The sequence below is a fragment of the Pelophylax lessonae genome, assembly GCF_965119305.1.
Source record: "Pelophylax lessonae genome assembly, chromosome: 2".
Classification (NCBI taxonomy): domain Eukaryota; kingdom Metazoa; phylum Chordata; class Amphibia; order Anura; family Ranidae; genus Pelophylax; species Pelophylax lessonae.
In genome coordinates, this window is record NC_138769.1 from 437,149,644 (window position 1) to 437,293,822 (window position 144,179).

Consider the following 144,179-nt stretch of genomic DNA (forward strand, 5'->3'; position numbering starts at 1 on the left):
CCCCATAGGCGTAGTAAAGCTTTTCCTTGCCTAGTGTCCTACTCCTGTAGGGGACAGTATAACCCAATGGCCAAGAAGATAAAGAGCTGTGTCCATCAATGAACATCAGCAAAATGGATTTTACGCAAGTCGAAAATCCCATTTTCCCTTTGTCTTTTATCCAAGGCACAGCCCCATAGAAATCTGTGTGACGCTACTACAGTACTGTATACAAACAAACAGTGGATCTGCAGCAGTTGAGATGAGGCAAGTATGCTTCAGTGCTTGGGGGAGGGGGTGGATTCGCTTAGATAAGGGGGCAAAAAGAAAAGGTGCACATATCCTTTAAAATATTTTTTCTGCTTATTCAGACTATGTAAAAACTTTAGTGTGTATTGCCTGGGTACAAGTTCACTCTTAAGTAAAGCAAACAAAAGACATGCAGCAATGTGCATGTACACTATATAACAAAAGTATTGGGACTCCTGCCTTTACATGCACATGAACTTTAATGGCATCCCAGTCATATGCCCTGTACACACTATCAGATTATCTAAAGACTTTTGTCTTCAGATTTACCTTTTCTATGTAGTGCAAGGGCCTGCCGGATTACATACAAATTGAAAGTGTTCAGGTTTGACCTCATATTATATGGTTTTGGTAAGTCTGCAGACAAGTCTTCAGATAATCTGATAGTGTGTACAGGGCATTAGTCCGTAGGGTTCAATATAGAGTTGGCCCACTGTTTACAGCTATAACTGCTTCAACTCTTCTAGGAAGGCTGTCCACAAGGTTTAGGAATGTGTCTATGGGAATGTTTGACCACTCTTCCAGAAGCGCATTTGTGAGATCAGGCACTAATGTGGACGAGAAGGCATGAAGGCCTGGCTTGCAGTCCCTGCTTCAAATTCATCCTGAAGGTGTTCTATCAGGTTGAGATCAGGACTTCAATGCTTTGTGCACTGGTCCAAATCCTTTGGTGGAGAGGGGATTATGGTGTGGGGTTGTTTTTCAGCTGTTGGGCGTGACCCCTTAGTTCCAGTGAAGGGAACTCTTAAGGCATTAGCATACCAAGACATTTTGGACAATTTCATGCTCTCAACTTTGTAGGAACAGTTTGGGGATGGCCCCTTCCTGTGCTAACATGATTGCGCATGAAGTGCACATAGCAAGGTCCATAAAGACATGGATGAGCGAGTTTGGTGTGGGGGAACTTAACTGGTCTGATTTAAACCCTATAGAACACCTTTGGGATGAACCAACATCAATGCCTGACCTCACAAACGCTCTTCTGGAAGAATGGTCAAACATTCCCATAGACACACTCCTAAACCTTGTGGACAGCCGTCCCAGAAGAGTTGAAGCTGTTATAGCTGGAAAGGGTGGGCCAACTCAATATTGAACCCTATGGGCTAAGACTGGGATGCCATTAAAGTCCATGTGCGTGTAAACGCAGGTGTCCCAAAAATTTTGGTATTCTAGTGAACGTAAAATACAGATTTTCTTATCCGTAACTGGATGTCAAGTAAACACACACACTCAGTAAATCCAAACCTTCTGTGTAGTTTGTTTATTAGACCATATTTTGTACTGAAGTCCTTATTGCGTAAGTCTCAAAGATGAAGTTTTGAGAATTATAGACTGTTCATTTTTCAGAAAGACTTGTTTGGAATGCTAATACATATACGGTTATGCAATTGCTCAAAATCCATCTGATTAACTTAAAATATGGCCCCAGCTGCTCCAACTGTAAAACTGATAAACATTTGTTAGTGAGCAAAGTTAAACAGAAAATGTACACGTGAACTAAATTCTACCTTCTGCTGTAAAAAGCAAAAGCACCTAGGTAAAGATATTTAATATCTCTTGTTTTATCAAAATGCCAGGACAAAAAAAATAAATTATAACTGTACAAGTATTGTGGTTTGGCTGTAAAAGGTTCTCAAAATACACTGAAAAAAAATTATAAACGCAACACTTTTGTTTTTGCCCCCATTTCTCATGAGCTGAACTCAAAGATCTAAGCCTTTTTCTATGTACAGAAAAGGCCTATTTCTCTCAAATATTGTTCACAAATCTGCCTAAATCTGTGTTAGTGAGCACTTCTCCTTTGCCGAGATAATCCATCCGCCTCACAGATGTGGCATATCAAGATGCTGATTAGACAGCATGACTATTGCACAGATGTGCCTTAGGCTGGCCAGAATAAAAGAGCACTCTAAAATGTGCAGTTTTATCACACTGCACAATGCCACAGATGTCGCAAGTTTTGAGGGAGTGTGCAATTGGCATGCTGACTGCTGGAATGTCCACTAGAGCTGTTGTCCGTGCATTGAATGTTCATTTGTCTACCGTAAGCCATCTCCAAAGGCGTTTCAGAAAATTTGGCAGTATATCCAACCGACCTCACAATCTGTGTTAGTGAGCACTTCTCCTTTGCCGAGATAATTCATCCACCTCACAGGTGTGGCATATCAAGATGCTGATTAGACAGTATGATTATTGCACAGGTGTGCCTTAGGCTGGCCACAATACAGGCCACTCTAAAATGTGCAGTTTTACTGTATTGGAGGCGGGGTCAGAAAACCAGTCAGTATCTGGTGTGATCTCGCGCAGTGCAACACATCTCCTTCGCATAGAGTTATTCAGGTTGTTGATTGTGGCCTGTGGAATGTTGGTCCCCTCCTCTTCAATGGTTGTGCAAAGTTCCTGGATATAGGCAGGACCTGGAACATGCTGTCGTATACGCTGATCCAGAGCATCCCGAACATGCTCAATGGGTGACATGTTCGGTGAGTATGCTGGCAATGCAAGAACCAGGTGGTTTTCAGCTTCCAGGAATTGTGAACATAGCCTTGCAACATGGGGTCATGCATTATCATGCTACAACATGAGGTAATGGTCGTAGATGAATGGCACAGCAATGGGCCTTAGGATGTCGTCACGGTATCTCTGTGCATTAAAAATGCCATCAATAAGATGCACCTGTGTTCATTGTCCATAACATACCCCTGCCTATACCATAACCCCACTGCCACTATGGGCCACTCGATCCACAACGTTGAGATCAGCAAACTGCTTGCCTACACTATGCCATATACGCTGTCTGCCATCTGGCCTTTACAGTGAAAACCGGGATTCATCTGTTAAGAAAACACATCTCCAAAGTGCCAGATGCCATTGAATGCATTTGCCCACTCAAGTCAGTTATGACGATGAACTGCAGTCAGGTTGAGACCTCAATGAGGATGACGAGCATGCAGATGAGCTTCCCTAAGACGGTTTCTGACAGTATCTTTGGTTATGCAAACTGATTGTTGCAGAAGCTGTCCAGGTGGCTGGTCTCAGACAATCTTGAAGGTGAAGATGTTGGATGTGGAGGTCCTGGGCTGTTGTGGTTACACATGGTCTGCGGTTGTGAGACTGGTTGGATGTACTGCCAAATTCTCTGAAACGCCTTTGGAGATGGCTTATGGTAGAGAAATGAACATTAAATTCACGGGCCAATTGCACGCTCCAGCAAAACTTGCGACATCTGTGGCATTGTGCTGTGTGGGCCGCAGCCCATTCCTTTGTCCATAAGCGCGGAATCCATTCCACCCTTCATTGTGTTGTGTGATAAAACTGCACATTTTAGAGTGGCCTTTTATTGTGGCCAGCCTAAGGCACATCTGTGCAATAATCATGCTGTCTAATCAGAATCTTGATATGCCACACCTGTGAGGTGGATGGATTATCTCAGCAAAGGAGAAGTGCTCACTAACACAGATTTAGAAAGATTTGCGAACATTATTTGAGAAAAATTGGCCTTTTGTGTACATAGAAAAAGTCTTAGATCTTTGAGTTCAGCTCATGAAAAATTGGGGCAAAAACAAAAAAAGTGTTGCGTTTTATAATTTTGTTCAGTATAAATCCTCCACCACGAAATCCTGATGATGTTGACAAGGTTTCTGCTTTAGATTAAAAATTGCAGTTCTTCACTTGTATCCAGCTGCTTGAACTTTTCACTTTTGAAGTGTCCTCAGCGCAAGGCATTTAACTCCATGCCATGATAACTTTTCTGAAATTTACAAATGCACCTTTGTTTGGTTTGCTGTTGGAGGAAAATAAAAATAGGTTTAGATAGTGTTCTCAACCAGAGACAAAAGCAGGATACTTTCTATAAAACTAAAAGTAGAAATGCAGGTCCAGTTCTGAACTGCGCTTTGCCATTTAGTTATGCCTGTTCTATTGTGTGCTTTGTGTTATTTAAAAAAAAAAAGCCAGTGTAAATAGTAAGAAAAGTGGTTACATTTTACAAGTTCTTTTTTCACCACTAATCATTTTTACATATTAAATTGTCATGATCTGCACAACTGCAGAGGTGTGTCATTTGCCTACATAGTTTGTAGTATAAGGTGTTCCTCTTTCATGTGTGGTATGAACACAGTCAATATGGTGCTGGTCTCCAGAGCACATGCTATTGTATATTGTCTGTTTGTCAAGCCTGGTACACAATAGTAGGTTTTTTTTCTTTAACCCCAGCAGGGCTGAACAAATAAAAAAATTGACAGGTCAGGGGGACCTGCTGTACTATCTATCTATCTATCTAATGTTAGTACAGCAATCTCCCGTTGTTCCTTTGTGTTCTGACAGGGGGATGCCCCCCCCCCCCCAACCACCAGAGCACTTCAGTCAGTGGGTGACTGGGGACAAAGAGAAGGCAAATTTATTAAATACTTTATTTGGCCCTGTGTATAAATATAGCATGGGGGAGCTCATGACCATAACGAGGATGATATTGACACAGCCCCAAATGATCCACAATGGCTCAAAACTAATATGGTCCAGAAATAAAGAATAAAGGTGGATAAAGCGCCTGGACCAGATGGCATCCACCCACGCATCCCTAAAGAATCTGCACTGTAATTTCAAAGCCTTTGTTTCCAATTTTTAGGGACTCGTTAAGGACTGGAATAGTATCACTGGATTTGCGTAGGGCCAATGTGGTGCCTATATTTAAAAAGGGATCAAAGTCTTTGCCAAGTAACTGTAGACCTGTTAGTTTAACTTCTATAGTCGGGAAGATACTGGAGAGTTTAATAAAAGACAACATAGATAAGTTCTTGCTGGGAAAAAATATTTTAAGTAACAGACAGCGTGGATTCATGAAAGACAGAAGTTGTCATACAAACCTGATTTCATTTTACAAGGAGGTAAGTAAAACCTTAGACAGAGGAGTAGCCGTGGATGTAGTTGGATTTTGCAAAAGGGTTTGACACAGTTCCCTACACACAACCAATGTGTACGGTAAAGTCTACAGGCTTGGAAATATCAGTTTGGAAATGGATTGAATATTGGCTAAAAGATAGAATTCAGAGGGTAGTGGTTAATCATTCTTACTCTGAATGGTCTAAGGTTATCAGTGGTGTACCCCAAGGTTCAGTGTTGGGACCCTTACTTTTTAATATCTTTATAAAGGATATAGGGTCTGGGTTTAAAAGTACCATTTCAGTCTTTTCAGATGACGCCAAGCTTTGCAGTGGAATAACTTCCTTACAGGATGTCTCAAACTTGCAAGCCAACCTCAATGCACTGTTTTGGGCAACTATGTGGCAAATTAGGTTTAATGTTGATAAATGTAAAGTTTTGCACTTGGGGGCTAAGAATATGCATGCATCATACATACTAGGGGGAGTAGAACTGGGGGAATCCATTGCAGAGAAGGATCTGGGCGTTCTGGTAGATCCTAAGCTTAACAATAGCATGCAATGCCACGCTGCAGTTTCCAAAGCAAGCAAAGTCCTTTCTTGTATTAACAGAGGCATGGATTCTAGAGAAAGAGAGATATCATTTTGCGCCTGTACAAATCATTAGTAAGACCTCATCTGGAATATGCAGTTCAGTTTTGGGCACCAGTTCTCAGAAAGGATATCGGGGAACTGGAGATAGTACAGAGAAGGGCAACCAAACAGATAAGAGGCATAGAGGAGCTCAGCTATGAGGAAAGATTAGAGGAACTGAATTTATTCTTTCTTGAGAAGAGGAGATTAAGTGGGGATATGATCAACATGTATAAATACATTAGGGGTCCATATAGTGAACTTAGTGTTGAGTCATTTACTTTAAGGTCAACACAGAGGACAAGGGGGCACTCTTTACAACTAGAGGAAAACCAATTTCATCTCCAAATACAGAAAGGTTTCTTCACCGTAAGAGCTGCAAAAATGTGGAATAGACTCCCTCCAGAGGTGGTTGTGGCTAGCTCACTAGACTGCTTGAAAAAAAAAAAAGGCCTGGATTCTTTCCTAGGTGTACATAATATAAATGGGTACTAATATTTGGAGGTAAAGTTGATCCAGGGGAAATCTGATTGCCTCTCGGGGGATCAGGAAGGAATTTTTTCCCCTGCTGTAGCAAATTGGGTCATGCTTTTCTGGGGTTTTTCACCTTCCTCTGGATCAACTGCAGGTATAGGATTGTGTATATGGGATTTTATGGTTGGGTTTTCTTTACTGTTTTTTGTTTTTTATTGGTTGAGCCAGATGGACTCTTTTTTTCAACCTCACTAACTATTTAACACTGATCTGGAACAGATTGGCAGATCTTTTTCATCGACTCCCCTTCATTCAGCTGGCTTCTGTCGGAACTGACTGCAGTACACATAGGCTAAATATCAGCCAGTTTCCATTGAGCAGACCGAATGTCGTCTGGTTTCCATTGAACCAGCCGATGCCACTTGATATTCGGCCCGTGTGTGCTAGACTTTACAGTTTAATTTTAAAGGAGATGTACAGCCAAAGCTCGTTTGGTTATATATCTCCTATGGATCACGGGAGTGCAATTCGTTTTGCACTCCTGTGACCCATTTTCAGCACAGAGTGGGCTGAAGACTCTGCTGACATCACAAAGTCAGAATCTGCCTGGTGCCGAGACCGACACCTGGCTCAGCCTCTCTGCGAGCCACTGAGAGCCTGAGCCAACCGATCCCCGCCCCTCCAGAGCCCAGCACTCCAATAAGCGAGGAGGGGGCAGAGCAGACAGCTACTGACTGACACACAGCAGCTCTCTGCTCGGGGAGCTGTCAGAACCGAGACATTGGCGGTGTTCGATCGCTCGATTCTCAGCGTAGAGGCACTGGGGGACAAATCGGACTGATGTTGCATTCACCTAAGTAAGCACAATTGGGGTGGGGGGGGGGACGCCATACATCCCACACGTGAAGGGAGGAGGAGCTGTTTAAGGTGAGCGGAGAGGTAGACTCCAGCCTGTCAGTTGTACAAAGATATTTTCAAGCACCAAGTTACTAAAAGGGAAGAGACTATTTTTATGTGATGGTAACGAGAGACAATCAGGGAGAGAGAGAGGAGACACAGACACTGCAGGGCTGCACTTGCAGTTGTGGTTGCCTTAAGCCCTGCCCATCACTCAGGATACAGAGAACTCTGTGATTGGCTGTATGGAAGCCTGGGGGAGGAGATCCTGCCCACAGGAATGGGAAAGACTGCTAGGAGTCTCTTGGAGCTGTAGGGGATGTAGTCCTCAGGAGACAGCCTGTATGAAGTGAGGACTGTATGGCACTACAAGTCCCAGGAGGGAATTGTGCTCCAGAAAGGAGAAGCCAGGGCTTCTAGCAGTCTCATGTGGGGAATAAGAGATAACTGTTGTAGAGTGCTACTGAGTCAGAGATGCTGTTGTTGCCAGAGCTTGCCATGGTGTCAGAGGGAGACACTGCGGCTGCATATGCACAGAGGCTGCAGCCATCAGAGAGATCCAACGGGCTGGGACAACATTAGTTTCAGGATAGTGCCACTACAGAGTCCAGAGTCACCTCCAGTGCCACAGCAGGAGGAGGCTTCATATCAGACTGCATAGTGGTGAGAGGCCCCTGGCCAAAACCTCTCTAATCTTTTGAAGGGACAGTGCCACCCTATCTTGGAACATAATTTGGGGACTAATACTCTTTACTGTGGGATACAAACATCTGACTGCTCCAACGCAGGACTCTGGGCCCCAAAATTTAATATCACACTGGCTAGTAGGGGGGATTTTGGAGAGAGACTCAAGGACTTTTTAGCTTTTAATACCATATTTATTTAGGAACATCCTAAATTTAGGACCCAGGTACAGAAATACTTGCTCCTTTCATTGCTTGTTATATTATATAGATTTGTTTATTTCATTATTGGATGTATATCCAAAATAAATCCTCCTTGTTCAGCCTTGGTATGTCAGAGGGTGTGGCAATGCAATAAGGATTGTTGTTATCTGGCATCAGGGGATCTGTGCATGAGTGCTGCTCCTTCAGGGGTAAACAGTACATTTTATTGACATTCTTTAGCTGTGTGCTGACTTCGTTTGAGCTGCATATGGCTGAATTAGTGCTTGGAAACCCAGGTAAGAGTGAGAATACGCGTCTGTATCAGCCATTGTCAACCAGGGTTTCATGGAACTTTAGGGTTCTTCCAGAGGTTGCTAGGACTTCCTGAACTGGGGCAGATTTACTTCCCATTTGATGGTACCTGAATAGTTCGGGTCAACATCGCTTGGCAGAGCCAGCTGCAAAGATCCTAATGGTCTTTTTAGCCTCCTGTAAGGGTGCCACTCCGACCACCAATGTAAGGACGATATTCTCCCCACTAGCTACCAATGTAAGGGGTGCATTTTTCCCCACTGACCACCAGTGAATTGGTTTTAGCAGGGAGACCTGAAAATTTACTTTCAATCAATTACTGTTTAGCAAGTGCACCTTCAGAATGCTTGGTCAGTGCACACTGGCAGTGTCCCCTGTCTCTTCTCCAATAATCTGCACTGGACTGTGTCTGCAAGCTACAGACAGGTGTAAGAGGGTCCTTGGACTGGCTATTATCCTCTGTTGGCAACTAACAGCAGACCCTGTCCTAAAGGGTAAAGGGGCCTGATGCTAATCTATTATTATTATTTTTTTTTTTTTTTTTACAGTCCCCTAGAAAATATGCTACATCCGCAACTAAGACTCTTCCTGCTGTCTGTGCCACCTGCCCATTTCTGCTCTCCTCCCCTCTCTATTGGCTTCATATAGTCTGCGAATAATAGCTAGTTTCACGATTAAATAAATTGAAATATAGAAAAAGTAATGCATGCAGATTTGGCCGGTCTGGGAAGAATTACACAATTTGTGAGTCACAATCTTGGATTCCTTAAATTGTGTTAATCTATGCAGATTTAATCATCACTAATTATGTATATTAGTAAATTTGACCCACTGATAATGGGGTACTTTGACGCAGTAGTGGGCTTGAGCACGATATGGCCATATGGTGGGACCAAACCCCCATTTTTATTTATGGATTGTCTTCAGATTTGGTAGTTATTTCTTTTGCATTTGCGCGCTATTCTTTTTTAATATACATGTCTCTTGGTTCATAGCTGCAGCAGCTTTAGAAATACATGGGTATGCTCCCCCAAATTTTTTGCCTGTTTATTAGTAAATTTGACCCAGGCGCTTTGTAATAATTAGCATAGCACTTTGGAGCCTAGAGTACAGTTCTAAAGTGTACAATAGAGCTGAAATTTAGCATACATTTTATTTGAGATTCACTATTAGTTCTGTGTGATGGGTGCAGGTGCCTGCTTTAGCTACAAGTCTCTCCCTCTGTGCTTCCTCATAGCTGCCAGCTATGGTCCTTAGCGCCTTCAGCCACACAGAAAAGTTGTACCACCTGCTTGCCCCTTGCTTTCTTACGTCTTACTACAATCCCATAATGCATTGCATTCTGTGAATGGGCAGAGGACCATTTACAGAATGCATTGCATTGTGGGATTGTGGTAAGATCAGTTCTATGAAAGGTGGAGAGAGCAAAAGGAGACTGATGGCACAGCATTTCTGTGTAGCTAAGTCTTCAGTTAGCTTTTACAGCTGGATAAGGCAGCCGCTGAGGACGATATCTGGTGGCTGTGGGGAAGCACTGAGTGGAAGATTTTTTAGCAGTTACGGACTTCTGCAATAATGGGATAGACACCATTACAGGTGTGTGGTGCTGTACCCCCCCCCCCCCCAAATATACTAATCGTCAGATTTAGAGTATACTGTTATGAAATAAATCTAAGGACTGCCCCTGCTGGCCACTTTCTGAAAGTGCTTTTTGCCTCTTTTGCTGAACCGCAGGCTTTAATATTTTCTGATTCACAGACTCAAAGCCAGTATGCAGATCAGAAAAGGAGTAGTGTCAAAAGTCTGCATCCTTTCTGGATGGTAATTGAGTACAAAAGGGTCATGACAGCTAGGCAATTAGCATTTTTAAAAACCAGCAATGGCAGCCAACATGTTTTTTTTCCTTGTAGGTTTCTATTAAGAAATATGAACATATTTAGGCTTCACTTACCACAAGAAGTATCGAGTTCCTTGGAACACACCATCATGTTTACCAAGATCTCCTCCTTCCAGCTCCACTCCTAGGTACACTTCTTCTCTGCCAGGTAGGGGACCCTTGTATTGAACTGTCCCCTTACTTATTTTGCCACCAGGATGAGAGAATTTCACTAAATCCCCAAGTTTTAGATCTGTAGCACTTTTCGGAGCAAATGGGCGTCTTGGCAAAACAGACAAATGCTGCCTAGATAATAATAATAATTAACACCAGGTCAGATAAAGAACACTCAAGTATACCGTGACAAATGTAATATTATGTTATCACAAGTGCTCAAATTTAGCTGAATTAATAATCCTAATTCACATGAGAAACTACAAACATTTAGATGGTCATTCCTAAAATAAGTTGTAGGAAATGCAAATACAGTAAGTGGCTTTATATATGTTTTTATAATCTGGAGTTAAAAATAAAAAGTGTTTACTCACAAAAATAAAAAAAAAAATTACACATTACATTTTAAACATTTTTTTGCCTCCTTTCAAGATTTCATGGAATGATTAGGAATGATTTACTAAAAGCAAATTTACTGTTCACTTTTTAGGTTAAAGAGGAAGTAAACCCTCCTCTACAACTTGTACCTATAGGTAAGCCTATGATAAGGCTTACCTATAGGTACTGTAAATATCTCCTAAACATGCACCGTTTAGGAGATATTTACCTTACATGCAGCCAGTGACGCCACTGGCGCATGCGCTCTGAAGGAACGGCCGCTCGTGCCGTTCCTTCAGAGTCCCGTGCCGTGACTGTCGGCTCTCGCGCACGTGCACGGGAGTGACGTCACCGTGGCTCCGGCCAATCAGATGGCCGGATGCCGCGATCCCGGAAGACGGGCGACTGGACATGTCGCCCGTCATAGAGGTGAGTGAGCGGCACGGCGGGGGCTCGTTCTAAGGTAAGTATTGCATAATGAGCTAGTATGCGATGCATACTAGCTCATTATGTCTTTCTCTTGCAGGGTGAAAAAAAGAAAAAAAAAATAGAGTTTACAACCTCTTTAAGTTGCACTTTGCCAGGGAACTTCCCCAAAGCTGAATGTGAGTGTGGTAAAGCTTAACTTTGCAAAAAATACCCAGTCACTTTCAAGCAAAATAATAAAAAAAATAAAAAAAAAAAGAAGAAAAGGATTTTTGCTTGCACATGATTGGATGATGGAAGTCAGCAGAGCTTCACCGCATTCACTATACCTTGGGGAAAATTCCCATTGCAAAGTGAACAATCTATTTGCCTTTAGTAAATTAACCCTAATGCGAGTAAAACATCAGATGGAGACGAAAATAAAAATATGTAACATTGAATATGCTTTTTTCATATTTTTCTGAAATTTTTATTTGTTAGTCTGGGCCATAAAAAATATATACACCACTGTGTGGGCGGCACAGTGGTGCAGTGGTTAGCACTTGCACCTAGCAGCAAGAGGGTCGCTGGTTCGAATCGCAACCACGACACTACCTGCCTGGAGTTTGCATGTTCTCCCTGTGCCTGCGTGGGTTTCCTCCGGGTACTCCGGTTTCCTCCCACACTCCAAAGATATGCTGGTAGGTTAATTGGATCCTGTATAAAATTTGCCCTACTATGTATGTATGAATGTGAGTTAGGGACCTTAGATTGTAAGCTCCTTGAGGGCAGGGACTGATGTGAATGTGCAATGTATATGTAAAGAGCTGGATAAATTGACAGCGCTATATAAGAACCTGAAATAAATAAATAAATAAAATAAATAAATATACAGAACCACTTACTATAGTTAAATGCATTTGCATTTCCCACAACCTATTTTGGGGAAAATAAACTAAATGTCTGTGTGAATTAGAGTTACTACTAATTCAGCTAATTTGAAAATCAACCCCACTCTGCCTCATTGAAGACAACTGCTGTCACTTTAGATAACCCAAACAATCTGTGTATCATTTGTCATGTATAGTAGTATTTGACTCACCAGAGATTAGGACTTTTGGCCTGGGGGTTGAACTTACATATGTTGGTCTTTTGGGGAGCAGGTCAAGATCCCAATTACACCACCTGTGATGGTGCACTACTTATACGTTAACTTGTTGTGGCACGTTTCAGGATGGTCTGAATGAGCTCTAAAGGATGTGTTAGGATGCCTACTTGCCTGCGTGTTTAATGAATAGTTTAGGAGACATTAGGAAGCTACATTTGAGCATTGTTTAATCACAATTAAGCTTTTATGCTTTAATTCTTTTTACAATTATCTTTTTTCCAGGTGTATTCTATCTTCCTAAGAGTTGTGTGTGCATGTGATAATGAGAACCTGTAGAGACTCACTGTTATTTCAAAGGATCACATAGCACTATATAACGATAAGTAGTCTTTACCATGGACCTTTTTTTTTTTTTTTTTTTTTTTTTTTTTTTTTTAAATTGAGGTAGAAGTACACCAATCTTGTTGTAAATTGGCATGCTAGTTAAAAGCTTATTAAATATTTATAAATTGGTGCTGAACTGGCTATTCAATTTTTATTAAGAGCACTAGTCTGGGTCGAATAGACACAGTTAAAGCAGAACATTATCCAATAATAGGATAAAAAATAAATAGCCCATTGGAAGATGAAATAACAAAACCAGCTTTTGCTAAAAAAAAAATCCCTTTCAACCCAGAGATTTTCCCAACAGTACTTGGGAAAAGGTTATGTTTACATTTCATTATGTGTTAATTATTCAGAGCTACATTAATGGGTGCCTTTAATATCTGTCAATTTTGCAGTCAAATTTGAAAAAAAACCCCACTATATGTTTGTGTTCCCATTCACACAACATAATGGATCAAAAAAGAAATATTACCTTTTACTGTGGATGTTTTCTCTAAGGAAAAGCCGTCATGGTTGATTTTAATAATGTATAGATAGTCTCACGGGGTCTTTGTCCCCACACAGAGTAAGCTATCCCTCATTACATACAATGCAGAAGGGAAGTTTTAAGTCAAAATTTTTAACCCTTTGATAGGACAAACAGTGTTCAAATCTAAATTACAGCTTATAATGAACTGCACACAGTACATACTGTACAGGGTTCATTATGTTGAACATTACTCCACAGCCACCTCCTGAACATTACAAAGCAGGGAGAGCATGTAATGATTTTTAAGCACTTAAAAAGTTAACTAGAATTTTTTTTTTTGTTATTCTATGTTAATGGGATATATAACAAATAGGGATGGGCAAACGGTTCAGTCAGAGCATTTGCCTGTTCGGCTGGTTGCTGAAAACCTGAATTTGCAGGGTGTTTGCCGGGTGTTCGCCCTGACAAACACCCTGCAATGCACTTAGCGCTGCACAGTGCATTCTGCACCCTGATTGGACAAAGCTTTGCCCAATTAGGGCGAAGTGTAAGCTGGTTGTTAGGGAGCGCAGCCAGGAAGTCAGCAGTGGCATCCTTAACAACCATTGAGTCATCAGCTGTCAATGGGTTTTCGCTGCTCACAGCTGTACAATAAAAGAAAAGTGCCGGTTAAGAAAAAAAAATGGCGTGGGGTCCCCCCCCCAGTCCATACCAGGCTTCTGGTCTGGTATGAATTTGGAGAGAAACCCCAACCAAAAAATTGAAAAGAAAAATGGCGTGGGTCCCCCGTAAAATCCGCGCCGGACCCTCATTCGGACATGCAGCCTGGCAGGTCAATAAAGGTGGGCAAGAGTCCCCCCTCCTCCTGAACCATACCAGGCCACATGTCCTCAACATGGGGGGTGGGTGCACATTGTTCCCATGTTGATGGCGACAAGGGCCTCATCCCCACAACCGTGGCCGGTTGTTGTGGGTGGTCTGTGGGCTTATTGTAATCTGGAAGCCCCCTTTCACAAGGGGGCCCCTCAGATTCCGCCCCCCCATGTGAATGGGTATTGAGTACGTAGTACCCCTACCCATTCACCAAAAAATCTCAAAAAGTCATAAACACAAGAGACACGTTTTTGACTATTCCTTTATTAAAAAATAGTGTCCCTAGATGTAAATCCATCATCAATCACGCTGCCCGCCTACCCGAAAAAAAAAAATTCTCCTCCTCCTGGGAGGCCTCTCACCGAATGTCTGCTCTGAGCTTTGACATATCTTATATAGGTAAGAGGTGGGGGACATCTGGCTATGTCAACCAGTGGCCCTTCCCCCCCTTTGACAACACATGCGCAGCATGCACCAGTCCATGACGTCCTAAAGGGCGGTGCCACTGAGAGAAGTGGCCCCGCCCCATACCTATATAAGAAATCAAGCTCAGAGCAGGCAATCGGTGGGAGGCCTCCCAGGAGGTGGTAGCGTTTTTTACTTATTTCATTTTTTGGGACGGTGGACAGCGTGATCAAGGGACATCATTTTTTTATTAAAGGAATTGTCAAAAACTTGTGTCTCTTGTGTTTATTAGTTTTTGACACTTTTTTGGTGAATAGGTAGGGTACTATGTACCCGATACCCATTCACATTCACACCGGGGTCTAGGGGCCCCCCTCGCTAAAAGAGGCTTCCTGATTACAATAATCCCCCCCCGCTTGCAGACCCCCTACAACCACAGCCCAGGATTGTCGGGAAGATATGCTTTTCCCCATCTACATGGGGACATTGTTCTTTGGGGTGGAGGGCAGAGACCCCCCAACCCAAAAGCACCCACTCCCCCATGTTGGGGGCATGTGGTCTGGTATGGTTCAGGAGCTCACTCGCCGCCCCCTTTTCCTGACTGCCAGGTTGCTTGCCCAGATAAGGGTCTGGTATAGATTTTGGGGGGACCCCATGCTGTTTTTTTTTTTTTTAATTTTGGCATGGGGTTCCCCTCTAAATCTATACCAGACCCGAAGGGGGCCCACATGTTTTTTTCTTTACTTTTACGATAACCAAGTGCCGGCAATTGCAACAGCGAGTCATTTTAAATGGCATTTGACTTCTTGTTTTTTTACTTAGAAATTTAATTTTTGTAGTAGCATGTTTTATGCATGCTACAGATGTGCCACTTTACAGGCACATTCAGGGGACCCCGAAGCTCTACATTATATTTAAAGGAATTTTTCATTTTTACTCTTGCACTTTAATTATCATTAAAATCACTGCTCCTAAAAAAGCTATCTGTTTACATTTTTTTTATTGATATATGTCCCCCAGAGCAGTACCCAGACCCCCATACACCGTTTATGGCCAAATACTTGCATATAAGCCTTCAAAATGGGCGTTTTAGATTTTTTCATGTTTTGCTCCCATAGACTTCAATAGGCGTTTATTGTTCAGGAGTTCTGCTGCGAATGGAACAGGGGGGTGTTCTACCCATGTCTAATAACAAATATAGAGTAGATATTAACCAAGTGCACACTGATTTGCACAAAATAGATTGGTCTAACAAAGGTATGGACAATAAAGGAAGAACGCCAAGCAATAAGAGAACTAAACAAAGCTAAGAACACCATAATTAAACGCAGCGATAAAGGAGGCAATGTTGTGCTCATAGATGCAACGCAATATGAGAAAGAAATCCACAAACTCCTCAGTGAGAAAAATACCTACAAGAAACTAGACCGTAACCCATTTCCCAACTGGAAAATTAGAATGGCTAAAAAAGAGGGTCTACTAACAAAACAAGAAGCTGAATATATGTGTACAAGACTACAACATTCCAATCTTTTACATAATCCCTAAAGTACACAAATCCCTAACCAACCCCCCCAGGGAGGCCAATAGTATCCGCGATCAATGGACCCCTCGAGTAGGTAGGGAAATACTTGGATTCCCTCCTCAAAGATATGGTCAACTAGAATCATATGTACAGGATACAAGGTACGTCTTGGAAAGAATTAACAATTTACGACTGGAAGGTGAAACATGGTTAGTAGGCATCGATGTAGAATCTCTATATACCTCCATACATCACGCATGGGGAATAAAAGCAATAGAGACCTTCCTCGAGAAACACTATACAGACTTAAGCCATCAGAATGAATTCATAGTTGATTTGCTTTCTTTCACCCTACATAACAACAATTTCCAGTTTCTAACTCAATACTACTAACAAATCCAAGGTACATCAATGGGAGCATCTTGGGCACCATCAGTTTACCTCAATGAAATGTACAGAAGCCACGTGCACACCTGGCTCAGATACATAGACGACGTGTTTATGATCTGGAAAGGGGATGATACAACTCTACATACATTTATAAGAACTCTAAATATAAACAATAGAAACATACACCTCACATATACGTTCGACAAAATCAAAATTTCTTTCCTAGATCTATGGATCAGAATCGAAAACAACCAGCTAGTTACAAACACATATCGTAAAACCACAGCAGCCAACACATTATTGAAGGCAGATAGTCACCATCCCCAATGGTTGAAGAACGGAATTCCGACAGGCCAATTCCTACGGATTAAGCAAAATTGCTCTAAAAGAGAAGATTTTCACCAGGAAAGTAAAGACCTTTACAAAAGATTTTGTGAAAGAGGCTACTCACACAAACAACTTTGGAAATCAAAACTAAAAGCAAGTACAAGAACAAGAGAAGATTTGCTACGCCGCAAAACCATCGCCAAACAAGATGCAATAGAGACAACACGAATTGTCACCCAATATGGGGCCCGATGGGAACCGGTACGCCAAATCTTAAAGAAACACTGGGGCATCCTCAGCAATACACCTACCTTAAAAGACATAGTCTGTACGGATCCTAACATGGTAGCCAGACGAGCGAAGAATCTTAGTGACATACTAACAAAATCAGAATTTTCAAAAGACTCCGATGGCACTTGGCTCACGAAAACTCCCAATAGCAAGGGCATGTTTCCGTGTGGACAGAACGGATACATTCTACAACGCCACAGGGGACAGAGAATTTAAAATCCATAATCTCATAAACTGCTCAACCACCAAGACTATCTACATGATAACCTGTCCTTGCAATAAAAACTATATCGGGAAAACCAAACGGCAACTGAAAATACGAATAGGGGAACATATGCGAGAGATAAAGGAGAAGAACCCAGACAAACCCCTAGCCAGACATTTTACGCAGTACCATGCGGGAAATATAAAAGGCACAAAAATTAAAGGCATCTATAACCTGAGACTTTCCCCCAGACGTAGCGACTTCAACCGCATATTACTTCAAAAAGAGAGAAGTGGTGGATTTTTAACTTGAATAGTCTTATTCCCACAGGCCTAAATACTGAAATGAATTTTCAGGTTTTTCTGGAACAATAAATAACATTCTTTCTTTTTTTCCCCCCACGCATGTCTTTTCCTACAACCACAAACTCAATAGAGTCTCCTCACATCAAACGGATCTCTAGACGTCATCATATTCAAGACAATTGTTGTATGATGCTAGTTATTGTCACAATCACCAAACATTTTTGTATATATATATATATATATATATATATATATATATATATACCGCACAGTGCTTCTAGCCTTTAAACTCCCGTTACTATACACGGTTAATCTGAATCTACTAATGTGATTTCCCTCTATTTGGATGTAAATGTCACTGCAAATCAACCTGCAAGTTTTTTTCTCTTCTCTGCCCCTGCCGCAAACATCTTTTAGATACACCATAAACACACAGAAACTCCCTTAATACCAATTAGAACAGAGCCCGATCAGCTGAGAAGACCGATACATAAGGGATCAGACTACGGGCCACTAACGTCCAGACGAAGCTACGCTACCCTAAGCGAAACGCGTTGACGTCACCAACCCGACAGCGCACTCACCACACCTCCTTTAGGATGGCGGACCCCTCAGAGAAGGAGATCTGCAACAGCGTCACCCCAGATGATCGGAGGCGATCGGTTACAGGATAAGACAAGCAGCCGGAGGACAGCCAGTGAGGTACTGACATAATAAGGTACTGTTTAAGGGGTGAAGAAACAGCCATCAGGCTGTCAGAGCCAAAGGCACTAGCTATCAGACTATCAGAGACTACCTCACACAGAGGAGTGCTGCACACCAAGCACCCATCCCATCGGTCCCTATGGAAGATTTCCACAGGCTCTGCACAAGTCCCCACATACCATAGATACCTCACTTATCATACCTTTAGCTGCCCGGCTGCAGCTGGTGAGACGCCCAGTCAGCATCAGCCTAGTAAGTTTGTAAGAAGGGGTGAAGAAACTGCATTACTGCCGTCAGAGACATAGGAATTCCCACCTACAACTCTGCCCAGTCCCCATACACAATCAGATGCATCAAAGGCGATCTGCTTCACTTTCCCCCTGCAGTAGTCTACTGCAATCCTTCCCTCCAGCCACGATCTGCAACAACGCTGCACACATCTCCTGATGCCTTCAGTACATAGGTCACACCCCCCCCCCCTTTTTTTGATTGACTGAACTTACAATATTGAATTGTTGGATCCATGGAATACCATAATTAAGTGCACCAACTCAGTCATATCGGATGGGTCCAAACTTCCGCAGGAGCATATCAAGAGGACTACATTCAATACTTATTTGGAAGAAACACTTTGTTACAGACTCACCCATGTAGCCCATTTTTAACTACATGGTTTCATTGCTCCTTGATATAGATATATTTGTGCGCCGGCCGGTACAGTTATTATTTGTGTATATGTTTTGTTTGTCTTGTTTCTTGTATATACCACTGGTTTTTCCTTTCTTGTATACTGCACGGTAGTAAATTTTTACATGACACTTTATTAATTAATAAATTTCTATGATAACACTTACAACTGTTCCCCGATTCTTACCCCGCCGACAATAGCAACCTACTTTCATTCTGAAAATCCATGCAGAATAACCTTGTCTATATGCTACTTTGGTTCAGTCGGCAACTCACCTAAAGATATAAGGGTATTTTCATAGAACCTACAGATTTACTCCAAAACAACCACTTTTTTTGTAGATATTATCCAGGCTGCAAAAGTGGAAATACACTTAAACTCACTCGTGCAAGCTGACGCATAGTTAAAATTCGATTTTTCAATGTATTTGTTATTGTCCTGTGATTCTCTTTAAATTTTTTTTTTTTTTTTTTGGAGGGGGGGGTCCTGGTAACGCTGAAATCTGGTATTCCTATGTGACATAAAAGCCGGATTTATGAGTTCATTATGATGCTTGAATATGAGAAGCCTTAAATAAAGGCAAGTTCATTGGTAATGGTGAACACTGAGGTTGTAGGAATATATCCCACAAGAAATGGCTATTAATAATGGGAGCATGAGATGATCATGTCAGTTGAAATGTTTGTGGGCTGATAAACTGTGTAACCCCTTAATGATCTGAACTATGCAAAATTTTACCTAATCCACAAATATCTATAACAAGATGTACAACCTACATTTGGTTTACCTCTTGTTATTTACTGTTTTGCTGAAAGGAGAATAGATTGAGTGATTCTTTCCATGCTGAGATTGGGAAATCACATTGTCTTGTATGTGACTAGCAGAGCATAAGTCCTCTTCTCTCAGCTCCTGGATTTCTTCATGTCCACTTCCTGTAAGATAATCCATGTTATCAATATTCCCTTGTTGAAGGTCAAAGACACATATAAAACCTATTTAGAGACGCAAATTAGAACAGTACTGTTTGAAAATGAATGGTGGGCACTTTCTGAATATTAGTACTAACTTTTAATAAGAGGTTCAGCATAGTTCTTCTGGTCACAACATTTTAGGTGAATATTCACTTTTAGTGAAGCTGTGATATTCTAACGATCACTGACTATGATGACATCCATGCAGACTGCGAGGTTGCATACATCATTGTTGAATAGCTGGAGTCTAATAGCTCCCATACCTGCTGCAGTTAGATGGTGGGGCCATAAATGACTTTTTTTGGGGAGTGCCTGTTTAAGCAAGACACCCTGGCAACAATGTTAGCAAGGAAATACTGACAGCTAATTCACAGTATGTGCTTGTGTTTTACTGCATGCTAATATTTGTTAACACATGTACATTTACAGATTTGGACATTTCAGCTTACTAAAATGTATAGTTTGCTGGACTTTTTTTCTAATGCACCTCAACTCAATGCATTGAAGAGAACTGGCTTCGAAAAACAAATTATTTTTTTTTTTCTTATGGCTATGCACACCTGGCATGAACAAGTTACCTGTTTTATGGAAGAATATTAAAAATGCAGTGTTTTAAAAAGTCACACTCTAAGGCTCCTCTCACACAGAGCAGTGTCTGCTCCACTGAGCAGAGGATGCAAGAGCAGATCCCCTGCTGAATGAGAGCAGAATGGGACGGATGTCAGTTTTTTTTACATATGTAAATGGACAGGATGACATAAGTGTGTTTACATCCACCTGTCCATAGGGCTGCATGGAGTTTCCGATAAGGCCTGCCTGAAAAACTGACAGGTTGACCTAATTAGAATGCCCATGTGAAAGGGGCCCTAAGGTAAATGGGCTAATGCAATATATCCTTTATACAATTTCTTTTTTAATTGGATCGAAGATGCTTTATATACCTACTAAATATCAACCTTAAAGCAAAACTCTAGAGACACAGTTTAATATAGTGCCTTGAAAAAGTATTAATACCCCCTGAAATTTTCCCCATTTTGTCATGTTACAACCAAAAACGTAGATGTATTTTATTGGGATTTTATGTGATAGACCAACACAAAGTGGCACATAATTGTGAAGTAGAAGGAAAATGATAAATGGTTTTCAATTTTTTTTTACAAATAAATATGTGAAAAGTGTGGCGTGCATTTGTTAACAGCCCCCCTGAGTGAATACTTTGTAGAACCACCTTTTTTTGCAATTACAGCTGCTTTCTTTTTGGGTATGTCTCTACCAGCTTTGCACATCTAGAGTGTGACATTTTTGCCCATTTTTCTTTGCAAAATAACCCAAGCTCTATCAGATTGGATGGACAGCCATTGTCAAGTCTTGTCCCAGATAATGGGATGGACAACTACATGGCAGATGAGGTTTAATGTTGAAAAATGTAAAGCAATGCACTTGGGTGTCAGAAACACGAAAGCAAACTACTCACTAGGGGGGGACCTCTGGGTGAATCTAAGATGGAAAAGGACCCGGGGGTACTAGTGGACAACAGGCTTGGCAGTGGCATGCAATGCCAAGCCGCTGCAAGCAAAGCCAACAGAATACTGGCATGTATAAAAAAAGGATTCATTCAATAAAGAGATTATTTTCCCACTCTACAAGACTCTGGTCCGGCCACATCTGGAGTATTCTGTCCAGTTCTGGTTACCAGTCCTCAGAACGGATGTGCTGAAACTGGAGAAAGTCCAGAGAAGGGCAACAAAAATAATTAGGGGAATGGAGGACCCCAGCTATGAGGAAAGACTACAAGCACTGAACCTATTCTCTCTGGAGAAGAGGTGCTTGAGGGGGGATACGATATCAATGTACAAATACTGTACTGGAGATGACCCCAGCATAAGGAAAAAACTTTTCAGAGAAAGGGAATACTATAAGACACGTGGCCACTCACTAAAACTAGAGGAAAAACGGTTTAACCCTAAAATACGTAAGGGGTTCTTTACTGTCAGAGCAGTAAGGAATTCTCTTCCACAAGCAGTGGTATCAGCAGGGAGCATCGATAGTATCAAAAAATTATTAGATGGGCACCTTAAAGACTCCAACATACAGGGGTATACAATGTACGGTTAACAGCAAACACACACACAGACATCATGGGTTGAACTGGATGGACTGATGTCTTTCTTCAACCTCACAAACTATGTAACTATGTAAGATTCTCAAATGGATTTAGGTCTGGACTGGGCCATTCTAACACATGAATATTCTTTCATCGAAACCATTCCATTGTAGCTCTGGCTGTATGTTTAGGGTCATTGTATTGCTGAAAGGTGAACCTCTGCCCCAGTCTCAAGTCTTTTGCAGACTCTTACAGGTTTTCTTCTAAGATTGCCCTGTATTTGGCTCATCCATCTTCACATCAACTCTGACCAGCTTCCCTGTCCCTGCTGAAGAAAAGCATCTCCACAACATAATGCTGCCACCTTAATTAATGCTCTCCTTTCCCTGTCCGTTTAGGTGGACGGCCATGTCTTGGTAAGTTTGCAGTTGTTCCACACTCTTTCCATTTTAGATGATGGATTGAACAGTGCTCTGTGAGATATTCAAAGCTTGGGATATTTTTTTATGACCTAACCCTGCTTTTAAATTTCTCCACAGCTTTATCTCTGACCTGTCTGATGTGTTCCTTGGCCTTCATGGTGCTGCTTGTTCACTAAGGTTCTCTAACAAACCTCTGAGGGCTTCACAAAAACATCTGTATTTATACTGAGATTAAATTACACAAAGGTGTGTAATGAAGACAATTGGTTTCACTAGATTTTAGTTAAGGGTATCCGAGTAAAGGGGCTGAATTCAAATGCACGTCACACTTTTCAGATATTTATTTGTAAAAAATCTTGAAAACCATTTATCATTTTTCTTTCACTTCACAATTATGGGCTACTTTGTCTTGTACGTAAATACATTTACGTTTTTGGTTGTATCATGACAAAATTTCAATGGGTGTGAATACCTTTTCAAGGCACTGTACATTAGGGCTGCGCATCTTCACTTACCTCACGATTCAATTTGATTACGATTATTAGGGCAGCGATTCGATACGATTCGATTCCGCGATGCATCACGATGCATCACGATTACTGCCCAATGCCCATGCCCAGCCCATAGTGCACTGCAAACATATAGGAGGTCTCCTCAGGGATGTGATAAATACATGGCGGTGTATAGAGGTGTCCTCAGGGTTGTGATAAATACATGGCGGTGTATGGAGGTCTCCTCAGGGATATCCGGGATGTGATTTATACATGGCGGTGTATGGGGGTCTCCTCAGGGATATCCAGGATGTAATATATACATGGCGGTGTATGGGGGTCTCCTCAGGGATATCCAGTATATGATATATGCATGGTGGTGTATGGGGGTCTCCTCAGGGATATCCAGGATGTGATATATACATGGCGGTGTATGGGGGTCTCCTCAGGGATATCCAAGATGTGATATATACATGGCGGTGTATGGGGGTCTGAGGAGACCTCCATACACCGCCATGTATATATCACATCCCTGAGGAGATCTCCATACACCACCATGTGTATATCACATCCGTGAGGAGACCTCCATACACCGCCATGTATATATCACATCCTGGATATCCCTGAGGAGACCCCCATACACCGCCATGTATATATCACATCCCTGAGGAGACCCCCATACACCGCCATGTATATGTTACATCCCTGAGGAGACCCCCATACACCGCCATGTATATATCACATCCCTGATATCCCTGAGGAAACCCCCATACACTGGTGTAAGGAGGTCTCCTCAGGGATATGATATATATTATATACATGGCATTGGATGGGGGTCTCCTCAGGGATATCCGGGTTGGAGAATCTCCGGTGCTGTGACCATAACGGATAGTCCGGCTCCCCCTCTCCCTCAGTGTGCTCCCCCTGTCCGCCCCCTCACCTGGCTCTGCCCCTCCCCCTGGCAGTGTCATGTCAACAACATTTGTAATAGTATTTGAAGACTTAGATTAGTACCTGATCAGTGATGACGACAGTCACTGCAGACGCCTGAGCCAAGGAGGACTGGGAGTTGGGGTCCGGGACGCTCACTCGGGGGTCTCCCTCTGCCCACAGAGGCCTGTGTGAGGAGGATGGACATGGACACTTGCTGGAGGACGGTCAGGATAGACACTCGCTGGAGGAGGAGGAGGACCAGCGCGCATGTGGGAGTGGGGGATGTTCGCTCTGACACTCAAGTCTCCCGCAGCAGACTGAGTGTCCGAGAGTAAAGATGACAGTCCTCACGTGCCCGATCCCGCAAGGAAGCCGACTGTCGCGTACCTGATCCGAAGCCGGAGTGTAGAGAGGGCTCCCCTTGCGGCTGGGTGCAGAACACCCCTGGAGGTGAGACAGGGAGTGCTGTGCCCGAAGTAGCACGGGTTGCCGGCTGGGATGGCCAGATGGTGGCTGAGGCCAACGGGTGATAGGTCCAAGGCGGATCTGGAACACTTGACAAGCCAGGCAGGTGTGCTGCAGGAACAAGGTGAGTTGGATAGCCCACAGGAGACTGGTAAAGCGGAGTCAATAGCCAAGCCGGGTCAGACACTGGAGAAAACGGGGAAAGTCCAGGGACAAGCCAAAGGGTCAAAAGCCAGAGGTATCAAGAAGAGTCGGTGGTCAAGCAATCCGGGTCGGCAACAGGAAATCCAAGATAAAGGCACAAGGGACACAGGGAGCTGAAGATCATCCAGCAACTAGTGTCTGTCATTGCTAAGTTTAAATAGGCTGTTTGGCGCCAAGCGCCGTCACGTCCCGCATGCGTGTGTGCGCATTGGCGCATGCACGTTCTTAGTTGATCTTGCCCGGAGTTGGCCGCGCATGCGTATTCGCGCCAATGCGCGAATTCGCTGATTAGCCAAACTGTTGGAGTTTACCTGACAGTGCCCCCCCCCCTGAGGGGCAGCCTCCGGATGCCCAAAAGGGCTTGTTTTCCAGGAAATCTTTTAAAAAAGTCCCGTAACAGCCTGGGAGCATGTATGTTTTGTGCAGGTTCCCAGGAACTTTCCTCCGGAGGGTAGCCTTTCCATTTCACCAGATACTGGGTTTGCCTTCCTCTTCTACGGCAATCCAGAATGGATTCAACTTCATACTCAGTTTCGCCATGAACTAGAACTGGAGGTGGAGGCAAATCGTCTCTATTAGGAAAGGAACCAGGATTGGCCGGTTTGAGCAGGGACACGTGGAACACTGGATGGATCCTGTACGTATTAGGGAGGCACAGTTCAAAGGCCACAGGGTTAATTATTCTCTTGGTAGGGAAGGGACCAATGAACCTTGGCCCCAACTTCCTAGATGGGCAGGACAACTTGAGGTTAAGGGTGGACAGCCACACCTTATCTCCCACTTTCAAGGCAGGACTGTCTTTCTTCCTTTTATCATAAAACTGTTTGTAGTCTTCTTGTGCTTTTTGCATAGTCCTTTGTAGGAGCAGGAAATTTTCTTGAAGGAATGTTATCCTATCTTGCACAGCAGGTACCGTAGTTTCAGGCATCGGGCTGGACAGAAAAGATGGTTGGTACCCATAGTTCGCAAAAAACGGAGACTGATGTGTGGAAGCGTGAATGGAGTTGTTGAACTCGGCACACGGGAGCAAGGCTACCCAATTGTCCTGTGAGAATGTAGAGAAACAGCGGAGGTATTGTTCAAGGGTCTGATTTGTCCTTTCTGTTTGGCCGTTACTTTGAGGGTGATACGCTGATGATAGACAGACCTCGATATTGAAGATTTTGCAAAGAGCCCTCCAGAATCTGGAGGTAAATTGTACTCCTCGGTCGGATACGATGCTGCTGGGCAAACCATGTAACCTCACAATTTCTTTGATAAAGGTATGCGCTGTGTCCACGGCCGAAGGAGTGCCAACCATGGGCACAAAGTGAGCCATTTTAGATAGGCGATCTACTACCACCATGATTGTAGAAAATCCCTCTGGAGAAGGTAGGTCCACTATAAAGTCCATGGATAGCATTTCCCAAGGTTGCTTAGGAACAGGAAGTGGTCTCAATAGACCCCAGGCTTGGACATGGCTGCCCTTACTCCAAAGGCAGGTCGTGCAGGAACTCACATACTCCTTACAGTCTTGTCTGACATTCGGCCACCAATAGCACCGTTGGATGAGTTCCAGGGTCTTACGGACCCCAAAGTGACCGGCTAATTGGTGGTCATGGCATGCTTTAAGGACCGTGAGTCTGGCTTCCTGAGGTACAAAAATTTTATTTTTATGTAAGAAAAAATTACCCTGTTTCTGGAGTGTAGAAGTCTCAGGGGCAGTGCATTGGGCAGAGGCCCGTTCAAGGGTGGTCCTGAGATCCGGCTGGATTAACAGAAAATTTTGGGCAGACAAAATTGTGCTAGGGGTGACATCCATAGGAGTTTCAGGGAACATCCGTGAGAGGCCATCTGCTTTCCCGTTCTTGGATCCTGGCCGGTACGTAAGATGAAAATTAAATCTTGAAAAGAATAGGGCCCATCTGGCTTGTCGCGGTCTCAAGCGTCTGGCAGATCTGAGATACTCGAGATTTTTATGATCTGTAAAGATCATAATTGGATGGGCTGCTCCTTCCAACAAGTACCGCCACTCTTCAAGTGCTGCCTTGATGGCCAGCAGTTCTCGGTCCCCTACGTCATAGTTCCTCTCAGGCTGAGTGAGCTTTCGAGAAAAAAAAGCTACTGGGTGGAGCAGAGCTTTAGGTCCCTGGCGTTGCGAGAGGATTGCTCCCGTGGCTACCTCTGAGGCATCAACTTCAAGGACATAAGGCAAGGCCGGGTCCGGATGCTGTAGCACGGGGGCACTGGTGAACAGCCTTAAGTTTGTCAAACGCTTCTTGAGCCTCTGGAGACCAGAGGAAGCAGGTGTGTTGCCGAGTTATCTGAGTAATAGGGGCAATGATGCGGGAAAAGTCTTTAATGAATCTGCGATAGAAATTTGCGAAACCCACAAACTTCTGGATACCCTTTTTGTCCGTGGGAGCAGGCCACTCCAAGATGGCAGACACTTTCTGAGGGTCCATTGCTATTCCATCCGTGGAAATGATCAGACCTAGAAACTGTATTGATGACTTCTCAAATTCACATTTTTCCGCTTTTGCATAAAGCCCTAGTTTTCTGAGAGTGGCCAATACTTTTTGCACGTGTATTCTGTGTGACTCCAAGTTGGCAGAAAAAAACAAAATGTCATCTAAGTAAACGATAAGGAAATTGTCCAGGAATTCTCTGAAAATGTAATTTACTATATGCTGGAAGGTGGCAGGGGCATTGCAGAGCCCAAAGGGCATAACCAGGTATTCGAAGTGCCCGAAACGGGTTCGAAAAGCAGTCTTCCACTCGTCGCCTTCACGGATCCGTACCAAGTTATAAGAACCTCGTAGATCTAATTTGGTGAAGACTTGAGCGGAGCGGAATCTCTGGAAAAGCTCAGGAACGAGAGGAAGCGGGTACCGGTTCTTTATAGTGATTTTATTTAAGTCTCTGTAATCCACACAAGGCCTTAGGGTATGGTCCTGCCGGAGAGGAGGAAGGACGAATGAACCCTTTCTTGAGGTTCTCGTCAATGTATTGCCGTAGGGCTTCAATCTCAGTCTCTGAGAGCGGGAAGATACGGCCGAAAGGAATTTCGGCACCAGGTAACAACTCTATCGGGCAATCGTAGGGACGATGAGGTGGTAATGAGTCCGCTTTCTTCTTATCAAAGACATCAAGGAAGTTGTGGTACACAGAGGGAACATCTTGGCCGATATTGGAAACAGGCTGAATAGAAAAACAACCAGCAGGAGGCGGGATCTCAGGAGCCACACAATGTTGACGGCAGTACGCTGACTTAAAAGATACTTCCCCTGTTGACCAGTCTATCAGTGGGTTGTGTGCCCGGAGCCAGGGGATTCCCAGAATTACAGGGAACATGGGCGAAGGAAGAACGTCAAAGTGAAGAAGTTCTTGATGGCCAGGGCCGGTTGTGGCAAGAATAGGTAAGGTTTCCTGGATGATGGGCCCGGATCTGGGAGTCGTGCCATCCGAAGCCGGAGTGTAGAGAGGGCTCCCCTTGCGGCTGGGTGCAGAACACCCCTGGAGGTGAGACAGGGAGTGCTGTGCCCGAAGTAGCACGGGTTGCCGGCTGGGATGGCCAGATGGTGGCTGAGGCCAACGGGTGATAGGTCCAAGGCAGATCTGGAACACTTGACAAGCCAGGCAGGTGTGCTGCAGGAACAAGGTGAGTTGGATAGCCTACAGGAGACTGGTAAAGTGGAGTCAATAGCCAAGCCGGGTCAGACACTGGAGAAAACGGGGAAAGTCCAGGGACAAGCCAAAGGGTCAAAAGCCAGAGGTATCAAGAAATGTCGGTGGTCAAGCAATCCGGGTCGGCAACAGGAAATCCAAGATAAAGGCAAAACAAGGCACAAGGGACACAGGGAGCTGAAGATCATCCAGCAACTAGTGCCTGTCATTGCTGAGTTTAAATAGGCCGTTTGGCGCCAAGCGCCGCCACGTCCCGCGTGCGTGTGTGCGCATTGGTGCACGCACGTTCTTAGTTGATCTTGCCCGGAGTTGGCCACGCATGCGTATTCGCGCCAATGAGCGAATTCGCTGATTAGCCAAACTGTTGGAGTTTACCTGACACCGACGCTGCACTCCGGTAATCACAGGTAGTGAGACATTTCCCAATCTGTGCAGCTGCTGATCGGAAAATGTCTCACTGCATGTGATTAGCGGAGTGCAGTGTCGGCTTACTGGAGGGATCAGGCATGTGTAAAGTGTGAACAGTGCACACCGTAGTCCATCTCATTCTCTCCAACAGTCAGGGACACTCACTCCTCGTGTCTCCTCTTGCAGTGACGCCGGGCGGCTGGGGATGACGTCAGCGGGAGGCGGGAAAAGAGGGCGCGGCTACGAATTTTAAAGAGCCATCGCTGTGCGGAGAGGGAGGGGGCGGCGCTTCATGACGTCATTAGGACATCGATTAAAGCCGGTCGCAGCATCGATGCAGAATCGCGGGTGCTACGATTAAATTCAACACCCCTACTGTACATAGTTGAAATACATATGGGGGTGGGGGCTGTTTTTCCTGCCAAAGAATATGTAATTTATACATATACAATACACCTATACATACATACATACATGTAATTTACAAACATATATTTTATATTTGGATTGTGTGTACTGGAGTGTGTTTTCACAATTTTATTTGTGGAGGATTTTTTTTTTTATACTTTATGATTTTTTTTTTTTTTTAACAAATGTATTTACCTTTTATATATTAGCATGGATGAGTTTAAGCATTGTTAAATATTGTGTCATTTATCCAGTCCCTTAATCAGGCATCCTACCAGACAGCACAATCAGATCCACAGTCTCCACTTGCAGCAGCATAATTCGGTCAAGAATATACCCCCAACCTAATGATTAGACAGTTGGACAACAGCACACTGATGAGCATTTTTACACATCTTATTCTGACCTCTCCCCTTGAACAGCATATTTGCTCTGCACAGCAGCAAAGGGTGAGTGCTGACCTCCCCTCCCTGAGGCTAATGTAGCACCACCCCCGCAGGAGCTGCTGATTAGATTATTGGGTCTACGTCCTGCCTAACAACCCACAGAATTGGCTCGAACCCTCCCTAGGCACAACTGACCCAGAATAGGACTGGAATACCAAATGGCTACACAGATTGGAATATAACACTTCAATAAATAATAATGACCTGTTACCTCTCTCCAGCTGCAGTCCTTCTGGGTAATACAAGGTGACCACACACAAGCTTGCTTTTAAACAGGAAAGTTATTTACTGTGAATCAAATAAACAGTTTCGATACAGTAAAATATGACTTTGTAAAAGGATATACTAATTAATTAATCAAAGATAAGATAAATACTGTGATATCACTCCTCAAGGGCACATTAATTGTTTCAGGAAATGTCTCAGAGCCTATAGGACCGCCATCTTAATCACTATTATACTTTTGGAGATAAGGCTCAGCATTCAGTTAGACACAGTATCAGAATGTCAGACCTATCTGAGTCCACTGTTTCTTCTCTATATCTTCGCTAGCAACGTTGGTGCACTCGCAATTTGTAATCCACATTGAGGATGGGTGATCAATAGAGAGAATGGCAGCAAACAGTTAGTAATCACCGCGGGGTGTCTGTGCAGGATTGCTGGTAAAACTTCTGTGAGAGATGTACTGGGCCACCTGGTATATTGCCTTCTACTACTCTAAGGCTAATCCTGACTAAAGTTACTTCTTTGATAGATAGAGTCAGTTTTTGGGCAGGTGCCCTCTCACCAACAGGACTGTCTCCCAGGAAGCCTCCGCTGCTGTCTCAGTCTCCGGCCTCTGTCACCAGCCGTGCTAGGTATTTGGGGTGGATGAGTCTGGTCTCTGTAGAACATCGATGGGACCTCCAGGAGGGATCCTCTACTGGAGATGAAACACTGCAACTTAGTCACTTAAGGCCCAGGAGTTTCGGCCTAGCATACAGCATCAGCCCACAGCACTGGCATCCTGCTTGTCTCACTGTGTCTTTCCCAAGAGAGTGAGCCTGGCTCCTCCCTTCCTTTATAAAGCTTCCCCCAGAAGGCTGTGCGGTGCAGCAGTGCACCCTGGTATTCTCAAAGCACTATGGGCGATGAAGACTGCTCAACTTCCTGAAAGGAAAATAACATCAAAAGACATTCCATAGCCGCTGCAATGTGTCCTTTTGGCCACTAGATGGAGCCGAGTTCCTCTCAAATGTCAAGCAGCAGTCTTTTAGAACTTGTATAATGGAAGACCCCGCTACACACTCCCCCCACTTGAGAAACTTTGGTCCCCAAAGAGGACAACAGCATGTACTCCAGTGCATATGTTGGCAGTACACAAAAAAAACATTAACATATGCATAACAGGGAATCATCTTCCTTTTCATAAGCAGAGTTCAAACTTAACAACTGCATATTACAACACAGGTTCGACATAGGAACCTCCCACCAATTGTCAGGGGAGGGAAGGTAATTCTGTTCACAGACCCCTGACACTTGAGTGGCTTGTACAGATGTGCCTGGGGGTGAGCTAGGGTTGTCCTCCACCAAATCTGCGGTGGAAGAACTAGGCTGATCAAGAGTTCGTTTGGAAGTAAAGATAGCCTCTTCTGAGCATTCACCCAATTGGTCATAGGTCAGTCTTTTGGGCGGGTGAATGACTCTTCTTTCCCTCTGTTCTTTGGGATGCACGATCTCAGAGGTACTAGGACCAGCCACTTCTGGGGATTCTTCAATGTCCTCCTCCTCATGTTCCAACACACAGGAATCTGATGCTTCAAGAGCGGTCAGTTCTTCTTCAGAGGAAGGTGCAACCTCCTCCTCAGGATCTTCATCATCAACTACTTCTTCTGGAAGCATGTGGAAAGGTATGAATTCGGGGGCTTCCGCCCGAAGGGTTCCTCTGTCAGCCAATTCGGATGAAGACAGGGAGGCAGGTGTGGGTTCTGGTAACTGAGACGACCACATCCAGTCAGGTACCTCCTCTTCATCTTCCAGATCTTCAGATGGAGAATTTCCCTCCCTCACATCTGGGAGTGTCGACTGAGATCTGGTGACTGGTCTGGACAGGCGAGAGGTCGAAGGGGTCTCTGGCGAATCTACGACAGGAGGCATGCGAACTGCTTCAGAGAGAGGCAGTAAATGGTTCCTATGCCAAGTCTTCAATGGACCCACACTTCCTTCAGGCCGAATTTGATACACAGGGAGGTTTGGTAGTTGCTTGCAGATAACATAAGGTTGGGACTTCCAGCGGTCTGCCAACTTGTGTTTTCCCGGGACACCCAAGTTCCTCAACAATACCCTGTCCCCTGGTTGCAAGTCTTGGATCCGAACTTTTAAGTCGAAATTCCTTTTATTCCTCAGTCCACGTTGATCAGATGTGGCCTGAGCTTTATCATAGGCCGATTTCAGACTCTTCCGCAGTCGGTCCACATATCCCTTGTGCGATGCTGAAGAGGTGTGATCGGGCGAGATGCCAAAGGCCAAATCCACTGGCAATCGAGCCTCTCGTCCAAACATTAGACGATAAGGGGAATATCCAGTAGCATCACTGACAGTACTGTTGTAGGCATGCACAATGGCAGCTACATGTTTGCCCCAATGCTGTTTCTTCTCTGAGCTTAAAGTCCCCAACATGTCCAAAAGAGTCCTGTTAAATCGTTCCGGCTGGGCATCCCCTTGTGGATGGTAGGGAGTAGTTCTAGTCTTTTGGATGCCTAACAGATCTAACAGTCTCTTGATCAGTCTGCTTTCAAAGTCTCTTCCCTGATCTGAATGGAGGCGTTGTGGTAACCCATAGTGTACAAAGAACTTTTCTACAAGAACTTTGGCTACTGTAGAGGCCTTCTGATCCCTTGTTGGGAATGCTTGGGCGTATCTGGTAAAATGGTCTGTTACCACAAGGACATTCCCTTGGCCACTCAGATCAGGCTCTAGGCAAAGGAAATCAATGCACACCAGTTCCATGGGTCCCTGGCTTTGCAGATGGCCCATTGGGGCTGCTTGACGTGGCAGAGTCTTCCTTTGTATACATCGGACACAAGAATGACAGTATCCTTCAACTTCGGCCCTCATACAGGGCCAGTAGAACCTGTCTCTGACAAGCTGAAAAGTTCTTTCAGGTCCCAGATGGCCATGATTATCATGAAGAGCAGCCAGAACTCTCTCCCTGTATTTAGCTGGTAAGAACAGTTGCCACTTCTCCTCCAGATCTTCAGATGGGCCTCTTCGGTAGGCCACCCCTTCTCGGATCTGTAACCGGGTCCACTCTCTATGCAACAGACGGGCCCCCTGAGGAGAGTCGGTGAGAAGCAACTCAGGGCGCTGGATCTCCAAGGCTTCCAAAAGAAGTTTTCCCAGAGGGTCTTCCAGCTGCTCCTTCCTCAAGTCCCTTTTGGACAGCCGGGGTAAATCTTCCCCTTCAACCTGGGTCACCCTGCAATAGTATTTGGGTACTCCGACAGCCGAAACCCCAATCTCTTCGGCTCTTGATCCTCCTCTGGATCGAAGTTCAGTTCCCTGATATAGGGCACGCACCCCTTCTGGAGCCAAATGGGTCCATTCTTCATCAGGTTCGTGTGGTGCATGCAACCTTCTGGATAGGGCATCTGCATCCCTGTTCCCGATTCCTGGCCGATACTTCAGGCTGAAGTTGAAGCTAGAGAGGGCAGCCAACCATCTGTGTCCTGTTGCATCCAGCTTAGCTGTAGTCAACAGATAGGTAAGGGGATTATTATCCGTCTTGACAATGAATTCAGCTCCGTACAGGTAATCTTTCAGTTTGTCGACCACTGCCCACTTTAAGGCCAGGAATTCAAGTTTGTGGGTAGGATAATTCCTTTCAGCAGGTAGTAGACTCCTGCTCACGTAGGCTACGGGTCGCAGGTGGCCCCCATGTTCCTGGTAGAGTACCCCACCCAGCCCATCTCGGCTGGCATCGACATGTAGTTCATATGGTTTCGTGGGGTCTGCGTAGGCCAACACAGGGGCAGTGGTTAGATTCTTTTTCAACTGAATGAAAGCCCCTTCACATTCTGGGGTCCACTGATCCTGGATGGACTCCTTGGCCTTCCGGGGTCCCATGGTGGACTTCATTGGCTTGACCAGTTCAGGAACGTCATCTTCTTCGTTCTTTAGTAACTCATTGAGGGGTCGGGCAATCTTGGCGAACCCCTCTACAAACCTCCTGTAATAGGAGCAAAAACCCAGGAACGACCGAAGTTCGGTCACATTTGTAGGTCTCGGCCAGGAGGCGACAGCATCCAGCTTGTCCGGGTCGGTGGCCACCCCTTCTTCAGACACGATGTGGCCCAGGTAATGGACCGAGGACTGATAGAATTGGCACTTCTCAGGAGAAAGTTTCAGGCCTTCTTCATGTAGCCTCTTCAGGACCTTTTCCAACCTCTCCTCGTGTTCTTCCAAAGTTCTGCCAAACACGATAACATCATCCAAGTATACCAGTACCTCTATCAAATTCATATCTCCAACGGTCCTTTCCATCAGCCTTTGGAAGGTAGCAGGGGCCCCTGACAATCCCTGAGGCATGCGATTGAACTCAAAGAACCCCACAGGGGTGATGAAGGCTGTCTTCTCCCGATCTTCAGGGTGCATGGGGATCTGATAATACCCACTCTTTAAGTCCATCACACTGAACCACTTCGCCCCTGACAGGCTCTGTAGGGCGTCTTCGATTCGAGGAGTGGTATACTGGTCTGGGATGGTTCTTCTGTTCAGTGTTCGGTAGTCGATACAAAGCCTCAGAGATCCGTTTTTCTTCCGGACTACCACTATCGGAGAAGCATATGGGCTCCTGGATTCTCGAATAACCCCAGTCTTCTTGAGTTCCGCCAGCTGCTGACGTAGATCTTCTAAGTCACCTAAGGGAACTCGCCGGACTCTTTCTCGGAAAGGTTTGTCCTCACTCAGGCGGATCTTATGAGTGGCACTCCTGGCGCATCCCACGTCGAACTCATCCCTAGAAAATATTCCTCGCCATCCAGCAAGTTGTGCCTTGGCCCTCTTCACCCATTCTGGTGGGAGGGCAGCGTTTCCAGAGCAGAGCTCTTCTATAACATCTTCACCCCTTCTTCCCTCCTCTTTAAGATCAGATGGGACAACTGGGGTAGCCGGGTTAACTTGGCCCAACAGCACTCTGGCCGGTACCTTCACCGGTGTAGTAGAGGTGTTTCTGACACTCACTAAAACCCTTCCATGGTTTTTCTGTAACACCTTCAAAGGGATCACTTCAGGGATTACTTCTATCCCTCTCTCCTCTTCCTGTGGACCTGATTCAAAGATGATAAAAGGGCCCGGCTGTTTCCATGTGAGTTTAACGGAAGCTTTCAGACAAGCCACCTCTCCTGGCTGCAAGACCTTTTCCGTTCTGTCCAACTTCCAGAGTCTTCCAACTCCTTCTGCAGGAGTCTCTTGCTCCAATACTAATCGTTGATAAGCCTGCCGTAGCATGGGGTGAATCCTTGGCGCTGGAGCATCCTGTCCCTGGACCAGTTGTGTCAGGAGGCGCCTTACTAGGTCAGTGTTGGTCCCTACGATGAGAGAGCTTTTGTTGGCCCCTGGCGGACGAGGACAGACCACCGCTAGGGTGTCGAAGGTTTCAGCTTCACCAGCCACTGATGGGTCAAAGGTCAACTTGATTGGCAGATACCCGTCATAGGGAAAACTTTGAGTCCCGATACCCCATATCTCCAGATCTTCCAACTTCTGCAGAGGTAGATGGGTAAGGTGTTTATCATAGAAGTCTCTATACAGAAGAGTCACTTGGGCCCCAGTGTCAAGGAGGGCTCTTGTGTAAATTCCTTCTACCTGGACAGAGACTACAGGGGAAGGCCCGACCAAGTTAGTTGGGAATTCTCTTGAAGTGGCCTTGTTGTCTGATTCAGTTCTCTGCACCCAGGCTCTTTTCTTTTTTTTTCTTCTGGACTTCAGTCCCCTCTGGGCCCGGTGTGCATTGATTTTCCTTCTCTCAGTAGCCTGGAGTATAGAACTAGGGGCGTTGTACCTGGATCTGACTCCCTGACTCAGATTCCCTGAATCATTGAGTCTCTTGGATTCCCTTGAAACTGGCGGGCACCCGGTCGACTCCTTCACGGGTGCCCTCTGAAGTTTTTCCGCTGGCTTGCGAGGTTCTGAGGCGACATTTCCTGGGCTGGGACATACTCCTCTAACATGTCCTACTCCCCCACAGTTGAAACAAGTTAGCGATCTCCTAGGTCTCGGTTCCGGGTCTACTCTAAGGTTAGAAGGTTTATCCGGCTTCTCTGACACGTTCCCATCAGGTAGAGTAGATGCCTGACTAGTCAGGATGGACACCATTTCTATCAACTGGGACACCTGGGTCTTTAGGAGTTCAACTTGCGAGTCACTTTCTTTTGCACTTATCACTCTGACACGAGCAGTTGAGTCAAACTGCCGACTCTTCCTTTTGTTGTCTAACATGACCTCTTCTTCTCTGACCATTCGGATCAGGTCAGGGTATTCCAGAATGCCACCATCTTGGCGAGTTCGCAACAGTATGGCAATGGGATCTAAGGGTTGAGCCCCTCTCAGCACCTGCCGTGCACGAGTCTCATCTACCTTCCGGGGGTCTATCCCTTTCTTTATCAAGATCTGGTGGATGATCTTATCTAGGCGTCTAATAAATTCGGACAACTTCTCTTCCTCTTCTTGGTAACAGTGGTCTAACTGGTAAAGAAGTTCAGCCACGTTCTCCGTCCGACCAAATACATCTTGTAGAATGTCTAGATAATCCTGTGCAGTACAGTTCTTTTTGCTTAGCTTGAGATTACGTACGGCCTCTAGTGCAGGTCCCTTTAAACTTTCTGTGATTCTCTGTTTCTTGTGCTGTTCTGGTACCTCCCACTCTTCCAAAGCCTGAGTGGCGGTATCTAACCACTCTTCAAACCCATCTTCTGTCGAAGGCACAGGCTGTTTCCCAGAGAATGTCCTGAGCTTCCTATATTCAGTCATCAGATAGTTTGGGGAGTCCTTACTACATTTTGCTACGATTTCCCCGAGAACAGCACACAGTTCTGAGCTAAAGGTAGACAAAGGTGGTGACTCTGGACTCCCTTCTTGGACACCTTTTTCTTTGCTGGATCCCCCAGGAGTGGTGGATGAGGGACCTTCAGTAAGGACTTCTGGATGTATTAAGAAAAGTTCTGTTTGGTCAGTAGTCTTTACACTGGTTCCCTTAAAGTAATCAGGGACCCCCTTCCTCCACTCACACAATGCATACGTGTGTGGAACGGTGGTGTCTGTCTTTATGTCAGTCACCCAGAATTTCCTGTCTGTGGACAGTGCCCTTATAACTGGCAGGAGTTTTTCCTCAGTCCAGACCTCTCCCTTGATTTCAACCACCAGGCCATTTTCCACTACGACATTCTCTTCCCTGCACCACTCGGCTGCAGCGGTAGGATCCATTTCTGCGTTGAGGGGGATTCTGTGGCTGAGAGGGTTGTGTTGCAGGACTGTAGATCATCCCGGACGAGCCCCCACGTGTAGCACCACCCCCGCAGGAGCTGCTGATTAGATTATTGGGTCTACGTCCTGCCTAACAACCCACAGAATTGGCTCGAACCCTCCCTAGGCACAACTGACCCAGAATAGGACTGGAATACCAAATGGCTACACAGATTGGAATATAACACTTCAATAAATAATAATGACCTGTTACCTCTCTCCAGCTGCAGTCCTTCTGGGTAATACAAGGTGACCACACACAAGCTTGCTTTTAAACAGGAAAGTTATTTACTGTGAATCAAATAAACAGTTTCGATACAGTAAAATATGACTTTGTAAAAGGATATACTAATTAATTAATCAAAGATAAGATAAATACTGTGATATCACTCCTCAAGGGCACATTAATTGTTTCAGGAAATGTCTCAGAGCCTATAGGACCGCCATCTTAATCACTATTATACTTTTGGAGATAAGGCTCAGCATTCAGTTAGACACAGTATCAGAATGTCAGACCTATCTGAGTCCACTGTTTCTTCTCTATATCTTCGCTAGCAACGTTGGTGCACTCGCAATTTGTAATCCACATTGAGGATGGGTGATCAATAGAGAGAATGGCAGCAAACAGTTAGTAATCACCGCGGGGTGTCTGTGCAGGATTGCTGGTAAAACTTCTGTGAGAGATGTACTGGGCCACCTGGTATATTGCCTTCTACTACTCTAAGGCTAATCCTGACTAAAGTTACTTCTTTGATAGATAGAGTCAGTTTTTGGGCAGGTGCCCTCTCACCAACAGGACTGTCTCCCAGGAAGCCTCCGCTGCTGTCTCAGTCTCCGGCCTCTGTCACCAGCCGTGCTAGGTATTTGGGGTGGATGAGTCTGGTCTCTGTAGAACATCGATGGGACCTCCAGGAGGGATCCTCTACTGGAGATGAAACACTGCAACTTAGTCACTTAAGGCCCAGGAGTTTCGGCCTAGCATACAGCATCAGCCCACAGCACTGGCATCCTGCTTGTCTCACTGTGTCTTTCCCAAGAGAGTGAGCCTGGCTCCTCCCTTCCTTTATAAAGCTTCCCCCAGAAGGCTGTGCGGTGCAGCAGTGCACCCTGGTATTCTCAAAGCACTATGGGCGATGAAGACTGCTCAACTTCCTGAAAGGAAAATAACATCAAAAGACATTCCATAGCCGCTGCAATGTGTCCTTTTGGCCACTAGATGGAGCCGAGTTCCTCTCAAATGTCAAGCAGCAGTCTTTTAGAACTTGTATAATGGAAGACCCCGCTACACTAATATTGGGACAACCTTAGATATTTACACTAGTAAAACTGAAAATGCATGTAATGATTTTTTCATTTTACTACAAATGCATTTTTTAAAATTCTATCTGGAGGCAACCTTTAGCAGAATATCAAAATTCAGCTTGCTGCCAGTTACAGTGGATAAACTAATACAGCAAGTGCCAGATTGCTGCAATCTGATTGTGCCACACACATACTGGTGTTGCTCTTGTGGAGGGGAATGGCCCCCACACTTCTGATGCCAACTTATTTGTTCTCCTGAGAGTGATCATTTAGATATGTATGTTGGTATTCCCATATATAATAATTGTCAAAAACAACTAGAATGAAAAGCAATCATCTCATGTCTATAAGGACAATATTACTTTATTATACACAGATGAACAGCTGATGAAATAAAAGGTTTGTGCTACTTAAAATATATATATTTATTCAATCTCACCATTGGTGTTAGCATGAGAGGTTTTACTCTGGCCATCTTGGTATCCTCGTACCAAAATGTCTGTATTTTCACTGTCCATTGAATACGGAGAGGTGTTGCGTGTAAAATGTTCTTCCAGTCTCCCTAGAACAACAGTACAATTATAAAATCGTTTACAACAAATTCCTCCTTGGCTTGCTTTGAATGAACTAGTGTGGCACCTTCCAGAGTGGATATATTCTGATAATTTACTGTAAAGTTCCATGAATGACTGAGTTTAAATATTCAAATTTACACATGTATTATATTCTATGCAAAGGTTAACAATTCTTAGGTCAAGTCAGTAATGAGTTTACTCTACACAGTTAGAGTAAAAATAATTAGAACAGGCAGCAGGCTGAGACCCGAGCCCCATCTTTAATCATTGTTGCATGCAAAAGAAAATTGCTCTTAGTACTTACTTTCCCATGGTTCTTTTATGATCACAGATCCTGAGGCTGCTTTGCATTTTGAAAATGTTTCATCAACTTTAAAAGCTTCATTCCTGTAAAGACTAAAAGTTGAAATGGTAGAGTCAAAATGGCACTTTGTTATCAAAGCTCAGTAAGGATGCATCCTTTGTGCTCATTGCAAGGCACATTTACATTTTAATCAATTCGTCCTATACATTTTGAAACGTGATATGACAATGGTCACCACAAGCAGCCAAGAGCATCAGACTGAAAATTATTAAACACTTTAGAAGTGTTCTTGAAATGATGAAAAGAAAACAATATTTATACATTTTATTAATGTGTATGTCAAGCAAAATAAATATGCAATACATGCACATTTTCCTGTGTTTTATCCTGAAATAAGCTGCAAGTACAGAATATCAAACAGGAAAAAATATCTGCGCTTACACAAAATGATCGTGGCAATAATACATGGGACAAACACAATAAACAATATAAACCAAAAAATAATTTGCGTTAAAAATTATATTAGAGACAGAAAAATTGTGATTTTATGTGATATAGAAAATGTCCATGAATTCAATAAAGTCCAACACCAGTGAAGTGAAGGTTTTCAAACAATATAAACCTTTCCACAAATGTGGCTATTGACACCAAAAGTGAAATTCCTCCACCAAAACCAATTGGCCTTTTACCAAAACGAAGGGACCTGAAGGTCAACAACACCTTTGGCAAAAGCCCTTCCAGGGCCTCTTGGACGCAGAGGAAAAACTGATGGGTGATCTAATGGGTATAGATCCATACGTCCACCTCCACAGTTATAAGGATGTCATTCCCCACAAAAGAAACAATAAAATCTCCATAGTGTAAAATCGTACTGATTTACTATAAAAAATAAAAGATTGCACTTACAGCAGTTAAAATGAATAGTGAATGTAAAACATTAAGCCGGCTGGCTATCCAAACACTCCCGTCCTTCTGGGATACTGTACACGGTGACATCAGCACGTCGCGATCTGACATGTTTCATCACAGACGTCGTCCTAGCGCGTGTTTGGATAGCCGGCCGGCTTAATGTTTTACATGCGGTATTCTTTGAACTGTTGTAAGTGCAATCTTTTACTTTTTATAAAAAATCAGTACGATTTTACACTATGGCGATTTTATAGTTTCTTTTGTGGAGAATGACATCCTTATATAACTGTGGAGGGGGACGTGTGGACTTATACCCATTGGATCACCTCTCCGTGTTACCTCTGCGTCCAAGAGGCCCTTGCGGGGTTATGCCAAACGTGTTGTTGACCTTCAGGTCCCTTTGTTTTGGTAAGAGGCCAATTGCTTTTGGTGGCGGAATTTCACTTTTGGTGTCCATAGCCACATTTGTGGGAATGGTTATATGGTTTGAAAACCTTCACTTCAATGGTGTTGGACTTTGTTGAATTCATGGACATTTTCTATATCGCATACAATCACAACTTTTCTGTTTCTTTTATCATTTTTAGCCCACTTTTTTTTTTTTATTTAAGTACAGAAATATAGCTATTGATCTGCCATAAAAGCGCTCAGCTATTAAACCCTGTTGAAGTAGACAATACAAAGCACTTTTGTTGGCTGAGTGGTGTCAGCTTTGCCCAATGTCTTAAGCTAAACTAAACTCCGTGAAGTGAGTGTAAAGTCTTGCTTTTTTTTCTTTAATAAACATTTTATACTTACCTGCTCTGTGCTTTTGGTTTTGCACAGAGTGGCCTGGATCCTCCTCTTCTTGGGTCCCTCTTCTGTGCTCCTGACCCCTCCCTTCTGTTGAGTGCCCCCACAGCAAGCAGCTTGCTATAGGGGCACCTGAGCCGAGTCACAACTCCCTGTGTCCATTCAGACATGGAGCCACAACCCAGCTCCGTCTCCTCTCTCTCCTGATAGGCTGACTGACTTTGATTGACAGCAGCGGAGGCCAGTCGCGCCATGCTGCTGTCTCAGCCAATAAGGAGGGGAGTCCAGGGCAGCTGAGACACTCCTGCAACATCGCTGGATAGAAAGGGGGCTCAGATAAGTATTAGGGGGCTGAGGGGTCTGCTTTACATGCTTAGAATGCTTTAAGATAAAAAAAAAAAACCTTGTGCCTTAAAATTCCCTTTACCACTCTCCTGCTCAGATATCTACAACATGAAGTATAATTATTCTGTAGTCCAAGATAAGAACTAGCAGGGCTATTTGAGATAACACAGGAAGTGTGCAGAGGACGCAAGACTGTTCAGAATTTCTGATGACATCAACAGTTTTTTTGCACCTATTTAACAGATATAACAAAATTCTTCCAACAGTATATATAACAAACCAAAAGTAGCAAATAGAAGTTAATTGTAAGAATGTACATACAGGCGGTCCCCAGGTTACAAACATCTGACTTACAAATGACTCCTACTTACAAATGGAGAGAGACAACAGGAAGTGAGAGGAAATTTAGCCCTCGGAAGGGAAATTCACTCCTGTAGGAGTTATCATGGGAAAAATGTGTCTCCACTGAAGCTTTATCACCAATCCTTGTTTCCTCAACAACCCAAATTTTTCAAAATCCAATTGTCATAGGGACAGAAAGTGAGGTGAAATCTTCTGAACAGGGGTACAGAGAGCAAAACAAATGGTACAGGGGTGTCAACCCTTCCCTGTGCTATCTAAAAAACTTAAAAATTATTATTTTGGCAGGATCTAAACTTAACAAATGTACCTGTTCCGACTTACAAACAAATTCAAACAAACCTTCAATCCCTATCTTGTTTGTAACCCGGGGACTGCCTATACACTATAAAGGGGAATTTCATGAAAATATTTGAATAGGTACTATTTGTCTGAAGCTGAAATTGAAAGTTGAAGTGTAAGGTGTTGCTTCCTAATCCTGATTCTCACCATTCATACTGCGTGCATGGAGCCCATGTGAAACTGTGGTTTTTCTGTGGTTGCTCTTATTTTTTTTCCAGAAACAGGCTGGCAGTTAAATCGGTATCCAAAATAATGTTTTGTTTCTGTCTGACTAGCACCATAGACTGTAAGCTCTGTCGGGGGGTAGGGCTGATGTGCATTGTCTATGTGCTCTATAAATTCTGCTGAATATTGCTGCTCCCTATCAATAAAATATGCAGCACTGACTTCTGTGACCCTCATTTTAAAGAAGAACTATGGGCAAAACTTTTTTTTTGGGATAGAGCAAGAGAGGCCTCTGTCTTATGACCTATGATTTTTTTCTTTTTTTTTGCTATCTTTGTCCTATTGTGGACATTTCCTTTCACTCTCTGTCCCATAGCCAAATGAGAAGTGAGAGGAAATCCCTGCAAATTAAGGGAATTTCTTGGGGACACCTAGTGTCCCCATTGGACGATTTCCCCTCTATTACTTTTATGGGGGGGGTGAAACAGACGGCATTAAAAACTGACAAGCTTTCTAATCCCTCTGCATTCTATCCCAAACTAAAAAAACAGTTTTGCCTTTAGCCTTTAAATTCCTATGTTCAAACAGTTTGGGGCCAAGCACTTATATGTGTGCTTTTTTCACAGGGTTCCCATTCAAGTACTATGCATCACAGCCCGTTGAGGAGGAACTAAACCCTTCTATCAGATACAGCCAATGAAGCTGACATCTTAGACTCTGTATGATCTGCAGCAGTTGCCATGGTGCTTCACATGTGATCAGTTATGACACCAGCCATTTGATGACATGACAATTCGGTTCAGAGCAGACATAAGCAACTAGTAACTATGGCAGTTATCATTCATGGCATGTCAGATGAATGGGTTTAGCTCCGCTTTAAGTGTACGGAACAAATCTGTTATATAGAACATTGTGGTAAAGAGAGACTGGATCCTGAAATATTTTGTCATGTAGAAGGGGGGTTGCTGGAATGAGATCACAAAGTTAAATAAAATAAATTAGGTTCTCCTTAAAACCAATACTAGACCAGATCTACCCCTGGAGGCTCTGATGACTGCTGTCATTTCAGTGCTACAATTACTATTCTATGTTAAATCAATGTATTCTCCAATCTGAACATTTACTGAACCTGTCCCCTGTAAACTATTCTCATCTGTATCCTTCCTATTAGTGCTTTATGCAGCCGCAGATTATTTTTTTCTTTCTTATCTTAGCCCCTGGAACATATTGCAGGCACATTTATGTACCTACACGCTTGTTTAGCCACTTAAGCCCCGGAAGATTTTACCCCCTTCCTGACCAGGGGGTATTTTGCGATTCGGCACTGAGTGACTTTAACGGACAATTGCCGAATTTGACGTCCTTTTTTTCCCACAAACAGAGCTTTCTTTTGGTGGTATTTGATCACCTGTGCGATTTTTTGATCATGCGCTATAAACAAAAAAAGAGCGTAAATTTTGCAAAATTAACAATATTTTTCACATTTTTTTATATGAAATTCCCCCCAAAAAAATGTAAAAATCAAAATTTTTTAACATTTTAGGCCAATTTGTTATATGCTACATATTTTTGGTAAAAAAAAAAAATCGCAAAAAGCGTATTTTGATTGGTTTGCGCAAAAGTTATTGCGTTTACTAACTAAGGGAAAGATTTTTGTCATTTTTGTTGGTTTTTTTTTAATGCGTAATGGCGGCGATCTGCGATTTTCTTTGCGGGACTGCGACATTGCGGCGGACAGATCGGACCCTTGACTGACATTTTTGACACCTTTGGGGTTACCAGTGACGTTACTACAGTAATCAGTGCTATACATATGCACTGTTACTGTAAAATGACACTGGCAGTGAAGGGGTTAACTTTATTTGAGAGGGAGGGGTTGTGTGTGTCCCTAGGGGCGTGATTCTAACTGTGATTGGCTGTGGCTTGAGGTGTAGGAACAGTGATCAACGGTCCTACATAGTAGAACCGTATGATCACTGTTCTTAAACAGGGGAGAATGACAGGCGGCTTGTTTACATCAGCCGCCTGCCTTTCTCCCGCTCTAACAGACGATCGTGAGTGCTCGGCGGACATCGGGTCCGCCGGGCACACGCGCGGGGGGGTTCGTGAGCGAGCCTCCGGCGGCACGCGCTCGCTCCCCAGAGCCTCACAGGCTAGTGATGTACCCATACGTCACTTTGCCTGTGAGAGGCTGACCGCCGCATTATATGTACTTGCGGCGGTCGGCAAGTGGTTAGTTAATTTCCAAAGCATTCCAGTAGCCCTAAAACTCAAATGCTTTTACATTTTGACTGAAGCACTGATAGTTAGGCTCTGACTTCTCTCTTTTCATGGCCTAAATAAACAGGTCTGCAAGTACCTGGAGGTCTGCTAAAAGGTCCCAGGGGACAATTCACAAAGGAGGTCACAAGTTTTCTTTAAGTCTTCACAATAATATAGATGACTATTGCCAAAATGGCAAGTTTATTTGATAGTAAATGGCAAATGCAGAACTGTGTAATCCCCCGTATGGCTCTTCCTCACTCAGTCCCATACTTTTAAAATGGCAAAATAAAAGTAGCCAATCAGTAACCTGCTCGACTTTGATATTTTGCTAAGTCAGCAGTAGTTTCATGTCAGAATCATTAGGGCTGCAGTGGGTACACACCTTACATGCATAGGTTGTTTATTTACTACTACCACTCCAGACATGCTTAAATATTAAACATACCTATTCTCTTCTGAGCTCCAGCTGTCACCTTGAAGTTTCTTATCATAAGAGCTGGTCCATTTATTGTTTGGAACCCATTCACCTATATAAATAAAATGTATGCTTAATAATTACTATTAGCAAGTGCTGATATGATATGGTTTATTATACATTTTTGTAAATTGCAAAATTGTCTTGGTAATATTACAGCATTTACAATCTATCACTGAATTCTTAAACACAATAAAGAGGAAAAATTAGCAACAATTGCTGAAAATCATAGTGGGATATTACAAACAGTTTTTGTAGTACATGCAAATTATCAGTTATCCATAAAACAAATTTTGAGAACAGGGCAAATGAAGCTACAAATTTCTGTACCTGCCAGCATGTCTGGGGGAAAAAAGAAGCATGGCTTTATGAAGCAAAATATACATTAAATGTTTCTGCATTACAGCAGCCCTTGGCTACCTAAGGGGTGTATCAAAAATGAAGTATAAAGATGCAAGATTTGACATTTCCATACAGGAAATAAATGGTTATAGCATAGGCAGACTTGTACCATAAATATTTTGTTCTTCGGTGATTGTGCAGAGCACTTCAGAGCAATGCAACAGTGGCTAGACGACCAGAACTACTTTTGTCTAGTTAGCCAATATATTTTAGACATTGTTCTACAAATTACATATAGATCCTTTATCCATGAAAGACCTAGCATTTTGAAAAATCAATCCCATATCTCTAATAAAGAGGGACTTTGTTATTAAATGTGTCATCTTATTTTATTTTCAGGACAGGAATATACATTAATTTGATTCTTCTCACTCTTAAAGTTTTGGTCATCTCTTGTGAGCAAACTATCCTGCTGCATTCTAAGATCCCATAAGTCTTCTTTAAGCCTGTAGTTTTCTTCATTTATAAGATGACTCTCTGTCCTCAGTCTTCTGCATTCACCTCTTAGCTGGATAATTTCCTTCTGAAGCCCCTCTTGGTAGTTTTCTGGTTGGGGTAATCTAGATGATGCCAGTGTAATCTTTAATGAAAAGAAAAAAGAGTGTATATAAATAACATTGCTGCATAGTAACCGTACAGAAGTCCCATTCCCAAATCAGAAATCTGATCAGAGATTTAACACTTACTTGATAAAGAATCAATTTGCATCCCTTTGATTTCAGTCAAAGAAGCACCCTGGTAGCCAGGAATATTACTGAACTACATTTCTCATAACTGAACTGTAAGTCTGAGAACCTCATTGACAAATGAAGTAAGCAGTGAACATTCTGCTGAACAGACTGCCAACCACTCATTACTTAGCTTTGTAATAAAAAAGAAAGAAACGGACAGCACCCATGCTAGGAGTTGAGAAGTCGCTCAATTTCAAGCTGTCACTACCGTGGCATTCTGTGGCCATTGGCAATTCAATCACTTTAAACTAATTCCAACCATTGCCTCCACTTGAAATAACTGGAGTGATCAAAAAGCCAAAGTGTTTCAGGATTATATTGTTTCTCCTATTCCTTCACGTAATCTCATTTCTTGTTTCTGAAAGTGTAAAGATCACTGTGGACATGAATTCTCTGCTGAAGCTGTTTCAATTGCAAACCATTCTTTGCAAACCATACCCCTCTATGTGTGATGTAATAGCTAGTGTTTGAATGCTCTTTAAGCATTTGGCCTGCCTCAGACAATCAGTGATTATCTAATAATAAAACAACTGCAAAATCCTGTAGGTTTTCCACTAATGCACCTACTTCAGAGAGGGCTTTTCTGTTTGCTGTAGGCTGCTTGTGTTAGTTGTAGTCAACGAGTGCTATTTTATTGGTCCAGCTTGGCTGGGTTTAACCAAGGATGGATAGTAATCTCTCTGGAAGACAGGAACCAGCTAGAGAGATATGTGTCAGAATATGCTGAGAGGAGTCCCTCTTGTGATATCAAATGAGGAATAGGATCAAAAATTCCAGGAGCTTGATCTTTAGGAATCATTTATGTACCATGGATGTATGAAATTATGCTTCGTGTGCTACCCACCAGGACACAGGTTTGGCAATCTAGTAAGTAATCTCTCTGTTGAAGAGCATAGAATTATTGTCACACCCTGCTTCTATGAACCCTTATGTGTACATGTATAAAAAAATTGTCTTTTGTGTGTTCCTGAACTGTCCTCTCCCTGTTATCATGTCCCTTAGTAGGGAAATACAAAAGTAATCAAAGGCTGCGCCTCTTCTACCAAAGAAATGTAACAGTTATATAATGTTCTTGGGCCCCATTTGCTAGATCTGAGATTTTCTAATATAACTGCTCCTGTGGGCAAGTAGGGCTATAAATCCATTCCACCTTCTTTCTAGCAGCTCATGTTTAAATATTTGGCAGGCACTTCTATATAGTGCTTCTTCTGATACACTTTGTCCATACACACTGAATGCTATGCACAGCAGGTAGTATAAGTATTGAACAAGTCACCATTTTTCTAGGTAAATATATTTCTAAAGGTGCTATTGACATAACATTTTCACCACAAGTTGGTAACAACCCATGCAATCCAAACATACAAAGAGACCAAAACAAATGCGTTCAGAAATTACATTATGTATAATAAAATATAATGACAGGGAAAAAGTATTGAAAACATGATGAAAAGGAGGTGCAAACAGGCATGAAATGCCAAGACACTACCTGAAATCTATCAGTAGTTAGAAAGCAATCCTGCCCCTTGTCAGTGAAAATTAATATCAGCTGGTTCAGTCTCAATCGATGGCCTATAAAAAGGAGTCTCATTACCAAGGTGTCACACAAGAAACATGTCATGATGGGTAAAAGTAAAGTGCTCTCTCAAGACCTTTGCAACCTTATGTTCCAGTGAGCACTGTTGGGGGTCACAATCCAGAAGTGGAAAAAACATAATTTCACCATAAACTGGCCACGCTATATTATGTGGCATGCCACATCCCATGTGGCTTCAACTGGCTAGTTAAAGCCAGTTGAAGCCACCTAGGATGTGGCGTAACGCGTATAGGTACCAAGCGGTGGACAGGTTTGATGCTACATTTTGGAATACTGCTGGAATTGTTTTTATATGCTGTTTTTTCTTTTAATAAATGTGAGTGTAATGTATGAAGCTGGGATTATGTTTTGATTGCAACTTCTTACTCGGGTACTGCACTATTGGAGATTGTCTTTCTCCTCTTATATGTCATTCTGGAGCACTGCTAAAGGCTGTGGAGCCATTTAGCGATTGGATGCCAGAGAGCACTTTCATTATTTGCTGAGTTGACCCCTTGAGGGTCTACAATTGAGGTGAGCAGGCACTTCACCTGGTGATCTGAGCACAAGATTAAAGATTAAAAGAGAGGTCACACTCCGTGTGATTCACTCATGCACCTTAATTGACTAGAGACATTGGGTTTTGGCACTTTTACACTTTTAGGAGTTTTTTTTTTTTGGATTGCACTTCCAAGCCATTTCAGAATTTTTTTTAACATAAGCACTTTAATTGCTTAGAGACGTTGAATTTTGCTGCACTTTTTTTGCGCTTTAGGAATTGCCTAATTTGGATTGCACTTTATTATATAAGATGTTTCCTTTGCACTGCAGTTCATTTTTTTGTATAAACTTTTTATTTAGTCACTGTTTTGATTTATATGTTAATTTGAACAGCGCTGTCACACAAGTTTATGGTTTATTATTTAGGATGTGGGAACACACTTAGGTGAAAGCAGCAGTTCCACTCCTAATTGTTTTTTTTATAATAGTTAGGGTTTATTCGTTATAGGTTTATTGTTCACAGGGGTAGCACCCAATTATTGTTTTAACATATAGTACATATTGCTACTGAAAATGTTATCCTGAATAATGTTATTCTTTATGGAAAAACACATATTCTTGAACCATAGCATACATCTCAAACATGAAAAAGTATTTACAACCAATTATTGGACTATATCACTCTTAGTATAATCAAAAGTAGCCCATAAAGATATATCCTTATGATTGAAACATGAAACCACTTCAAATATATAATACAATGCAAATCCAAATTAAACAATAAAAAAAAAACACATTTGTACATACATAAACTGTAAATAGAATACTCACTTGGTAGATATTACTTTTTGGCACACATGCATCTCAGCATAGGACTGGTACCAGGAGAGTAAACACAAACATTTACTCTAGCATTAGAACAGTTAATATATATTTATTCAAGCCAAGAGTTAAAACCATTGTCATTTTTTTTTTTTTTTGCCATCTGGCTCAAAAGGGAGACTTTTCTTCACTTCCTGTCTGAGACTCAACAGGAAGTGTGAGAATACCTTTCCAATGTGAGGGAAATCCCCTTTTACACATAAATATATGTCCCTCATTGGAAGAATTCCCTGTAATCTTGTTATGGTGGCAACTCAAAATTTAGCATTTGCCCATCACTTTTATTCCTGGTGATGTCAGTGACAATAAGTGAATCTCCCTAACGGGGATACCAATGGCAGTAAAAAAATTCCACAGGGGTTCTAACACCCGTTCGCTCTATCCTAATATATAAAAATTCTTTACCCTTAGCAATACTTGTACTAAAAGCGCACCTTCAGAGCCTGTGCCATAAAAGGCGGCTCCCACGTGCATGAGCGGGAGTGATGTCATCGTGTCTCTGCCCACTCACAGTGCCAGAGCCCGGGGGAAGATGTCAGCCCTCTCAGCGATGACAGTGCGGTGCTGGAGGGCTTTTTTCTAAGGTAAGTCTCTCATAATGCAATGCATACTAGCACATTATGACATTGCCTTGCAGGAGATTTTCTTTTTTTCCCCATCAACTGTGGTTCACTACCGCTTTAAAAGCTGCTGTACCTGAGGAAAGTTGAAAACATGGATCTGCTGCCAATATCAAAACCTAATAAAACTATGTTACAGGGGCGCTTGGATGAAAAATAAATACTGTCGATACTACTGAAAGACTGCATCATATGTGTCATTTTCTTTTTGACCATAGCCCTACTTTAACCACTTGCCTACAGTGCACTTTCACCCCCTTCCTGCCCAGACCGATTTTCAGCTTTCAGCGCTCTCACACTTTGACTGAGAATTACTCAGTCATGCAACACTGTACCCATACAAAAATTGTGTCCTTTTTTTCACACAAATAGAGCTTTCTTTTGATGGTATTTGATCAATACTGGGTTTTTTATTTTTTGTGCTATAAATAAAAAATACTGAAAATATCGTGAAAAAACACATTTTTCTTTGTTTCTGTCATAAAATTTTGCAAATTAGTCATTTTTCTTCACAAATTTTGGCCAAAATTTATACTGCTACTTATCTTTGGTAAAAATAACCCAAGTAAGTGTATATTATTTGGTCTTTGTGAAAGTTATAGAGTCCACAAGCTATGGTGCGAATCATTGAAAAATGATCACACTTGCTCACACCTGATATACTGAAGGCCTATCTCATTTCTTGAGACACTAAAAGGTCAGGAAAGTACAAATACCCCCCAAATGACCCCTTTTTGGAAAGTAGACATTCCAAGGTATTTAATAAGGGGCATGGTGAGTTTTTTGAAGTTGTAATTTTTTCCCACAATGCTTTGCAAAATGAAGATTTTTTTTTTCTTTGTTTTTTTTACAAATTGCCGTATTAACAGGTTATTTCTCTCACACAGCACATGTATACTTGCAACTACACCCCAAAACACATTCTACTACTCCTCCTGAGTATGGCGATACCACATGTGTGAGACTTTTTCACAGCCTGGCCACATACAGAGGCCTAACATCCAAGTAGCAGCGTCCGGCATTCTAGGAGCACAAATTACACATATAATTTCCTGACAACCTATCACACTTTTGAAGGCCCTGGAGCACCAGGACAATGGAAACCCCCATAAAATGACCCCATTTTGGAAAGCAAACAGCCCAACGTATAATTTTTGAGGCATAATGAGTCTTTTGAATATGTCATTTTTTTCCACAAGTTTTTGGAAAATGTGGAAAGAAAATGAAAACTCATTTTTTTTACACAAAGCTGTCCATTTATGCAATATTTCTAACACATAGCATGTACATAGCAAAAATTGCACCCCAAAATACATTCTGCTATTCCTCCTGAGTATGGCGATACCACATGTGTAACACTTTTTCACAGCCTGGCCACATACATAGGCCTAACATCCAAGTAGCGCTTTACACAAAGTTGTCCATTTATCCACTTTAAGACTGGGCCTATTTTTGACACTTGGTGTTTACAAGCTAAAATCATTTTTTTTGCTAGAAAACTACTTGGAACCCCCAAACATTATATATTTTTTTTTAGCAGAGACCCTAGAGAATAAAATGGAGATCGTTGCAATATTTTTTATCACACCATATTTGCACAGCAGTCTTCCAAATGCGATTTTTTTGAAAAAAATTAACTTTTTTGAACTAAAAAATAAGAAAACAGTAAATTTAGCCCAATTTTTTTCCATAATGTGAAAGATAATGTTACGCCGAGTAATTAGATACCCAACATGTCATGCTTCAAAATTGCGCATGCTCACAGAATGGTGCCAAACATTGGTACTTAAAAATCCCCATAGGCAACATTTTAAAAATTTCTGCAGGTTACTAGCTTAGAGTTACAGAGGAGGTCTAGGGCTCAAATTATTGCTCTCACTCTAACGATCGCGGCGATACCTCACATGTATGGTTTGAACACCGTTTACATATGTGGGCGGGACTTGCGTATGCGTTTGCTTCTGCACGCGAGCTAACGGGGACAGGGCGCTTTAATTTTTTTTTTTTTTTCCTATTTATTTTATTTATTATTTTTTTATTTTTACACAGTTTAAAAAAAAAAATGTTTTGATCATTTTTATTCCTATTACAAGGAATGTAAACATCCCTTGTAATAGAAATAGGCATAACAGGTCCTCTTTATTGTGAGATCTGGGGTGAAAAAGACCTCACACCTCACAACTACACTAAAAAAGAAAAAAAAAAAAAAAATTGTTGAAAGAGGAAAAAAAAAAGAAAAAAAAAAAAGCGGCCCTTTAAACCGGTTGCTAGGCATCTTTTGACGTAGCTCCGGTTCTCCAAGACCATAGAGTCGAGTGAGGGTCATCTTGCCCTCACTCGACTTCCTGTCTCTGAGGATCCGGGACCGGATAGTTTTCCCCGCTGCCGGCGGGTCCGGTAAGCTGGGAAAACGTCTGGGACGCGGCAGGAGGGGGGGCACCTCTTCCCCTGCACCGTAAGGGTAATTCCGCGGCGAATCCGCCACTGGGACCACCCTTATCTGAAAGCCAACCGCCCGCCGTTTCAAAAAATACCGGGGTTATGGGGGCTATCTGCTGCCATAACCCCAGTATTTAGCTTTTAATGGCCGACGCATATAGTCGTTAGGCGGTCAGTAAGTGATTGCATGTATATGGCAAACAGGTGACGATGACTGACGGGGTGACAGGTGACGATGACTGATGGGGTGACAGGTGACAATGACTGATGGGGTGACAGGTGACGATGACTGATGGGGTGACAGGTGACGATGACTGATGAGGTGACAGGTGACGATGATTGATGAGGTGACAGGTGACGATGATTGATGAGGTGACAAGTGACAATGATTGATGGGGTGACAGATGACAATCACTGACTGGGTGACATGTGACGTTGATTGATGGGGTGACAAGTGACGATCACTGATGGGGTGTCAAGTGACGATGATTGATAGGGTGACAGATGACGATGACTGATGGGGTGACAGGTGACGGTGATTGATGGGGTGACAGGTGACGGGCGATGGTCACTGATGGGTGACAGGTGACGGGCGATGGTGCACGGCGGTACTCTCTGGTGACCGGTGAACTTTAGGCTATGTACACATGTGAGCGTAGCGATCGCGGGCAGAATCACTGCGATTCTGCCCGTGATCCAGAAATCATTGCAAATCGCTGGACGCCTGTGCGTTGCCCGTGATTTGCAATAGCACCCCAAACGCTGTGCGATGTTGCCGCGATTTCCGCCTACCGAATCGAGGTAACATCGCGCAAACAACGCATGACGCCCCAAAGAAGCTCTTGTACCTTTTTTGGGCGTCATGCATTGTTTGCGCGATGTTACCGCGATTCGGCAGGCGGAAATGGCGGCAACATCGCACAGCGTTTGGGGTGCTATTGCAAATCACGGGCAACGCACAGGCGTCCCGCGATTTGCAATGATTTCCGTATCGCGGGCAGAATCGCTGTGATTCTGCCCGCGATCGCTGCGCTCACATGTGAACGTTATGGGTGTCAATTTCTGGGCACCGATGAGGTGACTGTTGGGTGACAGGTGACATTGGGGGGGGCTAAGGACTGTGTGGGGACATTTATTTCTGTGCTTTTACATTGTGACAAGGTGTACAGAGCAGTACCTCACTGTTTCTAGCTCTGCTGTCCTCACACTGGAAACTATGTGAGGGGAGAAGAGCTAGTAACAGTCAGTTACTGCTCTGTATTTACATTTTGTGATCGGCTGTGAATGGATTCACAGCTGATCACATAGTAAACAGTCACTGTCAGTGACTGTTTACTACTGCCGGTGACAGCTGTGTTCCTACGGAACACAGTGCCACCGACATGACCGCGCTGCGCGCTCCCGATCGCGCATGCGCGGTCATCTCCCGGGCGCCTCCATTGTGATCGGCTGTGTCATTGGAACACAGCCGATCACGTGGGAAACAGCCACGCCCATTGGCTGTTTCCCCCCTGCCGGTGACGGGGGGTGTCCCGGGGACACCCCGACACCGGCAGTGCAGGGCGGCGCGCACGCGATCGCGCGCCTGCCCTGCTTAAAGTGCTGCCGTCATATGACGGCGGCCCAGGATAATGGTCGCTCCGCTCCGCCGTCATATGACGCCGGGCGGGCGGTAAGCGGTTAAGTAGTAGTTTCGGTTTTAAGTCAAGGTTGAGATGTGTAATTTTAAAGACTAAATTACAGGTAAACCAACTCAAGCAAAATACTTTAAGATACAGTGATTAAGGACTAGAAAGTTGTCATAATTTACAGGTGCATCTCATCAAATTAGAATATCATCAAAATGTATTTCAGTAATTCAATTTAAAAAGTGAAACTCATATTTTTTTTTAGATGGGTTACACACTGAGTAATATATTTTAGGCATTTTTTCTTTGAATTTTGATGATTATGGCTTATAGCTAGTGAAAACCCAAAATTCAGTATCTCAGAAAATTAAAATATTACATATGACAAATAAAAAAAACAAAAAGGATTTTTAAAACGGAAATGTTGGCTTATTGCAAAGTATATCCATGTGCGGTATAGTATGTACTCAATACATGGTTGGGGCTCCCTTTGTATGAATTACTGCATCAATGCAGCGTGGCATTAAGGTGATCAGCCTGTGGCACTGCTGAGGTGCTATGGAAGACCAGGTTGCTTTGATAGCCGCCTTCAGCTCGTCTGCATTGTTGGGTCTGGTGTCTCTCATCTTCCTCTTGACAATACCCCACATATTCTCTATGGGGTTTAGGTCAGGCGAGTTTGCTGGCCAATCAAGCACAGTGATACCATGATCATTAAACCAGGTATTGGTACTTTTGGCAGTGTGAGCAGGAGCCAAGTTCTGCTGGAAAATGAAATCTGCATCTCCACAAGGCTGGTCAGCAGAGAGAAACGTGAAGTGCTCTAGAATTTCCTGGTAGAGGGCTGCGCTGACTTTGGACTTGATAAAACACAGACCAACACCAGCAGATGACATGGCTCCCCAAATCATCACTGACTGTGGAAACTTCACACTAGCCATGTCATCTGCTTGTGTTGGTCCACTGTGTTTTATCAAATCCAAAGTCAGTGCAGCCCTCTACCAGCAAATTCTAGAACACTTCATGCTTTTTTCTGCTGACCAGCTTTATGGAGATGCTGATTTCATTTTCCAGCAGGACTTGGCACCTACCCACACTGCCAAAAGTACCAATAATTTAATGATAATGGTATCACTGTGCGTGATTGGCCAGGAAACTTGCCTGACCTAAACCCCATAGAGAATCTGTGGGGTATTGTCAAGAGGAAAATGAGAGACACCAGACCCAACAATGCAGATGAGCTGAAGGCCGTAATCAAAGAAACCTGGGTTTCTAACCTCTAACCTAACATGAAAATGACTTTAACATTAGGATTTGCACCTGTGCATTTTTGTGTTTTTTTTCCTGATGTGCTGTTTATTGCTTTTTAAAAAGTTTTGCAGAAAGTTGTCCTAAACTCTAAAGCCTAGTACACACAGGCCGAATGCCAGGCGGCATTGGCCAGTTCAGTAGAAACTGTCCAACATTCGGCCCATGTGTACTGCAGTTAGGATACTGTGGGGGCCCGTGCGTACTGCAGGGGCATGCCTGAAAAATGTCTGCCGATCGGCTCTCGCTCAGCGCCTTCAGCTAATGGCTGAGAGCGCTGACTGGAGTGTTCTGGTGGGGGGCCGCCCCCCTCTCAGAACGCAATGGAGCAGCAGGGGAGATCTATGTACTAATATCACATAGTTAGTACAAGCGGCTCCTCCTGAGCTGTCAGTTTTTTTTCATTCAGCCCTGCTGGATTGAACAAAAAAAACTTCTAGTGTGTACTAGGCTTTAGTCAGTTGCAGTGCTGGTAGAAGTAGCATTTTTTTTTTTTTGTGATCATTTCAAAAGGCAGGCATGATAAATTAGACAGTTGATTCCTTTTCTGATTTTTGTGCCAGACATAAATAACTTGTTATTTTCACATTGTTCATGCATTAAAATACATTACTTTGTTTGTTAAATTTTTGTTGTGTTTGGAGAGTCTATTCGTTTTATATATGCTGTTGATGCAACACATCACAATTTATAATTGAAATTAAATTTAAAATTATACCAATCTAATGCAATTGCACCTTTTTTTTTTTTGCAAAGCACCACAAAGCACAGAGGGCTCAAATCTGTCCATTATAGTGTGGTGTGTGTATGTCTTGGGGTGGCAATTAAAATAATGGGCACTGCAGCACAAACTGTTGGCGTGCATTGCAATAATAGGCAGTGTGAATGCAGCCTTGCGTGGGTTAAGTAAGGTATAAGATAACTATCATAAGCACTACCCAATTGGTTTATAACATGCTTTTTAAATGACATGCTTAAACTGCCATTCTAAAGGAGGGTTTGATACAGAAAGGGCCTAATTTTGGTTTGTATGTAAATATTCATAAATGGTATAAGATCTCAGAGTTTCATATATTACCTTTTCTGTAAGAATCTTTATTTGTTCCTGAGAATCTTCTAACTTGTGGTGGTATTCTGCTTTGAGCTTGGCTAGATCCTTTCTTTGCTGGCAGATCTCCTCATCGGCTTTAGATAACTCCAATACTGCGCTTTCATTGGCTTCTTGGAGGTCATTAATCTGGTTTTTGAGGTTACCTGTTGTACATATGCACCAATACACTTTAATTAGACAGTTTATTTATTCAAATGATCCTAATTAGGACTGAAAAAATAATAAGCCTGATGGGTGCTCACTTTTTTATTTAAATGCAAAAAGTTAAAAGTATTTGTGACTGCACACATATGGTGTTACTAGATCTAATCTTGAAATTATTTTGTCAATTTGGTTTGCCAGTAATAAGGTCTCTGGTTTGTGACATCTTACATAAAGCAACATAAAAAAAACAATATAGGCTTTACAGCTCTACTCTGATAAACTGTATTTTAGTATAAGACAAGGGTCAGTCAAATCACCTCTCTACTGTTAATCTGTCTGATGTCCCAGTGGTATTATTTCTCTGAGGCGGTTTCTGTTTTATCTCTTAGGCCATAAAAAAAGTAACCCTATTGCATCTGTTTATTATACAGACCATGAAGGGAGTACTGCGTTTGATGACCTAGTGTATGGGTAATGAGTGAGTTATAGTACGTTTTTCAAACAAAACTGAACTGCAGCAACAGTTCTCCGCCAAGCTAAAACAGCATTTATTACGAATGCACACATTATATAAACATTCTAACTTCTTGGTAATATGTTGATCATTATCGTGATATCTATTACTGTTACTGATTACAGCTGGACTGTATGTACAGTATCTCACAAAAGTGAGTACGCCCCTTACATTTTTGTAAATATTTTATTATATCTTTTCATGTGACAACACTGAAGAAATGACACTTTGCTACAATGTAAAGTAGTGAGTGTACAGCTTGTATAACAGTGTAAATTTTCTGTCCCCTCAAAATAACTCAACACACAGCCATTAATGTCTAAATCGCTGGCAACAAAAAGGGAGTACACCCCTAAGTGAAAATGTTTTTCCCTCCCCAGTGTCATGTGACTCTTAGTGTTACAAGGTCTCAGGTGTGAATGGGGAGCAGGTGTGTTAAATTTGGTGTGATCACTCTCACTCTCTCATACTGGTCACTGGAAGTTCAACATGGCACCTCATGGCAAAGAAATGTTGCTCTACCTAAAGATGGCCTAGGCTATAAGAAGATTGCCAAGACCTTCAAACTGAGCTGCAGCATGGTGGCCAAGACCATACAGCGGTTTAACAGGACAGGTTCCACTCAGAACAGGCCTCACCATGGTCGACCAAAAAAGTTGAGTGCACGTTCGCAGCGTCATAACCAGAGGTTGTCTTTGGGAAATAGATGTATGAGTGCTGCCAGCATTGCTGCAGAGGTTGAAGGGGTGGGGGGTCAGCCTGTCAGTGCTCAGACCATACGCCGCACATCAAATTGGTCTGCATGGCTGTCATTCTACAGGGAAGCCTCTTCTAAAGATGATGCACAAGAAAGCCTGCAAACAATTTGCTGAAGACAAGCAGACTAAGGACATGGATTACTGGAACCATGTCCTGTGGTCTGATGAGACCAAGAAAAACCTATTTGGTTCAGATAGTGTCAAGCGTGTGTGTCGGCAACCAGGTGAGCAGTACAAAGACAAGTGTGTCTTCCCTACAGTCAAGTATGGTGGTGGGAGTGTCATGATCTGGGGCTGCATGATGGGGAGCTACAGTTCATTGAGGGAACCATGAATGCCAACATGTACTGTGACATACTGAAGCAGAGAATGATCTCCTCCCTTCGGAGACTGGGCCCAACATGAAAACGACCCCAAACACACCTCTAAGACGATCACTGCCTTGCTAAAGAAGCTGGGGGTAAAGATGATGGACTGGCCAAGCAGGTCTCCAGACCTAGACCCTATTGAGCATATGTGGGGCATCCTCAAACAGAAGGTGGAGGAGCGCAAGGTCTCTAACATCCACCAGTTCCATGATGTCATTATGGAGGAGTTGAAGAGGACTCCAGTGGCAACCTGTGAAGCTCTGGTGAACTCCATGCCCAAGAGGGTTAAGGCAGTGCTGGAAATTAATGGTGGCCAAACAAAGTATTGACACTTTGAGCCCAATTTGGACATTTCAACTTAGGGGTGTACACCTGATGTCCGCCGGTCACTCTGCAGAGGGAGAAAGTCAGGCGGCTAGTGTAAACAAGCCGCCTGTCATTCTCCCCTGTGTAGAAACAATGATCATACGGTTCTACTATGTAGGACCGTTGATCATTGTTCCTACAGCCTAAGCCACAGCCAATCACAGTTAGAATCATGCCCCCAGGGACACACACAGCCCCTCCCTCTCAAAAAAAAGTTAACCCCTTCACTGCCAGTGTAATTTTACAGTAACAGTGCATATGTATTACACTGATTACTGTAGAAATGTCACTGGTAACCCCAAAAGTGTCAAAAATGTCAGTAAAGGGTCCGATCTGTCCGCCCCAATGTCGCAGTACTGCAAAAAAAATTGCAGATCGCCGCCATTACGTGTTAAAAAAAAACAACAAAAATGACAAAAATCTTTCCCTTTGTTAGTAAACGCGATAACCTTTGCGCAAACCAATCAAAATACGCTTTTTGCGATTTTTCTTACCAAACATATGTAGCATAAAACAAATTGCCCAAAAATGTTAAAAAATTTAGATTTTTACATTTTTTTTTGTGAATTTCATATAAAAAAATGTGAAAAATATTGCTATTTTTGCAAAATTGACGCTCTTTTTTTGTTTATAGCGCATGATCAAAAAATCACACAGGTGATCAAATACCACCAAAAGAAATCTCTGTTTGTGGGAAAAAAAAGGACGTCAAATTTGTTTAGGTACAGCGTCGCACGACCGCGCAATTGTCCGTTAAAGTCACGCAGTGCCGAATCGCAAAATACCCCCTGGTCAGGAAGGGGGTAAAATCTTCCGGGGCTTAAGTGGTTAAGGCACGTTTCTGTTTTTCTTATGAGATTAATTAATTTGTATTAGGACAGCGCACTTTGGAATATTGTTTTGTGTGGTTTAGCCAATGTTTTTTGCAAAATAGATCCTTGTGGTCTGTGTATTCGGGCCCATAAAGTGTGCCAAAATGTGTCCCTCTTTATTATTTCTGAAAGTGGGAGCAATCGCTTTCATGCAACTTTTTTTCTGGTTTTCAGAAGACACATATCATTACTGTTCTACAGTACATGCAATTAGATGTTATTTTTATAATTGTAGCACCCTCCAAGGTAGGTGCTAGGTAAAGTGCAGTAGGTCTTGTCTGCTTATCATCAGGGCCATGATTTTCCGCTAGGCTTACATGTGTTCCCAGGTGTGCCTGTTGAGTTGGGGAGTCTTCCCACTGTGTCCCAATGAGGGCTCTGATTGGGCAGTGGAGTAAACCTAACCAATAGCACACCAGGGCTTGTATTCATCCTGGAAGGGCAGATTCTGCCACAGAGCATTCTGGGAGGGGGTATAAGTCTGTGGGGAGCACATGACGGGTGGTCTTTGGCAGGAAGCAGAGTCCCAGGAGGCAGGGTAAGGCTGTCTCTTCTCCTGACAGGAAGGATTGGGTATCCCAGGCGGCTTGCCTGAGGGGATACAGGGCTGAGCTGAGCTCCAGAGAGGATCTGGTGTGCTGAGGACCAGCGCAGCTGAGAGGGGACGAGTTTCAGGAAAGCATTCCCAGTCGTGAGTACTGCAAACTGCCCCTGGGGGTCTGCCTAGTGAGAGGAGACCACTCCGGAGAAGGTCAGAGGGATCCGGGAGCTAGCTAGACGATGCAGGAGCAAAGTAAAGGGGTGCCAGTGTTGACCTTGAAGTGTTGACCTTGAAGAGTAAAAGGGGGTGCCAGTGGTTGGGCCCTGAAGTGTACAGTGCAGTGTGTACAGTGTTAAGAGTTGCAGCAGCATTACAAGAGGCTACCTCAGTCAGGAAGGACTGGAGGGAGCAGTGTCAAAGGCTTTTGAGCTAACCAGAGCATCAGAAGTTAGTCTTCAGTACAGCCAAGGACTTTTGAGCTAACCAGAGTGTCAGAAGTCAGTTTTCAATACAGTTCAGCAAGCGTTGGTCGGCCCCCAGCCGGCGTCAAGTCAGCGCTGAAAGGCATTTTTGCTCAAGTGTCCCAATTTGTACATAGTTGAGCCAGAGGAGTATCCCACTCATTCCCTTCTCCCATCCCCATATAAAATAAACAAAACAAACCAAAGATGCCGGACTGTTCATTGTCTCAGATCACAAATTTGGGTAATCAGCTTAAATGTGCTGTTGGTGTTACTGGTGACCATGGCAGACCCACATCAGGCCAAATGCCTGGAAATATTGCTACATAATAAAAGTTGTACAACTATCCTACCACCTGTAAATATATCTAGCTTTTATATTAATTACAGATCTCTGTATTACTCTTGCCACTTTGATAAATGTAGACATACATTTAAAATGTATTACTGCTCTATAACACATCATTTCAAAGGTCTCTAAATGTTCTGACTGATGAATTGTTCCCTTCAGTTTTAACCTCACCTAGCCTTTCTAATGGCACAAATAATTGCAAAATAAAGCAATCTTATTATTTATCAAGGAACAAATGTACTTTGTTTTGTCGCAGTTCACTTGCAAGTAAGGGCATCAGACCGCTTCACGAGCAAAATGTTAAACTAATTTTAAAAGCATCATTTATTTGTTCGAGAATAACGTTTATTCCTTCTAAGTGCTAGGAATGACAATGACTCCGACTCGATTTATACCTACACATAGAAATGATGACAGTCTTTAAACCTGGCTGTTTTCAGCCTGATCCAGCTATGCATCTGGCTCATTTCTCATATCTATGGAACCTGTATATGACCACTGCATGACCACCATTAGTTGGAATAATGGCGGAGCACATTAAAAAGCTTTCCCTAACGAGTGTTATACCTTTCTGTAATAAACAGCATCTTAGCTAATCAGGAATCATTACTCTTTTTCCCCCAGCTGCCTGTAGCAAGGTGTTAGGACCCAGTGGTGTAATTCCTTGGGAGAATTTTCTGCTGTTATGTTCCCATGTGCCTCTTGATGTCTCCACATGTGCACAATTAATCTGTGTAGAAACTTTTTATAAAAGGAGTGCAGCATAGCACTAATGTGTCCCCTGCTATGGGTTTTGAGAGGTCTGTGTTTTAATTGGACACGGAGGTCTCCCAATATTTTATCAGCCATTTTGTCGAAGACAGGTGCTGAGTCACAGCAGCAGAGTCCTGGATGGAAAAACAGAAGGGACAGCTATCATTATGTCAGTTTGGTCCTCATGGCTGCCCCTCCAGGGAAGTGGGTCAGCCTTCCAGCGTAACAAGACACATGCATATGTCACGCAGGAACATTTAATTTGGGTACAAGTTTGAGGACCCCTAAGTGCACCAGAATAGTGAGTTAAAAGTGTTGGGAGTACCCTTCCTATTAGGACTTTGCCCTTAGTTCAGAAAAGCCTCCCGAGGACAAAAAGGACAGAGTTTCCACCTCTTTACAAGACTAACCGAACACCTATGACACTGTAAGCACCTAGCGTACTAGCAATCCTGAAATGTTAGTCTATTGAAACTCTTTATGATTTTTTCCCCTTTTTTTCACCTGGTGATCCTGCCAGTAACACACCTCATTTATCAAAGTGCATCCACTCTGGATGAAGGAGCGCAGGGGGCATATTTGGACAGCAGCATTGTCAGCCTGGAAGTAGGGGAGTGTTAGATGTCTTAGCATAGTTAGATACACTAGCAAATTGAAGCAAAACTCCAATTAACACTTTAGAGGCAGGTATAGCAAACATTTTTCCTTTTGAGCTAAAGGTTTTACATAAATGTGTAATAGCTGATTATTGTAAGCACCCCTGCCACTGTTAAATGCTTTGTCCCATCCCTATAAACTGATACATCTGGATAATAAGAGCTTGTTTTTTTTTGTTTTTGAAACAGACCTACTGGCTGGATCACCAGATAAAAATAAAGGAAAGAAAGCCTAAATAAAACAAATGTAGCCATCACATCTAAGACTTAATAAGCTGCAATATAATAAAATGTTGCCTTTGTGGTTTAATACTGCGTGAAGACAATGGGATTAGGATGTTATTAATTATGCAAAAAATGTGGAGATGCGAATACCAGGGTCTTCTTCTGTCAATTGATGCCGAAAAAGCCTTTGACAGGGTAGACTAGGGCTTTATGATGGCCACAATGGAAGTGATCGGAGTAGGACCAAAAATGATGAAGTGGATTAATGCCTTATATAACTGTCCAACTGCGGCGGTCAAAGTAAATGGAAAATTGTTACTCCCTTTTGTTATGAAAAATGGAACAAGGATGTCTATTATCCCCTATTCTGTTTGTGTTATCACTAGAACAACTTTTGTCGAGGATTAGGAAAAAATGTATACTGAAGGATTGAAAGGGGAAAGAAGAAAAATCCTCATCCCCTTATATAGATAATGGGACTTTTAAGACATCTTGCTGGCTGATCCCAAAAGGAATTAACACTAACAAATAGATAAAACCAAATTTATTTGATACAAAAAGACACATAGGTAACATAGAATACAAAATCAGTATACAAAGACAATCATAAAACAATGGTGTAAAGAAAATTCTGCGCAAATGGTTACAAATAAAACGTTTTGAATGGCTGCAGCCTACCCCAAAAATATAGTGTCAAGTGGTAGGGTAAAATGGCGCTGCCAAATGGTAAGAATAAATATGCGGGAGATCAATGTTCCTTATATACACTAAGCAAATATAAATAGGGCACCTCGCTTAAATCACAAATAATATTTTAAACATCTACCTATCAATTTAAAAGCAATAGGTACTAAATGCTTAAAAAAATTAAATCCACAGACATTTATAAAAATAAAACATTAAGAGTGTAAACCTAATGTGACTGGGAAAATTGCCTTAAAAACAATAAATAAGGTGCCAAATATAAATGGTGTTAAAACGTTAGTGAGATATAAATTAAAGTGACTTGTGCTATTAATATAGTTGGACACTAGGTGGCAGTGATGGTGTCTTATATTGAAAACTAAAATGGCAGTGATAGTGCTTATATAAATATAAATAAAAGTCTTATTTCCTGGGAGGAGCGGAGAACATAACCGAGAGTTACCAAGGGAGTTCCCCTACAGTTACAACGCTGGTTACCCCTGTAGGGATGCCGCTCTCTGGTGAGTGCGGGCTTTATTGAGAGGGGAGCACGGAATTTCCTCACCCAGCACCCACATCCTGAATCCACCATTGGGACTTACTTCTCTCCCCCTAGGAGTTTCCTGTCTGCATTTTTTGCACCACTGCACTTTTATATATTTATTCTAATATTGTACGCTTTGGACATTTTTTTCAACATTAGTTACTTTCTTTGGACTTTTTTTGGAATATTTGATCTGTAATCACCAGATATCACTTACACATCTGAGTTGTTTGTATGCTAACACTTGGGAATTTTTTATCTAATTTTATATATATTTTCACCTAGTGCTAAGCACTACACATACTTATTAGAGTTTTCACCTGGAAATAAGACTTTTATTTATATTTATATAAGCACTATCACTGCCATTTTAGTTTTCAATATAAGACACCATCACTGCCACCTAGTGTCCAACTATATTAATAGCACAAGTCACTTTAATTTATATCTCACTAACGTTTTAACACCATTTATATTTGGCACCTTATTTATTGGTTTTAAGGCAATTTTCCCAGTCACATTAGGTTTACACGCTAATGTTTTATTTTTATAAATGTCTGTGGATTTAATTTTTTTAAGCATTTAGTCCCTTTTGCTTTTAAATTGATAGGTAGATGTTTAAAATATTATTTGTGATTTAAGCGAGGTGCCCTGTTTATATTTGCTTAGTGTATATAAGGAACATTGATCTCCTGCATATTTATTCTTACCATTTGGCAGCGCCATTTTACCCTACCAATCATAAAACAATATGCTCCTCTGTCAGAGGGAACCCTTCTGCAATGCAGAGTAGAACATTAAATACATGATATCCAGACCATAAAAATGGTCAAACTTTTGTCGCATATACAGGGTTCACTTGTAACTGGATAATGACCAAAGAATCGCTACGCGTTTCGCTTCATAGCTTCCTCAGGCGATTCTGTGGAGTATACAGGAACGTGCGATCGGCCCGAGGTTATCTAGAGTCACCAAAGTAGCCGGGGAGGGGAGGCCGGGGCCCCCCAGGCCCCTGGATTGGTTTTGGTCTGATAAATGCACACATCCCTTGGGGTCAGCGCTCGTCGGCATGTTTTAGCTCTAGAATTACCACAGTTATCCAAGTAACAGATGGAGCGATCTACCTGATTTACGTGGTTGATCCTGCCAGTAGCATATGCTTGTCTCAAAGATTAAGCCATACACGTGTAAGTACACATGGCCGGTACAGTAAAACTGCAAACGGCTCATTAAATCAGTTATGGTTCCTTTGATCGCTCCATCTGTTACTTGGATAACTGTAAAATTTGGATACCTATGTGTCTTTTGTATCAAATAAATTTGGTTTTATCTATTTGTTAGTGTTAATTCCTTTTGGGATCAGCCAGCAAGATGCCTTAAAAGTCCAGTTATCTATATAAGGGGAATGAGGATTTTTCTTCTTTCCCCTTTCAATCCTTCAGTACACATTTATTTGGGATGTGGCATCAATACATTGAGAGTATGTCTCTTATTCCTCTCTTGATTAGGAAAAACGTAGATATAGAGGGAATAGAAATTGGGGAGGTTGATCATAAAACGGCCGCATACGCAGATTATATATTATTCTATGTAGCCAATCCAAGAATAACATTACCAAACCTGGTGAAAGAAATTAAAAAATATGGAGCTTTGTCTAATCTGAAAATAAACCCAACCAAATCGGAAATATTAAACGTGAGTACAAGTAAAAAAAGAAGAGTTAAACTTGAAATCAGAATTTCCATTTACATGGGGGAAAATGTACTTAAATATCTTGGAATAAATTTAAAAGCAAATCTGTGGGATCTCTTCCAAGTAAATTACGTCCCACTACTGAATGAAATTAAACAAGAGATAAGGAGGATGAAATCGAAGCCTATTTCATGGTTGGGGAGGATAAATCTGGTAAAAAAATGGTGATAGTACCGAAGATTTTATATAAATTCCAGATATTGCCAATACGTGTCCCACAGATTTATTTTAAAAAACTTAAAACCTTAATAGTTAATTATATCTGGCAAAAAAGAAACCACAGATTAAATACATTTTTTTTTTTATGTAGAGATAGTGCACAGGGTGGATTAGCAGCACCAGACTTAAAAAAATATTATAATGCAGTAAAATTGTCACGGTTAGTAGAATGGGGAAAAAAAAATCAGTAAAAAAGCATGGGTCACAATAGAGAACACAATGAGTGAAACAAATTTGGGTAATATATAGTTGGGTACCATGTAAATATAGAAAGATGGGAGGGAAGACACCTGATTTGACTAGGAATGTTTTTAGGGTATGGGATTACATAAATAGGTTGGCCAAGTGGGAATACAATTCACCTTTAATAGCACTAGCTGGGACAAATTATTTAATTCCAGGGAATAAACAACAGTTTTATTTGTGCCCCTTCATCTAAAATCCACTCACCAAAGATATATTAAGTAAGGGGAAAATAAATACATATCAGGATTTGAAACAAAAGGAGAATCTGATGAATTTGAATGAATGGCGGTACCTCCAGTTAAGATATTTTATTATGAAATTACCTCAACCAATTAGATCAGGAGTGGATTTATACCCTTTTGAACGTCTGTTTATGGAAAAGACAGAAGCAAAAATAGGGAGAGGAATTAGCCAGATGTCTGGAGACCCAACAAATAAAGAAAGTAGTGGAAGCAGTTCATAAGGTAACAACAGATATAAGCTCACTAGAGCTGAATTATAAAAGCCTGGTGAGGTGGTATATAACCCCCTGAGAAAGTAAATAAAACCAGAAAAATGCCCCCAGATTGGTACAATGACCCATATATCAAGATGGAAATTTGGCAAAAGATCAGGCAGTTAATAAAAGATAAAGTAGGAACTGAGGTTAAGGAAGATGCATGGGTGTGTTTATTCCATAATGTTAAAGAACCGATTAAACAATACAGAAATACATTGATCCCTGGTCTGCCGGTGGCGGCCAAGGGGGCAATACCAAAGAAATGGCAGGAACCAGAGGCTTCAACAATTAAAGAATGGTTTAGGAGAGTGGAATTTATACAAGAAATGGAATATTTAAGTCATAAAGAGAAAGGGGGATTAGATAGACATGAAAAGATCTGGGGGATTTGGAGAGAGTTTAAAAAAAACTAGAAGTTTTAATGAGGAAATGATAGAAGGCTGAGGCGAAGTAATAAGGGATAGGTGACAAAGACCATTGGCAACAAGGGTGGGTTGTGGGGAGTGGGGGAGGGTGTGAGGAGAGGGATTGAAAGGATGTTTGCATCTTCTATGCTGTTGTTTTTTTTTTTTTTTCTATTCTCTTCTTGAGTATATAAGGAGAAATTATGTAAATGTATTAAGATGTAACTGTCTGAAATTAAATAAAAATTAAAATAAGGAAAAAAAAATACTGCTTCAAGCCACCATGTTAGAAATGCCTCTTTGTGAAAAAACAATTTTTTTCTAAGAAGTTATGTTAAAGTATAGCTGTTAAAACACAATCTAAACTTGACTGAACATTCTAAGCATAGATGTGCGCACAGGGTGTGCCAGGTGTGCCCAGGCACACCCTAATCACCCTGTGCAGCACAGATTCCCCCTACTGCCCTGGCTCCCCTCCCCCTTACCCTCACAGCTCTTCTGACTTCCCTCCTCTCCTCTCCAGCTGGCTGTTGCTGTGGGGAGGTTTTAGGATGAGTGGGGAAAGGGGCCGGTAAATATATAATTTGTCGGCCCCCTCCCTTTCTGAATGAACATCGTGTGGGATCGGTAGTGTGTGTTTGAGCTTTGGTGTGCACACCCTAATGCATTTGGCTGCGCACACCTATGATTCTAAGTCTGTTATGGACTGGGATGAACAGTGAGCGTGAGCGGAGTATAAAAAGTGCTTGGTACCACTGCAGGCTCTGGTTTGGGATGGGGTAGTTGGCAAGCCAAGGGGTCGCCACTGTTGTGGCATGGAATGCATGGGTTACATTTATCTTGTAATGTTCCATGAACCTTATACCCTGCTTTCTCTAAACTTATATTGTTTCTCCCAGTGATAACCCACGCCAAATCTATCATTTCTCCCTGGCCCTGATGGCATTGTTCCTGTCTGTCTATCCTGCCCCAATCTTTGTTTCTCCCTTGTCCCAAACACTATTGTTTCTATCTCTGCTTCTACTGCTATTGTTTCTCCCTCTGATATCCTTTCACACTATCTCCTGCTTTTTCCCAGCTTATGTTGTTCCTCCCAATGATATCCAGCCCAGTGTCTATTCCTTCTTCCCTGCACCAGATTTTTTTTTTTTGTTCCATGAGTTATTCTGTCCCAAGCCTATATTATTTCTCTTCTGCCCCAAATGCTATTGTTTACCCTTGTGATAAACTGCCCCCCAATTCCCTTTTTCTCCCCTGCTCCAACTGCTATTGTTCCTCCCTGTGATGCCTTGTCCTATTATTCATGGTTTATCCCCTGCCCTTAATGCTATTGTTCCGCATTGTGATATGCTACACCAAGCTTTATTGTTCCTTCCATTGCGACAACTAGTGTTGTTCCTTCTAAAAGAAAAACAAAAAAAACACAATGTCTATTATTCTTATCCTGCTTTAGCTGCAGTGGTCCCTACTTGTAATAACCTATCAAAAATTGTTATTCCCCTGTCCCAACTGGTATTGTTTCTTCCAGTGGCAACCTGTCCCACCTTCCTTGTTCCTCCCCTGCCCTACCTGCCTTTATCCCACCCTGCAATCACCTGCACTCTCCTTCTCCAACTGCTTTGTTCCTCCTTGCGATAACCTGCCCAAAATGCTATTGTTCTCACCTGTGATGACCTGGCCATAATTTCTCCCCTGCTCTAAATTCAATAGTTCCTCCCTTTTTATAAGCAGACTGAAATCTCTGTTGTTTCTCCCCTGCCACAGACTCTGTTGTCAATCCTGTGATAACGTGCCCTTAAAATCCCTAGTGTTTATTCTCTTCCCCAGATACTAATGTTACTACCAGTAATAAGCAGCACCAGTTGCACCTGCCTGTTCTGCTTTGCTCCTTCTTTCTGCCCTCTCTATACCACCACCGATAGTGATCTGCCATGTTTATGTGCTGGATATAGTCACCAGCTATCCAGTTTGCATTGAGGCAACAGGTACCTAGCCTATAGGTACCTGTACATATAAATAGACTACTTTACCCAACAATGATCTAAGTGCAGTAGCCAGTAAAAATATTATTTGCGTGAAGTTAACTATATGCTTCTTTGCATGCCATCCTTATTTATCAAACTGTCTTACTGAATGATCACAAATATGATCTAAAATCTATGGTATGAACAGATTTGGATTACATCTAAGCCATGTAGAAGTTACACAAGGTAACAGATACCACAAACATCATAGTTACAGGAAACTTTGGTAACCCATGCTGGAAATATTTGGACTGTCTACCACTGGTTACCCATTCCAATACATAGATGTACTCTGTGCCATTGGCCTAGCACTTAATAGTAGGATAGACTGTCCATTGATGTTGCTAGGCCCACATTTGAAAATCTCCAGTGGAGCCTAGGATGTCAGTAAGCATCAAACAGGGTTTCCAAACCTTCCCTACTCTATCCAAAAAAAATGGCTTTTTTACAGGTATGGCACTCAGCTACAGGTAATGATGTGATATGACATAAACAAGGATTATAATACTGTATACCGTTTTCAAAAAATGCAACACAAACTATACGTTACTGATTTGTCTCTGAAGAACTGTAGGAGAGCTTGGGTCAAATGAATCAAAAACATCCTGTGCTTTTCTTTCCTTGTTAAATGTTGTAGACTACAGAGAAAAGAGAAGTGAGTATTAGGAAGTTGCAAAAGCTTAGATTGTTTTTATTACTGTTCTACATTACATTCAGCAAATCTGTAGGCTAAAAACTGGACTTTGAAGAGACTCTGTTGCCATCTAAAAAACAAAAACAAATGCAGCCCTGAAAAAAAGGTTTTATTACCTACCTGTCACCTTATGCATCCAACACTTTCGCCCTAGACCCCTGGGTGAGCTAACCACAAATGTGCTGAAGTTGAAACAGTAGAATTCACTGTTTGTGCATGCTCATTATATGGTTAAGTGTTAAAGCTTAAAGTGGTTGTAAAGGCAGAATTTTTTTTTTTTATCCTAATGCATTCTATTCATTAAGATACAAAACCTTCTGTGTGCAGCAGCCCCCCTAATAGTTACCTGAGCCCATCTCTATCCAGCAATATTGTATGAGAGACTCTGCTTTCTGGGACTCCCCCTCCTGATTGACTGAGACACAGCAGCGGGTGCCATTGGCCAATAAGAAGAGAGGGGGTGGGGCCGATTCACAGCTCTGTGTCTGAATGGACACACAGAGCTGCAGCTTGGCTTAGGTGCTCCCATAGCCACCTGCTTGCTGTGGAAGCATTCAGCAGGAAGGAGGGGCCAGGAGCGCTAAAGAGGGACCCGAGAAAAAGAGGATCAGGGCTGCTGTGTGCAAAACCACTGCACAGAGCAGGTAAGTATAACATGTTTGTTATTTTCATACAAAAAAAAACAAGACTTTAGTATCACTTTAATTTAGCTATAAAAGACACACTTTAATGCACCTATTTATTTCTTATGTGCACTCCTGCACAGCCAGGACACAAGTATTCTCCACACTTTCTACAGACACAAGGAACAGTCTTTGAGCTTAGTTTCTATTATTTATTAAGGGTAATAACTTATGGGGGAAAAGGGACTATGGGATGCCCAACTTAATAGCAACAAAACCAGGGACAACTTCCTCCTGATGTACAACTTTGATTGATTCCTCTCCTTAGAGATTGCCTGTCTCTAAGGCTCCGTTCACATGTCAGCGTATGGATCACGGGCAGAACCGCCGCGGTTCCGCCCGCGATCCGGAGATTATTGCAAATGTCCGTTGCCCGTTGATTTGCAATAGACCCCCAAACGCTGAGCGATGTTGCCGTGATTTCCGCCTGCCGAATCGCGGTAACATCGCGAAAAAAAAAATCACGGGACGCATTACGACCAAAAAAGTACAAGAGCTTCTTTGGAGCGTAATGCGTCCCGCAAATTTTTTTGCGCGATGTTACCGCAATTCGGCAGGCGGAAATCGCGGCAACATCGCTCAGCGTTTGGGGGGCTATTGCAAATCAACGGGCAACGCACAGGCGTCCCGCGATTTGCAATAATCTCCGGATCGCGGGCGGAACCGCGGCGGTTCTGCCCGTGATCCATACGCTGACATGTGAACGGAGCCTTAGTGAAAAGATGCAACAGCCCCTTAAGGACAAGGAACTCTCAGTCTCTTTAGAAAGTAGCAAAATTTGTTGTAAACTGCATCCTGGAGTACCTCTAACTCCCTTGTAGACACAGGTCCTGGCTCTACCAACTGCAGGAAATGCCAGCCCATCTGGCTGCTTCTTCACCAGTCTACCCGATTGACTGTTCACCAGTCTACCTGACTGACTCTTCACCAGTCTACCCGACTGACTCCTGGGATCCCTTAGGACAAGGTTAAGAAAGATTTAAGCACACCACTATCTTCCAGAGAGATCTGTTACATGTGGCAGTCTCTCCCCTTGTAAGTCCCTGACTGTGTTGTAGTACTCACACGGTCCTCCTTGTTCCCGCTGCCTCTCAGGGAAGACTCCTTCCAAACTGTTCCTGCTGTCAGGATCCTCACAGGCCAGCCTGAGCTCTAGCCAGAGGCAGAGTGCACCCCCCCCCAGACTAGGGTGTTCACCTCAAAGGCTACTGACAGTCCCCTCAGTACTCCATCTCCATTATCCACCCGCCTCCTCCTGCCAGCATGACTCATCGATACTTAAGGTTTGACCAGGGGTGGACTGACAACTCATGGGGCCCCTGGGCAATCAGAGATCATGGGGCCCCCTGTGTCCACATTTAAGCCACACAAAGCCCCACCTACAAATTGCAGCTCAGCTACATAGAGTGGGCATTTAAATATCTACCACAGCATAGCCTGCATGGAAGTTCCTGGCTTCTTTCTGTAGTGTGTAGCCTCTCATGGGGCCCCCTACTTACACTGGGCCCTCGGGCAGTGCCCTAATCCCCGAATGGTCAGTCCGCCCCTGGGGTTGACTTAGCCCCATGCCAAACTCCCCAGCAGAGACTTACCTGCATGAGTCATCCATCCTAAATACAAGTAAACCCTGACTCAGATTTCATGACTCATGCTTAACCATGAGCCAAACTATGTTTTGCTTACTCTTACACTAGTAGCACACTAGAGGGTGCTACACTTAATACATCACTCATGTATTTCCTAAATATAAGCACTATATATATATATTTGAATTTCACTTGGTATTTGTTTCTTGTGAATTATGATATCCCCTGGAACTGCTCCCAAGCCCCTCCATTGCTCCATGTCACCAGCCATTGGTACAAATCTCCCACAAGCAAAATTACTTCAAACAGTAAGGCTGCATATTGTATATGTACATCTGTAATGTCCTCAACAAACTTTATTTTACAGGGCAAGCATAAAGGGCACTCCACCTCCCACCCCTGCTATCTGGGCTTAGTCTTGTCTGATGACTCTATGACTAGGAGGTACAAAATACGTCAGAGAAAGTCAAGAGGTGGAGTGTCATGTCTGCTTTCCCTGTGCAATAGAAGTTATTGGAGACAATAAAGATTATATTTATGTGAAGCCTTACTGTTTGAAGTTCTTTTGGCATGAGCTTCCTGCCATCCCCTGTATAGCAGAGATCCAACTGTGGAAGGGAGGTATTCATGTGTTAACAAGAAGTATGCCGAAAAGACAGGGCAGAGTGACTGAGGAATAGGCTCATCAGTCTATTGCTTCTCCTTCACTATCCAGTTGTAGCATGGGTAAGGAACAAAAATGTTGTTCCCTAAAGTGGAGCTCCACCCAAAAGAGGAAGTTCTGCTTTAAGGCCCCCCCCCTTCTCCAAATGGAACTTTGGGGGGGGGGGGGGTACCTGGTCTTGATAAGTGATGAGTTTTTGTAGATGCTGACTTTTAATAAACACAAAAATGACTGGAGCTCCTCATAATTAAGAGAATTCAGTTCCCTGGTATCTTGACCCTGCCCCTCCTCTCCTGCTGTGCCATCTTTAAGTATCTTGTGCATGCACAGATGTGCCAAAGGTCTCTTCCAGGTCTTTGGGACCCTGCAGAGACCAGTGGCACATCTGTGCACATGCAGGTGGGGGGTTCCTAAATATGTGCACACAACGTTGGTATCTGGGAACTTGGTACCTGCAGCGTCTTCATGCATGTGTGGAAACCACCACACAAGAGTGCGGATATGCTTCAGGTCTATGCTGGGTTCCAATGTCCTGCAGCACATCTGCACTCATGCAGAATTTTGCAGCACCCATGCACCCATCAGTAGGACTGGCTCCTGAGATGTGTAATGTGGATATCACTCCTATAAACAGATTATTGTCCCGTCCCCGTCAACTCTTCTCTACCTTCAACTCTCTACTTTGTAATCTACTGCCTCCACCCACTAACTCACTCACTGCCAAGGAGATCGCTAATTAATTTTAAAACTGAAGATTTGATACAATTTGTGAGGAGATGCTGTTCAGATACCCTCCACGCTTCACACTTCAAGCCCACAGGTACAATCATTACTTCCCTCATTCAACCCCACTGCTATAGACGAGGTTACTAAACTACTTGCTGACATCCAGCTAACCCCCTTCCCTCTGTATCCTGTTCCCTCGCTAATACTACGCTCAGCCTCTGCCTCTATTCTACACTCTCTAACTCACATCTTCAAACTCTCCCTCTCTTCTGCCATCTTCCCCAACTCTCTAAAACATGCACTAGTTAGCCCCATACTTAAAAAGCCCTCACTGGACCAAACCAATCTTAACAACCTACGCCCCATTTCCTTGCTCCCCTTTTTTATCCAAACTCCTTGAACGTCTGGTCTACAGCCGACTAAGCGACAACCTTGCCGAAAATAGCCTTCTTGATTCCCTTCAGTCTGGATTTCATCCTCAACACTCCACAGAAACTGCTCTCCTAAAACTAACAAACAATCTGCTAATGGCCAAATCCAATTGACACTGTTCTGTACTCCTATGCCTGGACCTTTCTGCTGCCTTTAATACGGTTGACCACCCCCTCCTCCTTAAATAACTCCACACCATTGGTCTCTGTGACTGTACTCTTTGCTGGTTCTCTTCCTACTTATCCAACCGCACCTTTAGCATTACTTACAATTCTACATCCTCCTCTCCTCTTCCTTTCTCTGTTGGGGACCTCGAAAGTTCTGTTCTTGGACCTCTCCTATTTTCAATCTACACCTCTTCTCTGGATCAGCTTCCCATGGCTTCCAATACAATCTCTACACAGACGACACCCAAATCTATTTCTCTACCCCTCAACTCACTCCCTCTGTCTCCTCATGTATCACTAATTTACTAGCAGATATATCTGTCTGGATGTCACACCACTTCCTCAAACTCAATTTATCCAAAACCGAACTTATAATTTTTCCTCCACCATGTGCCCCTTCCCCTGATCTCTCTGTCAAAATCGATGGCACAACTATTACCTCATCTCCACATGCCAAGGTCCTAGGTGTAGTCCTGGACTCTGAACTCTCCTTTAAGCTCCATGTCCAATTGCTGTCCAAATCTTGCCGCCTCAACCTCCGCGACATCTCCAAAATACGCCCCTTTCAAGCCAATGACACAACAAAGCTCTTAACTTACTCCCTGGTCATCTCTCGCCTCAACTACTGCAACTCCCTTCTCATTGGCTTACCTTTACATAGGCTATCCTCCCTTCAATTCATCATGAATGCTGCTGTCAGACTCATCCACCTTATCAATCGCTCACTGTCTGCTACTCATCTCTGTCAATCCCTCCACTGGCTTCCACTCACCCAACTAATTAAATTCAAAATACTAACAACAACTTACAAAGCCATTCACAACTTAGCCCCCAGCTACATCAATAGCCTAGTCTCAAAATACCAACCCAATCGTTTGTTTCCTTCCTCTGAAAATCTCCTGCTCTCTAGTTCCCTCGTCACCTCCTCCCATGCTTGCCTCTAGGACTTTTCCAGAGCCTCTCCAATCCTATGAAACTCCTTACCCCAATCTGTCCTACTATCCCCTACTCTATTAGCTTTCAGGCATTCCCTGAAAGCCCTCCTCTTCAGAGAAGCCTATCCTACCCACACCTAATGACTGTATTTTCATTTTCTCTATCAGCTGATCCCCCACAGTTATAACCTTTTGTTTCACTTGACTCTCCCTTCTAGAATGTAAGCTCTAACGAGCTGGGCCTTCTGATTTCTCCTGTATTTAATTGTTTTGTAACTGTATTGTCTGCCCTCATGTTGTAAAGCTCTGTGCAAACTGTTGGCGCTATATAAATCCTGTATAAAATTAATAATAATAGTAGTAATATCCCAGGAGGCAGTAGGCCGGATTCACATCATCCCCCTAGCAAGAAAGAATATGTTATTGGCTGAAGGTCCGCTTTAACTGCAGTAGAGAAAATAATCTGGGTGCCTGCCCTTTTAGGCAGAGCTGTTCTGTGTGGCAGAGCTATGTAAATTTTAGAACTGGATGGATAAAAAAAAAAAAAGCCTTTAGCAGGTAAAACAGCACCCATGTATGTTTTTCATCTGTGTATTTAGCGGTTTGCTTGGAATTCAGCTTTAACCAATACATTGTTCAGTGTTTGCAAATGCTTAGACATTTTTGTTGCTTTTGAATATTGGCAAGCTGTAAACGAGCAGGCTTACTTGTTTTGTTTGGTATATTTAAATCATGATATTGTCCACATTAGTAATGGCCAAGCAACAACGGGGGAAAATGGGAAGATAAGGAATGTACAGACAGAATTAAAACCCTATTTTATTGTTCTAGTTCTAGATTTGATTGGCAGAAACATTTCTCTCTCTAACCTGTATATTCCCGAGCTGAGGGCACTTGTGTATTGCATGAACATTCAGCTCAATACACTTTATCTGCATCGAGTGCCAGGAAGCAATCTGTGTGTATAAAGAAAATGCTCTAGTATGTACGGGGCTTAAAGTTTGATAATGGCTGTTAAAACCTCCGTATGATAATGTAAATACTAACATTTAAGAAGGCTTTTACTGATCTAAATGTAAATGTAAATGTATTTGACAAATGAAAAATGTGAAATTCTAAAGGGAAACAATTTTATTGTCTACCTCAACTTGTTTTCGCAGCCTATTATTTTCAGACAGAAGATGCTGCTTTTCATCCAAAAGTCGTAGGTTTTCACTTTGTATTCTCCTAATTTCTTTGCTCAGGTCACTTATTTTGGCCTCTCGTTCCATGAGTATTGATTTCAGGAGGGGCATAGAGATATTCAGAGCCCCACTGGATTCTGCAACCTAAAATGCAGCAAAAAGAAAAAAAATACATACAGTATATCAGTTAACCAGTACTGTGCTATGTATAGCACACGTGCATTCACTTTAAATGTATGTCTGCTTGTGCGGTAAAACATAAAAAAAAAACCATAGTATGTCTGTTATGTGTTCCCATTCACACAGCATACCTAAAAATATTTTTTATAAAAATATTTCTCCTTTTCCAGGTGTTTATTTGGAGCAGGCTTTGGGCAGACTGCAAGCCACTCTGAAGAATTTGAAAATAAGAGGAAATTCAGTCTGTCCCTACCGTCAAAGAGTTTCCTCTAAGTAGCATACAATGTAGCTTCCAAGCCCTGAAATCTTTAACCCGTTGTTAAGACAGACTATTGAAATTTAGTTTACAACTAATAACAAGATCTGCCAGCACAGTAAAGACAGGGTTATTTTACAGAGATGTATAGTAACTAAGTAGAACTACTTCACTACTGTACTTAAGTACCGAAAGGCGGTATCTGTACTTTCCTGGAGTAGAATTTTTTTCTCCTACTTCCACTTTTACTTCACTACATTTTTTCAATAATTTCAATACTTCTACTCCAATATTTTTTTTTGTGCTGCATAGTTACTCGTTACAATTATAAAAATTACCACTGCCAGAGCAGTAGATGGCAGGTTTCATGAAGCGCAAAACATGTGTATTATCAGCGCATACGAAAATAGATGCTACTGTATGTATAAATAAAAGCTGCATTTGAAATAATGAAAAAACAATATGATGTTCAAACTTTTGACTTCTTTCTTTAATAACTACATAACAAAGTACTTGTACTTTTACTTTCAGTACTTGAGTAGCAAAATGTTAAAAAAAACTAATTGCAATACTTAAGTACAAAAAATGTTGAATACTTTAGTACTTCTACTCAAGTCACTTTTTGATCGAGCACTTCCACTTCTACTCAAGTCACTTTTTGATTGAGCACTTGTACTTTTACTCCAGTATGGGTTTCGAGTACTTTATACAACTCTGGTTATTTATAGTAAACATAACTCCCCAGCCCCCTTCTTAACATTACATACTAGGAGAAAACTTCAGTTTTAGAGTTTTCAGAAGAGAACAGTAAGCAGCAATTAGTATATATTTTATGCTGTGTAAAAGGAAACATATACCAATTTTAAAGTTGTGTTATCCAAATGTAGCTGCAAAAGTGGAAATACACTTTAAGGCATGGAATAAATACAATTCACAGGCGTATAGCATTGAGTTCTATTGTTCTACAGAGCTGCCAAGTGCTTACTTAAGGAAAAAGCACTTAACCGTTCTAATCCATATTATCTACAGCATTATTATCATCTAATAGATCAACAAATGGTAATCATTGCAACATATGTTTCAGACTAAAAGCATTGTTAGTTTAATATAAAAGAACAGACATAAAAATGTGCACCAACCTAATGATAACATTCACTTTTTTTTTTCTTTTAAATAGTTCTTTTTAAACAAAGAGTTTGGTAACACTCCATGTGCCACTTTTCAGTGAAATTTGCTGGAATCCATTAGGAATTAAAGGAAAGCTGTATTGAGAAGGCATCAAGGTAGGCATTCTAGTCATTTCCTTTTGAAAATGCTAGTTACCTGGCTATTATGCTGTTCCAATGACTAACTCAGAAAAAGGATGCAGATTAGGATTTACAATTGCACTTGGACTATCCAGTTCTGTATTGTAGTTTATTGCTGTATTGTTAGGCCCTCCCAGTATTGAAGCCAACGCCAGCCGGGAAACTAGCATTTTCTGAGAGAGCTGAGTAGTGACATTCTCTGTATTTCTGCCAGTACAAGTATAATCAAAAACATAAATCACTAATTGACACATTCTTTAGTATGGGTCGTCTCCAGGCTTCTGTGTACATTTAAAGGGGGGTCCATTTGTAATTCTTTCTCCACACACTTGTCTTTCACAAAACCTCTTTGTAGAAGCAGGGTATATAACATTTTAGGGAGTTGTGATTCACAAGGACAAGGGGAAACAAACTGGTTTGAAGATATTTATTTTACTGAAAACACCACACAGCAAAAGAATAGGGGTCAATGCATACTAGGAGCAGAGAAAAACAATGCCAGAAAAAGTGGCATACAAAATGTTCATAGTAGCTTGTATTGCACAACCCAGATAGCATGCATTTGAGCTGCAAGTTTGAAAATGACTTGCTAAGCTATTGCTAGACTTGCAAGGCTTTACAAATTTGTTGCACATTTGCAGCAAGTCTGCATTGCATGACTCCAGATCAACTTTCTTTGCAAACAGTCTGCAAGTCTGCTGCAAGTTCTGGTTCAGTTATTTTGTGCAATAGTCATCCCACCACAGGGGTCACTGTGGCTGAATTTACATGCTATAGACTCACCACTGCAACTTTGCTCTTGCTAGAGACTTGTGTCCACGAGAACTTGTGCTTCAAGTGCTCTGCAAGTGTACAACTTAGCAACAGGCTTCCCCTGTGGAGGAACTCTCAGTTCGTTGACATCCAATGGGCATCCTTTCTATCACCATTGGATGGAAAATAAAAACGGCCTGTAAGGCCCTTTCTTGCATCTCACCATTTTGAAAAAATTCTTCCGCTTTATGGCTGTGCTTTGATTGGATGTCCGGCGAATCAGACTAAATTCAGTTTTTTTTCCAGGGTTAAATTTTGTTCTTACTCAGACTTTTTCGGTACCTGGCTACATGTGTCTGCTTTACTGCCCCTCGTGCCCGCCGTGAGGAAGCCCCTTCGGCATCCCTTGTCCTTGTTGCTTATGTTTGTCTGCTCTTTTGGATAAATTGTGTAATACCTCCTGAAGAAGCGGTTTTTACCAAGAAGCATGTAGAGAATTCAACATACTTTCAAAGAGTAACTACATCTCATTAAAGCAGTTGTATCCCCTGTGTAAAAAAAAAAAAAATAACCTGCAGGACAATGGCATAATGTGCTAGTATGCATCGCATATTAGCACATTATGAAATACTTACCTTAGAATGAAGCCCCCACACCGTCGCCTGTGTCGGCATCTCTTCCGGGTTTGACGGCTCCAGCGTTGCCAGTGGCCGGAGCCATGATGATGTCACTCCCGCGCAAGTTCACTTTCCGGCAAGGAGCTCTGAAGGTCCAGCAAGATACGCCAGGCCTTCAGAGTGCATGCGCCACTGGTGTCAGCAGCTGCATGCAGGGTGAATATCTCCTAAACTGTGCAGGTTTAGGAGATATTAATTTTACCTACAGGTAAGCTTTATTATAGGCTTACCTGTAGGTAAAAATTAAAAAGCGGAGTGTACTACCGCTTTAACAAACAGCTTGGCTTATTAAGAATGTTTTTTCAAGTCTTTAATTGTTATACCTTATCTTTGTGGAAATGTGTCTTTGCTTTTTAACTATGGATTATTAAATTTGAATATTTTTTGAATATTTCATTGTTATCCTTGGGTACCAAGATAGTCCATTCATTTCTGTGTTAGGGGTACACGAGGGGTGCTCCTTAATTTCTTCTCTTCGATTTCAATTGTAAGGATGATGGCCCCCCCCCCATTTACCTATTATTTGTGTCAACCTTCAAGGCCTTTATCCTAATTCTATTGCCAGAAAAAATGTGCAGCAAGTTAACAGACTTACAAATGAGTTTTCAAGATCAGTTTTCAGGCAGAAAAATGCTAAGCTCTCCTAAACTGTGTACAAAAATGCTATGCATGAGCATTTTTTTCCTGCCAGAACTGTCATTGTTTTTAAGACCAGTGTGCATGGAGCCCAGGGGTGGATCGGGGGGGGGGGGGGCAACTGCCCCCCCTCCCCCCAGTGAAAATAGTGAGACGGTCAGCGGGTGAGTAGGCGGGCAGGCAGGCAAGTGAGTGGGTGGGCATCACCGCAGTTCAGCTTCTGACAGGACACCGCCCTCACTGTGCAGCCGTGGGCAGCAGAGAGATTACATTATCTCTCACTGTCCCGCCCTCGCTCTGGGACACAGCTACTGGCAAGTGATAATTCGCATCTGGTGGCAGGTTGACGTGGAAAGTGACAATCCACATCTTGTGGCAGGCGACATGGCAGGTTATGTGGCAGATGACAATCCCCATCTTGTGGCAAGTGACAATCCGCTCTAGGTGGCAAGTGAAATGGCAAGTGACAAGCTGCATCTGGTGGCAGGTGAGACGGCAAGTGACATTATCAAGTCCAAAGTCTGCGCAGCCCTCTAATACTGCTGCTGATTTCATTTTCCAGCAAAACTTGGCACCTGCCCACACTGCCAAAAGTACCACTTCCTGGTTTAATGATCATAGTACCGCTGTGCTTGATTGGCCAGCAAACTCGCCTGACCTAAAGCCCATAGAGAATCTGTGGGGTATTGTCAAGAGGAAGAGGAGAGACACCAGACCCAACAATGCAGAGGAGCTGAAAGCCACTATCAAAGAAATGTGGGCTGCCATAACACCTCAGCAGTGCCACAGGCTGATCACCTTCATTCCACACTGCTTTGATGCAGTAATGCATGCACATTCATGCAAATGGAGCCCCGACCAAGTATTAGGTACATAGTATACTGTACATGCACATACTTTTCAGTAACTCAATCTTTCTGTATTAAAAAATCCTTTTTTTTTTTATTGGTCTTATGTAATATTCTAATTTTCTGAGATACTAAATTTTGGGTTTGCGCCTATACATGTAAAAGCTGCAGAGACTTTTCGCAGCACCCCAGTATTATCTGCAGTTCAAACGTTAAATTTTGAGAGCCTTCACAGTGGGAGCACATGCATTCTAATAGACAAAGGGCAGGTGTGCCTGGAGGGAGCCCACTCCTCCTTAAAGGCTCATGGGCACACTGGACACCCGGCATATAGCACAATGGCAACGAAGGTGTTCAGTGCATCCCCTCACCAGTACAAACAAATGGCCACTGCCCCCACCCAAACAAATGGCCACTGCCCCCAGCCAAAGAAATGGCCACTGCCCCCACCTTTAACTGGCCTTTGCAGCAATAAGCAATAACATAAAAGGGTGACGCATGTCAAAGAAAACAAAAGAAAACTCCCAGCTCTACTTACTGACCAGTCTGCAACCAGCTGAATTATCCTGTCTAACAGGCGTTAAAAAAGGGGGTTTAGTTAGTGCTGACAGAAATAGTCTGCCGCTTTTTTAACAAACATATCACTATAACGTAATAAAACATCGCTTCTAGTAATGCTCAAGCACAACCCAAATTTTAGGTTTACCAGAACTACTCTTCCACCTCAAATACATGTTGGAAACCAGGTAATAGCTAAATAGGTAAACATGTCTGAGAAACTTGATGTTCTCCAGACTTGTAGGCAGGTGGAGGTTTCCCTCCATGTTGTAGGTGGCACGGTGCCATTATTATGGATGGAGAGGAGTCTGCTAGGGGAATTGTCCCTATTGTAGACTCCGTCAGGGTCTCAGAGAAGCCAGCTGTCCGACTGGACACTGCAATCTCTAAAGACCTCAAGCGTCCATCTTGACACACACACATATACATAATCATATATATATATATATATATATATATATATATATATATATATATATATATATTACTACAATCAAGGACTGTATTTGGTTGCTTCCTGACTGGGTACTTTGGGCCTAGGATGCCCCTACAAACTGGATGCATGGCTCTTATATTTTGGAATACTTTCTTAATGAGGATATAGTTGTTTGTGTGTTAGATAATACCTCCTTCCTCAGAAACATCACCCTCATGACGGGACAATATTGAACGACTCTGGTGTATACCCTACTAGACTCTAGAAGTGTGGCAGCATAGTTGTTATTTTTCTTATTTCCTTTTTCTAACATGATTTATCAGGTACTTAGAATCTGTGTTGATCTGGAGCGGTTCTTTCCCAAACTTTCCCCATCAGTAAATGGTGTACAGTATGTCATAGATACTACTATATATATATATATATATATATATATATATATATATATATATATATCTTCATAGGGCTTCCATGGATGTTCAAATAATTATTTGATATATAAAAAAAAGTAGAAATATAAAAATATATCTGACTCTATGAGCCGGTTCACATACAGGCGACCCGACTTCCCGGGGCGACCTGTGAAGTCGCGGTGCGCAGCTCGCTCCGCGACCTCGGAGCCGCATGCAGGGACTTCATATCATTGAAGTCAATGCAGGTCGCTCCAGATCGCCCCAAAGTAGTACAGGACCCTTTTTTTTAAGTTGGAGCGACTTGTGTCGCTCCTATTAGAACGGTCCTGTGCTACTCTATGGCAGGCGACCCACGGCGACTTGTCAGGCGACCAGGTCGCCTGACAAGTCGCCCCAGTGTGAATGGGGTCTTATGCAGCTGTTTAACACACAGTTTAAAAATAAATAAATCATAAAGACCCAAAACAGGAGTAAAAAGGGTATACTTCATAGAAGAACAAAAGTTAAAGTGTATGTTCATCTAAAAACCTGTTTTTTTAAGGTTTTGATGAATGTGGAAGGATTTGAAACCATGTTGGGTTTTACTGTTTTCTAGGGCTCGATTGAAGATGTTTCCCTTATCTATTGTCACAATGACAACAGTTTCACCCAACAGGGAGTGAAGAACGTTCTCCAATAGCAACACAGACAGAAATAATAATGCAGTTTTTTTGTCCATTTTGAAGATTTCTCCTCATTTAATGCTTGGTGAAATTATTATTACCGTGACAGTAAGTGAGGGGAAATCTCTCCAATGGAGTCTCAAATAGCAACACAAACCTAACAGAGGTTCTAATCCATGGGTGCTCAACCTGTGGCCCTCCAGCTGTTGCATAACTACAAGTCCCATCATGCCTCTGCCTTTGGCAGTCATGCTTCTACCAGTCAGCCTTGCAATGCATCATGGGACTTGTAGTTCCGCAACAGCTGGAGGGCAACAGGTTGAGCACCCATGTATCCTTCTCTACGCTATCCAAAATGTTTAACTTTAAGGCCCCTTTCACACAAGTGGACCGTTTGGATCCGCCTGTCCGTTTTTCAGGCGGATCTGAACGGAAGCCCCATGCATTTCTATGGGGCATCGGATGTCAGCGGAGACATGTCCACTGACATCCAATCCGATCCGTCAAATCCGGACAGATGGAAACCCTATTTTCCATCCATCTGGCGGATCGGATGAGAACGGACAGACGGTCTGTTCTCATCAGATTCCCCCATAGGGAAGAACTGGGACCTGACAGCTCTCTCCGCACACAGCACGGAGACACAGCCGACGGACTACCGTGTGTGAAAGGGGCCTAACTGTGACTCAACCTGTATTAAATGACTACTTGAAAATAGGTTATACTGACTGAATTATTATTTCAGCTAGTCTGCTGTGTTAGCGTTAGAATTCTCAACTAGGATACACATAGTCAAATTTTTCTGCCAAAAAACACATTGTTTAAAACTGCCACCTTTAAAATGCCATTATAAAATACATTACAAATACAATACAAATACATTTTTTTTGTGTTTGAATTTCAAGGTTTCCATCATTTGTTTGTTTTCTGCAGATATTGGACTTTGCTGCCCTGCCTACCAATTTCTCAGACAGCAAAAATGAATTTCGGGAAACAGTTGGCACAGATTCCACTGCCTGCAAACCACCTCTTTTTTTTTTTTTTTTCTTCAAATAACTTTTTATTGAAGGTTTTGTCATTTTACAGAAAACAACACACAACAAAAAAAAAGGAAAAAATACAAATAAAATAATACAATAACCAGTACGTGTCTTAACATATTTCTGATGTTATCATACAATTCCGGAATAAATACAGAGCAAATACTGGCAATAAAAGAAAACATTTAGACATCCGAAGATTATTGGGTTAAGCAAATAAATTACATGCCCCACTTCTTTTTTTAGTGCCTTAAAGCAGTATTAAACCAAAAACGTAATATATTGCAGCTTCCCAATCATTAGATGTGGTGCCTGCATTAGATTCCTTTTTTAGGCTTTTTTCCCCTCTGTTTTCATCTGGTGTTCAGACCAGTAACACACCTCCTGTATTAGAGTGCCTCCACTCTGGATGAAGGAGAACAGGGGGCACTTTTGGATAGCAGCATTGATAATCTAGGGGGAGGGTAGTGTTAAATGTATTAGCAGCTGTAGATACACTAACAAATTGCCAAACTCCAGCAAACACAGCAATTACTCAAGCAGTTACAGAAACAGATTTATTTTTCTTTTGGGATTAAGGTTTTACATTAATTAATAAAAGCAGATCATTGTAAGCACCCCTGTCAGTGGTAAATAGTTTGTCTCAACACCTTTTCCTGATATATTTGCAGGACAGCTTGTTCTGTAGAAAAACAACAGACTTAGTGCTGGTTCACACTACCGCGACTTGTCAGGCGACTTGATCGCCTGACAAGTCGTGCTCCATTCTGTGCTATAGGAACCGTTCTAATAGGAGCAACTCAAGTCCCTCTGACTTAGAAAAAGGTTCCTGCACTACTTTTGACCGAAGTCGGAGCGACTAGCATTGACTTCCATTATGTGAAGTCTGTGCAAGTCGCGCCAAAGTCGCGGTGCACGGCGACTATACTAGTCGCCCCCGAAGTTGTGTCGCCATAGTCTGAACCGAATCTTACTGGACAGATCAACAGATTAAAATAGAAGAAAAAAAAAGCAAAAAAAAAGAAAACTATTACAGCCATCACATGGAAGGGTTGGTAAGCTGCAATATAATAAATGTTTGCTTTAAAAAGAATGTGTTTTTTTTAATTTACTTTATTTCTTTAAAAAGGGACAGTTCCAAAAATCAACATTTTTAAAAGCATTTTTTGATTCAGTTAAGTATGGCCCTAAGTTCGCTTCTTTGATGTAAAGCGTGTTATTCTAAGTTCTGTAAACAAACAAATTAGTCATCACATTGACTCAACCCCTATTAGATTTCCATAGTGCTCTGGAAATCCTTTATCAGATTAGCCATTAATTTGTACGATAAATATTGTATATTAATAGTTCAATAAAAAAAATATGTAAAAACAACAATTTTCAAAATGTATAATCTTTAAAAAAAAAAAAAAAAAACTAAAATAAAATGGACCTTCTGAATTACCAATTGCTTTTCATTGTATCTTTTAAATGCCATCCAATCAAAGCAATGGATACACATCTCATTGGTTTAGCTTAGTTTTTCTACTTTACCATCAAGCAAGAAATGTTGATAGTCTGTGTGGAAGACAAAAGTGTCTAGTGTTTACACCACAATTTGCCTACTTACCAGCACAACTGAACCCACATCTATGGATTTATCTGGCTCTGATATACAGGTAAAACAGCCACATCCAGCAGCATTTCAGCACAAAATCGCTTTGTATGCAATGTCTGCTCCTTCTTTTAAACATTCCAATATTACCATTTAGAACACAGTCACTTTATACACATGATAAGTAAGATATTTTAAATATGAGGAGAGAGATCATTTTTATGTCTTATCAAAAATATCAGCTGGATGTAAAAGCTATTCTTTCCCCATTACCTGCATTGTGCAGCTTTAAGGTTCTTTGTCATTGTGCAGCACCCAGTGTCTTTGTTCAGCCTAGCTATACAGCTGCCTGCATAAGGACTCAGGTGGCTGCTGCCACTTCACAAAATGATTGACTACGGCCTAGCAATAACAGTGCCTTCATATATAGGTCACATAAATTCCCTGAAAGCCAGGTTATTTATATTAGGATAAATCCTACAACATAGAATGTGTATCTGATGCACCATTATAGAGCAAATGAATGTAAAGAAAGCAAGTCAAAAGGTTTCTAAAAAGCTCTATACACAAAAAAATAAAACAAAAAATAAAGTATATGCATACCGAATCATTAAAATCTCTATTGCGTTAGTAATTTACTTTAAACAGCCATTGCCAATATTTTAATTCTAGTTATATTAAATATTTAAATTTTATTAAAGCAATATCTGGTAGACCCTCCACTAAGAATTTATTCAGGCACTTTCTCTTATGGGATGACAATGCTCTGTCCCTGTCCAGTTGTGTTCCTGTGTTGTCACCCTAGCAAAAGGGCTTCCAATAAGGACTGCAAGTGCCAGTTTCAGCAAACCTTGGGGTTGATTTATTTAACCCCTTGCCGACTGCCCGCTGCAGATTTACTGAGGCAGGCTTGCTCGGCTGCGCGTAGGGGTACATCGGTCTCGGGAGAGGTACTGGGGGGCGGGCCTGCACAGCCAGCGGTATGCTCTCGCCCCCACTAGGCAGTGGGAATGCCAATCTATGGGACCAGTGGCCGCCATTGCCGCCGGGCACCCACGATCGCTCCCGGCTGAGAGAGAAGAACACAGCTGACCGTTCTTCTCTCTGAAATGATCACAGAGTGCCTGTAATCCTTCTATACAGGAACACAGGTCTCTATGATCATTTCACAAGTCCCTCCCCCCCACCGTTAGAAAACACTCCCCTAGGCTCACATTTAACCCTTTGATCAACCACTTCCCTGCCAGTGTCATTATTACAGTAACAATGCATATTTTTAGCACTGATTACTGTAGTGATGTCACTGGTCCCCCCAAAAGTGTCAAAAATGTCATTTAGGGTTCGATCTGTCCGCCGCAATGTCACAGTTCCGCTAAGAAACGCTGATCGCCGCCATTACTAATAAAAATAAATAAATAAAAATGACCTAAATCTTTCCCCTAGTTTGCAGACGTGATAATGTTTGCGCAAACCAATCAAAATACACTTCCTGGGATTTTTTTTATCAAAAATATGTAGCAGAATACAAATTGGTCTAAAAAGGATGAAAATTTTTTATTTTTTTTAGGAAATGTGTTATAGTATAATGTGAAATGTATTTTTTTTTTTTCAGAATTGTCACTCTTTTTTTGTTTATAGCACAAAAACTAAAAATCGCACAGGTGATCAAATACCACCAAAAGAAATCTCTATTTGTGGGGAAAAAAAGGACATCAATTTTATTTTGGTACAGTGTTGCATGACCGCGCGATTTTCGGTTAAATTAGGGCAGTCCTGAATCGCAAAAAATGGCCTGGTCATTAAGGGGGCAAATCCTTACGGTCCAGAACTGATTAAAGCATAACTCAATTTTTGTTGAGAAAAAAAACATTCCCCTTTGGGTGATCTATGTACATTGCAAGGATTTTAACAACCTTTGTTGCAGATTCCTACCTTTTGTTATTCTAAAGAAATCATTGATTGTTCCTCTGTACCTCTGTGCTGAGTAAGTCTAATGGGAGTGGTTTCATAATTATCAATCAGCTGTGCAGCTGCAGGGCACTAATGAGGAAATCTGCTGGGCCTGCATCCCTTTAGACGTGTTCCTATTGGGAGTATCTCACCAAAAATGACATTTTTGTTCCAGGAGATGCCTGAAATCTGGCTTGTATCTTAGGCAGACTTCTGGGAAAATCAGTGAGCCAATCACACAAGCAGGAAATTATATTTTTGGGGGGCGTTCTGTATACGTTCTGTGTACAGAACACCTCCAGGTAGCCATATTGCATTGCATTTTCAGAAAATTACAGCGGTTGCAGATTGAAAAAGGAAAGGTCATTTTTAATAATATTCAATTACAATATGATTTGTGTCACAATTGTATATGCTATATTATTTTTTCTTTATTTGTAATTTTTTTTATTTTCCCCTCACAAAAATGACCCTTTAAGGCTAATAGGCCTTTAGTACAGCTAAAGGGAATTTGCCCCAGATCTTAATGAATGTGGTGAAATTTCAATTTGCAAAGAATATTGAATCACAGGCAAGGAAATTTTTTTTTAAAAATTGCATTTTTTGCTTGCGCATGATTGGATGTTGGAAGTCAGCAGATCTCAATTACCATGCACAGTGCAACTTCCATTGCAAAGTCTATTTGTCTTTAGCCAATCAAATGCAGGGATGACATACTGCTATCACCATCAGAATACACATCCTGATAAAAGCCATTAAGCCACTCCTGGAGTGCATTTACAAAGAAATGGCTGTAAAAAGGCTGCAGGAGTAAATTGGTAAACAAAAAAATGGTTATTAAAAAAGAATAGCGCGCAAATGCAAAAGAAATTACTACCAAATCTGAAGAGAGTCCATAAATAAAAATGGGGGTTTGGTCCCACCATATGGCCATATCGTGCTCAAGCCCACTACTGCGTCAAAGTACCCCATTATCAGTGGGTCCTACACTATCCGTGAAAAAGAGATGAATCCAGCCTTTCTAACCCTTGGAGATAATACTCCTTGCTGGGAAAGCTGTGCAAATGCACTACAGGGGACTCCTCCTATATCCACTTGATGGTGGACACTGATTGAGTACAGGTGTGTGTGGGGGGTGGGGAGGGCTGCTCAACCTCGATAGTCTGGTCAGACCGAATACATAATAAACAGGCAAAAATGTCTGGCTGGATTCATCTCTTTTTCATGGATAGTGTAGGACCCACTGATAATGGAGTACTTTGACGCAGTAGTGGGCTTGAGCACGATATGGCCATATGGTGGGACCAAACCCCCATTTTTATTTATGGACTCTCTTCAGATTTGGTAGTAATTTCTTTTGCATTTGCGCGCTATTCTTTTTTAATATACATGTCTTTTGGTTCATAGCTGCAGCAGCTTTAGAAATACATGGGTATGCTCCCCCAAATTTTTTGCCTGTTTATTATGTATTCGGTCTGACCAGACTATCGAGGTTGAGCAGCCCTCCCCACCCCCCACACACACCTGTACTCAATCAGTGTCCACCATCAAGTGGATATAGGAGGAGTCCCCTGTAGTGCATTTGCACATCTTCCCCAGCAAGGAGTGTTATCTCCAAGGGTTAGAAAGGCTGGATTCATCTCTTTTTCATGGATAGTGTAGGACCCACTGATAATGGGGTACTTTGACGCAGTAGTGGGCTTGAGCACGATATGGCCATATGGTGGGACCAAACCCCCATTTTTATTTATGGACTCTCTTCAGATTTGGTAGTAATTTCTTTTGCATTTGCGCGCTATTCTTTTTTAATATACATGTCTTTTGGTTCATAGCTGCAGCAGCTTTGGAAATACATGGGTATGCTCCCCCAAATTTTTTGCCTGTTTATTAAACAAAAAAATGGTAACTCAAGAGTTTTTATAAAAATTAAGAGAAATTAAAATTGTTGCTTTTAATAACTAAGCAAAAGTTTAAAAATTGTGCATATATTTAATACATAATATTATTATTAATACTGTACATCTTTTTTCTTTATGTTTGAGCAAAACTTAAAGGGTGTTACCTGAAAATGATTAGGTTTAGTTTCTTCAGAACCTTCAAGATCTGCGTCTGTGGCCTTTGTCCACTGATGGTAGGCTTCCATTTCTTGCAAATAATTCTGTAACTGTTCCCCTTCTGATCTGCTATGTTCCGACATTGTAGCAGCTTCTAAAGCACTGTGAGATAATGATGGGGAAGCAGTGAAGGATGTGCCCTGATATTCCTCTGTGGTCTCTTTTTGTAATTGTCGCCTGGATTTAAAGTTTATTTCATCTCCTACAACATCATCAATTTCGGAACTCTCAAGTACATTTTCTTTGCTTGGCCACATTTTATACTTAATAGAATGTGAAGGAGATACCAGAGCATCTTGGGACTTGCTCGATTTTACTGCCATCCATCCAGGGTTTTGAACTGATGTTTGAGACAATATGCTGTCAACTGAGCCTCCTAATTTATTCTTTGATTCTTTTAGTCCTGTGTGTTTCCAGGTGCTTATAGGAAGATCCACAATGTCATTATTATTTTTGTCCTCTAAGCTGATAAATCCTTCAAGTTGGTTATTTACTCTGTTTGACATATGCTGGTCTCCACTAAAACTAATATCATCCATACTTCCGAAAGATAAACTTTTTTTTGGTTCCATTTCAGTCCTTACTGTTGATGGGTAATAAGTGTGTCATGGAACAATCAAGCCGAAAATTCTTTGCTTTCAATACTGCAAAACCAAGTGAATACACTGTATGAATATTAGAAATGTTGCTACTTAAAATGAATTATGAAAGTAGCTCATCAGAATAAACAAACCTAAACATGGATTCAGGTTTCTTCTTCAGTATAGTTTAAAACTGGCAACATATCACTGTCTACCATTTAAAATATACATTTTAATGTTGAATATTCCATTACTCTGTGCATGTGTTAAAAGGAGATGCATGTGATTTATTACATATTAAAAAAAAAAAAAAATTCGTACTCACCTCTATTTTGCAGCATCGGGGTGATGCTACAGCTGTCCCACGCTGGCTCTAGTCAATTACATAATAAAAAAAAAATAAAAAAAAATATATATATTGCAACGCTGTAAGTGCATACAAAATAAAATGTGAAATTGTATGAAAATAAAATCTCTATTCAAAAAATTCTAAAAATACACAAAAATGATGAAGTGTTCTAAAAATGAAATATCCCATGCAGGTCATAATATTTTTTAACCACTTAAGCCCCGGAAGATTTTACCCCCTTCCTGACCAGGGCCTATTTTGCGATTCGGCACTGCGTGACTTTAATGGACAATTGCGCGGTCATGCGACGCTGTACTTAAACGAATTTGACGTCCTTTTTTTCCCACAAACAGAGCTTTCTTTTGGTGGTATTTGATCACCTGTGCGATTTTCTGATCATGCGCTATAAACAAAAAAAGAGCGTCAATTTTGCAAAAATAACAATATTTTTCATGAAATTCCCCCCAAAAAAAAATTTAAAAATCTAATTTTTTTAACATTTTCGGCCAATTTGTTTTATGCTACATATGTTTGGTAAAAAAAAAAAAATGATTTGGTTTGCGCAAAAGTTATCGCGTTTACTAACAAAGGGAAAGATTTGTAATTTTTGTTGTTTTTTTTTAAATGCGTAATGGCGGCGATCTGCGATTTTTTTGCGGTACTGCGACATTGCGGCAGACAGATCGGACCCTTGACTGACATTTTTTACACTTTTGGGGTTACCAGTGACATTTCTACAGTAATCAGTGCTATACATATGCACTGTTACTGTAAAATGACACTGGCAGTGAAGGGGTTAACTTTTTTTCAGAGGGAGGGGTGGTGTGTGTCTCTAGGGGCGTGATTCTAACTGTGATTGGCTGTGGCTTGAGGTGTAGGAACAGTGATCAACGGTCCTACATAGTAGAACCGTATGATCACTATTCCTACACAGGGGAGAATGACAGGCGGCTTGTTTACATCAGCCGCCTGCCTTTCTCCCTCTGCACCGACGATCGCCGAGTGACCGGCGGACATTGGGTCCACCGGTCACACGCGTGGGGGGGTCCGTGACCGCACGGGAGCGGGAGCGTGCTCGCTCCCTAGATCCTCACAGGCTAGCGACGTAGTACTACGTCGCTCTGCCTGTGAGGGGCTGACCGCCGGCGTAAATAGTCGTGCGGCGGTGGGCAAGCGGTTAAATGAGGAAAAATGCCATGAATTTCGTCATAGCTCTTATCTTCTACAAATACCTCATCTGTGTTGATTTTACGGTTATTTTTAGCCTTAAACACATCCACAATCACAAAAAAATAAAAACAAAAGGGCTGCCAGACAAGTGTATATCTGAATACCAAAACAGAAAAAATAATATGTTGTCAGAGCTCAAATAGTCAAATGACAGCAGCGTGCAATCAGTGCAAATATACCAACACTTATATAAACAACATAAAAATATATTGCAGCGCTGTAAGTGCATACAAAATAAATGTGATTTTGTATAGAAATAAATTCCCCATTAACCACTTGTCGACCGCCCTACACAGATTTACTGCACCAGGGCGGCTTGGCTGCGCATAATCATGTAAATCTACATGATTATGTGCACGCCACCAGAGCTGTGCTCCAGCTGTGATTGGACACAGAGAGCCAGACTGTGGGAGGAGCGGGCTCAATCACCGCCGGCCTCCCGCTATCTTCCGGGAAACTGACAGGAGAGTTGCCTGCCTATGTAAACAAAGCAGGCGGCTCTCCTGTCAGACAGGCAAAGTGAGATTATGTGTTTCAGCTAAGCTGAAACACCAATCTCTGTGTGCCTGTCACAGAGGCCCCCCCCCCCACAGTTAGCAAGCACCTTTAGGCTTACATTTAACCCCTTGATTACCCCCAGTATTAACCCCTTCCCTGCCAGTGTCATTTATACAGTAACAGTGCATATAATTTAGCACTGATTACTGTATTAATGTCACTGGTCCCCAAAAAGTGTCACTTAGTGTTAGATTTTGTCCGCCGCAATGTTGCAGTCCCGCTAAAAATTGCTGATCGCCGCCATTACTAATCAAAACAAAAAATAAAAAGTCAAATATCCCATAGTTTGTAAACACTATAACTTTTAAGCAAACTAATTAAAATACGCTTTTTGGGATTTTTTTTTTTTACCAAAAATATTTAGCAGAATACAAATAAACTGATAAAAAAATTTTGATTTTCTAAATTTTTTTATTGGGAATGTTTTACAGCAGAAAGTAAAAAATATTGTGTTTGTTTTTTTAATTGTTGCTCTTTTTTTGTTTATAGCGCAAAATCTAAAACCACAGAGGTGATCAAATACCACCAAAAGAAAGCTCTATTTGTAGGAAAAACTGACATCAATTGTATTTGGGTACAGCGTTGCACGACCGTGTCATTTTTAGTTAAATTAACGCAGTGCTGAATCACAAAAAATGGCCTGGTCATTAGGGGGTAAAACCTTCCGGAGCTGAATTGGTTTAAACTTCAAAATTTCCAAGTGCAAAAATATTCTCAGGTGTCACCCGTGATGTCTTGCCTTCATCATATAGCTGAAATGCAGACTCACCAGAAGGAATTGCTGTCTAAACTATAGGACAGCAACAACGCCTTCAGCTACTGATGCGTTTCCTCTCTGGTTATTAAGGATGATCGAACTTTTGAAAAGTTCGGTTCGACCAGAACACCCGAATTTCCCAAAAGTTCGGTTCGGATTTCAGAACCCCATTGAAATCAATGGGACCCGAACTTCGGTAATCAAAAAACACAATTGTTAAGCCCTAAAACCCAATAAATGCCCCTAAAAAGTGCCTAGGGTCCTGGGTCATGCCCCATTAACTATTAATCACACACAAAAAAGTTCTTAAAAATTGTCATTTTTGATAAAAAAGGCAATTATTGAAAACATTTTTTAAAAAAAGAGATTTTTTGATTTTTACTTTGGATTTAGTATCTGGGGGGTCTAAAAGGTGTGCATGTGAAGTTTCAGCTCTGTAGCATGTCCAGAACCATGAAAAAAAAAAGATAAATTTTCAGTAGAACAGGGATGTGGGTCGGGACCCTCCTTTAACTTTAACACCTATATGATCTTTTTTTCTGGTTCTGGACATGCTACAGAGCTGAAACTTCACAGGTACACATTTTAGACCCCCCAGACACAAAATCACACAAAAAAAGTTCTTAAAAATTGTCATTTTTGATAAAAAAGCCAATTATTGAAAAATGAAAAAAAAAAAAAAAGAGATTTTTTGATTTAGTATCTGGGGGGGTCTAAAAAGTGTACATGTGAAGTTTCAGCTCTGTAGCATGTCCAGAACCATGAAAAAAAAGATAGTTTGTATTAGAAAACTTTCAGCACAGGAGGTTGGCTCCGCTGCTGGGGTTCTTTTGAGGCAGGCAAAACATCTGAACTTGTGTATAGTGGTATATATACACACATACATATATTTATATACACACCTAGACATATATAGGTGTGATAGTAGCAGAAATATATTACTGTAAATGATTTCATTAGCGCAAGCATATATTTCTGCTACTATCACACCTATATATGTCTAGGTGTGTATATAAATATATGGATGTGTGTATATACACCACTATACACAAGTTCAGATGTTTTGCCTGCCTCAAAAGAACCCAAAAAAATGCCAAAAAAAACGCTAGCGTCAAAAAAAAAATGCCCAGGTGTGTTTTTGCTGGCATTTTTTGGGGGTTTTTGGAGGCAGGCAAAACATCAGAACTTGTGCACAGTACCACTATACACAAGTTCAGATGTTCTTCCTGACTGCAAAGAACTCAAAAAAATGCCTTCTATTAAACCGGCAAGGTGTTACAGCAGCGAAGCCAACCCCCTGTCAGAAAGTTTTCTAATACAAACGATCTTTTTTTTTATGGTTCTGGACATGATGTCTGGTTCAGATGTTTTGCCTGCCTCCAAAACCCCCCAAAAAATGCCAGCAAAAACACACCTGGGCATTTTTTTTTGACGCTAGCGTTTTTTTGGCATTTTTTGGGTTCTTTTGAGGCAGGCAAAACATCTGAACATGTGTATAGGGGGTATGTATACACATATATGTCTGAATATATACCCCTAGACATATATAGGTGTGATAGTAGCAGAAATATATTACTGTAAATGATTTCATTAGCGCAAGCATTTATTTCTGCTACTATCACACCTATATATGTCTAGGGGTATATATTCAGACATATATGTCTATATATACCCCCTATACACATGTTCAGATGTCATGTCTGACATCAAACATGTCCTCAAAAAAGCACTGGCAGTGGCAGCCCCTGCAGCATAAAAAATGCTTGGCTGGTGAGAAGCCATATGGGTGTGCCGAAGCTATTCAGAGAAATGATCTTTTCTCTATAGCGGTCACCCTGCTATGGAAGGGTTTTGTCACCCTTCCATAGCAGTCACTGCCAGTTAACCCTACACTACACTACGGTCCCCTTACACTTAACACTTTCCCTACAGAAACTAAATTTTTGAAGCTAACTTAAGTGTAAAGGAGCACTCTAACTACACTAGATATCCCTTTCCTCACACTAAAAATAGCTAAATGACACTTTTAAAGTAAAATTAACAGAACTGCTTCCACTCTCTTCCATGTCCAGTATAACAATGCTGGGAATATGGCGGGGGCGATCTTATATACTGGGGGGCGTATTCACTAATGATTGGTCTAGGGACCCCCTAGTCACTCCAATCACATTCCTAGCATTCTCCTGCCCCCTCAATTGGCTTTTGCTAATGGTTCTGGTCCAATCACGGGCTTTTAAAGCCCATTTCCTGAAGCATTGCATTTTGGGCGGTTCTGGTTGCCGAATTCCGAACTTTTTGGGCAAAAAGTTCTAAATTCGGCCGAACCTCGAACACCCAATGTTCGGGCCGAACCGATGGTCGACCCGAACCGTTCGATCATCCCTACTGGTTATCACTGTTAAATGGTCAGATATAATGGATCTCCCAATTTTTAAGATGAGGCCATCAGGGAACTCTCAACCAGTCAGGCAGGATAAATCATCAAACGCAAGAAAAAAAATGCTCATAGTGTAGTATTTATTGTACTAAAGATAATAAAACAACAAATGTAAACGAAATGAAAAATCCTTAACTCACATCAACAGATCGCCAGACTATATGCAGAGAACCGGCAGTTTGATTTTAAGTAAAGGTCCATAAAGTGTATAGGGAGCATGTAGTGAAAAAAACACACTTACATAAGGTGCCGCCACACTAAACTTAGGGTTGCGGCTGGACCTTAGGCACATATCCAAGCTCAACGGCCGTTTTGCGCCACGTGCATCATCAGGAGTATTGAAAATATAACCTGTTGTATCTATATATATATATATATATATATATATATATACAGCCCTCATCTTGCATCAGATTTCCACTGATTGGGGACAACACGAGCGATAGAATGTCACTTCCAGTTTCACCGCCATTTTACTGTGGTCTATGAGGTAAAATCTGGTGACTTCATCATGTTACTAATACCAGCAACATAACTTCCAGTCTGGCGCCATATTGTGGTGGACCATTTAGCAGGAATTGGCAACAACGCCATAATATGTTGGTCAAAAATGCTACATCTGGTCTGGCGCCATAGTGAAGTGGAGCAGTCAATAAACAGGTGGGGCTGCACCATACTATAAAGCACCAAAAACTGAATATGGGACCTGCTCTTTAAATATTCAATAAAATGAGAGTAAAAATCTAATTACTGTATAGTTAAATGAATTGTAAAAGTTATAAAAAGAACAAATTCAATATCTAAAACAATATATATAAATATTAAATATTCCATGAAACTAAAAGATATATAAATGGGAATCTAATGTAGTAAATGAGGACTGCATATTGACATTTGACAACCCTAGGAAGTTAATTGGGAACAATATAAGAAATATAGAGGATAGTAAAGTGTATGAGCCGGTTCATGGGATGAGATGTCAAATGTCCCCATCAACACTCAACGAGTGTCGATGAAACAGTTGGCATTCCATTCCATGTTCAATCCCATTCCATGTTCAATCCCATAGGGGGAAAACATTTTAATTCATATAGCCATTTAATTTGTAACTTCAAAATCTCTCTGGTGCGATGACATCCCCTCCAGTTGGATTTAAGTTTTGCTATTTCTACAAATTTAAGGGAACTTGGGTTTCTCCTGTGACAGATTCTAAAATGAGCGGATAGGTCAGTATTGCCAACCTACCAGATTGAAATTTACTCACACGACATCCAAAATTTACTAGCACAGCTAAGTTTTTACTGGCATTTTACAAAAGATACAAAACTACAATTTAAAGTGCAAATTTATGTATTTAAGCTGCGACTACTATATGCAGATAGCAATGTGATTTAAAGTGAGTATCAAGGTAAAAAAAAACATATTGCTGTTATTTTCGATATAATAAGGGCGGATTATTTAGCCCATCAGTTTTTGTCACCTATTTCCAACTGAAGAGATTTCCCTTTAATTTGTGTTCCATAGCCACCACAGAAAGTGAGGGAAAATCCCAGGTAGGCGCTAGGATCACCAGAATTTATGTTCCCAATTCTAAAGACCTCCTGTCTCCATCACACCATCCCTTCATTCCCTCCTGTTTCCATCCTTCCACCACCTCCTGTATCCATCCCACCATCCCTCCAACACCTCCTGTCTCCATCCCTCCATCATCGCCTGTCTCCATCCCTCCACCACCTCCTGTCTCCATCCCTCCATCACCTCATGCCCCCATCACCTCCTGTCTCCATTCCTCCATCACTTCCTGTCTCCATGCCTCCATCACCTCCTGCCCCCATCGCCTTCTGCCTCTATACCATTATCACCTTCTGTCTCCACCCCTCCATCCCCTCCTGTCTCCATCCCACCGGCCTCCATCCCTCTAGTCTCTATCTCCTCCTGCCTCCATCCCCTCATCACCTCCTGCCCCCATCCCTCCATCACCTCCTGCCTCCATCCCTCCATCACCTCCTGTCTCCATCCCTCCATCACCTCCTGTCTTTATCCCTCCATCACCTCCTGTCTCCATCCCTCCATCACCTCCTGTCTCCATCCCTCCATCACCTCCTGTCTCCATCCCTCCATCACCTCCTGTCTCCATCCCTCCATCACCTCTTGTCTCCATCCCTCCATCACCTCCTGTCTCCATCCCTCCATCACCTCCTGTCTCCATCCCTCCATCACCTCCTGTCTCCATCCCTCCATCACCTCATGTCTCCATGCCTCCATCACCTCCAGCCTCCATCACCTCCAGCCTCCATCACCTCCAGCCTCCATCACCTCCAGCCTCCATCACCTCCAGCCTCCTTCTGTCCTTTGTTGCTCCATCATTCCTTTATTCATTCCATCCAAAACTCCATCCCCTCCTCTATTTATTACCTCATCATTTCATCACATTCTCCCTCCATCTCTCCATAACTCCATGTAGCCATCCTTCTATCCACAAAGGTGATTACAAGCAAGACTGCATGTACATATGTTGGAAGTATCATCTGATATTTTAAGGTAAGGAAGTCTGAGAACGCATGCTTGCCTTGCTTCTGCCCTCTTCCCCCTCAAAGAAACAGATAATTAAATAATCTCTAGTTGCCACATCCTACCTTCATGTCTGTGACTGTCATGTCTTCACTCTGAGGAGCCCTTCTCTGCTGTGGCAGCAAGGCACCGCCGAGAAAGAGTGCCTTTGATTTAAAAATGGCGCCAGGTGGCGCCATTACATAATTGCGCATGCGCCCGCCCGGCCGAACTTGTACAAGCTTTCCTGAGCCCGGCAGGCATTGGAACGGCGCATGCGCGGTTATGATGTTGGCCCGCAACCTTTTTTTTACAGGTACCGCTGCCCGCAATGGGCATTTACGGGCAGCTTGAAAATGGGCTAAAATTTACGGGCTGCCTGTAAATTAACGTGCGGTTGGTAACACTGGGATAGGCTATGGTGTCTAGGGCCTTTCCTGATGTTTTAAACATGTTCTCGTAACCTGATTCTCAATCTCCTGGTGCTTAAAACCCAAGTTCATACTGATGTGGCTGCGGGTCACGGTAGGAAATCTGGTGCGTCCCTGTTCACTGATTCAGGTGCGAATCAGGTCTGAATGTTTGCCTGAATTCACACCTGAAACTGAGCCGAAGATGCTGAGGTCCAAAAGGCCTTAGACTAGCCAAAGCTGCAGAAACAGTGTTATTTATTCATAACAGTAGGTACCTGCAGTTGAAATTTGGTTAGGCTTACATGTACCCTACCAATTCATGTAAAATGCAAATTGTATTACTTGTAGGGATCCCCATATACCTTGGCTGTGATAAAATGCCTATGCCTATCCCATGTCATGACAGCAGTTGTCACCTATCCCTTTTTGAAATCAGGACAAAAGAAAAATTAGTCTTGAACCAAGCCACAAATAAGTATATATATATATATATATATATATATATATATATATATATATATCTGTCCGCTTATCACTGTAAATCTGTGTTCAGCACTTACTGCTAGGTGGAACCTTTCTGCCTTCCTTTTGGTTCCCTGAGGAATATTTAATCAGCAGAACCGCTAGACCACTGCTCCTACTCCTCCTTCTCAGCTCTGAGGTAAACTTTCTGGTGACTCAGATTTCATACAGAGCATGTCAGCAGCATTTAATGGAAAGGCGATTGCTAAAGAGAGGATTGCTAAAGTTTAAAGTTTTAGCACCCCTTGGCAAGCGGAGCGAGGTATACAGTAAAAGTGCATATATATATATATATATATATATATATAGAAGTATATATGTTGTTAAACATAAATTGTGTCCATGCTGTTAGTTTAAATATGCTATAGATAATCCAAAGCATCTTGCATGTGGCCATGTTTCCTTAGATGTTTTAATGTCATATCGATTTGTGTGCAGACCAGTGGCGGCCCGTGCATAGCGGGCGCCAGGGCGCCGCCCCCCTACCCCTGAAAAAAAGAAAAAAAAATGACAAATAAAGTTTTACAAAAAAAAAAAATTGGGTTCGCCGGCCTTTGTAATGGAAGTGGTGGCTAGGGGGGGGGTGGGGTTACGTCCCAGAAGAGGCGCCGATCGGCAGCCTTCTGGGGGCGTAACCCGATCGCAAGTCCTTGCGATTGGACACCCCCACTTTCGGATATCCTGGCTGTGATTGGTCCAGCCTGGACCAATCATCATCCAGGACATCCGATCCCTGACGTCACAATGGGGGCGGTGCCGGTGCGTGAGTCAGTCACTCACCGTCACCGCCACTCGGAGGACGAGGGAGAAGCCGCTCTCCTTCCCGCCGCCGCCGCTGCAGAGAGGACGGACTGGATCGAGGAGGGAAGAACCCGCCGCCGCCGCCGCAGCCAGGTAAGTGCATTAAATTGAAGGGAGCACCCACGCTGCACTCTGCATTGATTGGGGGACAATGCTGTGGGCACTCTGCATTTATTGGGGTACATTGCTGTGGCACTCTGCATTTATTGGAGTACAATGCTGTGGGCACTCTGCATTGATTGGGGGACAATGCTGTGGGCACTCTGCATTTATTGGGGTACAATGCTGTGGGCACTCTGCATTGATTGGGGGACAATGCTGTGGGCACTCTGCATTGATTGGGGGACAATGCTGTGGGCACTCTGCATTTATTGGTGGACAATGCTGTGGGCACTCTGCATTTATTGGGGTACAATGCTGTGGTGCTCTGCATTTATTGGGATACAATGCTGTGGCACTCTGCAATCATTGGGGTACAATGCTGTGGGCACTCTGCATTTATTGGGGTACAATGCTGTGGCACTCTGCAATCATTGGGGTACAATGCTGTGGCACTCTGCAATCATTGGGGTACAATTCTGTGGCACTCTGCAATCATTGGGGTACAATGCTGTGGGCACTCTGCATTTATTGGGGGACAATGCTGTGGGCACTCTGCATTTATTGGGGGACAATTCTGTGGGCACTCTGCATTTATTGGGGTACAATGCTGTGGGCACTCTGCATTTATTGGGGTACAATGCTGTGGCGCTCTGCATTTATTGGGATACAATGCTGTGGCACTCTGCAATCATTGGGGTACAATGCTGTGGGCACTCTGCATTTATTGGGGTACAATGCTGTGGTGCTCTGCAATCATTGGGGTACAATGCTGTGGCACTCTGCAATCATTGGGGTAAAATTCTGTGGCACTCTGTAATCATTGGGGTACAATTCTGTGGCACTCTGCAATCATTGGGGTACAATGCTGTGGGCACTCTGCAATCATTGGGGTACAATGCTGTGGGCACTCTGCATTTATTGGGGTACAATGCTGTGGGCACTCTGCAATCATTGGGGTACAATTCTGTGGCACTCTGCAATCATTGGGGTACAATGCTGTGGCACTCTGCAATCATTGGGGGACAATGCTGTGGGCACTCTGCATTTATTGGGGGACAATGCTGTGGGCACTCTGCATTTATTGGGGTACAATTCTGTGGCACTCTGCAATCATTGGGGTACAATGCTGTGGCACTCTGCAATCATTGGGGTACAATGCTGTGGCACTCTGCAATCATTGGGGTACAATGCTGTGGGCACTCTGCAATCATTGGGGACAATGCTGTAGCGCTCTGCAGTGATTGGGGACAATGCTGTGGCGCTCTGAATTGAAAGGGGCATGCACGCTGAACTCTGCATTGTGGGGGCACAGCACAGTGTTCATTGCATTGAAGGGGGCACAGCACAGTGTTCATTGCATTGAAGGGGGCACAGCACAGTGTTCATTGCATTGAAGGGGGCACAGCACAGTGTTCATTGCATTGAAGGGGGCACAGCTTCAAAGTCACGCAATTTTTTTACTGCGTTTTTTGGCGCGAAGCAATACCTATTACATTTTTCTTTTTGCGCCCCCCCAAAAATTTTGAGCACCAGCCGCCACTGGTGCAGACAACTGTAATCCACCTTGTAATTTCACATTTGTAATTTAACCTTGTAACCCCCTTTTTGGTGATCACTGTAAACAAATGTATTGTATGTTGTTTACAGTTTTCGCGGTGCTATGGTGCTTATGCTTATGGTTTACGGTGCTCAAGGTGCTAAAGAGATTAACGTTCAACCCTCCTGCACACCTTTGATGCAAAAGAATAAAAGTACTGCACCTGTCATCAGAAGCTCTCCTCTCGTTATTCACTCGATGCCAAAGGGGGCGCTACAATATATATATATATATATATATATATATATATATATATATATATATATACTGCATATGACTGAGAAATCTGTCATGAATTCATGGTGAAGGTCAGACTGTGCTCGGGATCCTTATCAACCAAATCACTTGGGGACAGAGCCCTAATGCAGAACTGCAGAACAAATTATAGCACTGTATGGGTTTCAACACTTACCCTCCCCCCCCCCATTAATTCAGAAAGGGTAAGGGTCCCCCCCCCCATTATGTCAGAAAGGGTAAGGGTCTCAGGAGTAAATCTTTTCCACATCAGAAGCTTCTTTATCTTTTATTCCTTGCCTATGTTCCAGTTTTTTTTTTTGCTGGTGCCATGTCTGCCCTTGGTTTCTGTTTCAGGGTGGCTCCTTTTTCTTGCAGCATCCTTCTGGAGAAACTCTTGCATTCAGGGATTAGCCCCTGTTTACACCGGAGTGACTTGTAATGCGATTTGACAGGTCAAATTTCATGACAGTTTGCGACCTATTGTTGGCAATGGCACTGTTCCAAAAGGTGCGATGCCGACTTTCCGGTGCCCTATCTTTTTGAAAAAGTCGTTCCTGCACTACTTTTGCCAATTTAGGTGCGACTTGCATTAAAATCTGTGCATGAAGGCGCACAGATGTCTTCCAAGTTGCACCTGAAGTATCACTGACATGCTGCCTTGAAATCGTGTGATTTCAGATGAAGTCGCCTGATTCCAAAGCTGCATTCATTGTGAACGAGGACTCAAAGTTGTGTCCCCCTGCTCTGTGTGTATTAATAGGAACACATAACCAGGCGCTTAGGATGGCAAGACACTCCCCTGCTCCTAACTTCTTCAAACTAAAAGACTAATTGGAGACTGCACTCTCCACTTTTAACTTTCTTATGCAGACCAGAAGGTTAGGGAAGCACCACTAAGAGAGCAGGAGCCAGCAACCTTAAAAGCTGTAAATATGCAAGTTTAGTGGGCAATGTTTATTTTGATGTGTTCAATGTAATATGATAAAAATGCTGAGGGATTAATACTACTGTAAGTTTCATTGGTACATACATAGATGTTTCTGTACAATTGTCTAATCTTGTAGAGGTGGTTCTAAAAGGGTACAGTTGAGAGTGCAGATATTTCTCTACCACTGCCAGGGCGATGGTGGTGTTGGGACAGTTTTACGAAAATAGAGCAAAGAAAACAGGAGGAGGTATGTTCATTCCAGAATCTGTCCGACGACCCCTATGTCTTTCAATACACCTAGTGAAATGTGCCTGTGAAAACTAACACATTAATAATATATACTTACATAAAATGTAGAGTCATGTGATTTATTGAAAACTTTCCTCCACAATGCAAATAGCAAAAGCAATTTCTCCAACAGCGATCAGTCTCATAAGACCCCTGACAGGAAACAGTTGGTGATTTGCTGAGCCATTAATTCACTATGTCCTAGCCTCTGCTGTGTCAAGAAAGGTGTTGTATTCCGCCAAAAAACACTTTAGTGATCGATCTCTTGAAGCTGATGTTTTATGGTGCCATTAATGAAATGTAACCAGGAGGCTGTTATCCCCTCTAATCATACTGGAAAGCACTGCGTTAAACTTGATGAACCATAATTAAGCATGCCCTAGCTCCCCTGGAATAAAACAAACAGCATAAAGTTTCATGTGCTTCACAGGCTAGCCAAAAACTTATACAGCGACAGTTAAAGCCTTTAAATTGTGTCAGCATAATAATCAGCAATCTAAACTAGCTGAAGATACGTGTTTGCTGACAAAGAGATCTCTTAAAGGGCATGCATAGTACTTAACAATAAAATGAACGGAACAAGTTTTACCAATGTGTTAAAACAAAGTTTATAATTGCAGTTGGTAAATACACGCAATATGTACACCCAGTTTCTATTAGCTATGTAGATAAATATGTGTAATGCATGGAAGCAGCTATATCTGATTATTACATAGTGATTGTACATACAGCTAAGGCTCCCACAGACCGCTCGAAAACTGAGTCATGGCCGGCCCTTTAAGCACTACCCAACTCAACAAAAAAGAATTTGAAACCTAAATGAGCCAGGTGGAAAATTATCTGCCAACAGTCACTTCCAACCAGATGCAATTACTGTTTGGCAGCACCAGCGGCCATGGGTGCCACAGCTGCCTGGATACAATAGAGTGTAGAAAAAGAAATGTGTTACGGACTAAACTGCCAAAATTTGAGTTGTCTATGCCCATTGCCCAGCCTAAAGGCCCATACACACAATAAGGTTGGAAGAAAAGACGAAAAACTGACCCATTATCTGACCATTAGTATAGTGCTTTCAACAGCCGATTCTGACTTTTTTCGGATGACAAAAACTGAAGGTGCAGGCTAGAAAATTTTTATCGCAAGTGAACACGATGTCTGATTTTGGTTTAATGTGTACAGTAATCGTATGGAAATAACTGAATAGAAAAAAATGTGCATGCTCAGAAGCTTAAAACAACCCTACACTTCCTCTTCTACAACCTTAGTATATAGCTACGTTCGACTTTGTCGGCCAAGAATTTTCATATAAGTCTATATACCATTCCAACTGCATCATTATATGTACTTTTGCACTTTCATTAAAAATCAAATGATCGGTCATCTGATTTTCTCATCGTGTGTAGGAGGCTTTAGTCTAGGTTCACATCTATGCGGCTGCGCTTGATGTATTTTTCAGGCACGTTTTTCAGTGCGTTTCGCGTTTACGTTTTTATGCATTTTTTGCATGCAGTTTTCCTACATACTCCCCACTGACAGCTAAATGTAAAAAAAAAAGTTGACGGCAAAAAAAAATAAATAAATTTGTGGAAAAAAAAGGGAGTGGAGTCCCCCCCAGGTCCATACCAGGCCCTTTGGGTCTGGTATGGATTTGGAGGGGAGACCCCCACACTAAAATTAAAAAGAAAAATGGTATGGGGTCCCTCCCATAATCCATACTAGACCCTTATCTGAGCATGCAGCCTGGCAGGTCAGGAATGGGAGAGTACGAGCGAGCGCCCCCCCCCCCTCCTTCTGAACCATACAAGGCCGCATGCCCTCAACATGAACAAGGTTGCTTTGAGACAGGAGGTCTTAGCCCCCCCACACCCCAAAGCATCTTGTCCCAATGTTGATGGGGACAAGGGCTTCTTCCCGACAACCCTGGGCAATGGTTGTGGGGGTCTGTGGGCAGAGGGCTTATCGGAATCTGAAGCTGAAAGCCCTCTTTAACAAGGGGACCTCCAGATCCCAACACCCAGCAATTAACGACACCCCACTATTGGTTTTTAAAATGCAGCCTGATTTGCAGAATCAGATTACAAGGCTGTAAACACCCATGTGATCTGATTCTGGTGTGGACAAAAAAAAAAAAGAGTCCTGTACTAGTTTAGTGCGAATGCTGTGTGATTTGAGCCATACAAATCCAATCCATTGCTCAATAGCACACCAGAGACACTGCATGTAATTCGAATGTACTGCGATTCCTGTACAAATTACATGCTGTGTCTCGCACTGCAGCAGTGTGAACCCAGGCTTAAAGAATAGTTTTGAACTTTCCTCCTGCTGGTTTGAGGTCATGTCCCCGTGTTCTTGATTTTGGCTTCATAATAAACATGGGTGCAATGTCCCATATGGTGCCGTTTGTTTATCCGTTCCAAACAGAGTGGAGCTGTGCCCGGGCAGCCTCAATGGAAATGGAGCGGGTTGCTCGGACTCCCTGCAGCTATTATTTTGACAAGTATGCAGAAACAGTTGCACTGACCCAGATGAACCTGTCCTTTCATACCTGTCAAAATCAGAGATACAGGTGAATCCGTAGAGCTGCTCCATTCCCATTGCCAAAAGCAGGCTGCCTGTGCATAGCCCCATTCTGCCTGGAACAGATTTTTAAAAAGGCTCTTCATACTGCACAGGGTAATGCGCCCATGTGAATGAGCCTTAACAGACCTCCATAGAGACAGAAGAAAACAAAAGCCACTATGCAACACTCTGCATTGTAGTGTGCTGCAGTGTGGTTGTGTTTACAACCAGCCCTTACAACTTATGCTTTGTATAATGTGAAGGGTTGTGTGCTGTGTTGTTACAATGCATCACACTCTTGTTTTTTTTTTTATCAACCAAATTGAAAATGGCACAATTAACCACTTCTGGACCGGAAGATTTTCCCCCTTAATGACCAGGCCATATTTTGCGATTCGGCACTGCGTTATTTTAACGGACAATTGCGCGGTCGTGCGATTCTGTACTCAAATACAATTGATGTCCTTTTTCCCCCACAAATAGAGCTTTCTTTTGGTGGTATTTGATCACCTGTGCGAATTTATTTTTTGCGCTATAAATAAAAAAAAGAGTGACAATTCTGAAAAAAATAATATATATTTTTTTCACTTTCTGCTGTATAACATTCCCAAAAACTAAATTTAAAAATCAAAATTTTTTAACATTTTAGGCCAATTTGTTTTCTGCTACATATTTTTGGTAAAAAAAAATTGCAATAAGCGTATTTTGATTGGTTTGCCTAAAAGTTATAGCGTCTACTAACTACGGGAAAGATTTATGTCATTTTTGTTGTTTTTTCTTTTTTTTTTTTACTAGTAATAGCAGTGATCTGCGATTTTTAGTGGGACTGCGGCATTTTGGGGGACAGATCGGACCCCTAACTGACATTTTTGACACTTTTGAGGGGACCAGTGACATTACTACAGCAACCAGTGCTAAAAATATGCAATGTTACTGTAATAATGACACTGGCAGGGAAGGGGTTAACACTGTGGGTGATCAAGGGGTTAAATGTAAGCCTAGGAGAGTGATTGTAACTGTGGGGGGTGTGTCTTATGGAATGACCTCAGAGACCTGTGATCCTATATAGAAGGATCACAGGAGCTCTGTGATCATTCAAGAGAGAAGAATGGTCAGCTGTGTTTACAACAGCTGCCTGTCCTTCTCTCTCAGCGGGAAGCAATCGCGGGTGGCAGGCGGCAATTGGAGCCGCCTGCCCCGTGCATCGGAGAGACCCGCTGCTGAATGGGGGCGGGAGCGCGCAGTCGCCGGCGCGTGCTCGCCTCCTAGCTGCCGGTGCGTGACCAAGGTAGCCCTACGTCGGTTCACACAGGAGGGCCAGCCTGCGGCAGTATATATGCGGTGGGCAGTCTGGAACCAGTTAAAACCAAATCATTTGACTTTATGCACTGTAGCATGTGGTGACTTGTTACATTTTGTGATCCACACACCAATCCACAAGACTTAAGGGCCATACACACTATAAGATTTTCTGAAGACTTTTTCCTTTAGACTAACCAAAACCATATAATATGAGGTCAAACCTAAATACTTTCAATTTGTATGCAATCTGACATTTGTGAGGTTATGGTGTGAGCAGGGCACGTAAGAAACAATGGTTTTCTATGTGCCCTTGCGTTAAACCTTCATATATCAATGCATGTCAATACACCTGATGAAATCGAGCCCTTGGTGCTTGGGGTGTCTTTCAATATGAATCTCATGATATTTTGTGCTCATTGAAATGCACCCTCTGCCATTATGTGCTAATTTAAGGTCTTGATGATTTAAGTCACAGAATTATGGCAACGTTGAAAGTAGTAGGTGAGCGCCAAGAGACTAATGAGATCTAAAGAAAGCACAAGGAGTATTAATAGGATGGAGTAAGACAGAATTAGAAGAATGGAAGAATGATGGTCCCATGCAGTGAAGTACAAGTTCAATCTAAAAAATCCAAGGAGGAGGATGAATAGAGCTTATAAATATCACAGCACCCACTAACATTTAAATCTTATTTCATAAACAGCAGGCTCTAGCAATTTGTATTCATTGCTAGTGGAGCTTTATCTCAAGAGCTAATGGATATGTATTAAGTGAATAGTAGGTATTTTGAGCCATAAACAACAGAAGTGGGGAAATAGTGACATAATTAACACTTACTGCTGGGATAAGTTCTACTACCGTTCTTTTCCTTCTGAAAAAAAAAAAAAAAATGATATATATATATATATATATATATATATATATATATATATATATAGTGTAAGGAACAAGAATGCAAATGCATTAAAGGCATTGTATATTCCACGTACAGGTACAGGACATGTATTTTGGACAAGTGATCTTTTTTGCCTTGTGTTGTTAATTTTCATAGACTGCTAAAGAGGTACGAGCATGCAAATGTACTAATATACAGTACATATATACAATGCAATGTATAATATGCATTGTGCTGTGCCTTCTGATTGAAATTAAAGTGGAACAGGCGGTCATCAGAAAAGGAAATGGGGCAAAATCTCTCCAAATGAGATACAAACAGAAGTAACACTTTCCATTAGCTGAGTAGGGGTTACGATCATGGTCACGTTTTAACTGATGTCTTTGTCTCCCCTTGGAGATTTCCCCAGGTGGTCAGCAGAGCAGAAAATGAGAGGAAACCACCTCCAGGGAGGTAAATATTGGGTTGTAACCCTTCCACTATCTGAAATAAAATGACAAAAAAAAATAAAATAGGATACTGTATCTGTAAAAATATATTTTGTTTTAATCCCTTCATGCTGGCCGTACGCATATACACTATATTGTCAAAAGTATTGGGACACCTGCCTTTACACGCACATGAACTTTAATGGCATCCCAGTCTTAAGCCTCGTACACACGCAACGATTTTCCGCCGACCGGTCGTCCGTCTTTTGTCCAGAGTGGTGTTTTGTTGGTTGGAATGTGCCTAGACTGCACTGGACTTTTGTTGACCGACAAAATTCTACTTCAGAAGTGATGTCATGTGTTGGTTTGCTTTCTTTGTGTTCTTTCTTCTTTGAGCATGTCCAGTCTTGCTCATAAGATTTTTTCCCTGTCGAAATCTGTACTGACTGCACGAAAATCGGCCGTGTTTTGACGGAGGACAAAAATTTTATAGCCTGCACACCAGATTTTTTTCAGCCGAAAATTCGGAGTCGGTTGTCGGAAGCATCATACTAACAAGCCGAAAATCGGCAGATCGGACGCTGGACAAAAATTCCCTGCCGAATTTCAACGCGTGTGTACGGGGCTTTAGTCTGTAAGGTTCAATATTGAGATGGCCCACCCTTTGCAGCTAGAACAGCTTCAACTCTTCTGGGAGGGCTGTCCACAAGGCTTAAGAGTGTGTCTATGGGAATATTTGACTATTCTTCTAGACGCACATTTGTGAGGTCAGGCACTGATGTTGAACGAGAAGGCCTGGCTTGGAGTCTCTGCTCTAATTCATCTCAAAGATGTTCTATCGGGTTGAGGTCAGGAATCTGTGCAGGCCAGTCAAGTTCCTCCAAACCCAAACTCGCTCATCCAAGTAGTAAGGGAGAAAATGTACCTGTTTGCAAAATTCCTTAACACACTATGAAAAAAAATGTTTTTTTTCAAACTTTTCTGACTTTTTTTTGTTTCTTTAGCAAAAAATAAAAAACCCAGTGGTGAATAAATACGACCAATAGAAAGCACGTAGGTGCAGGCAAATCTGTACTGATGTACATGGGGGAGAAAGGGAGAGTGGTGGCTGCTGGGAAATGAGGCAATCAGGCAAGAACAATTTCTGTTTTTCTGTACACTAGACTTTTTTGAATCCAAACATTTTTTTATCTTAATGCATTCCCTGCATTAAGGTAAAAAAATGCTGCAATACCTGCCCCCCATCCCTAAACACTTACCTCGCTCCTGGGAGGGGGGGGGGCACGGCTGAGCCATGCTGTGTGTGTCTAGGGAGACACCCTGCCCGCTTGGGATTGTGCACACACAGTTGCCCCTTAGCAGGCGAGGGGGCACCTTAAAGAAGCAGCAGAAGAGGAGATAAGGAATTGCTGTAGCGTCACTACTTTACAGGTTAACATGGAGTAAGCAGATCAAAAATAAGAAAAATAAAATATTGATAAAGCCCACAAATTCTTTTCTTTACAACACTGCTGTTCTTTCATATTTGTCATACAAAATGACAAATGCAGTCATTTGGATTAGGCTACAGTCCCAAGGCGATGGTGGGCAGATAATTTGCTGCATTCAGAGGTGGCTAAACACTGCCTCTGGATGCAGCAACACTCGGGGGATGATTTACGGAAGACCAATTTAATGCGCACTTTTAGAAGTGCAATTGCACTCTGCAAAGTCAGTTGCTCCAGAACTTAGTAAATGAGGGAGAGCTTTGCTGACTTCCATCATCCAATCAAATAATGTTTTTTTTTATTTTCCTTGCATGTGATTGGTTGCTCTTTGTAAAGTGAAGCTTTCCCTCATTTATTAAGCTCTGGGGCAACTGCACTTTCAAATGTGCACAGTCTGTTTGCCTTTAGTAAATCAACCCCTCTGTGTCATGTATACAGTAGCTACATACAAACTAGCCAATTAGCTGCAGACAGTGTGTGTGGCCAAACCTCCGCAGAAATGCCAACCCTGGATGCACACTGGCAGCATCTAGAGGCGATCAGAGGCACTATTTGTATGCGATTGCTCTGACGGGTGGTTACATGTGAACAGCAGTGGCACGGACCAATGATTTATACTGAATAAAAATTTGACAGCTGCCACTCTCAGCAGCAGCTTTGTGCACACATGGCAGTGTTGAGATCTTAGTGATTCTTGTGGGCAGTTGCCCCTGGCCGCTTCAGTGTGAATGTCGCCTTAAGCTGGATACACACTATATCCACTATCCACTATACCCAGCTCTTGACAGAAAAAAATGCAAAGATTTTTTTTCCTTTAGATTTACCAAAACCATATGCAAGGAGGTCAAACCTAAACATTTTTAATTTGTATGCAATCAGACAGGCCCTTGCACTACATGCTAATGCTAATGCTAAAGGTAAAGGTAAAGCTAAAGGAAATCTAACAACAAAAGTTGTATAGTGTGTATCCAGCTTAGGGCTGGCCTTACACACAGCAAATTTGCATGATTCCCAATCAATACAGACAGCACTGACAAGGGAATCAGCAATTTAGGGGGGGGGGGGGGGGGTGAGCCGTTGCAGCTGGGAGAAGACAGTGAATATTGCTAGCGACTTTAGCAGCTGCTAGCGATAATCGCAAAAGAATCAGGCACGGTGGTTGTTCCCCAGTTGCTCAACTTAGTACATTCAGCCTACCCAATAATGGTTCAAATCTCGGCCGGGTGGGTTGTTGTACCCAAATTTATTGAACTATCAACTTGGTACATTCAGTCTGCCCATTAATAGTTCAAATCTCGGCCGGGTGGGTGGTTGTACCCAAGTTGATTGATCGATCAATCAACTTGGTACATTCAGCCTGCCCATTAATGGTTCGAATTTTGGCCAGGTGGGTGGTTTTACCCAAAATGATTGATCGATCAATCAACTTGGTACATTCAGCCTGCCCATTAATGGTTCGAATCTTGGCCGGGTGGGTGGTTGTACCCAAGTTGATTGACCGATCAACTTGGTACATTCAGCCTGCCCATTAATGGTTCGACTCTTGGCCGGGTGGGTGGTTGTACCCAAGTTGATTGATCGATCAACTTGGTACATTCAGCCTGCCCATTAATGGTTCGACTCTTGGCCGGGTGGGTGGTTGTACCCAAGTTGATTGATCGATCAACTTGGTACATTCAGCCTGCCCATTAATGGTTTGAATTTTGGCCGGGTGGGTGGTTGTACCCAAGTTGATTGATCGATCAATCAACTTGGTAAATCCAGCCTGCTTGTTGACGGTTTGAATCTCAGCCGGTTTGAACTGTGTATGGCCGGCCTTAAGCCCGTAGATACGATCAGAAAATTGTACACAAAATCCTGCTTGCGAAGTGTTTGTACAGTAATGTTAGTTAGTACACATCTTTCAGGTGAAACTATCCAAAAAGGACAAACAGGAAAACTTTTCTCGTACGATACCAGATCGTGCGCTTTTCGTTTAATCAGTGCAGTTTTCATCTGAAAATACAATACAAACATGCTAATGCTAAAACACATTACATCCCCTCTGAATTTTTATTCTGTTGTACAGGAAAAGAGGGACACCTGAGGAGGAAAGGGGACAGTCCCCTAAAATGATGGACATTTTGGAGCTTTGAAAACCTAATTTTTTCAGAGCAAATCTTATAAAATGGCATTTAAAATTTGCATTACAAATACATCTCTGTATACATATATATATATATATATATATATATATATATACATACATACATACATACGTACATACATACATACATACATACATAAAAGTATAAGTGCGGTATATGATGACAGGCTACATTGGAATTTGTCCTGTAAGAAACATAAAATTGCATTCTCCTGATAGAAACCAAATAAACATTTAACATACCTGTATGGCCAATCGTCTGATGCTGAGGTCCCAATTCAAATATTCAGTGTACAATAAAGTTGCAGCTGATATTTTCTGCTGTATACACTTTGTATCTTGCCAACTAGTACCTTAGCTGCAGTTAAAGCCAAGCTGACCCCAGCTTAACTGCTCCGCCTCGAATTAACTGAAAGTGTTGTACATGTACAAAAGAAAAGGCAGCACCTTGTGTTTATAGTAGAATGCAGACTAATCAGCCAAAGAAAGTAGCCGCAATCCAAACAGACAAGAGTCAGGTAGCAACCTGAGGCCTGAGCAAACACCCTCAGGCACAAAGCATTGTCATTGATTCTCTGTTTACAGATCTGTTCAGAGTGTGGCTACTTTTCAGACCGTCAAACACATGGGTGTGTGTAACAGAATTTCCTAGGTCCTACATGTACTTCCTGCTTTTGCTGGTATCTTATTGTTATTACTAATAATCAATGAAGTAGCATTGATTATAAAACAAAAATAGCCACAATAATTACTAGCAAACGTGCAGAAGGGACTACAGTTGATGGAATTAAGAGCTGCTAACAGTCCTTGCATTTTGCTTATCCTATTCTAATGCCCTTTTCATGCTGATTTGTATTAACCACTTCTGGACTGGAAGGTTTTACCCCCTAAAGACCAGGCCATTTTTTTTGCGAAACAGCACTGCTGTGCGACGCTGTGCCCAAATAAAATTGATGTCCTTTTTTCCCCACAAATAGAGCTTTCTTTGATCACCTGTGAGACTTTTATTTTTTGCGCTATAAACAAAAAAAAGAGCGACAATTCTGTAAAAAAAAAAAACAATTTTTTTCACATTCTGCTCTATAACATTCCCAATAAGAAAAATATAAAAATCAAACATTTTCATCATTTTAGGCCAATTTGTATTGTGCTACATATTTTTGGTAAAAGAAATCCCAAAAGGTGTATTTTGCGCAAAAGTTATCACGTCTACAACCAAGGGGAAGATTTATGTCATTTTTATTTATATTTTTACTAGTAATGGTGGCGAGCAGCGATTTTTAGCAGGACTGCAACAAGATCGCACCCCTAACTGACATTTTGTTAAGATTTTGGGGGAACCAGGGACATTACTACAGTAGTCAGTGCTGAAAATATGCACTGCTACTGTAATAATGACACTGGCAGGGAAGGGGTTAACTCAGGGGCAATCAATGGGTTGTGTATGCCTAAGGGGTGTTTTCTAACTGTGAGGGGGATGGGCTTGTGGAATCAACACAGAGATCTGTGTTCCTAAATAGGATGATCACAGGCGCTCTGGGCTGATTCCTGAGAGAACAACCATCTGCTGTGTTTACAACAGCAGTCCGCTGTTCTCTCTCCACAGGGAGCGATCACGGGTGCCCGGTTACAACCGTGGTCGCCAGCCCCATGAATCAGTTTCCCCGCTGGCTCCCACGGAACGCCGTACAGTGGTATATCTGTGGCAGGCACCTGGCAAGTGGTTAAAAACATATACATTTACACATGTGTTTTGGTGTGATACAGTACACTTTAGTATGTTTTAACAGATACAGCATGTTATTTCGTATTACATGTGTCCTGTATTGCACGTTAATACTTACCAATAATGCCATGTTCTACCATGCCTGCGTGAGTTTCCTCCATGTACTCGGGTTACCTCTCACACTCCAAAGACATGCTGGTAGGTAAAAAGGGCTCCTGCCTAAATTGGCCCTCAGCCCCTAGGTACCGACAGTACACAAACATGCTGCCTCTCGGCAGGTGGGCCTTAGCACTAAACGGACACGTATTTGCCTACATTTAGCCGACACATCTGTGCCGAGAGAACACACCCAGCGCACCCCCGACACAGTTACTGGCTGCTATTGGAAAGCTCTCCGATCATATGATCGCTGTGACAGCCAATCACGGCAGTCGAATGTTAATAAACCCGCCCCCCCCCCCCCCCCCCCCAGGATCTGAGACCTCTTGAAGGGCCGGGAAGCGCAGGCCAAAAGGGGTTAACATGTGTATGTATGCATGTGAGGTTGAGACCTTAGATTGTAAGCTCCTTGAGGGCAGGGATCAATAGGAGTATACAATATATATGTAAAGTGTTGTGTAAATTGTCAGTGCTATATTAATACCTGTAATAAATAAATAATTGGCATATCAGATTTTTTATTTTAGAATAGAAGAAAACTATTGAATATAGAGAACCCCAGGACTTCCAGAGTGTTCTCCAATAGTAAAGCTGGGTTCACACGGGTGTATACTCAGTTTTTATGTGTTTTACCTGCATCTTCAGCCACAGTCCTATCGATTTTAATTAGTTTACACATTTTTGCCACATTTCTTCAAAGGACTTTTGATACACTTCCAAAAAAAAATGCATGATCTATAACATGGCCATGGGTGAAACACACAAACACCGTGCATACACCTGTCGTGCAGCCAAACCACAGTGCACCAGTGTGACCCCAGGCCTACAGCTGACCGCAATAGCATTAAAATTTGTTCCTAGCATGGCCCTGTCGGCAACACCTGAATGGATTTTTCAATCAACTTTTGTCTGTGCACCTGTGCAAAAAATTCTCAGCCGAACAGTACCTGTATGCAGTAAGGAGCAGGCATTGTTCAGGTATTGACAGCTGGCAACAATACAGCCCAAAGCGGGTGATTCATCCATACAAACTGTTTAGCAAGGATGGAGGAATTTGTTAGATTTCTTTTGTTCAGTCCCCAAGCTGAGCAACAATAAAAATCCGATAGGGTATGGCCAGCTTGACAAAGATATGTGCAGGCACATCTACATGCCTGCTTCTGAAGTGATAATAAAGTTCATATTTTTAAAATAAAAAAGATGTTATACTTACCTGCTCTGTGCAACATTATTTCACAGAGTTGTCCCTTATGTCCTTTCTTTCTCCTAGTGCCCCCTCAGCAAGATGGGTGCTAAGAAGGCACCTGTACGGGCCTGCTCTTGAACCAAGCTGTGTGCATCTATAGAAATAGAACCAGCAAGCCAACCCCCCCCCCCCCCAAGCTCTCTACTCACAGGAGTTTGACAGACAGCCGCAGGAGGCATAGGCTCCTGCATTCCTTTCTGTTTTATTTGGGGGGGGGTGCTGACCCATAATGCTCATACATCTGGGGGGGGGGGCATGCAGTTTAGCATTTTCGCCCTGGGTTCTAGATGACCTTGTCCCAGGACTGCATGCATATAACACGATTTGACTCTTCAATGGAGTTTAGGTGCTATGCAGGGCCAGGACAAGGGGTGGGCAGGAGGGACGGTTGCCCTGGGCGCAATGGTTTATTGCAGGGTTGGGGGGGCGCTTTGACCCTAAACCTAAGGGAAGGGAGGACGCAGTTTGGCATCCTTTCCCTGGGCGCTGGATGACCTTGTCCCAGCACTGGTGCTATGTTCAGGGTTTGCGGATTTTATTAAATGAATACAGTCGATGTCTAGCAAACCAAACTTGGTTTGTTTATCATTGCTGGGAATTGAGGCTAAAATGGAACCCGAAAAACCTATATAGCAAACAGTACACAATGCATAGTACTTACAAACTAATTACTTTATATATTTCATGTGTTTTTATAGTTTTCATCATTTTTATATGCATTAAAAGCTAATGGGGTTGGACAAACAAGTCATATATTATAGTTTGTCAAACTAAAAAATAAAAAGTTGATCTGTATACTGCATGTAAAGTTCATGCTATGGTAGTTATAAAAACTTCGAAATAATTTCTCAGTGACTTTTTCCAATGCCTGACATTTTTTTTTTGCATCCAGGATGAGATCTTGAATTTGGAGCAATAAAATATGGAAAAAATGAAGTTCCAGCTGACCTTCCTATCTTCATTAACACTTGGTACACCTTTGTTATAATTAAACAAATGGACCAATCACACATTGCTTACAAGTTAAGTACCTTTCATTAAATATGAGCATTCATTCTGTAGTCCTAAAATGGCTCAGGTAGCAGGTGTTAGTGTTTAATAACCCACTGCTAACTATACTGCGCACCGTCTTATTCAATTTCTCCTTGATATTAATGCATTTCATTAATGACTTAGCATTTTAAATTGAGTTCAATAAAAACTACTCTTGCGGGATGGCACAGCTGTCATTTATTTTGATTTCAGGGTATATATTGTTATCATCAGTCATATACACATATATATGTATATGTATATGAGACAATGGCATTTTTCTATTAAGTGCCATCTGTCATTGTTTAATTATCAATTTCAATAAAATAGCTTTTAATTAAATTGGTGCAACACAGACAATTGCTTAATAGATTTTTGAATACTTATAAGCAATATATTTTGCCGTTTTCAGGGTTATGGGTATAAGAAGCTTGGGTGCATTAAGCGTTTCATGGGCTTATGTTTCACAAATCTGGCAGATTAAACATGAGTAAGGGTGAGATGTGTCCTGCATAATTTACGAAAACTCTTGTTCGTTGGCAGCCCTGACATTTGTGACCGTGTATAATTATTATAGAGAGAGCAGTCAGTGGAAAAATTAGTTTTCAGCACTTCAGTCTTGGAGTTCACACTAGGACTTTGCCATAATTGTAAATTCCAGATAAATAAATATGAAAGTCTGTGTTATTACCAGTAAATGAAATATATATTGCAGCTTTACGGATTCAAAGGCGGGTTGTGAATTTATTTTCAGCATTAATTATTCAATCAATATATGGTATATTTTCTATTTAATTATACCATAAATTGTAACTGTCCTGTTCTTATTGTCCTCTAATGTAAAGTCATTACATTTTCATTTTCATTCAGAGCCTATTATTATATTTTTGATAAATTAGACCTCTGTTCTGAATCGGGCTTGCTATCCAGTATTCTACAAATAAATACATTATCAGTAAGTTCTGATTGGAGTATCCTTTTTTTTTTTTTTTTTGGTAAATCAACAGCTCTGGAAAGTAAAATATTTTGTTGTAGAGTTTTCTCTATTTAGCATCTGGGGCAGTTAGGACACAGAAGGCATGCTTTTCATTATATAAAGTATATTCAATTTGTGTGAAATGTCTATTGACAGAAGCGCAGCTCGGAAGCGAGCCTGCTTGAGTGCCCCCATAGCAAGAGACTTGCTATTGGGGGCACTGGGCAGGGGGGAGCCAGGACTGCCAGCGGGGGACCCAAAAAAAGAGGTTCGAGGCTGCTCTGTGCAGAACCTATGCACAGAGCAGGTAAGTATAGCACGTTTGTTATTTAAATAAAAATACAGCCTTTAGAATCACTTTTAAGCTAATCTAAACCAAAAATGGATGGGATTTAGTTTGCTAAAGCACTGTTTACCAATATAGTTATTGTTTTGAGTAAATAAAGTAGTAAATTACTGTTTTCAGCTTTTTTTGTTTCATTCTTTTTGTATTTCATACAGCTGATCTCCACCAGCCTCTTTTTAGCCATGCTATTAACTAACATGTTCGGGGCCTGTGTGGCCATGCTTTAGGCTTGTGTTGAGGGCATCAGTTTGAGAAGTTTCTGTGATCATTTAGAATTCATTGACAGATGCATTTGATTACACTTTGACCCACTATTGACCTGCTTCAGGAAGATTTGGTGATTCCATAGAGTTGAAGTGAACAAAAGACAGTTGACACAGACCCAGTTACAGTATTTGAGATTTTAGTAATTAGATTTTAGATCTACTTCAAAAAGAAGTCCCAAAGTTTGCATTATCACATATATCAACTGTGGCGCAACCTAGTGTTCACTACAATATATCACAAGTAACAGTAGGATAAGCAGGAAATCCTTCTTACTGAATCAAATGATAGGCTTTCGCCAGAATTTGATGAAGGATGTCTGTGGGTATCTTAAAATTTTAGATGGCAAAGTAAGGGTTTATATTCTCAAGGAGTTGAACAATACAAAAATAAATCTAGACACTGAAACACATAAATAATTGAGTTTGCACCTAAATCTAAGCAGCATATACAGTACTGTATTTAAGATGTACAGTGGGTACGGAAAGTATTCAGACCCCCTTAAATTTTTCACTCTTTGTTATATTGCAGCCATTTGCTAAAATCATTTAAGTTCATTCTTCTTCCTCATGAATGTACACATAGCACCCCATACTGACAGAAAAACACAGAATTGTTGACATTGTTGCAGATTTATTAAAAAAGAAAAACTGAAATATCACATGGTCCTAAGTATTCAGACCCTTTGCTCAGTATTTAGTAGAAGCCCCCTTTTGATCTAATACAGCCAGGAGTCTTTTTGGGAAAGATGCAACAAGTCTTTCACACCTGGATTTGGGGATCCTCTGCCATTCCTCCTTGCAGATCCTCTCCCAGTTCTGTCAGGTTGGATGGTAAACGTTGGTGGACAGCCATTTTTAGGTCTCTCCAGAGATGCTCAATTGGGTTTAAGTCAGGGCTCTGGCTGGGCCGTTCAAGAACAGTCACAGAGTTGTTGTGAAGCCACTCCTTCGTTATTTTAGCTGTGTGCTTAGGGTCATTGTCTTGTTGGAAGGTAAACCTTCGGCCCACTCTGAGGTCCAGAGCACTCTGGAGAAGGTTTTTGTCCAGGATATCCCTGTACTTGGCCGCATTCATCTTTCCCTCGATTGCAACCAGTCGTCCTGTCCCTGCAGCTGAAAAACACCCCCACAGCATGATGCTGCCACCACCATGCTTCACTGTTGGGACTGTATTGGACAGGTGATGAGCAGTGCCTGGTTTTCTCTACACATACCGCTTAGAATTAAGGCCAAAAAGTTCTATTTTGGTCTAATCAGACCAGAGAATCTTATTTCTCACCATCTTGGAGTCCTTCAGGTGTTTTTTAGCAAACTCCATGCGGGCTTTCATGTGTCTTACACTGAGGAGAGGCTTCCGTCGGGCCACTCTGCCATAAAGCCCCGACTGGTGGAGGGCTGCAGTGATGGTTGACTTTCTACAACTTTCTCCCATCTCCTGACTGCATCTCTGGAGCTCAGCCACAGTGATCTTTGGGTTCTTCTTTACCTCTCTCACCAAGGCTCTTCTCCCCTGATAGCTCAGTTTGGCCGGACGGACAGCTCTAGAAAGGGTTCTGGTCGTCCCAAACGTCTTCCATTTGAGGATTATGGAGGCCACTGTGCTCTTAGGAACCTTAAGTGCAGCAGAAATCTTTTTGTAACCTTGGCCAGATCTGTGCCTTGCCACAATTCTGTCTCTGAACTCTTCAGGCAGTTCCTTTGACCTCATGATTCTCATTTGCTCTGACATGCATTGTGATCTGGAAGGTCTTATATAGACAGGTGTGTGGCTTTCCTAATCAAGTCCAATCAGTATAATCAAACACAGCTGGACTCAAATGAAGGTGTAGAACCATCTCAAGGATGATCAGAAGAAATGGAAAGCACCTGAGTTAAATATATGAGTGTCACAGCAAAGGGTCTGAATACTTAGGACCATGTGATATTTCAGTTTTTCTTTTTTAATAAATCTGCAACAATGTCAACAATTCTGTGTTTTTCTGTCAGTATGGGGTGCTATGTGTACATTCATGAGGAAGAAGAATGAACTTAAATGATTTTAGCAAATGGCTGCAATATAACAATGAGTGAAAAATTTAAGGGGGTCTGAATACTTTCCGTACCCACTGTATATCAAACTATATTTCATTTATTTATTTTCATTTCGGTGACCAAACCATATACTTCGATTTCCCCCAGGCATTTCAGTTTAGATCATAAGTTTCTATTTAGAGAATGGTATTATAGTATACATGCACATTTTTCTTTGTAGTAGAGTGGATAGGAGCCCACATCGACAGTTGGGCAGCTAAGTATATAGCACATATGTTAAACTGGACAGCACTGCTTAAAACATAGTGCAGAGCAGGAAAATATTAAAGTGATTGTAAAGTCTCCTTTTTTTGCCCTCTGGGCAGTTGGTTTTTCACAGAGTGGCCTGACTCCCTCTCTTTTTGGGTCCTTCTTCTGTGTTTCTGGCTCCTCCCTCCTGTTGAGTGCCACCACAGCAAGCAGCTTGATATGGGGGGCACCCAAGCCAAGTAACAGTTCCCTGTGTCCATTCAGACACGGAGCTGCGATCTGGTCCCGTCCACTCTCTCTCTTGATTGGCTGACTGACTTTGATCAGCCAGTGAGGAGGGGAGTCTCAGGCAGCTGAGAAACCCCTGCAACACCGCTGGATAAAGATGGGCTCAGGTAAGTATTAAAGGGGCTGAGGCACACAGAAGTTTGCCTTAAGATAGAAAACCTTCTGCCTTTACATACCCTTTAAAGACAATAGTAGTGGCCCTTGGCAACTTTGGACAGCTTTGGAGCCTCCAAATCTATCTATACCAAACAAACTAAATGAACACTACTATGTTTATATACATTGATTACTATTTAAAAAATTCAAAATAGCTAAGCAGAACAATATCAAGGGAAAGTAGAAAAAAATGTGGAATGCCTCTTTGAACAACATATATTTAAAAATGGCTTGTAGTTTACTGGAATATTCATGAGACTGATTTGCCGATAAAGTGTATATATTGTATACAGTATTTATATGCTGTGGCTAAGAATGTACATTGCAAGGTACCAGCCAAACCTCGAGACTGCTCAGGAAAAACCCTTTGATTGGCTTTGGATGCACAAAAGGACATAATCACTTAAAGTAGAACTATGGGGAAATTTTATTTTTTTATGTTTTGAATAGAGCAAGTGTGAGTTTTAACCCCTGTCATTTTTTTTTCGCCCTCTGTGTCTTATTGCGGAGATTTCCCTTTACTTCCTGTCCCATAGCCAAACAGGAAGTTAGAGGAAATCCCTGCAAACTAAGGGAATTTCTTGGGGAACCCCAGGTCACAAGGACTAGTGTCCCCTTTGGAAGATTTCCCCTCTTTTACTTTCACTCTTAATGATAATGGTTAACAGGACAAACTGAGAGAGTGAATCTCCCTAATGGGGGCACAAACAGCAATACAAACTGACAGGTTTTTAGTTCTGGATAGTGGGGAGAGGGATTAGAAGACTTGGCAGTTTTTATTGCTGTCTTTGCCCCCATTAAGGAGATTCACCCTCTCTATTTGTCCTGTTTACCATTATTATTAAAAGTGAAAGTAAAAAGAAATCCCCAGAAAAGTATTAAGAGAGGGAATCTTCAAATGGGGACACTAGTTCTGGTGGCATGGGGATCCCCAGGGAATTCCCTTAATTTGCAGAGATTTCCTCTCACTTCCTGTTTGGCTGTCAGACAGGAAGTGAAGAGAAATCTCTGCAATTGGACACAGATGGCAAATAAAAATCACCTGTTCAACAAACACCCGAATTGTCGGGGTGTCAAAGCCATGATTGGAGAAAGTAATGATGACTGTGCCCAATCATGGCTCATCGCTCTTAGTCCCACCCCACACTAAAAATATTCTCTCCATAGCAGCCATTTGCAGTGTGATATTGGCGTGGAGAGAGATAGAACAGGGCTCTGTTCAGTGCTACTAGTGAGTTAGTGTGCTATAGTGAGTCTATTGTCAGTGTAGAATATCAGTTTAGTGTGAATCTAGTGATAGTGCAGTGGGAATGTACAGTAGTGCGACCGTTCATTTATACTTTAGTGTCACTTTAGTGTGAATCTAGTGATAGTACAGTGTGAGTGTAGTGTGACCATTTATTTTTACTTTAGTGTCAGTTTATTTTTTCAGGGCAGGTTTCCTGCAGTATATTTCAGTGTGTTACTGCACATTTACGCAGTATATTTCAATGCATTGGTGCACGTTTAACGCAGTATATTTTAGTACGTTACTGCACGTTTACCGCAGTATATTTCAGTGCATTAGTGCATGCTTAATACAGTATATTTCAGTGCGTTAGTGCACATTTACCGCAGTATATTTCAGTGAATTAGTGCACCCTAATGCTGTATATTTCAGTTCGTTAGTGCACGTTTAACACAGTATAATTTAGTGTGTCAGTTCACGTTTAAAACAGTAAATTTCAGTACGTTACTGCCCATTTAACGCAGTATATTTTAGTGCGTTAGTGCACGATTAATCCAGTATATTTCAGTGCGTTGGTGCACATTTACCGCAGTATATTTCAGTGTGTAGGTGAATGTTTAACTCAGTATATTTCAGTGCGTCAGATCAGTTTTACTGCCATATATTGTAGCGTGTCAGTGGAGTGTGTCTATGTAGTGAGTACTCAAGTTAAAGTGCACCAAACACTAAACATTACATTTTGTTAATAAGCGCGCCCCCCCCCCATCATGTCTGGGAGTCCAACAATCATGTCTGGGAGTCCAACAAGGGGAGGCAGACGTTCCCACGGCACTGTGAGGGGGCCAGCAGCATATGTGTCCACAGGCAAAGTTCGACGTGGTCCGTTCTCAGGCAGGGCATCATTTCCTCTGTTTAGTGATATTGCCAGTACTATCCAGCCACGGCATGCAGAGGAGGTGGTGGACTGGCTTACTAAACCATCCTCATCTTTATGATTTTATATCACCCATGCAGAGACTAGTGCGCAGTCCACTGCAGCTGCCAGAGCGGCTTATTCTGCCTCCCTGTCCATCGCTACTCCTGCCATAGTCCCAGAATCATACAGGGAGTCAGCTGAGTTATTTGAACACAGCGTCAGCCACTTTCTCCTTGATGATGCACAGGCATTTCTTGAACTTGGACTAGCAAACATTGTCTCAAGCACATCAAAGGTGGCAAAAACACTAGCCATTTGAGTATCACATGCTTGACAAGGCATTTAACCTCCCTCCACTCAGCCTGTTGGTAAGATCACCTGAAAGCCACACAAAAGGGACACAATTCTGCTCCTCCTCACCTTTCTGGTCTACCCCGACTATATCTCATGACCTCTTAACAGCCTCCACTGACAGGGATAATGGTATAGCTCAGGGTGTCCCAGGTCCTTGCAGCACGTCTGCTATGAGCACACCACCTGTAGATTATAGCAGGAAAACTTCTCTGCCCTTTTTACTGCAGTGAAAAAAAAATACTGTCATTGCCACCCACATGCCCAGTGTTTAAATTCAAGCTTGTCAAAGCTGCTGGCTTTACAATTCCTGCCTTTCTGTCTGGTGGATTCTGCCCCTTCTGTGAATTAGTAGAATGTGCTGTACCACAATGGCTGGTTCCCAGTCGCTATTTCTTTTCATTTAAGGCCGTTCCATCTCTGTACCATCAGGTGGAAGGCAATGTTGTGGCATTGTTTGGCAAGGCAGCCAGCCGCAAGGTCCACGGTACTGCTGACAAGTGGTCCAGCAAGCATGGTCAGTGACAATATATTTTGTTCACAGCACACTGAGTAACTCTGCTTGCAACTAGGGCTCAGTGCTGCAACTTGTTGTGCCGTCACATCTCCATACAGCTGGTGGTGATGATGCAAGATTTGTCAGCTCCACCCCCTCCTCCATGCCCTCCTCTACTGAATTGTTAAGTACCCCCTAAGGCGTTCAAGGGGCTATTCAATGAGTCAGGCTAAAAGGTGCCATGCAGTGCTTCAGCTGGTCTGTCTAGGCAACAGGAGCCACACCCGGGCAGAAATTCTTACAGCTCTGCAGGGGCAGGCCAGGAATGGGGGTGTGTGAAGATGGCACAAACCTCCTGTCCGCCCTTAGACAGAAAGTTGATGCATGTGCCATGCCTGGCACATGTCCTCAATTTGCTGGTGCAACATTTGGTAAATCCGTACCCAGGGTTGGAAAATCTGCTAAAGCAGGCCAGAAGAGTCTGTAGCCATTTCAGGTGGTCATAAACAGTCAGTGCTCGGTTGGCTAAAATTCAGCAGGTATTCCAAATGCCCATAAACCTTTCAATTTGTGACATGCCCACCAGGTGGAACTCGACTTTGGCAATGCTGCACATGCAGCAGAGGGCTGTCAATGAGTACCTGTGTCAGTATGACACGACAGGCTCAGGCTGGCTCTGCTTTTTTTCCCTACACCAATGGCTGCTGAAAAAGGATGCTTGCACTGTACTTTCACTATTTGAGGTGGCCGCAAGGATGGTGAGCTATGACAATGCATGCATGAGTGACAAAATCCCTATTGGGTTTCCTGCTGGAGCAGACTCTGCGTGGCATTATGGACAAGGCACTTGAGGCAGAGCAGGGGAAGAAAGAGGATGTGTCAGAGAACAATGGACAGAAGAACTGGCATATCTGTCAATAGCCATCAGAATTGCGCATTGGCGAACAGAAATTCGCCAATGCTAATGCGCATGCGCAAACGGACGAGAACATTAAAGAAGTAATATGTGCCATAATGCGTGACAGATCCTGGCACCCAGTGGCCTATTTAAAGCCAGCAGCAGCAACCACGAATTTCTGGATGATTATCAGCCCCCTGTGTATCCTGTGCCTTGTGTATTCTGATTTTGGACATCCTGTTACCGACTCGGATTGCCTTTGACCTGATTCACCTCAATTCCTGGCTCTGACCCTGGCTTGGACCCATCCAGTGCTCTGCTCTGCAGACTGTAACAACTGGCAACCCATGTTTCTTTGGGCACTGCATCCCCTGTACCATCTTTAGGGGTGTTCTGCACTTAGGTGCAAGGAGAGTCCTCTCAGCTGGGTCATGAGAATAGATCACTTACCAGAACTTGCCCAGTATGCAATTGAGCTGCTGGGCTGCCCTGCATCCAGCATGCTTTCCTAACAGGCATTTAGTGCTGCCGGGGGTTTTGTGACAGATAAGAGAGCTTGTCTGTCCACAGACTCTGTAGACCGGCAGACGTTTCTCAAAATTAATTAGTCTTGGATTAGCGGTAGCTATCAAGCCCCTGATGCTGATGCCACTGATTAAGTGCTTTCTGGATCTTGAATCTCTGAAAGAATGTTTAGACTGCCTAGCTTTGTGGGTGTTGATTCTATCTGGAAGAAATTTTGGTGCAGGTTTCATGGGCACAATTAACACCCAAGGACCAATTTTTCCACACCTGTTGACAGGTGCATATCATTGCAATTTTTGACAGCAAGGCAAATTCTTGCTTTCATCAAGAGTGCCTCTATAGGGTTATGGTGTGAAGGCCCCACCAACACCCAAAGCCCAATTTTTCTGCACCTGTTACTTCGATCCAAAGTCTGCAAAAGAGACACCAAAATGTTTCCAAAAAATCTCTAATCTTGTTCTGAGTGTACTAAAATTGTGGCCTTGTCATACAGACTGGCTCCCCAAGCCGTTGTTTATAAAATAAAGAAAGCTTGAATGGAAATTTTCTTGGCTTTATAAATGTCATTATTGCTGCAGCAGGTTCTTTACATGGTACAGGTGTGCCACTTTACAGGCAGACTAAGGGGACCCCCAGACACTATATTTAAAGGAATTTGTAAAAAACATAATTTTGAATGAGCAGTGTTTTTTTACAAACTTTTTTTTCATTCATACATGTCCCCCGGGGCAGTACCCGGAACCCCATAACCATTGTATACCCAATTACTTGCATATAAGCCTTCAAAATGGACACTTTTGATACTTCCAGTTTGGGTCCTATGGACTTCAACGGGGTTCGTTATTCAGTTCCGAACATTTGCGATGTTCAAAGTTCTGCCAGGAACCGAACAGAGGGTTGTTCAGCCCATCTCTTGTTATAACCCTCGTTTGCTCTGTTCAAAATAAAAAAAATAAAACATTTTTCCTATAGTTTTACTTTAACTTATAGTGAAATATTTAACCACTTGCTGACCACTTACATTGAGCGTACTGCGGCAAAGTGGCTCGATTCCGTCCAGCGACGGAGACCTACATCGCTGGACTCCTCCCCTTGTGGGCGGCGCGCGCGCCTCTGGAGGCTTGCTCCCGCTGTATTCAGACACAGTGGGAGTTGGGCCAGGGGAGGAGAGGTGGTGATCACCGCCGCTCTTCCCTGATCATTGGGGATCGAGTGAGGAAATCTGCCCGCTTGTGTAAACAAAGCGGGCGGATCTCCTATGTGACAGGCAGGGACAGGATTCAGCATAGCTGAACCTGTGATCTGTGCCTGTGTCACACAATCCCCTCCCCCCACACACGTCAGTAAGCACCAGGCATACATTTAACCCCTTTATCACCAACAAAGTTAACCCCTTCCCTGTCAGCATCATTATTAAAGTAACAGTGCATATTTATAGCACTGATTACTGTAGTAATGTCACTGGTCCCCCCAAAAGTGTCAAAAATGTCAGTCAAGGGTCTGATCTGTCCGCCGCAATGTCGCAGTCCCGCAAAAAAAATCGTAGATCGCCGCCATTACTCGTTAAAAAAAAAACAATAAAAATGACATAAATGGCATAAATCTTTCCCGTAGTTAGTAGCTGCGATAACTTTTGCGCAAACCAATCAAAATTATTGTGATTTTTTTACCAAACATATGTAGCAGAAAACAAATTGGCCTAAAACGTTAAAAAATTTTGATTTTTACATTTTTTGGGGGGGAATTTCATATAAAAAAAATGTGAAAAATATTGTTATTTTTTCAAACTTGTCGCTCTTTTTTTGTTTATAGCGTAAAAAGTAAAAAATCGCACAGGTGATCAAATATCACCAAAAGAAAGCTCTATTTCTGGGGAAGAAAAGGACATAAATTTAGGTATAGCGTCACACGACCGCGCAATTGGCCATTAAAGTAACGCAGTGCCGAATCGCAAAATATGGCCTGGTCAGGAATGGGGTAAAATCTTCCGGTCTTAAAGTGTTTAAAAATACGCTCATTGAGAATTTTTTTGTCAAAGACATGTAGCTAAATAGATTTTGGCCTAAATATATGACAAAAATGTAATATATTGGATATTTTTTAACTGTCAAAGTAGAAAAATATTGTTATTTTTTCAAAATTGTCGCTCTTTTTTTATTAATATCGGAAAAAATGAAAAGCATAGAGGTGATCAAATACCACCAAAAGAAAGCTCTGTTTATGAGAAAAAAAGGACGTAAATTTAGTTTGGGTACGGCGTTGCATGACCGCGCAATTGTCAGTTGCACAGTGCCAAGTTGCAAAAAGTGGCCTGGACGTAAAGCAGGAAAATCCTCCGGTGGTAAAGTGGTTACAAGTCTTGACTTAGATTAAATATATTTTTAAAAATTGTATTTTTGAGTAGATTTAAACAAATAATTGTATCCTATTTATCAAAGCAGTGCAAAATAGGTTCATAATATTTACTCGATAAAGAAAATGGCAAGACTGCAGCATTTATAACTAACCAGATTTAGCCCGATTGGTCCAGTTTCTGCATCAGCCATGTTTTACAAATTTCAGCCACTGCAATGAATCCTGTCCCCTCAAATACCATTAAGCAACTTTTTCATAATTTGCATATATCCGTGCATGAGCAACTAATGATATCTGATTTATAACTGTATACAAAGTTCAGTTTTCTTTTAGAAATTGATTCACTCTCCAATTCTAACAACCCTGACAGAGAACTATAAGAAAATAAGAAAAGTCTATAGCTGCTGCACACTTAAGAGAAAATAACTTTCCCATTGTTATGGTTCATGGATCCAACCCTTTGCTTTTGCTTAAGTTTCTATTGCCCACACTGTCACCCAGTTATGAGAACCTCTACAGTTTAGTCATTCTGAGTTTTGATGTTTGTAACAAGCATAACCAAGGGCTTGAAACCTGATACAAGTCTTTTCTTTGAGTTCTGCACATAGACAATAATGTATTGGGGAAACACACTATGTAAATACTGTATCTACTAGTATTGCTGACCTCACTCACAGGCTCAGTCTCTCTTGTAAAAACTGCAGACCACTCTCAGCCCCTTGACCAGATGACAGCTGACACCTGTCAAGTACTAGGATCCTTCCAAGGTAAACTTGTGGGTGCACATATTGCCGGGCAATGTGCATGAATTCACATATCAGATGGCAGAGAATGCAGAGCTATCATGATAAAGGGCCTTATGGAGGGCAAGCTTTCTAGTGTTGTGCATGACAAAGGTTTAAATGACTAAATAGCATATAAATAAAAGTATGTGGGAGCTTATGTGATGCAAAGTAATTGGCAGCATGAAATTAGTAGGCAACCAGGGGCATGACGTATACTGGAATTGACACATTTCTAATTGACTGGGAACCAGGTGAGAAGGTAGCCTTTGAGCCCACATTCCCATTGGGCCGATTTGACATGTCAAATTGCATGTCAAAACAGAGACTATTGCCGGCAATGGCACCATCCGAATCGGTGCGACGCCAACTTTGAGGAGCCTCACCGATTCCCAAAAGTCGTTTCTGCACTACTTTTTGTGACTTCCGGGGAGGGGGGGTCCAGATGTTTGTCAAATTGCCCCCGAAGTCGGAATGAAAATGCTGGTTTGAAATTATACGAGTTCAACTGAACTCACAAGATTTCAAACCTGCCCTCAGTGTGAACCTACACTGAATCAGAGGAAACATGCTGCAGTTAGTAATCAAAAAAGAAGAATTCTGGTTGGCTACAAGTTCAGTAAAATCACCTTTATTTTAGCAAGTCCATAAAAGCATGTCCAAAACTTTAAAGGCACTTTTGCATGTGGTGTTAGTGGTTGCCCCTGCTGTTTACACATTAAGAGGGGAGACTGTGCATTCTACTAGTAACGACAGAATATATGAGATTAGTTCCTTCATTAATTGTAACACTAGGTATTTGATATATGCAATTACGTGCAACCTTTGCAAAATTCAGTATGTTGGCCATACTAGCCGCATGACCATCTTTATGTCATTACCAAGAAACATTCAACTCATGTAGCTAACCATTTTAGTGATTGTCATGCAGGGGACCCCTCAGCTGTATCTATACAGGGTGTAGAAAATATCATAGTCCCCAGGAGAGGTGGTGATAAGTTCAGACTTCTGTGTAAAAAGGAAGTTTTCTGGATCTGGAAGAAGTAGCATTGGTAAAAGTGTCCACAGTATTGATTTTATTACTAAAAATAGCTTCCTGCAGTAATAGTATGTGTATTACTATATCAGAATGTAATTTTTTTCTTATTATACACCTTTGTGTATAAAGGGTACATATATTTACCCATTAAGATATTGTCAATCCCCTTTGAAGCATACCAATTAGTCAAACCTTCTTTTTTTTTTTTTTTTTTGGTATGCTTTGCGTGTCACTTTCCATTGTGCCTTAAATGTGTCCCCGTTTAAAAATGCCTGATTTTTGTAAACTGATAAAATAAGTTTATTAGTTGAATAGTATGTCTCCTCCTATTTGTTTGGTTATAAGTAGTCTGGAGTGCAGGACCAATGGAAAGAAAAAGCGTGCATGAGATTCAAGGGCACAATTATATTTATATAGTTCATATGAAGCTCGGGAGTTCCAGCACAATTTGGCTACACAATGATTAATGCATGTAGCAATAGCTTCTGGCAAAAAAAATGGATAAAGTAAATTAATTTTGGAACTTCTATAGTACTGTTATAAAAGCAGTTAGTACTCCTTAAGATAGGCAGGGGGAATGGATAGGCAGGGGGCCCTGTAATGTTTTTTCAATGGGGCCACATTACACTGTTACCAAAAATCTATGAGAGTTAATTTATCTCAGACAATATTTGGGTTAATAATGAGAGTTCTATGACTGTGTGAAAACTTTAACACAACAATTATTTATTCGTATAAGGTTTGCCCATTCTACATAATTTACAACAATAATAACTTTTGTACATACTACACAATGTAAAATATCCCTAGTTTAACTGAACAAATACAATGCATAGAGTATAGACTCATATACACACACTATGACCGACACAAATAAAATATACAATGTACCCTTAATCCTTACTCCATAATTACCTCTAGTGCTGGCTCTCGCTCTCCCATGCCAAACAGGAAGTCACCCTGTCTCACCGAACCTAATATAGACCCATATCCCATAGCCTTGTATAGGGCCATTCTCATTGGTTCAGCTATCTTGCTTGTCACTTCCTGTGGGCGTATCTCTTCCCAGATTGGACCATTTCCCCCTCCCATAGTTACGCCTCGTTCTAACCACTCCTTTTTCTGTGTGTGGGGGGGGGGGGTGTTTACTCCTCACTGTGGAGTAACTCTGAAATGGCTACTTAAGATATGCAAGATGTGTCCTGGCTCCAGCAAGTCTCACTTCCAGGATGTAAACAGGGTTGATACTATGCGTAGGTATTTATATGTAAATAGCCAGCTGGCCTTTCAAAGGAATGTGTTACCCTGGATTAATTAATTACTAAAAACCAGTCCGTCTGGCTCACGCAAATCTATCTACACTAAAATTCCCAAGTATGAGTTTGCAATCAAAAATGGGTACCTTTACTACTTTCATTAATATATATTTACAATTACTGATGGAGTTTTATACATAAACCCCTCATCCTCACAACACGGTAAGAGATTACGCCTAAACCCCATATGGCAACAACACTTATTTACCAACTTGATCAGATAGGATGGGGTAGAGTGGACACTTCAGAAAGACTAATGCATTTTAAAAGCACGTCAAATGGTTATAGGGAGTAGATGTTTACCAGAGTGAGGTTAAAAACAGAAACCACACTCATTGGTCGTTGTAAAAATTGTATAATGTCTGCAGGATGAGAGTCGTAGTAGGCAGTTTAATGAAGGATAGTGTACTGGACCTGGAAGGTATAATTCATAGTGGGTTAGGAGGTGAGGAGGGAGAGATCATCAAACTAAAAGTGTTTCTTAAGGCATTTTTTACTTAAAATAATTAACATGTTATATTCACTTGCTCTGTGATAATGTGGCAATAGTGTTGACAAAGGTGTTGCAATGAAGTCTGCTCCGAACCTCCTCTTCTGGGGTTCCCCCACCGGCGATCTTGGCTCCACCTCTTCTGTGTCTGCCCCTATAGCAGAAATACTGGATAAGCCCTCTGCACACTGCTATACCCTTTCAAGCAAACTTTGCAATAAAAAATATGGATATTAAAGCGGAGTTCCGGCCTATTTTGCAACTTTAGTGATTCCTGGAGTACACACTATGTTGATCAACAATTGGGCATTTTCAATTTTTTTGGGGGGTCCTTTACCTTATTTTCAGGGCATTTTGATTGTACTTCCTCCTTCTCCCCACTGTGTGGCCACGGCCACCGACATCCCTTCCGCCTTTGCATTGCATCCTGGGAGCTGTTTGTCATCACTCCCAGGAGGCTGGACTCAGGAAGTACTCCCAGAACACTCCCTGAAATCAGGAAGAAGGACACAGCAGATTACACTGCGGCTTCAGATGCCCACGTCTAAGATGGCCGCGTTCAGACAGCGTTTTTAAAAGTAAGATTTTGACTAAAATCCGATACTGTACACCTTGTAAGTATGAGAATAGCGGTTCTGTAAAGGGTGATGGATTAGTATTATAGGGGTATTTTTAGTTAAAAAAGGTATTTGAGGCTGGAACTCCGCTTTAAGTTCACATATATTGCAATACATGTTTAGGCTGGCCAACTGTGTCAAAGTAATCCCTTTTTAGTCAGTCGTACTTTACTTTGCCACTGCAAATGCTGCTGCAGACACAATGCCAACCTGGGGCAAACAGATACAAAATGTGGGAGAGCTACATGGTTTTAGAGTTGCCACATCATCCCTTTAAACCCGAACACATATAACCGCCTCAATACTGGGCACTTTGACCCCCTTCCTTTCCAGGCCAATTTTCAGCTTTAAGCGCTCTTACAGTTTGAATGACAATTATGCAGTCATGCAACACTATAACCAAATTAATTTTTTATAATTTTTTACACAAATAGAGATTTTTTTTTTTGGTGGTATTTATTTACCACTGGGGTTTTTATTTTTTGCGCTACAAATAAAAAAAGACCGAAAATTTTGATTAAAAAATTGCGTTTTTCTTTGTTTCTGTTATACAATTTTGCAAAAAAGTAATTTCTCTTCATAAATTTTGACCAAAATTTATACTGCTACATTTCTTTTATAATAACCCAAATCAGGGTATATGATTTGGTCTGTGTGAAAATTATAGAGTCTAGAAGCTATGGTACCAATCACTGAAACCTGCCTATCTCAATTCTTGAGGCCCTAACATGTCAAGAGAGTACTAATACCCCCCAAATGACCCCTTTTGGAGCACTGTTGCAGATGTTTTGTGCACTGGTACAGATGTGATGGGGGACTGACAGATGTTTTGTGCACTGGTACAGATGTGATGGGACACTGACATGTTTTTTGCACTGGTACAGATGTGATGGGGGACTGACAGATGTTTTGTGCACTGGTACAGATGTTTTATATGGACACTGATAGATGTGTATAAGGACAGGGGTGACAGTGGTTCTTGGTGTTCTGTTTGTGGGGGATCTCTCACACACACAAAGCTGTCACAGATCTTGCAGATTCCCCCGCTCACCCCTTGCACTGAGCTCTCACTGAACTTAGCGGGGAGAACTGTCACAGAGACAAGCGTCTCTGTTTTCATTGTGAAGGCTGTGATTGGCCGTCACGTGATCGGGTGGGCCAATCACAGTGCCCTTATCCCGATCTCGTCTTGGCTGTGTCCTGTGATCACAGCCTTCACAGGATTGCACCGCTGCGCAGCCTCCCTGCCGCGAGCAGACGCTCGTTCTGAGGGACGTACGGGAACCTCCACTCAGAACAACGTTGCTCCCACCTGGCTGTTTATATACAGTGGCCTGGTGGGAGGAGGTTAAGGGTGTTGTAAAGTCTCAAGGTTTTTCACCTTAATGCATTTTATGCATTAAGGTGAAAAACCTTTTCTGCTTCAGATGCCCCCCTCAGCCCCCCTTTTTCTTACCTGAAACTGATTGTTCCAGCGACGACAAGCCCAGCGGCTCAAGCCCCTTTCTCAGCCATTGGCTCCCGCTGCTGTCAATCAAATCCAGTAACACAGGAGTTGGGGGCAGGGCCGAGTCCTGCTGTCTGTGTCAATTGACGCAGCAGAAGCACACGTAATCATGCCTGCACAGGTGCCCCCATGGAAAGTGACTGGAAGGAGCCAGAAGCAATGCCGGGGCACCCCAGATGAGGAGGATCGGAGCTGCTCTGTGCAAAACCCTTGCACAGACAGGTAAGTATGACATGTTTTAACCTTTACAATCTCTTTAATTACACAGGTTCCATGGCTGATTAAGGTGGCAAATAAACTCACTTAGCGCCTGATCACTGACCTGCAATACAATAAAAACAAGATATACCTAAAAATACTGGATGAACCCTACCCTCTGCACACTGCTATACCCTTTCAAGCAAACCTTAAAAAAAAAAGCATGCTGAGGGTTCATTCAGTATTTTTGGTGTTAATGTGGTCACACCCCTTTAGCAACTGGTAGCAGGGGCGGTCTGACAACATTTAGGGCCCCCGGACCATATAAAGCAAGGGCCCCCTGTCAGACCCTGCCCATGACCTGGCCCCACCTATGACCCGCCCCTAATCCCGCCCCTACATTTTGCACAAAGTACAACTTCTGTATTTTTTAATGGGACCTGGAGGGGGATCTCTTTCTAACATTGTCCATTAGAGACTACAAAGGAGTCTAATGGGACCTGGGGGGTTTCTATCTAGCAGTGTCTATTAGACAATCTGTTGGAAAGCGTCCCCTCCAGGCCCCATTAGAGTGTACAACAGAGTCAAATGGGACCTGGAGAATGGTCTCTCTAACAGAGGCCCTTTCAGTGTAGATTATAGAGTCTGTTAGAAAGAGTCCTCCTGGTTTAATTAGAGAATACAAAGGAGTATAATGGGATCTGGAAGGATCAGAGTGTACAGTGAACACCCTCATTCACTCTGGTCCTTATGGGACCCCCTCCATGACTCTCACCCCTCCCCCAACCTCTCACAAAGTAGAAATAAAATTGGCACTGTGTAGTGATTCTCTTACCTTACCTCCCATGTCCTCTCTGGCTGGCTCCTGTGGGTGACTGGCTGGCACTCTGCTGTGGCTGGCTGGCTCCTTGGTGTGGGTGGCTCACCGTGGGTGGCTGGCTGGCATCCTGCTGTGGATGAGTCACTGTGGGTGGCTGGCTGGCACCCTGGTCCTGCTGTGGGTGGGTCACCAGCATGGGTGGCTGGCTGGCTGGCTGACACCCTGGCACTGCTGTGGTCAGCTGGTGTGTCCTCTCTTATTCCGCCATTCCGGGCACTGTTTGCCGAGGATTGGTGTTGCATGCATGTGCAGGTACTCTCTGTGTTCATTTGAGAGTTTATGTTAGAAAGAGCAGCCTCATCAGTGCCCATTAATGCAGCCTCATCAGTGCCCATCAATGCAGCCTCACCAGTGCCCATCAGTGCAGCCTGGTCAGTGCCTATCAATGCAGCCTCAGCAGTGCCCATCAATTAAGCCTCCTCAGTGCCCATCAATGCAGCCTCATCAGTGCCCATCAATGCAGCCTCACCAGTGCCCATCAATGCAGTCTCACCAGTGCCCATTAATGCAGCCTGATCGGTGCCTATCAGTGCAGCCTGGTCAGTGCCTATCAATGCAGCCTCACCAGTACCCATCAACACAGCCTCATCAGTGCCCATCAATGCAGCCTCACCAGTGCCCATTAAAACAGCCTGATCAGTGCCCATCAATGCAGCCTAATCGTGGCCTATTAATGCAACCTCACCAGTGCCCCTTTAATGCAGCCTCACCAGTGCCCATCAATGCACGATCACCAGTGCCCACCGATGCAGCCTCACCAGTACCCATCAATGCAGCCTGATCAGTGCCCATTATTGCAGCCTCGTCAGTGCCCCATCAATGCATGGGGATTAGAGAGGAGAGCTGCCGGATCACACAGAGCGGGGATCTCTGGCGGCCGCTGTCACACAAAGTCTCGCCTTCTGAACCAGCTCTTTTGATAGACGACACATGTCCTGGCATTGGACCAGTGTGCTGTTTATCCAGGAGACGGTCCAGGAGGCGGTACTTCATGTGACAGCGAGCGCCAGAGATCCCCGCTGCATGTGATCTGGTGGCGCTCACCCTTCCCCGAAAAAGATGGTTGCGACCGCAAGTCTTTTGGTCCCTAGACACCGGACCGGTCCTGAGAGTTCCAGCAGGTGACGCTGGCAGGCCCCCATCAGTGGTCGGGCCCTCGGACCATGGCCGAAGTGCCCGACCGGTCAGTCCGCCCCTGCCTGGTAGATTATATGCATTTAAATGCTATTGGGATCTGAGCATATGTATATCTTGTTTCCATTGCCCCTATAGCAAGCTGCTTGCTATGGGGGATGATGTGCAGTCTTGCTCCCAGCTCGCTTCTCCCAGGATTTGAGCAGTAGGAACCAATGTCCCCCGAACTGGAACTGCAGACAGGGGCAGTGCTGAGTCAATACAGGATTTAGGTAAGTTGTTGGGGGAGGCAGTGGCAAAATGTTTTTAATCCTAATGCAGAGAATTCATTAAGGTAAAAAACATTTTAGCCTTAGAACCACCTAAAGGAAGGCCTTTGAATCGTGTACACTGACTTTCTATGTAATGGCTTTGAAGGAAGATGCCTGTAGGGATTTTAAGGGTAACATAAAATTACAATGTGTACGGGATTCATCAGTTTAGGAAGACATGTAGTGTCCTCATATTTGTAAAGATCAATAGAGAGATATCTCTGGAATGCCCTGTCAGGGTATTTCGAATAGAAAATGATCACTAATATAAATATTAATGATATCTACAGTCTAACTTTACAGCTACTCAGCATTTTAAGTGTTTACTAGTCTCAGAACTGAAACACCCTGCGGAATTGATTTTCAAGGCACTTAAGCCTGGTACACACTATGAGCTCCTGTCGGAGCCACTGTACTCACTATCCCAAGTTAGTGCAGGTATCTCCCCCGCTGAGCTGTTACGTTCTGACAGGGGGGCGGTAGCCCCCCTCCCACCAGAACACTCCGATCAGCGCTTTCTGCCATTGGCCTGGGGCATTAAGCCTGGTACACAATGCTAGTTTTTTTTTTTAACCACTTCCCGCCCGCCATCAAATGACTGCGGAGCATTGCAGCTATTGTTCTGGGACGCCGTCATATGACGGCGCACCAGAATAGCCTCTCTCGTGCGCCCCCTGTGGCATGCAGAGCGGAGATTGCGGTCGCACCATGTTGCTAGGACAAGGCGTGACCCCGATCTTGGTAAAGAGTCAATGACATGACTCTTTACCCATGTGATCAGCTGTGTCCAATCACAGCCGGTCACATGTAAATGAGGAAGTGCCATTATTCGGCTCTCCTTGCCTCACACTGTCAGAGTGTGAGGCGAAAATTGAATTGTTGAAGATGGCCTAGGCTATAAGAAGATTGCCAAGACCCTGAAACTGAGCTGCAGCACGGTGGCCAAGACCATACAGCGGTTTGACAGGACAGGTCCCACTCAGAACAGGCCTCGCCATGGTCGACCAAAGAAGTTGAGTGCGCATGTTCAGTGTCATATCCAGAGGTTGTCTTTGGGAAATAGACATATGAGTGCTGCCAGCATTGCTGCAGAGGTTGAAGGTGTGAGGGGTCAGCCTGTCAATGCTCAGACCATATGCCGCACACTGCATCAGATTGGTCTGCATGGCTGTCATCCCAGAAGGAAGCCTCTTCTAAAGATGATGCACAAGAAAGCCCGCAAACAGTTTGCTGAAGACAAGCAGACTAAGGGCATGAATTACTGGAATCATGTCCTGTGGTCTTATGAGACCAAGATAAACTTATTTGGTTCAGATGGTGTCAAGCGTGTGTGGCGGCAACCAGGTGAGGAGCACAAAGACAAGTGTGTCTTGCCTACAGTAAAGCATAGTGGTGGGAGTGTTATGGTCTGGGGCTGCCTGAGTGCTGCCAGAACTGGGGAGCTACAGTTCATTGAGGAAACCATGAAGGCCAACATGTACTGTGACATACTGAAGCAGAGCATGATCCCCTCCCTTCAGAGACTGGGCCACAGGGTAGTATTCCAACATGATAACGACCCCAAACACACCTCCAAGACAACCACTGCCTTGCTAAAGAAGCTGAGGGTAAAGGTGATGGACTGGCCAAGTATGTCTCCATACCTAAACCCTATTGAGCATCTGTGGGGTATCCTCAAATGGAAGGTGGAGGAGCGCAAGGTCTCTAACATCCACCACCTGCATGATGTCACCATGGAGGAGTGGAAGAGGACTCCAGTGCCAATCTTTGAAGCTCTGGTGAACTCCATGCCCAAGAGGGTTAAGGCACTGCTGGAAAATAATGGTGGCCACACAAAATATTGACACTTTGGGTCCAATTTGGACATTTTAACTTAGGGGTGTACTCACTTTTGTTGCCAGTGGTTTAGACATTAATGGCTGTGTGTTGTTATTTTGAGGGGACAGCAAATTTGCATTGTTATACAAGCTGTACAATCACTACTTTACATTGTAGCAAAGTGTGTTTTTTTTTAGTGTTGTCACATGAAAAGATATAATAAAATATTTACAAAAGTGTGAGGGTTGTACTCACTTTTGTGAGATACTGTATGTTTCTTCACAAAGGACTGGCACAATTATGAGTGTCTGCAGGCAACAGTGAAGCATGGTGGAGGTTCCTTGCAATTTTTCTGCAAATGGAGTTAGAGATTTGGATAGGATTAATGGTGCCTTCAATGCTTAGCAATACAGGCAGATACATATCTATCATGCCATACCATCAGGGAGGCATGTGATTGGCCCCAATCGTATTCTGCAGCAATAAATCAACCCCACACATGCAGCCATAGTCATTAAGAACTATCTTCAGTGTAAAGAACTAGAAATTGTGTAAGTGATTGTGTGGCTTCCAAAGAGCCCTAATCTCAACATCAAGTCTGTCTTGGATTACATGAAGAGACAGAAGGATTTGAAGCAGCCTACATCCTCAGGAGATCTGTGGTTAGATCTGCAAGATGTTTAGAACAACCTACCTGCCAAGTTCCTACAAAAATTGTGTGCAAGTGTACCTAGAAGAATTAAAGAATTGATGCTGTTTTAAAGGCAAATGGTGATCACAGCAATTATTGCTATAATTTGGACTTCTCGTCTGCTCATTTACTTTCTATTTTGTTATTTGATAAAATTAAACTATTTCTGGGGTTTCAGTCCCTGATAGGCACTCGCCAGCCAGACATACAACATTTCACAGTCACTCAAGTCAAAGATCATATTGTGAATGTCTTTTTGCAGTTAATTTGCTGAAAGAACTGGGATGGAGTAAGGGTGAGCCTTTGGGTACAAAAAACTTCTAACAAAACTGTAACGGAGGACTCTAATGCTTATCTGCTCCTTCAGGGTGAGATCACTTTAGCATAAAGGGTAACTGGATTCCAAACAGGGACTCCTTAACAGGAGTATAGTCCTGAATCTACTGTAATGAGATCTGAATATTGCAAGGAGGATATTCTCTAGATTTGGCAAATACTCACTGTGACCTGGATACTGTAATGCCACCTGCAGTACCAGCCAGCTTCTGTAATTGTTGCCTGATACCTAGATTTTCTGTAGAGCCCTCTAGATTAATTCAGGATGCTTAGGCCAGAGGCCCCCAAGCTCTAATTGGGACTGGGACCCCAAAAGGATTTCCCCAGTGTTGCCTGTAGAGTCCAAGGGATGCATCAGCCCTTGAGCTGAGTCTTACTCCCCCCAGGAACAAGAGAGCTGCTCTGGGCCCCAGCCTATTTACACCCCTCTCTCAGCCCCCTGCTGGTCACTCACTCTCCTTATCAAGGATTGGCTGAAAATGCATGAAAATGCAAAGCCAGGGTCAACTCTCCCACCCACTATATGCCAGAGGTCAGTGAGTTGCCAATAGTAGCTGAGCCTGCACCAGCAGAACCTAGATAAGACACAAATAAATGATTACTGCTCTCCCTGATTGCAGGGAGGGCAAAAACAAAATTTACCGAACATATACAGTACACATATGTGTTGCCTTCAATTTCTAACTTCAACTGAATGGGTTGTTTTACAAGGTAAGGGTTCACATATACTTTATATTTGCATATATATATTCACATATACTTTATATACACCTATTCAGCTGAACTTTTCCTATAAATAGATGCATGCTTTGTCTTCAGTATTTTCTGCTTTGTGTTCATATAAAAGGAGCTATTATGTAAATGAGAAATTCCATTTTATTAAACAATTCTGTCTGCTTGCTATATCACAAAAACATCATTGAAGGGCACATCTGAAAAATGTCATTTTTAAGTACATATATTTTTCTAGAGAAAAATATAGACTTTTTGCCTGGGTTTGAAATGTTTATTAGGCTATATTTTTCTTCATCTTTAAACTTGAAAAGCATATTTTCTTTCAAAAATTCAATAATTTTGCATGTCAAATATAAACTTTTTAAATTTTAAAAACATGTCCTTATTGGAACAGAATTTCAATGAGTCAAATAAGAGTAAAATGCAGATTTGGCCTTTTGGTAAAAAAAAATCAAGCTTTCATCATGTATACGTGCACAAAGCTCCTGTGCAAATAAAAAGAATATATTTTAGGGAAATTACATTCAATTGCCATGACTTTAAATAAAAACATCTTTGAATTTGCAGAAAAAGAATGACATTCAAGAAACTTTATAATACGTTATACTATGAAGTTAATTCACAAGCACAATGGGGTAGAAAAGAACAGAAATTGCCAACAGCACCCAGATTTTGTTTTCCATGCTTTATTAATTAAGGTTATTGAATAAAAGCAAAAAATACTTGTGTCAGTCAGGACAAGGTCATAAAGCATTAAGGGAGACAATGCCCAAGTGCATATACATATATAATTCCATGTGTGCTTCCTTTCTTGCAACTAGCCCTTTATAAACAGTAAATAGCCACTGTGAGAATGTACACTATATTACCAAAAGTATTGGGACACCTGCCTTTACACGCACATGAGCTTTAATGGCATCCCCGTCTTAGTCTGTAGGGCTCAATATTGAGTTGGCCCAACCTTTGCAGCTTTAACAGCTTTACTTCTTCTGGGAGGGCTGTCCAAAAGGTCTAGGAGTGTGTCTATGGGAATGTTTGACCAATCTTCCAGAAGCACATTTGTGAGGTCAGGCACTCACTCATGAGCAAGTTTGGGGTGAAAGAACTTGACTGGCCTGCACAGAGTTCTGACCTCAACCTGATAGAACACCTTTGGGATGAATTAGAGTGGAGACTGCGAGCCAGGCCTTTTCGTCCCAATCAGTGCATGACCTCACAAATACGCTTCTGGAAGAATGGTCAAACATTTGCATAGACACACTCCTAATCCTTGTGGCAGGGCCGGTACAAGGGTTGGCCGGGAGGAGCACCTGCCCTGGGCGTGGTGTGGGAGGGGGCGCCAGGTTGTGAGCAGAAAACTCTGTCCACAAAAGCTGGCTGTGACACAATTGTTTGCCCAAAAACAAACTGGATGTGCCCTTACTTACTGCCTGTCTGATATCTTCTGCAGCAGGGACGCCCCTTTCTAGAAAGAAAACTCCCGGGCTCCCTCGAGTTCCTGTAAGTCCCCCCCGTTTTAGAGCTGGTACAGTCCCAGCTACAGTACATGTGGACAGGAAGAGGATCTTATCCTGCAACGTCGGATCATTGATCTCCACTCAGCACACAGCAGAGCTCTCCTCCAGGCAGAGTAAAGGTGTTTAGAGCAAGGAAGGCAGGCTGGATGAGCTCTGACTGTTCTGTATTCCATTCTGTGCTGTAATACTTACACACTAAATCCTATTAAAAATCATTATTTTTAGTAAGATCTAATGTGTATGTGGATTAAATCTATGGAGCACCAGAATGGTCCCACTAATTCCTACCCTATTAAATAATATAAGCATTAACAGCAAAGAATGGGATGGCTTATCCCAGCCCAACTCCAAGAAAGTAAAGAAGTCCACTCTTGCAGTGTGGGGGAGGGGAAGAACGGGGAAAAGCCTTTTTTACTTACCTGATTCTACAGTATATTCCAGCCAGCTCCAGTGCATCACAAAATATACAGGAAGATTAATTTATTTTATTATTGTAATATACAGGAAGATTAACCCTGTATGGTATGAAGTGGAGGCTGGGAGTGTGACCACAGTCAGTTCCAATTTACATAGGAGCTGCAGGGGGCCAGTAACTGCACTGCATTGAGGCTGCTGAAGCAAGGGATAAGGTAAAGCTGGGTAAACACATCACAATTCATCTTGTTTAGGAGGGGCTGAATTTTGATCGGTGTGTAACCCTCTGTGTTATGCAGAAGCCGATCATTATATCAGCTTCTGCTGAAAGGAACTATTGGAAATCCTTTTTCAATTAGTGGCTTGCAGCAAAATGGCTGCAGCACTGATGAGTGTATTCTGACAGGGGAGAGCCTCCGCTGTCAGAATACATTGGGATTGCAAAACTGGAGAGTGCAAAATCTGGTGTAGCACTGCATAGATACCAATCAGATTCCAGGTTTTTTTTTTATCAAAGCATAAGGCCGGGTTCACTCTGTGCGGGACACCAAGTTGCAGCAGGGGTTTGGTGTGTCCCCATTCACTCTTTTAGGTCCAAATTTTTGCCTGAATTCAGACCTGAAACTAAACCAAAGACGCACAGGATGCTTCTGCAGTGCGCTCCGCAGCCACCCCGGACATGTGTGAGCCGACTCCATTAAGAGCTGGTCACACTCTCCTGTTATGCAAATTGGATGCAGAGAAACCCTCATCCAATTCGCATAAGTATGAACCCAACCTTATTGAACAAGCTTATGTTAGAAACTGATTGGCTACCATGCACAGCTGCACCAGATTTTGTGCTCTCCAGTTTTATTAAATCAACCCCAATGTCCCAGTGAGGGGGGGATTCCTGCATCCACCCCACTTGTGTGGATGGAGGAACCAGTCAGCCAGTGTGCTGAGCAAAAAAAAAACTGCACATGTACCAGCTTAAAGGCTAGGTTCATCTTTTGGAACATGTTACATGTTACACCCATATTCAGGGTGTAACAAGTTCTAGTTGCTACCCTCTCCTCCTCAGCATCCTGCCTTCCAAGTGTGACAACAGGCAGTGGATTCTTCTTTCCGCACCCACTGTCAAGGCATGGCTGTGCAGGGATTTGCCCATAAAGGCGCATTATTCATTCACAGTAATCTGTCTTCCACCACGGCAGACAGAGTTGTAGTTTGAGGCTAAGTTCACACTTGTGCGATGCAGGAAACATCATAATTCCTGTGCTGGTTGCCACATTGCACCCGAATCGCCAACACTGACATCTGCGAACCTCTGCAGTTGTCAATGTAAAGTTAATGACACCCCCAGATCGGTTTGCAGATCTCAGTGCGAACTGTGAAATAGTGCAGGAATTGGATCGCATAGGTGTGAACACCCATGCAATCCAATTCTAGTACGGACCAAAACAAAGGATCCTGTACCATTTTAGTGTGAATGTGATACGATTTCAGCCATACAGTTTGTATGGCTGAATTGGCATGAAACAGACATTGCATGTGATCTGCACAGCAAAGCGGTGCAAATCACATGCGATGTCTGTGTTCACACCAGTGTGAACCCAGCCTAAATGAACTGCAAGCACACTGGTCAGCACACCCATAGTTCATTTACTGTCTACAGCTCTGAAAATGACAGCCCATACAGAGGTACAGGCAACAGAGCTCTAGGCAGTGTCTGCAGGAGCCTGGCATTGCACCCATTATCTGCCGATGACAAGTGCAATACTTTGCAGGCTCCTGTTTTAAATTATAATAAATGCACAATTTTTATCTGAAAAAGGGTATTTATACCTTAAAGTGCCTCTAAAGACTTTTTACCTTAATACATCCTCTGCATTAAACTAAAAAGACTTCAGTATGCAACTAGCACCCCAACCCAACCCACCCCACTAATACTTGCTCAAACCTCATCCGGATCCAGCGACGTGCACTAGAGCAGTGGCTCTCCAGTGGACTGATTATTTTTAGTGGACTGCTTTGCATAGTTTGTTTTGCAGCACTGGGAGTTTGGTAGTAATTCCAGCACCAAATTGTGTGCAAATGAACCCGAATAATCTGACTAGAGTTGTTTGAATATTATTTGGAAGCTATTCACATTATACAGTATATTGTAGTATTTTACATCTTTATTTACAGCACCGGGAGCCTGATCTTAACGTCCTCATAAATAGCACAGGGATTTTGGTCCCACATACATGTGATTTGTAATTGAATATTTATGAGTTGTTCACATTTTTTGTTTTAGTATTCTACTTGCAGCACTGGGAGTCTGGGATTCACTTCCTAATAATTTTGTTTGCAGCATTGGTATTTTGGGTTCTCATTCATTTGTTATATAATTCACTTTGTCATATTTAACATGAAATAATGACACATACACTAAATTTGATTTAATTTATCCATTCATTGATAGCACACATATAGGACTAAGCGCCATGCTGATACAAAGAAAAATACACTAGCATATGTGGGGATACATACTGTATAGTGTTGGCAGCTCTCTCTACATAGTGAATATAGGGAAGATTTCTAAACTGCAGTGGTAGCACACAGGTCTCTCTGCTCTCTCCCTTCTGATTGGCTGAGAGACAGCAGCGGGAGCCATTGGCTCCCGCTGCTGTCAATCACAGCCAGTAAGGAAGGAGCAGGAGGTGTGTCTATGGACACACAGAGCCAGTTCAGGAGCAGGCCCTCACAAGTGCCCCTATAGCAAGCAGCTTGCTATGGGGCACTCAGTAGGGGGTAGGGGCCAGGAGTGCTGGTGGGGGACCCCAGAAGAGGAGGATCGGGGCTGTTCTGTGCAAAACCATTACAGAGCAAGAAAGTATAACATGTTTGTTATATAAAATAAAGTCTGCCTTTGTTATCACTTTAATCCTCTGCCCCATAGACTAAATGATTGGGGTGCCCCACTGCAAGGGTGGATTTTTTTTTATTTTCCTGGAGTTAGGATTTAAACCTTTATTACGAAAGAGAAAGTCAGAGAAGACACTTGGGACAGGTAGGCTCAAAAATAGTGTTTTATTTATATATGGGAGGGTTTTATGTATGTGTGGGTATATACAATATGTACTGCATAATCTGCACATGTAGTTATACTGATCAGGTGTGTGTAAGATAATTGGTCATATGGGGGGGGGGTGGCAGCTTGGCATGTTCGCCCTGGGTGCTGGATAACCTTGATCTGGCACTGCCTTGTTAACAGTCATTCATTACAACATGACATGATTACCTTCATGCAAAAAATCAAAAACGGAGATAGATAAAAAAGGAGAGTGGATTATGTAGAGGATAAAATGTGCAATTTTACTGCTTCGCATTAAGAATTAGTCGACTCTCACTTTGACCTGGAAGATGAGGTCAAACAGCTTAGAATGAAAGTGGTGGACCTAGAAGATAGATCTAGACATAATAACTTGAAACTCAGAGGCATCCCAGAAAATGTAAAACCATCAGATTTAAAACGCTTCATTAAAGTAATGATCCCTAAATTAATCCCTGCGATTCCTCAACAAGAATTAGAAATCGATAGAGCACACAGATTACCTAGAAACAAGGAGATCAGCGGTAACCTCAGTGGATATAAGGGAACCACAGCCAACATAAATCAATGTAGTTTATTGAGAAATAAAGTTGAAGTTAAAATCCAAACCGGTATATGTAGCCCCTGATGGATGAGGGGTGAACACCAAGCATCGCCGCCGAATGGGGTCCGTTCTATGATAGAAGAGGGGGAGGGGGGCACACCGAACCGGCCGGTGTGCACTGACACTTCCTCCTTCTTCCTCCTGCGATGCAGAGCTCAGCGGAGTAGAATGGATGCGTGCAGCCGGAGGGACCGGAAGGACGTCACTACCGGAAATGATGTGACGAAATTCAGAGCCAGCTTGACTCGCAAACAATGCCCAGTTGCCAGTCGGCCTGGTGGCTCTAGTGGCACCCCCCCAAGGGTCTGCACTGGTAATCAATGCTCTGATTACCAGCACAGACCCCCCTCTGTCAGAAGAGCCGCCGATTGGCTCTCCTCTACTCATGCCTGTCAGGCACAAACTGAGGAAAGCCGATCAACTGCACTTCCTATTTACTATGTGACCAGCTGTGATTGGCCACAGCTGGTCACATGGTTAAGAGCCTATGT

The 144,179-nt window shown here is 42.4% G+C and overlaps 1 protein-coding gene across 1 annotated transcript; it reads right to left on the reverse strand.

Annotated features, from left to right (window-relative positions):
- Positions 1 to 3,901: 3,901 nt before the first annotated feature.
- Positions 3,902 to 89,381, reverse strand: LOC309547479 (uncharacterized protein; the record flags this gene model as incomplete). The annotated part of the gene is made up of 11 exons (XM_082247344.1): positions 3,902 to 4,072; positions 10,323 to 10,553; positions 19,670 to 19,814; positions 38,642 to 38,764; positions 39,082 to 39,173; positions 44,705 to 44,786; positions 45,509 to 45,716; positions 55,900 to 56,075; positions 68,865 to 68,952; positions 75,344 to 75,529; positions 88,758 to 89,381. The coding sequence occupies 11 exons, from the start codon at positions 89,379 to 89,381 to the stop codon at positions 4,015 to 4,017; spliced, it is 2,013 nt and encodes a 670-aa protein (XP_082103470.1). The 3' UTR covers positions 3,902 to 4,014.
- Positions 89,382 to 144,179: the final 54,798 nt, after the last annotated feature.